The sequence below is a fragment of the Euprymna scolopes genome, chromosome 26 (assembly GCF_053919585.1).
Source record: "Euprymna scolopes isolate OS-2025 chromosome 26, ASM5391958v1, whole genome shotgun sequence".
NCBI classification, from domain to species: Eukaryota; Metazoa; Mollusca; class Cephalopoda; order Sepiida; family Sepiolidae; genus Euprymna; species Euprymna scolopes.
In genome coordinates, this window is record NC_136507.1 from 48,583,802 (window position 1) to 48,716,642 (window position 132,841).

General features: G+C 34.1%; 1 protein-coding gene across 4 annotated transcripts; it reads left to right on the forward strand.

The window, feature by feature from the left end:
- The first annotated feature begins 8,948 nt into the window (after positions 1–8,948).
- Positions 8,949–121,560, forward strand: LOC145248009 (dynein light chain Tctex-type protein 2B-like). Of its 4 annotated transcripts, XM_080109701.1 has the most exons (4): positions 8,974–9,533; positions 68,915–69,004; positions 102,575–103,392; positions 120,821–121,560. In XM_080109701.1, the coding sequence occupies exons 3-4, from the start codon at positions 103,351–103,353 to the stop codon at positions 121,388–121,390; spliced, it is 612 nt and encodes a 203-aa protein (XP_079965827.1). In that variant the 5' UTR covers positions 8,974–9,533; positions 68,915–69,004; positions 102,575–103,350; the 3' UTR covers positions 121,391–121,560. The 4 variants fall into 4 exon arrangements, with proteins under 4 accessions (XP_079965825.1, XP_079965827.1, XP_079965826.1 ...); XM_080109700.1 differs by lacking the exon at positions 68,915–69,004; XM_080109702.1 differs by lacking the exons at positions 8,974–9,533; positions 68,915–69,004 and adding an exon at positions 53,618–53,636.
- The last annotated feature ends 11,281 nt before the right edge of the window (positions 121,561–132,841 follow it).

A 132,841-nucleotide genomic window follows, 5' to 3' on the forward strand; every position in this document is an offset into this window, starting at 1 on the left:
AGCTATTAGAGTAGATGGCTTTCTTACAACTAGGGATCTCTACTGCATAGCGGTGGGATTTTGCTGCTTGTCGGGTTTGTCGGGGGTATTTTCATCGAGGAGGTACAAGAGCTTGTAGTTCATCAGAGCATCCACCATTAAAATACTTGTAAAACAAGCAGAGGGATGCAACATTTCGTCGATGGGACAGAGCTGAAGTTTAGATAACAGTTCAGGACATATCAGGTTAGTGACTCTCTTTAGAACACTATCCAGGAGCGAGAGACTAGTAGCACATGCACCAGTCGAAATGTGCAGCAGTACTCGATACATGGGCGAATGGTGGCTTTGTAGAGGTACAGGATACTTTCAGGCGTAAGTAACTATCAAGCACGGTAGAAAGAGCCCATTTTCTTTGCAGCAGCCCTGGCAATGATCTCAATGTATTTATTCCAACTCATCTTCCCTGTGAACGTTAAGCCAAGGAGTTTGAACGGAGTACTTTCAGGTAATGTATCTTTAGCCATAACTATTGGTGGTTGGGAAGGTTTCATGTAATTATTAAAGGAAACGAGCTTTGTCTTGGCAGCTTTGAATGTTACCATCCATTTCTGACCCCATTACACTACAAAGTGAAGGTCTTCCTCTAGGGTTTCCACCATTGCCTTAGATGTGTGCTCATTAGTTTTCCCCACATGCCTGCTATAGAGCGTGATGTCATGAGCGAATATACCCATGTCGGAAACAATTTTATCCGTTAAGGATCGATCCTGAGGTACACCTGCATTTATATTATATTGTTTGGACGTATGCCCATCGAGGACAACATGGATTCTTCTCTCATTTAAGAAGGATTTAATTATGTTAAGTATTCGTCCAGTAATACCATAGATTTTATTTTCATGAGAAGACCATCGTGTCATACCCTGTCAAAAGCCTTAGATATATATAGGGCTACTGCCCTCCCCTCCCCTGCCTTATTCAGTGCTTGGTATATACGTTCAGAGATTACAGTTAGAATATCTGCAGTAGAACAGGCTTGCCTAAATCCATATTGATGGTCAAACAGACGTTTAGCAGGTGTAAAGTAGTGGACTAGAGCTTGATTAATTAAAGACTCAAATATTTTGGCGAAAATCGGGAGGAGATTAATTGGGCAATAATTTAATGGGTCAGTTCGTTTGCCAGAGATTTTGTAAACTGGTACCACAGAAGCAATATTCCAGCTGTCAGGAAAGCAAGATTCAGTAAGACATATGTTAAAGAGTTTAGAGAGAACTGGAGCAACCTCAGCGGAGCATTTTTTTTAATAGCACAGCCGGCATGAGATCGAGTCCACATGCTTTTGAGGTGTCTAGGTTTTTTATGATATCATGTACTTGAGAAGGGGTGATTTTCAGATCATCTGGTGTGGTTTCTGTCCACAAAGGAAAATCGGAGGGGGGGAATGGTTTGCTGAGTCCAAGGTAGAGTTTGAGGGAAAATAATGGGCAAACATGTTAGCTTTCTAAGTTGCTGTACAAACAACCTCATGATTGTTGGATAGTGGGGGAATTATTGATTGTCTATTATTTACTATACTATTGTAGATTTTCCAGAAATCATGAGTTCCTAATATCTGCGCTTCAATGCATTTCCTGGTGGTTTCAGTATATTCACTCTTAACTGTCACTACTTCTTTCTTACAATTACTTCTAGCTTTTATATACTTTGTCTGTTTGTACAGGACTTATGCTGGATAAATCTACGGTATGCATGTTGCCTCTGATCAATGGCAGCTGCACAAGTAGAAGTAAACCATTGGGTAAGGTGGGGTTTGCTACAGAACTTCCGTGTAGGAACATATGCTTCAATTGCTGCTTTGAACCATTCAGTAGTCTCATTTGTGCACTATTCTGCAGGAAGAGAAAAGATATTTCCCCATGCGATTGCTAATGGCATCCCAGTCAGCCTTATTTTAGTATGTTGTCGTTTTGAGCAATGGCTCTTCAACTTGGAGTTGAGAATTTAGAGTGATTCTATCATTATCACAGCATGATCAGCATTCCTAAGTGGGTAATCAGCATTTGTTACACGATCCTCAGGATCTCTTGTCAGAAATAGATCCACAAGTGAGGCTTGCTGGTCCTGGCGATCTGGGAGACTAATCGGGAATGTTACTATCTGTGTCAAGTAATGGGATATAGCAAAATTATGGATGATGCTACTAGCTGTATCAGTGAAGTTAGAGAAGCCAAGCAAATTTCTAGTCACTAAATACATGTATTTTGCCGCTAGTGTCAAGGGAGAGTGCTACATCTATGCTGTAAGAGACATGATTGATTATAGTACAGTCCTGGCTGGATGGAGAGCAATAAAGAAAATACAGATAGAATGTTGTAAAGTTAGTTTAAAGCACATGAAGGCCTGATCACCTGATTCTAGTTTAGATTCCCTAGACATGGGGAGGGTGTTACAAATATAGACTCCAAGTCTGTTCCTGTTAAAGTCCTTATGACAAAGTGTAAGATAACCAGACATGTTAAAGGTTAAAGATGTTAGAGGATGGAGAAGTGCAAGTTAGTTTCACTTAGTGTTAAGATATCTGGGGAGTTTGCTAGGATAAATTATTCTACATCCTCTAAGTTAGTTCTAAGTCCTCGGATATGTGTAAATGCAAGCCTCAAGGGAGGAGGCGTGAGTGTGTGCCTGACTTGAAAATTTTTTTTGGATTGAGCTATCATTTCATTCTATTTAGTAGTTTCAGATCTAGATTGAGGTGCTAGGCAAAACGCATGTGCATAGGCACCATCATGCAACACGAGTAGACCATCAGCCGACTCCTCATCCACAAGAATGTGGTCTTGGGAATGCCCACCAGAGATGAGTGCAGGGTGCCTTTCCATGCGTGACATGGCACTACAAATATCCCGATATTACACAACTGATGATAGAACAGCCGCTCTAAGCGCTATCAAAGGGCTTCTATACTGTCAGTTGGAAACAGCAACCAGCAATTGTCAAACCAGTACTCTCAGACAGTCCAATCATGTTAGCATATATGGTAAATAAGCACCCCCAAGATGCCCAGTTATAGGAGAAGGGAATAAGGCAAATGTAGGGGACGGCATTCATTGTCCTAGTTAGGAAACAAGGCTAAGCACTGGGCGTCTCTAATGAGTCCTTGTGGCTGCACCTCTGCTCCTGGCTAATAGGCAAAGAAGGAATATGGAGTATAGATAGGCAGAGCCTATCTACTCCTTAAGCAGTTTAGGTTTGCAAACCGGTGATTTGATCAAGTCACCAGCTCTAGGGAGGTTGTCGTCCAGGAATGAGGAGGCCTCCCTCACCTGTTTGGTGCCAAGACGTATTAGGTCAGTGGCACAGGTTTACAAATCAGAGATTTCCTTATTCTAGATGGATGACCTAACCAGATCTACTGGTCCATCAGCACTGAGAGGGTTTTTCCTGCAACTGGTTGCACGGATAGTGAGGATTGATAGAGTTAGTATCAAAGAATTAGTATCTGCTTTGAAGTTATACTCCTCAGAATAGGATTAAGATTGGTTACGTTTTTAAAGGAGGTATGTATGAGAGTGGGGTGTAGATTAAAGGTGAATATCTACTAGGGTTAAGAAAAGATCAAATGTGGTTTGTGGATTAGTGACTAATTGGAAAATTATAGTATAAGGGTTAGGGTGCATTTCGAAATGTGCTTTATGTGTTAGTTTTCAAGTAAAGGTAATCACCAATACTTTATCCCATCTAATGAAAGAAATATATAGTTGCTAGTTAATACAGATCATTTATAATCTGGGCACAAACTGTGGCTATTAGTTATCTATTTTATAGATATTCTTTAGAGTATAAATATAGGTTAAGCTAATTCATCCCCTAGCAATAGAAATCTATAGATGTTTAGTATTTATCGATTTTGAAAAGGTCAGCCTACTAAAGTTTAGGACCGGAAGCTAAACCTTCCTCCCAAGGTACATGCAAAGTATGTGATTTTATATCAGCTTGGGGAGAAGAGCAATTGTTTTTTTTTGTCCAGTTGAAACAGGAGAGATGATATAACTTACAAGAATACAGCATTAATACACAATATAGATATACAGGAATTTGGGGAGGATTTAAGAGTATAAGGATTTTTAATGTTTATCATGTAAAACAGACAGGAAGGCATCTTGGAGGCAAAACATTATCCCTTTAAAGCAGACATTTAGAAATAACATTTGTGTCAGTTATTTAGCAACATACATCAGTATGGCCTTATATTTAAACATTGCACTTAGTCATAGAATGAGAAATTATGGTTTCCAAAAAGAGAGAAGCAGTATAAGTAAATAAGAGCAGGAAAACAGGTTTTGTGAATAAGCAATAACTTAATTGCTTCCTAAGCAGTGGTTTGCACAATTTAGCAGTTTTTGTATGGTTTTGCTTTTATTTTTGGAGATATCTCATATTTTGTACTGTAATGTAATGCTTCCACTTCATCAAGATATTTCGGTCTGTCAAATCACTGCAAATCCTGCCTAGACAACTGTTTTCGTTTTGGTTGTGATGTCACACAAGATCAATGAAACTTCTGTCTTTGAGTGGGATCACTCTAGATTGCATTGGATAACAATCGGATTGTAATCTGAAAGTTATCCAGTTCCTGAATCAAATGGAATTTGGCAATTGGATTAGTTCGGGATCAATCCAGAATTACAATCTTATCTCCCCCACTCCAAAAAATAACGGGCATAAATCAATAAGAAGCAACCTATGGAACTATAGCCCTTTATAGCTTCTTCCTTTTTTTCTTTACAAAGGAGACACCACTTATCAAGGCCCAAAGGTCACTCGAGGATAATGTTTAATGAGTGTACAGAAGTCAATGATACAAGATCCTAGTAATCGTTAGTAGTGGAAATTTGGTAAATTGGATTACTTAAGGGGGTGGCTCATCAAGAATTTGTTTATGTTGGACTTGAATATGATCAAATTGTAGTCAGCTGGAAAGCAGGGAAATGGAAGAGAGTTCCACAGGCATGCAGTTCTAAGAAAGCAGCTTTGTTCATGGAATCTATGTTTAGGACTAGGCACAGAAAAAGAGTGGGGGAAATTATTGATAGTGGTTTCAGCTAGACGAGTGTTTTTCATGAAAGTTTAGCAAGGGGGGACCATAGATTGGAGCTCAGACAGGCGCCTGCCATAAAAATAGTGATAGAGTAAAGACAGGCTTGTAATGTCTCTTCTGTGGGAAGAGGTTGCAAAGAGGAGAAAAGGGCACCCCCACCAGGTTACGAAGTCTATTTTGAACTTTGTCGAAGTATGATAAAAGCTTTCCGGCAGTTCCTGCCCAGATGTGACAACAGTATTCCATCTCTGGATGTACCTGACTCTTACTCAGGTAGAGAATTGCATCAGCAGTGAGATATCTACTAAAGCGCTAGAAGGATCCAACTATTTATCCAGCCCAGAAGCTTGTCAAAACATGGAGCCTACCCAAGACGACAGCCATTCATTTCAATTGATGCCAGATAGGAGATCAGATATCTCCAGAGAAGACCCTAATTTACCTCATATGTGCTTCTGGGTTGCACTTGCTTACACCATCGCATTTATATTTGCCCGCTATCGCCCCCACAACAGCGGAGTTACTATCTTTAAGAGTATGTCTGAGAAAATTGACCACATCCTGTCTGCTCATCATTCAGCTAACATCCATATTTGCAGTGACTTCAATGTTCATAATGTGGAATGGCTGACCCACTCGAATAAGACAGATGATGAGGGGAGGTTCTGTTATGATTTTGTCATTGCCTATGACCTCACTCAGATTGTTCACGAACCTATCCGTGTGCCCGATACTACCGGTCAGTATGCAAGCCTTCTAGACCATTTTCTCACAACTTCCCCTGAGCTATGTTCATGTTCAATTCTATCTCCTCTGGAGTCCTCCGACCACTCAGTTGTATTAGTTAAGATAAAAATGAAATGTAATAAGTCTTCAGACGTACCTCTCCACCGTACTGTATATCGATACTTTATGGCTGACTCGGATAGCTTCCATACATTTATATCTGATCTACCTCTGCATTCCATGTTTAAAAAGATGTGTCTTCTATAGTATTAGACCTGAGCGAATGGTTAATTGTAGGCATAGACCGATTCATACCATCCAAAAATTCCAACAAAAATCTAACAGCCAGCCATGGTTCTCCCCAGAATGTGCTGCTGCTATCGTGCACAGAAATCACTTTTTCCATAGCTACCAACATAATAGATGTATTGAAACTAAAGCTGCTTTCTGCCAGCAACCACTCTAAAAGAGTAATAAAAATGCAAGAGAGTTTAATCCAAAGTAGCTGAGCAGCGGCTTGGTCCCCACCAGTTTTGGCAAATAGCAAACGGGATTCTGAACAGAAGCATGCATTCTATCCTAACCATCATAAATGGACCTGAGGTCATCTCGTCAGCATCAGACAAGGCCAAAACATTTGCCAAGAATTTTGCCATTAATTCTACCCTATGCGACGAAGGCCATTAACTCCCCGTATTTCCTCCTATAACAGACAACATGCTATGCAACATACAAATATCGATGCGTGAGGTCGCCAAGCTAATCAAGAACCTTGATTCCAGTAAAGCAACTGGCCCTGACGGCATTCCAATTATAGTGTTGAAAAAGCTTCAACCAGAATTGCCTCCATACTTACAAAACTGTTTAAACATTGCCTTAAGGAGACGTGCTTCCCAACACCCTGAAAAACCTCATCAGTATTCCCTGTATTTAAGAATTCAGGTGATAAGTCATTTCCCTCTTAGTACAGACCAATAAGTCTCCTGTGTGTCATGAGTAAGCTGCTGGAATCCATATTAAATAGAGAAGTAGTCAACCACTTCAGCAAAAATAACCTTCTTAGTGACATGCAATATGGTTTCCGTTCTGCAGTTAACAGTTATATCTAATAGGATTAGTGAATCTCTCAACAAGGCTTCCTTTCTAGGGCAATTGCTTTTGATATATCAAAGGCCTTCGATAAGGTATGGCATAAAGGCTTACTTCACAAGTTTCCAGCTACGGTATAACTGGAAATGTTTTCTCAATTATCAAATCATTTCTATCTGATAGGCTCATGAGTAGTGGTTAATCGGCAGAAATCAGAGGCCCACAGTATTAATGCTGGAGTCCCTCAGGAGTCCATCCTGGGCCCAACTCTCTTCCTGATCTACATTAATGATCTCCCAAAACACACACTTAAATCATTCATTGACATCTATGCTGATGACACGACCATCTATAGCCATACACCAAAGGCTGTAAATGACAAAGTTCTCTCTGATTCTCTCTCCTCTGATCTTGAGCACGTGGTACAATAGGGCAAAGAGGTGACTGATTATTTTAATGCATCTAAAACCAAGCTTCTATCTTTACATCATCAACGCTCTGATCCCCATCTGGCATCAACTGAAATGAATAGCTCTCGTCTTGGGGAGTCTCTATGTTTTGATAAGCTTCTGGTTTTGACCTTTACTCCTGATCTGAAATGGAACATGTACATCAAGTCTGTTGCCAACGTTGCTGGAAAGATGGTGGGATCCTTCTACTACTCCAGAAGATATCTTACTGCTGATGCAATTATCTATCTATATAAAAGCCAAGTACGTCCTAGAATGGAGTACCACTGCCACATCTGGGCAGGAGCTGCTAAAAACAGCCTATCCTGCTTTGGCAGAGTACAAAATAGACTTCGTGGATTAATGGGGGATACCCTTTTCTCTTCCCTGCAACCTCTCTCCCACAGAAGAGACGTTATGAGCCTGTCTTTGTTTTATCGTTATTTGCATAGTAAGTGCCCGTCTGAGCTCCAATCTCTAGTCCCCCCTCGCCAATCTTTCACGATAAACACCCATCTAGCTGAAACCACTGTCAATAATTTTCCATACTCTTTTTCTGTGCCTAAATCAAAACGTAGATTCCATGAACAAAGCTTCTTTCTTAGAAGTGCATGCCTGTGGAACTTTCTTTCGTTTGCCTGTTTCCCACCTGACTACAACTTGGATGTCTTCAAATCCAACATAAACAAATTACTGATGAACCGCCCCCTTAAGTAAGACACCTTATCAAATCTCAAATACTAACGATTACTACGATATTATCCCATTGATTATTGTACATGCAATAACCCTTATCCCCGAGTAGCTTCCGGGCCTTGATATGCGATGACCACCATGTAAATAAAAAAAAAAGAAAACCAATTCGACTCCGCTCTTGAGGTTCACTTTCACAAATATCCGTGGGCTTAGAGGTAATATAGATGATGTAGACTCTTACCTTTTAGTAAACTCCCTGGATATCTTAGCATTAAGTGAAATAAACTTACACTCTTCAATCCCCTCCAACAACTTTAACATTACAGGATTCCTCCCTCTTTACCGTAAGGACTTGGATAGATGTATGCACGCACTTAGAGTCTATATTCGTAGCACCCTCCCTTAAACTATATATATAGTAATCCACATACAGTACTGTTTCGTTGTATCACACATACACACGCACGTAGATGCTCACACATGCACATAGATAGATAGATAGATAGAGAGATAGATACGAGTATTTGTTAGTTTTTCGCACAATATTTATTAGTATACGGAATTTACAATTAACCTTTTGCTTTCATAAGTACTATTTTCTAAAAAAAAAAAAAAAAAAAAAAGCTTTTATAATTTTTTATTAAAAAAATACATTTTTAATCAAGAATAATTTCATATCACTATGTTTTTTTATTACAATATTAACTATGATTATTTGAAAAATATGAATGGTCCATTTATATTTGAAACCAATATTTTTGGCACAATTTAGTCAAAATAATTGCAGATAATAAAGATGCTTTGGGACTTGTTTCTGCATTAAAAATATTATTCACACACACACACACGCACACGCACGCACACACACACACACACACACACACATATATATATATATATAAACGCATGAATGTTAAGAACCGCGAGAAGAAATCGGATGTGTATCTAAATCTTGCTAACATCGCCTGTATTCGCAGGTGCGCCGGGAAACGATTAGGTTAGTGGGTGACAAACGAATGCGAGAATGTCGCGAATCAGTTACGGCCAGCCAAGTCGTTCATAATGGGGACGATGGGGGAAGTCACAAAAAAAGTGGTGAAATATTATAAACAGTGGAGCCGCGAAGAGAGTTGCTTTCAGCCACTGGCGTTCAAATTTCGCAGTTTTTTGTTTTTTATTATTCCTGCGTCTGTGTTTTTACAAGGCAGACAGGCGGATAAACCTTGAGGGATAGACAGACGGATAGAAGCAGACAATTATTAGCACACAGAGACAGATATAGAAGAAGAAGAAGAAGAAAAAGAAGAAGAAGAAGAAGAAGAAGAAGAAGAAGAAGAAGAAGAAATCTCAACCTGAACAACAAGCCAATATTTTTTTAACAGTGAACCTGAACCTCCTTGTATAAAACGGATCAAGTTGTGACTGAAAAAAACTTCTCTGATATGCGATTTCAAAAAATATATATTCCCATCAACTACAGCTTTTATAAGGTTGGTAAAATGAAATTAGTTTCTCTTAAAAGACAATAGCAGGAAGAGCCGACGTTGTTCGGAATTGAATGAGAATCACTACTGCGTAAAAGTTCATCATGTTCTTGCACCATATTGCATTCTTTGTTTTAACTGGTTTATTTGTATCTCTCCTAAATATAGTTGGAAAATTATAAATGTTGAAAAACGCTAGGAATTAGTATCTTGAATATAGCGTTCAAATTTCGTTAAAATTGAATATACGCATTTGAAATTTTAAGGCGATCATTCCCTCATAGGTTCCTTAGCGTCGCGCTTAAAGATTAAGAACCGCTTCCATTGTCTTCCTCGGTAAATTTTACATAATAGCACTTTTAGATTTTATGTAGATTTCCTAGTCTTTCGTTCTATTAGGAATACCCAAACATCACGCCCACATACACACACGCACACACAAACACACTCACATACACACATGTACATGTACACATATAACACACTCATATACATACATAATCACAGCAATGTTGTTTAGGCAATAATTTCTCATTCAAAAAAGTTTGATGAAAAAATAAACTACTCTTCCTATTGATCGTTTTATCAAATTTATTTTTCAGATCTTTACATGTTTTAAAATGTGGTTTAGCGAGTAAAAACAACATTTATTTTATCCCGATATAAAAACCAAATAAGTAATTCAAATCAACTACAGCTGTCATACCTACTCTAGGTATTTATTTTCATTAGGCGAACATGTTGCACGCACGCACACACACAAACAACACACACACACACACACAAACAAGCAACACACACACACACAAACAACACACACACGCACACACAAACAACACACACACACAAACAAACAAACAAACAAACAACACACACACACAACACACATACCTGAGCGAGCACATCACACACACACACACACACACACACACACACACACACACACACACACACACATATATATATATATATATATATAGTCATCCACAGACAAACTGTTTCTCCGTATAACAGCTTTTCTAGGGATTAGACTAACACCCATCCCAACATCCCAAACGAGAGGCCGAATCTTTAATCATCTTGTTGGTAGCAGCAGCTCTCATCATTAAGCCATTGGATAGACGCTGGTTAATGATATATACAACGCTTCCATCTAAACTGTGATAACTATATATATATATATATATATATATATATATATATATATATATATATATATATATATATATATATATATATATATACTAAACTATATATATATATATATATATATATATATACTAAACTATATATATATATATACTAAACTATATATATATATACTAAACTATATATATATATATATATATACTAAACTATATATATATATATATATATATATATATATATGCTAAACTTTTAGTTCATTAAAAATGAGTAAAAGTTATAACCCGTTTAGAATGAGTACTATAAGTCACACTTCTAGAGTAAATGTGTTATTGTGGGGAATAATCCTTATCAAAATCTTACTGTGTATCGAAAGGATGCACATTGCACCTCATCATAATAAAAATTTCACACAGATCGACCCAGTAGTTTCCAAGAAAAAGTAGACCAGACACACATTCAGTATTACAAAGAATTTCTGCTACTAAATATATACGTTTCTTGCCTTTTTGAATTGTCTATTTTCAATTGAAATATTATTTTATAATTTGTTCAAATTGATATAATTTTAACAAATGTATAATAATTTATTGCGTTTTTCCTTCTGATAAAAGATCTCATTGCTTTGAAGAAAAAAATGGCGGACTTGTTGATTATTTGTTGTACTAAGTAAACTGAATCTTCCGCCTGACTTAAATCAATTTCATAATCCGATATGTTGTTCCTTTGTTTTGTGTAAAACTATAAACATCGGAAGAGTTTTATTTTTACAGTATTCTCAAAAATAGAGATTTTAAATTTCTTTCTTTTTATTCTGCGTAAAACCGATGAATTTTCAAAAAATTCACCAAAAAGCTAAAAACGAGAAAAATTGGAACCGCATGTTATTAGTGGATTGGCAACGCCATAAGAGAGACAACCGAAGCAAGCAGCAAAACTAGTTGCCTGCCAGAACACTATATATAAAAATGTACGCAAATTTTGCCCCATTTTATTGGTTTGAATATATGTTCTTTTTTACCAATTGTCATAGAATCTTCAAAAACCTGAAAATTTCCATGTAGTCCCATAGAACCAAAGATATGAGCATTTCAATATTCAATTTGGCTACAAGTATATATATATATATATATATATATATATATATATATAGAGAGAGAGAGAGAGAGAGAGAGAGAGAGAGAGAAAGAGAGAGAGAGAGAGAGGGGGGAGATACGAGCTTTTTTGACAATTTTATAATTTATCTCAGCGACTATTGATCAGAATTTAACAAATGAAGGCTCGTTGGAAAGTTAATGACCTGAATTGTGTAGGGGGTTATATGACACTTGCCCTTAACGTCGCACATTAAAGCGATTATTCATCATCCAGGGCCTATTTTTGGCACTTTTTTACAGCCATAACATGTTTCAATCATAGTCATTAATTCCTAGTTTTGCATATGAATTACAAAATATCTTATATTCCCCCAAAACCTCAGGCCTTGATGGAGGGGAGGCTAAAACTTGCTGCTATAGTTTCAAATGATCTGAAATAGCAGCAAGGGGAGACTTGATTCCAAATATTTCTCATGTTATATTTCCCCCCTTTTGTTTTCATACATAAAATAAATTTCAGAGTACAGGATTATTTGATAGTGGAGATCTTCATAATCGTACCCTATTTCCAAAGGAGTTCAAATATAACATATGAGAAATGTTTGGAATCAAGTCTTTCCTTGCTGTTATTTCAGATTATTTGAAACCATAGCAGCAAGTTTTAGTCTCCCTCCATCAAGGCTAGATGTTTGAGGGGAAATTTCTACATATTTTAATATAAACAATGAAAGCAACACGATATTTAATAATAAATAATTGATCAATTTTGTTAATTTTTATAGACTTAAAAAAAAAAACGTCTGAACTATGAATTGAATAAAATAATATACAAAAAACTTCTCATATTTTGCTAATCCCTAACGCGATCTTATATTTTTTTTTTGATGAAGTTAATTTAGATTTATAAAAGCGTAGTTTTAAAAAATTCAAATTTTATATTTCCTAGAATAAAAAGGAAATTAAAAATAATTTTGATATTACTTTTTTCGGGCTACAAATTATGATATTGGAAATTAATATTAAAGGAAATTCTGTCAGTTAAACGGGTTTGATATCAAACCGGAAGTTAATTGTTTTTGTTGCTGTATGCTAAATTTTTTTTTTTCTTTCTCTCTGGATATCATAGATTTATGTCGTTCTCATAATATTTCAATCCAAGCGTAAGACTTTTACTATTATATTTCACTTGAATAATGATTGAACAAAATCTTTAAAAATATATAATAGCCTGTAAGCTAGTGATTTTAGAATATACTGGAATGACGAAATAAAATATATTCAATTTTAGGTCACAATCGTCGCTGATGTATACGATTTTTCTCGATATTTTTAAAAAAGAAGTTGGAAAACATATTAAAATTATTTAAGTTTTACGAACAATTTGTTATTATTTATTATTTACATTTTAAAAATTTTGCCTGTGGAATTTCAAAAGAATTTCGAAATAATTTCTTTTTTTTAATGATTGAATTTTTAAGAGGCAGTGAAAGAAAACTGATTATGAATAAACAGACAATCTTTTTATTTTTTGTATTTTCAATCGATGCCGTTTTACGTCAATGGTAAGGTAAAATCTCTTTAGAAATCAAACGGGGATAATTTTTTCTATGGAAGACCAATTTGTTCATCTTCGCATCTCACTAATAAAAATCGTCGCGTAACCAATATTTCTGGTTTCTTCATTGTTAGAAAAAAAAACATAATTTCTAAACCAAGTAAATGAACCAATTATGTGTTTAGAGTTAATGAAATTTCTTTGTGCACGGCTAATTTTACAATCTGTGAATATTAAATAAAATAGTGATTTTTAGTTTATAATTCCATACAAAAATTTTGAATTGAAAACAAGTTTCCAAATAAGTAAATTTAATGATCTAGTTAAACTTTAAATAATGCTTAGCTTTAGGAATTAAAAAAAAATTTTCCTTGAATAAAGAGGAATTTAATAAAATAATTTAAATATTACTTTTTTTCGGACTACAAATTAGGATATTGTAAATTAATAAATTCTTGTCGACAAGAAAATTTTGTCATTTATTAATTTACCTTATTAATTTCCTCAAATCAAAAATATTTTTCTATAAACAAAAATAAAAATTTATTATTTTGTAATTTTATGATTAAAAATAGATACATTTATTTAAAAAAAATTGAATTTAGTTTATTTCATGTAAAACATTACTAAACGTATTACAATAATGTTTTTATTAATTTGTTAAGAAACGAGAAAATATTTTCAGTTAGTGTTTCAGATGTGACATTTTTTATATACAAAAATTAAATGTCTATTTCATCATATTTCAAACTTTTATTGTTATATTTCACTTGACTAATGGTTGAACCATAGAGACTGACAAAAGTCACCCTATATGTAAAACGATGTAACTTGATTATAAATTAATATTATCAATATAACTTTTGTACCATTTAAAAGAAGGACAAAATAAACTAGTAATAATTTAAAAAAATTTTTTTCATCGAACGAAAATAATGAAATTGCGAGACGAAAATCGTGTTTACATAATTGGCGCCTTAAAATAACATTCCCATGTAGTAGACATTCCGAACGTGAAAACATACCTGTGTTTAATAAATCTAGCAAAAATTAACTAATGGTTAGATTTTTGTGAAATTTTCGATACTTATCCATTTTAGAATGAAATTACAAATAAAATGCAGTTTCCGTAAAATATATGAAGGGAAATAGTTTTTTAGTGCGTGTTTCCCCCACCCCACATATTTATTTTTTCGAAATTCGAAGAAAATATATTTAAATCTATCGAAATTTCTATTTATTATGAAACATAAGAGTTTAATTAAGTAAAAAAATATTTACTTTTTTAAGTTTAAATTATATTGAACAAAAACTTACCTTGAAGCTGCAATCAAAAATTGATATAAATTTTAATATTATTATGTTTTTTAATAGCGTTTTTTTAATTAATATATACTATAATCAGTTGAATTGCCAGAAAAAATAACCTCTTAAAAATTAACTAATTTTTAAAAGATTAAAACGATTAAATTATTTCAAAATTTTCGCTACAACATAGATTTTTTAATTAATTGTGTAAATAATAATTTTTAAATATAAAGTTATAAAATTTACATGGCTCTTGCCAGCTATTTTATGGCCAGATTAAAACCTATTCAAAATTAATATTTCGTTAAAATCTAGTTTTTGTACATGGGCTGCGATATTCTTGTATGCCTTGTTTTATGAAATAAAATACAGAAGCTTGCACGGATCTAAATAAACTGGTTGAAAACATTCACTTCCACCGTTGCGTTCGCCGTTCCAAAACTTCACAGCTGAACTCGATTATTCTGTTAGTGTTTAGTAAAAAGTAACCAAATTATCTATTAAAAGTAAGTTGTTAAATTATTTTTATAATTTTTTTTTTTTCGTTTTACGTTTAATTTTAAAGTTTATTAAACTTTTTTTTTCAATTTTAGATACTTTAAAAACTCAACTTATTTCGTTAACTTTTGTTTTTAATTTTATTAGTAATGAAGTGGCCAGGTTCTTTATTGAAAAAAAAGCAAAAATGAATTCCTGTTTATTGTATTTAATAATGTAATTCATGTTTATTTGTATTTAATAATTTAATTGGGTTTGTTTTACTATACACATAGACACGAAAAAGTTGTCAAAAACAAAAAACAAAAACAAATATATAACAAATAAATGTTATCAAAAGTTACATTTCTACCTAACTGGATGGGAAATATCCAGCTTCCTAAAAAAGGAGCACTCTGGATCGGAAGAAAAAATTTAAATTGGCTCAGTCTAGAAGGATTTCTACTTTATTGATGCTGTACCTCTCATTATTTATTTAGGTTTTTAAAAAAGACAAAAACGGCTTTAAAATATCCGTGGAAGTAAAAAAATATGTGTGTTTACACAGATTCGAAAAAGTTGTCAAAAAAAACAAACAAATATATAAAAAATGTTATCAAACGCAAGATAAGTTACTTTTCAACCTAACTGGATACTTTTATAGTGTTTTTATTTAATGTAAAATGTTTAATCGGTTCGAAAAAAGAAAACCCCAGTAATTTTGAAGGTTGTCGGCGAACAAGAAAAGATGGCCTCGATGTCTTTGTTTAATTTCTTATTTTAAAGTGAATATCGAGTCTTTTTCCAACCGAATAAACATTTTACATTAAATAAAAACATTTTAAAAAACTTACCCAGTTTGGTAGAAAAATTACTTATCTTACCTTTGATAACATTTATTTGTTATATTTCGAATCAATGTGTATAATAAAACAAACCTTTAAATATATATATATATATATATATATATATATATATATATATATATATATATATATATATTTAAAGGGGTTATAACAGTAGTCTAAAGAGCAGAGTGTATTTTAATGAGATAGTAAAATTACTAATGTAATTAAAATAAAAGAAAAGAACACTGCTCGTTGTAATTCAGATATATAATAAGCTCGATAGGCAAATATCTTAGAGCTACTTTAATATTTAGTAATGTGATTGATAATTTAAAATTCAAATTAGAATTAAAAATTAAAAATCTGTTTCATAAGAAGGAACAACAACAAAGTCAATAATTTGTACGATCGTTTCGGAAACGATGTTTTTATTGTGATAGACATTAAGACATGGACAATAAATTTGACATATAGTTTTTAAAACAAAGTCTCCTCATCAGCAAAGTGTTGGGTGGGTTTTTTTATGTAAAAGACACCATAAATAAACCTAGCAATTTTTAAGTAAGGCAGATGTATCTGGAAAAAAATAATATAAAAAGGAAAATATTTACTTGATAAGAAAAGTAATATGGGTTGAGAATAAAAAATAGAATAAAATTATAAATCTGAATTTGGTTTAAATATAAGGTTATAATAATATGTTTTTAAATAAAAGTTATCAATTATATATATACATATATATATATATTTATTTATATGTATACACACACACACACTCATATATATATATATATATATATATATATATATATATATATATATATATATATATATATATATATATATATACCTTTTAATTGTTCGCCTTTTGAAAACCGTAATTATCGTCAAAGCATTCATTTGGATGTTGATTGTAGCTTATAAATGTACGAAATGTTGAATTTTCAAAAAGAACGCCAATGGAACATTTTTTAGCAGTTAGAATATGTTAGTAAACGCCTAATTTAAAATTAAGCAAATATTTATAAAATATATCTTATTTTTCTAATTAAATAATCAAAGGGAGATAATTATTATTTACTTTATTTAGATTATAAAATATTATATTTTGAACTTATTTAATTTAGTATTTTTAATACTTTATTTATTTATTTATTGAAATTAATAAATATAGTATAGGTTAAGCTTAAATATATATTTAAATAATTATACACTAATGGTAAATATATCAGATAAACTAATATTAATAATTATATTGATGATCAAAATTTTATTAATAAGGGTATCAAGTTAAACTTAAATTTCAAGATTGAATATTAATAAGTAACATTTTTAATGAATTATAGTGGTTTATATTTGTTTAATTTAAACCAACGTTTATGACTTCATGAGGAAATAAGCTTCTCTCTTGAATTTAGGAAGGTGGTTCTATTTTTTATATCGTCATATTTTAAAATCTTTAGGGTCTCCTGTGTACAAAGTGCACAGAATCTACCTCCTGGTGTATATGCTTTATATGATCCTATTATTTGCCATTTTAAATTGAAGGAAATATTCTTATCTTTGAGTCGCCAAATATGTTTGGATAGAGTGGTTTGGTTCAACAGGGAGTGGTTTTTAAAAGAATGCTTATGGGCTGAAATCCTATGCTTAATAAGTCCAGATGTGGAACCAAAGTAGATTGCGTCTTGTTTAATGTATTTTTTTTTTCAGATAGATTAGGGGTGGCATTGGTATGTGATGGGTTGGTCTGTATTTGATTGGTAGATTGGTTAAAGTTGGTGTAGTTATTTAATCGGGTGGTCGAGTTATGGTTGCTGTTAACCTCATTTAAATTTGGGGTTTGTGATACTGTGCAGCTATAAACTACATTTTTTCATATTGCATGAACCTTGTAGGGGCATCTATTTTTTCTTCTACAGTTACAGCCAGCTATATTTTCTGTATCTGTATTTTGTATATTATTAATTTTTTTATTGTTAGAACTATATATATATATATATATATATATATATATATATATATGGAGGCACTAAACTGGCAAAAGGGAAAATTATTCCCAAGTAGCATTTAGGGGGGGAATGCTCTTCCATATAAATAATTTAAATCTTTCCAAAGTATCGAAAACTTAAATAAACAAATAACAGGTGTAGTGAACTTAACAAAGTATTTTATTGTCGCTTTTGTTTTTCCGTAGATGTCAAAAAAGTTACGTAACATTTTATTTTTGTGTTATGTTTTCTAACCCCACTGGAAAAAAATCAGATTTTACTTAATTATTTCTAATGATAATGATGAATCTTTTTTTATATTTCGATAATTTAATCTTTAAGTAAATTATTTGAATGTAATATAAATTCCTATTAAATTAAGTTACAGTAGTAAATAATAGTTAAAAAAAATCGTTTGTCGTGGCTCGCATCAAGCCGTGGCTACCGAGAAAGAAGGCCGATGCATATGACAGCGTAACGTCACTTCCTAATTAAGTTGTAGGTATAGGCAGCTTCCGGTATTCAGCCACGTGGTCATGCTAACAGGCATAAAAAAAATATGGCTAGTAATATGTGTTACCGATTGTCCATGTATGTTCTAAAGAAAAGGAACAATTCTCCATTCGGAAAATAATTATTATAATTGCACATTTGGGATAATTTTAATCAAAATATCGTAAGTGAATTCGTGTTTGAACTTTTATTTTTATTGGAGAAAGTCGAATATTTCATTTTATTTATTTTTTTTACTGCAAAACAAACAATTTTTAGGTTTGTATTACTGTACACATAGATTCGAAAAAGTTGTTAAAAAAACAAATATATAACAAATAAATGTTATCAAAAGCAAGATAAGTTACTTTTCTACCAAACTTGATATATTTTTCGTGTTTTTATTCCATGTAACATGTTTATTCAGCTCGAAAAACATACATTGTTTACCGATGTATTTAAAATTCAAAATGGCGCCCGACTCTCTCTCTTTAACAGTAAGTTCGGGAAAAGGTGTTATAAATAATAAACTAGACAAAATACTATTAAAAAACCACCGAATATATGTCAACCTATGTCATGGTAATATATATTGAGCGAGTTTCTAACAGTATTTTGTCTAGTTTTATATTTATAGCACCTTTTCCCAAACTTACCGTATTGAAGAGAGAGTCAGACGCCATTTTGAATTTTCCAATATATTGGTAAACACTATGTTTTTCGAGCTGAATAAACATATTACATTAAATAAAAACACTGAAAACATATCCAGTTAGGTAGAAAAGTAACTTATCTTGCCTTTGATAACATTTATTTGTTATATATATTTTTTTGACAACTTTTTCGAATCTATGTGTACAGTAATACAAACCCCTATTTTTATATAATATTTTTCAGTCCGTTCTTTTAATAATAAATAAAACTTTTCACTGAGTATTTCTAAATATTTTAAAGTAAGCATTTTTCACGGCAGTGTTTTTTGGGGTTTTTTTTTACCTTTTTTTACGATATTTTAGCACAGGGCGTAATTCATTTCTTTGAAATATATTTAAAACTTAAATTTTTTGTTTTTTTATAACATTTTTACTGTAAATAATTTACATAACGAGTTTGTTTTACTATACACATAGATTCGAAAAAGTTGTCAAAAACAAATATATAACAAATAAATGTTATCAAAGGCAAGATAAGTTACAAACATGCCGACATTTTTCTTTTTAAAATATATTGATAAACATTGTATGATTTTCGAAGCGATTACACGTTTTAAAGTAAGTAAAACCACTAAAAACCTTCCCAGATAAGTAGAAGAGTAACTTATCTTGCCTTTGATAACACTTATTTGTGATATATTTGTTTTTGACAACTTTTTTTAATCTATGTGTACAGTAATACAAACCTAAAATTTAATTTAACTTGAAAATAATATTTAAAAAACACGTGCGTACACTGCACAAGCACCCTTATTATTATCACAATAATAATAATAGTAATAATAATTTTTAAAAAACTGATGTAGATGACATCGACTGGCGCCACACCACACCAACTAGTTGTGAAGGGTCAGGGAGGATGGAAAGACCGAGGTGAGAGAGTACTGACCAAATCTCCACTGGAAGTGTGCAGTTCAAATCTGGTACCTTGGGGAGGCATTTTGTCACACAAACCCCAGGAAACACCAATGGCCGATACCAACGAGAAATCAGTGACAACGGCTGTTGCGATAACATGCAATCATCTGCATAAGTGGTCAAAAGGTGGAGAACACTGGAAATCTGGGGAGACTTGTCACTTGGTCTCCAGGGAACACCACAGATTACTGCCAGTGAGCAATCACTGATGATGGCTTGTGAGACAACTAATACGCTACACATTTTGATGAAAACATGGGGAAAAAATGGACATAGAAGAACAGAAAACCAAAACTTTAAATATAATTTCTGTATTTAAAGTAATAGTTATTTAAATATTTCCACATATAATCTTGTGGAGAAAATCCAGCTTCCCAATAAGGGGCACTCTGGATAGGAACAAAAATAATCTCAGTCATGAAAGATTTCTCCTCCACCGCCGAAAACAGAAAAGGTAAAGTGTAGCATCAAAACAGATACTACACTGATCTTGTTCCGAAGGCCAAAAAATATTTGTTTAATGTTTCTTTAATTGTTTGTTCCCTAAATTCATAATTCAGTTTTATCAGTATTAAATTGTATATTGCTTTAAAATTACTTAATTTTACATAAATAATGTTTATATTTTATATTGAATAAAGTTCAGTTTAAGTAGTAATCGAACTGTGTTCCTTTTTCTTTTTAAAAATGTTTCATTGCTCGTTTTCAAATGGCCCTCATATAGTGCTGACAGTCTGACAAATCTTACCTACATTGCCTGCAGACATTTTTCAGTTAACAGGCCTTCTTCTTACTCTCGGTGGCCGTGATCAAGCACATCAATTGATGACGTCACCAGATCATGTGTACATTTTGGAAAAGTTCACATAAAAATGGTAGTCGCTATTGAACCAAAACTGTAACAAGGCATAATGTATATTTATACTAACTTTTTTCCCCTATATTTTTTATCTTTAATTTTACGAAAAATTTTCCGCCATTATGATTTTTTGTCATTTTGCGATGTTCAAATAAAATTTCGCCAGTTTTATGGAATGTAAAATAAATATCTATATGCGATTTTAACCATAATCCATATTTTTTAATATAGAGTAAAAATTACGATGAATTAATTCTATTTTACTAGTTTTTACTTGTATTTTTTGTTATGGGTGTCGAAAATTAATGTCATACCTAGTAATAAGCGATTTGTGTGTTACTCTAATTTACGTGATTAAAATAGAAATTAACAAATTGTGAAAGCAAACTTTGTGCTGTTGCAGCCAAAGACTTCATCGCGTGAACCATCGTCAGTTTGATTTTTAAAAAAGCTGGAAATAAACTAACATTAATGTACAATGCATATATATTTGCGCATACATAGAAGAGCAGTTGTCGACTTAACTTACCAAGTTGTAACTTTTTTTTACCCTTCAGCAACTATTTTGAACGACTAAAGACACATCAGAAATGGTCCACAAAACTGTAATCATTTTGCAGGTGGTTAACCGCGACGGGACAACAGAGCAGAGGATGAGTTGAGACAACAACAACTACGGAAAGCAGTAATTGCTGGGGATATAGTTACAAGACTCAGCATTCCTATCCCGTCGCGGTTAACCACCTGAAGAAGGCCAGAGGGTGAGTTGGCCAAATGTGGGGAAGCATCAACAACTATTAGGATGAGGATAACCGTCCGAAAAAAAAAATGAATGCACAAATTATGAAGCCTCATCTCAAAGGATTCTAAAAAATAATAATATAATAGACATATACGTTGCAGTTTGAAAAAAAAAGAGACAGACAGAGAGACATAGTGAGCTATATATATATATATATATATATATATATATATATATATATATATCATATATATATATATATTAAAATATTTGACTTTCTTAATATATATATATATATATATATATATATATATATATATATATATATATATATATATATATTAAGAAAGTCAAATGTTTTAATTTTAGTTGTACTTTAATGTGACAGGAAAATATCTCACCTAAATTCTACAAATCTTAAAAGTATAATGATGTACAAATATATGTTTTCCGAAAAAAAATTTTTTATTTATTAAAAAATTATATGATAGAAGTTATGACAAACTTAACTATATGCGTATTTTGTAACTATATACCTATTTTAATGTACTGTATTTTATTTTATTTTAATTTTATATATTAACATTTGATTCTGTATTCTATTTTTATAACCAAACATGTTTGAAGTGTCTATATTCGTATTTTTATCTACCGTTTTTATAATCAAACATAAAAGTATTAAAATGTATAAAATTACAAAATATTGTTTTCGAATATTGATGTGTAATTTTGTTCTATTGTTTGTAATATTTAACAGAGATTTTCTTTTTCTTTTTTTTTTTTTTTTGCCGAAAAAGATTTTTTTAATAAATATTTTTTAAATAGATGCACACACACACACACACACACACACACACACACACACACACATATATATATATACATATATATACACACATACACACACACACATATATATATATATATATATATATATATATATATATATATATATATATATATATATATATATATATATATATAATGGAACTAGAAACGAAAAACTCTGCTTACGAAATTTTCAGCTTACGAAACATGATGTGAAAATGTTTTTGTTCCCGCATACGAAAAGTTTTTCAGGATACGAAAGATACGAGTGACAGAAAGACTATTTTGCAGGGATTTTATTTACCGAAAATCTTTTTAAAATCGAGGTTTTATATGATTTTTTTAGTAATTTTCTGGGAATATTTGTGTTGATTTTTATCTGGAAAATATTTTTTCTCATTTTTGTCTACTTGCCCATCCCCATTAATTAAAATTATTTTAAACATCAAAAAATGAATATACGCAATACAATTTTTACCATATTTGAAGATTGGAACAAATTTGTTTTAATTTTATCATACCCCCTCTGAAATTTTTGTGAGAGTGGGGAAGTTTGTTATTATTTTTCTTAAAAATCGCAAATTAGCTATAAGAAAGTAAATAATTCATTTCAATTTGAATCTTTTTTCAACGTGTTTACTTGCACATAGATTTATTTAGATCGTGATTTTGCGAGTAAAGATTAAAATATTGATTAAAATAATGATTAAAAAATTATGCCATGTCATTCAGTTGGTTTTTATTAAATGGGATTTTATGCTTGATCTCAAAGAAAGGTAAAAAAAAAAATTTTTTTAATAAGTAAAGAGCGCGTGATTTGAACGATTTTTTGTTTTTTAAAAAAATTCCCATCATAGATCAGTTATTGTTTTGTTTATCCCCACTTAGTTTTCGTTTCAGCATTCGCTATTATTAATTTTCGTTGTGCTTGTTGTTGCTTTATTGAATCTGTACTCTAGTCATGGGTTCGAAGAATGATGATGATGTTCCAGGAAAGAAGATACTATGGAAACAAAGCTGGAGATAATTTTAAAAAAATATGAGGATGGCATGTGATAGAGCAATGGTAAAGAAGTATCATCCTAAAGCAGAAGGAAACCATCGAAGCAGCAACACCCTTTCTAAAAGCATGATTGTCTTTTCAAATAAGAGGAACCACATCCATGATGTGATGTAGTTCTCATCTGGCTAAGGAAAAAGAAATCGCCGGAGACACCATCATTTAGACGATAATCTATCAGAAAACCATCGCTATTTTCGGTGTACCGTGTGTACTCAGGCAAAGGAAGACATAGGCGAAGGGATATCGCAGGATTTGCAGCAAGATCCCTAAAAGTCAAAGCTTAACGGGGATGATTATAGAAATTCATTTGTTGGTGCGACATGGGGAGGCTGTCAGTTCGGACACAACAGCGTCTAAAACCTTCGTTAACAAATTCGATTACTTTGCAGGAAGATTACATTCCGCTGTAAGTTTTTAACTGAAATAAAACGTGTTTTTTTTTGTTTTTGTTTTTTAATTGCTTCATCGGACCTATATCACGGAAAAAGAAAAGAAGTTGCCTGGGCAGAAGCCTATGAAAAATAGAATTACTCTTGCTCTCGGTGGCGATGCCAGTGGGGATTGTAAGGTTAAGCCTCTACTGCAGTATCATTCAGAGAATCTTCGAACCTTCAAGTCCCACAAAGTGCTAAAGGAGAAGCTTCGAGTGACGTACAGAGCTAATACTAAAGCCTGAATAACTAGGCATTTTTTTTTGTCGAGTTATCCGATTATTAAAAACTACCTGAAAGAAAAATACCACCTTTTAAAATGATGTTTCACCTAACACTATCCTAACTTTTCAGCCCATGGACAAGCAAGTGATTTATACTTTCAAGATGTATACGAAACGTCTCTTTAAGCGATGTATTGAAATCGCTAACAGCACCAACCTCACCCTCCATGAATTTTGGAAGGACCATTTCGATATCGTGATATGCCTCAGGCTTATCGACGCGTGTCAAATTTCAAGGCGTACCTTGAAATCTTTGTGGAAAAAGCTGTGACCTGGTGCCATCTCCGCACGAGACTGAAGGATTTGAAGAGGGCGAACAGTTCGTTCTCTTGCACAGTTTAATGATATTTGTTCGAGTCATGTTAGAAACATTCTAAAAGTATGCAAAACAAGCTTCAGAATTTCTGTAAGCCAGGTTGAAGGTTAAAGTGATTCAAAAAAGCAGAAAAGGAAGAAGAAATCGATCATAATTAGAAACTGAAAAATAAAAATTGATTTTAAGTTTTACGTAAAGTTCGGACATTACCTCAATCACACACCACAGTTTGTATTTCATATATGAAGGGCTTGTCGGACAAACAACAAAGAATATGTAACCCATATTATATCAGGATAGTATTTAGAAGCGATTCAACTCTCCGGAAACAGCTTGTGCGAGTCAAAATATCGAAAAGCCCTAATATGTGGAGAGATTGAAAAATCGCGTATGGCTCACCATATATGGAAGGAAAAGGGAAGCCATTTACCATTATGAGATGAAGTAAAACAAACAAACAAAAAATGCTTGCTAATCCCAAATCAGTCAAATGTTGTTTCACTTTGGCTGTGGAAATCTCATCTTCGTTGATAAACACACCGTCAATGTACGTTGATGTTATTACCGGATATCGTTTTTCCTCGAAAGTGTAGTTTCAACAATAGCTCGCATGATGAAGAGTGCTACACTGAGCGCAAAACCCATGCGCGTTAGGCAGTATCCCTTTTCTTCGAAAATCACAGTCTGGTACGGCCATAAAGATTGATGCACACGCACTAGTAGATAGACCCTTCGAAGGGCAACTAACAACACAATGGAGTCTTTTCTCCTCTATTCTCTTAGCTTTCGTGCATAGACATCGGCATGTGCTGCGTAGACCTCGATGTGTTCATTTAGCTCACGAAAGTTCAACACTAGGCGCACATTGAACATTCTCTTGCAAAGAAGCCATTAATAGAATCAGACCTTTCGGAGGACCAAGCTCTATTCTAAAAATAGAAAAGTAGCCATCCATTGCTCAACCACGTCTCCAATTCATAACTGTGTTCATGTAGAATTCTGTTGGACATCAGGTACTCAGGTACCTTGTTGATGAGTCATTGAGTGACTGATTGCTTAACCACTTCTAAGACGCTGCCCAAGCCTTAGTCTGTTCATTGAACTCGGCACTAAAGTTTGGTTCCTCTACTCTGATTATAGCACAGGCATAAGGCTCCGTCATAGCAAAAGTAGCATCACCGAACGGCTTTATACGGATTCTCTCTCCCCAACATTCTGATTATGTCCATTCCGATATCACAAGCCCAACAGAGGTGTGCCCATGATTAGAACATCAACTTTCACGGAGCTTGTATCTTCCATTGCCAATATGGTAGTCCCGACACCCCTGCTACGGAGGACTTTATCATCGACTGTTAGGATTTCCGATGCTAACTCTAAGGGTCACACACTGATTTAGTCACAAAGGATCGAGAAATCCAGAATCCACCAGTGCTATGCACTTCTTTTTTTTTTTTTTACACAGTGATCACCACTTATCAAGGCCCGGAAGCCACTCAGGGATAAGGGTTATTGCAAGTAAATTACGTTAGTGTGGAGATTTGATCAAGTGTTTACTTAAGGGGGCGGTTTATTAGGAATTTGTTAACATTGGACTTGAAGACATCCAAGTTGTAGTCCGGTGGGAAGCAGGCAAACGGGACAGAGTTCCACAGGCGTGCAGTTAGAACTCTGTTCATGGAATCCGCGTTTTGATCTAGGCACAGATATAGAGTGGGGGAAATTTTTCACAGTGGATTCAGCTAGACGGGTGTTTTTCGTGAAAGATTGGCGAGGGGGGACCAGAGATTGGAGTTCAGACGAGCACCTGCCATGGAAATGACGATAAAACAAGGATAGGCTCGCAACGTCTCTTCTGTGGGAGAGAGGTTGCAGGGTAGAGAAAAGGGCATCCCCCACTAAGCCACGAAGTCTATTTTGTACTCTGTCAAGGCAGGATAGGCTGTTTTTAGCAGCTCCTGCCCAGATATGGCAACAGTATTCCATCCTTGGACGTACTTGGCTTTTATATAGATAGAGAATTGCATCAGTAGTGAGATATCTTCTGGAGCGGTAGAAGGATCCCACCATCTTTCCAGCGACCTTGGCAACAGACTTGATGTACGTGTTCCATTTCAGATCAGGAGTAAAGGTCAAACCCAGAAGCTTGTCAAAACACGGGGCCTCACCCAAACGAGAGCCATCCATCACAATTGATGCCAGATGGGGATCAGAGCGTTGATCATTAAAAACGCCTTCTATCATGGGGAGCGCTCCTTTTAATTTGAATGATGGGAGAGTAACACTGACGTCTCGACCCCACTTCTGTTTTTAGGATAGTCTCTTGTTAGGTGCCCTGTTTTGTTGCAAGAATAACAGCGCATGATCTCCCTCATTCTCTCTCTCTATGTCTCTCTCCCTCTCTCTCTCTCTCTCTCTCTCTCTCTCTCTCTCTCTCTCTCAGCTGTAGAAAACTAAAAACCACCTTGTGCTTCGAACTCGTCCTTTTCATAACAGTTACTGCCCTCCTACGCAAAGTAATGCACTCACATGTATAAGGTATCCTTGCCTAGGTGTGTGAGTGCAAGGTAGTCGTATATGTCTTGAGGTATGACGCAGAACTCCTTTCCCTTATCACACTCACACACCTAGGCAACGACACCTTATACACCCCAACTACTGACATTACATCCACACATATCGAAAACAACATCAATACTGCATGGGCGGACATATATAGAATTAGAAAACTCCCCAACAAATACAAACGGAACTTCACTACTAAAAATAGCAGACTCCCCACTTTTTACCACCTCATCAAAACACAAAAAATCAGCAACCACACAAATTAGACCAATAGTTTCAAGCATTGAAGGACCCTTATATAAGATCTCTTGGCTACTCTCTCAACTACTTAAACCCCTACTCTCTTCCTTCCCAGGACACGTCAGCAGTTTCGATGAAGTACTCCGCCATCTAAACACCCTCCAACCACAACTAAAATAAAGTAAATACGCCTTCAGCCTCAAAGTAGTTGCCCTCTACACCACAGTACCTACACACTCAGCAGTAGCTCTAATCACCGACCACATCTCCTCCTGCAACTTACACTGGTTCGGCCTCACTCCCTTAGACATCCATTAACTCTTACTTATAATAGTATACAACACATACTTCACCTACCAACGCCAAACATACAGACAAATTACAGGTCTGCCCATAGGTTCCAGTCTCTCAGGAATACTTGCCATCTTGTACATGGACAGACTAGAACGCCGAGCCCTCAGCACGTGCAACTCGGTCATATTTCTCTCGAGATATGTCGATGATGTCCTGATCCTCACATTATCACGTGCCGAGGCTGAGAACATCTACACCATATTCTCCGATAATGACCAACACATAGAATTCACCATCGAACACCCCAGCGATGACGGATCCCTATCACTCCTAGATTTCAACCTCAAAATATCGAATGAAGGGAACGTCACTAATAAATTCTACCGTAAAGCAACCAGCTGAAGTTTATTTGTACACTACAAGTCGCCCCTCCCTATTAGGGCCATTATTGGATATGCAAGGATGAGATCACCCGCATTCAAAACAAGTGCATCAAGCCAGAAGACAAAACAGAATGCACAAAACAGTTCCACCAGGTCCTAGAGACAAACGGATACCCCAGCACTGTCACTAAACACTTCTGGAACATGAGAAAACGTGTAAGAATCTTCCCCACCAGCACCTGCTTCCTTAAAATGCTCCATCTAAGCGACAAGATTATGACGGCTATCCGCAGGGCCATCAGAAGGGAGGGTCTCAACATGCAACCAGCCCACTCCGGACCATCCCTTAGACAGCAGCTTTCTAAACGCAACCACAACGAGAACCTACCACCATGCACACTGACAAATTGCCCCGTATACCCCGCAACCATCTACCACCGCACACACGTAGTCTACAAAATAGAATGCTCTGCCTGCAGAAAATTCTACGTGGGCAACACCACGAGACCCCGACACATAAGAAGCAAGGAACACCCACAAACACAAGCATCATTATTCCACAGACACCTCAACACCTGCAGAAACACTAATGTATCTATTAAAGTCGATATTTTTACCACAGAACGCAATATTGGGAATCTTCGCATAAAAGAATCATTACTAATATCCAAATTACGACCAGAACTCAACAACGACTGGAGCTCGGATCACCATTCATTACATTCTTTACACACGGCTCCCACCTAAGATTTACCATTACAACCTTAACCCATTAGAACAGTTACACCACTCCACACCACTCATAAACCAACACACAGTCAAGACGAGGCCTTACTACAATCCCCCCTCCCACATAAATTTATATAAAAAAGAAAAGAAATTTAATAAATACGTAAAAAAACAGCAATATATAAAAAAATATTTAAAAAATAGTTAACTGAAGTGTTATATAGGGGTTTCATTAGAGTGAGAGTCTTATTAAAAGAGAGTCTTAGAGAGAGTTTTATTAAGAGTTTGTTGTTGTGTCTTAGGGAGAGATGTTGTTGTAGAGAGAGGTTGTTTATTAAGAGGGATGTTGTTGTGAGAGATATTGTTGCGTTCCGTGTTCGTGTTATGAAGATTCATATATATTAAAAATGTTCATTACTTAGAAGTGTTGATATAAGATGTAGAGTTCACATTGTCGATATGTAATGTCGAGACGTGTATGTAATGCCATTTTAAACCACATGATATACAAGACATATGATAACAATTTTCACTTTACCTTTTGGTAGAATCACAACACAAAGACGACGTTTATAAAAACACATGATGGGTTTATTTCTTCTCACGACTGGCCGTGGTTTTCATCATCAAGAATTCAAAGCTTCACATTCTAAGTTTCAAAAGTGACCGTCTCGCTTCTAGACGTTCGAATCCCATGTCTGCAGACTATCGTCTGTCGTCCTCAGACTCTCTCTCTCTCTCCCCCAATTTCTCTCAAGTTTCTAACTATATCTAGAACTTCCCATTTTCCATGACGTCATACACATGTTAAAACATGTCTTCTTTCACGTGTTCTGGACATGCGTGTCCAAAACTTTTCTTTCGTTTACAAAAGGAATTTTAACCTATATTCCCAGTAACCTATATTTCCAATATGTTAAAAACACGTTTATTAAATTATCTTGTAGTTGCATTCTTTCAATTGAATTTTCATAACAAAATTGACAATGCACATTTTTTTTCTTGAAACTATTTTATCTCTAAGCTAAACAATGGTTTGTTTTACATTCCATTTTCTAATTCTCTATCGTAATCTATTTCTAAACCTAATTTACGAGGTTCGAATTTCGTCTATTCTATTTCATTTTCATTCTAACTAAATCTCTCTATTTTTATACTTACATGAAAAGGGGACAGCCCTTATCATGTAACAGAAGTAACATTAGCCAATTTATAAAGCTTTACCCACCTATTCTAACCCAAATAAAAACTAACAACAACACAAATAAATTAATAACAAATAATATTAGAGAATTAAATAAAAATAGTGTCCCATCCATAACAACTTATAGTTTTATTAAATAAATAAATTAACATTTCCCAAGGAATGTCAATCCTGTGCCCCCTTCCCTTCTGTCACCCTATTCCTGACAACCGCACCCCTAACCCACTCCATCCCGCACCACCTTCCTCTCTCACATACTCATTTTACTCTTCTCCTTCAAAAGCGAACCAGCACCATCCTGCTAGTGTCTTAAGTGACCTAGATACACCGTCATTCAACCCAATACATAACAGTAGAGGAAAAATAAATAAATAACAAAGACAACAAAATAGACAGAATATACAAAATTAAAATGCTTAAGCTAAAGCAACAAGTTATAAACTAAAAAAATAAATAAAATAAATAATATATATATATATACAATTAAAAACAAATTATAAAAAAAGGAACAAAAAAGAATGTTAATCACCTTGTAACTATCCCTTCCCTTATTTTTACATTCAATCCTCACATTACATGAAAGATGTTTCTGACAAAGAAGGAAGAATTGCTGTTTTCCAAGTTGGAATCCATCTATCTAACACTTACCTAAAACAGGCCATACATAAATCCCCTCCTCACATTTGCTCCGAAGCTTCACACACCGTTCAATTTCCGCTCCATTATCTAGCATGCTTTGAATTGATCTGTCACGTCTACCATTTGAAAAGGGAAATTTTTTCCGAAATTATTATGGATATTGTCGCAGACATAACAAGTAAGATATTTGTATTTAATACAACTGAATAATATATGTATATCTATATATATATATATATATATATATATATATATATATATATATATATATATATATATACATATAGGTATGTACTTATTGATTTGTAAATCGCCACTTGTTCTCGTCTTCTTTCACCAACACCGACTATGCTCCATTTCTCGCATTGTGATAGCCTTCTAAATCTCTACTACATACCTATCCCACACAATGCTTCAAGCAAACTACATATCAATTATATATATATATATATATATATATATATATATATATATATATATATATATATATAAAGAAGATAAAGAAATGATAAAGTTTTTTATGTCGGCTTTCAAGCGTAAAACATGTCTTTGCAAGGGTGAAAATAAAAAATATGGCACAATTTAAGCCATTGAATCACTAGTAGTGACAAGTTGTGTCAAATGGGTAAGCCGTGTTTACTTTTGTATATGGTATTTATACTTCGTCGGCCCGCTCCTGTTCCGACTTGTACTCTTACTGATTACGGTTATAAGTCGTGAATGAGTAGGTTTGTATTTTTGTGGGTGTGGATGTTCCACACATTCAAGATGAAAGAAAAAAAAACGGCAGTTTATTGCGGACAAATGAAAACACAAACACACACACAGCTGTGTAGACGAGACGGGCGGAGAACGTAGAGTAAACTGAGTACTGCTCATTGACTATACTATTATTAGAATTACATTGCATTTATTATTATTATTATTATTATTATTATTTTGTTATCTTTATCATCATCACGACTTTTCGACAGCCTTAATAAGCTATGATTCTATATCACTTAAAACTTTATAATCCTCATTTCTCTCAATTTTTTTAATACTGACATCGAATTCAACACTTTATAAAAAGATATATTTCGTTCTGTCTAGACAATTCAGGTCAGAGTAAGACGAGCTTTCACGGACTGATTTTTTTCTCCGTTTAGCCTGAACTTAATTACTTTAAAATTTAATTTGAAATCACTTTTTCTAATTAAGCCGATGATGAAGGTTCTCACACTGGTTTTCTCATTTTTTTGCTATTAGGTCTTATTTTGCTGGGGACAGACTTCTCTTTGGGCTACTGCACTGCCCGGAAAAAACTATTTTCATTATTTCAGCTGTTCTTGAAGACTTTCCAGTCGGGTTATATGCATCGTCACGCTGGACTTATTTTGGAATTCATTCTCTCTAAAGAACTATTTTGCATTTCGGATCAACTTGAGAGGATTTTCATGCAAGCTAAAATACTATACTTGGTTTGTTTTTATATATATTTTTTTACAAAGCCAATATTTTGTCACTTTTTTATTTGGTAATTTATAACTACAATAAATTGCGGTTTCACTTAATGCCTTAACTAGCAATTCTAGCATTGCTACAAATAATGTTTGCTGATTTATTTATGTCCTAGAATAGAATAATGACCGCAGAATAATGACTTTGTAAATTGTTTTTTGGAGTATTCAGTCGAACAATAAATTTGGATTGTAAAGTTCAACTCACAGTTTTAATTTTCTTTCTCTTATATATATATATATATATATATATATATATATATATATATATATATATATTAACGATTCAAAATCTTTTTCAACTCACGTTCCAAATAAAAAGCATACAAAATTTATATATATATATATATATGTGTGTGTGTGTGTGTGTGTGTGTGTGTGTGTGTGTGTGTGTGTGTGTGTGTCCAAAAATTATGAAAAGAAACAAAAATAAAATATAAAAATTGGGATAGAGTTGAGTCCAACTGCTTAATCCCTTAAAATGGGGATGTTAAATGTATTCATATATGTATGACAGATGTATTTCTTCGTATAAAGAGTAGTTATTTTTTAAATATTTTTAAGTGATATATTTGAATTTGTCTAAATTGTTACGTAACACTTGTAGCGCATAAAGAAATACATCATATTATGTTCTCATTTTATATTTGGTTGTCGAGATTTTGCGAAAATATTATATGCATACTCACCTTTGGAAACAGATAATCATGAAAGTTAATTAATTTAGCCAATTAATTTAGACTTTGATTTTATTTGTATACTAGCGGGGGTACCCGGCGTTGCCCGAGTGTTTGTTTCCGGGACGGGGGGGGGAGTTTTAAAAAATGTTATGGTAGGTAAGTAGGAAGGATCAAACCCGGAGTCATGAGTAAAAGTAGGAAAATAAAGTGTGAAAAAAAAAACATCTGCAACGTTAACAATTCGGCCACCAAGAAAAGTCCATTCCAGTTGTTTAGGAAAAAAAAAAAACGACTACGGTAGGTCGGCGCGAACGTGAAAATATAATGTGAATTGTCCAGCACGCTAACCACTACGCCACAGAGCACTGCAGCTTAGTTTAGTGATTTTAAATAACTTCACATGAAAGCACTACGAAGCCAAACCGGTGTTCTCTTCTCAACTGTTCCTTGTGAACGATCCCCAAACGGTGTTAAGTGGTGGCAGGGGGAGGAGGAATTTATTAGAGAGAAAATATTTTACCACTTCCATTGATCTTAACCGATTTTGGCCGTGACTTCTCAGCAGAAAAAGTATAGAAATCTAAGATTATCGAGGAATTTGAGAACTAATAAGCCTATAACACACCTCAGATATTGTTCTGCCGTTTGTGCATATTATATTTGCATGAAATATCTTGATTTTTAATCCTATTAGTGTCAAAATCAGATGCGAAAAAATGAGTTCATTTTATTTATATAGACTAGCGGGGGTACCCGGCGTTGCCCGAGTGTTTGTTTCCGGGACGGGGGGGAGTTTTAAAAAATGTTATGGTAGGTAAGTAGGAAGGATCAAACCCGGAGTCATGAGTAAAAGTAGGAAAATAAAGTGTGAAAAAAAAAACATCTGCAACGTTAACAATTCGGCCACCAAGAAAAGTCCATTCCAGTTGTTTAGGAAAAAAAAAACGACTACGGTAGGTCGGCGCGAACGTGAAAATATAATGTGAATTGTCCAGCACGCTAACCACTACGCCACAGAGCACTGCAGCTTAGTTTAGTGATTTTAAATAACTTCACATGAAAGCACTACGAAGCCAAACCGGTGTTCTCTTCTCAACTGTTCCTTGTGAACGATCCCCAAACGGTGTTAAGTGGTGGCAGGGGGAGGAGGAATTTATTAGAGAGAAAATATTTTACCACTTCCATTGATCTTAACCGATTTTGGCCGTGACTTCTCAGCAGAAAAAGTATAGAAATCTAAGATTATCGAGGAATTTGAGAACTAATAAGCCTATAACACACCTCAGATATTGTTCTGCCGTTTGTGCATATTATATTTGCATGAAATATCTTGATTTTTAATCCTATTAGTGTCAAAATCAGATGCGAAAAAATGAGTTCATTTTATTTATATAGATAGAAGATAGATAGAAGATAGAAAGAATAGATAGAAGAAGAAGATAGAAGAGAAGAGAAAAGAAGAGAAGAAGAGATGAACATTACCGGAATTTTAACACATTATAAAGTTTGGTTTAAAAATATATATTAATAAGGTACATACATATCTATGTCTATAAAAGTGAACGTGTCTGTCTGTGTGTTTTTGTGTCTGTCTTTGTGTCTGTGTACATTTCCCTACGCAATAACTCTGGCAGTTTTCAGTATACAGACTCGAAATTTGATATACAGGGTACTGAGATTTGGGAAAACCTTTGTAATCCGTTGTTGGCCAAAAATTTGGCTGTTAAGGCGTCAAAGTTCAACGATTTGACCTTTGAGAACTCTACCAAACTCCTCTGCCAATTTTGGGTATAAACAATTGAAATTTTAGATATAGGTTCTTTGGACATGGATCTAACTTAATAACTTGATTTTAGACCAAAACAATAAATGTTAAGGGGTCATAATAGGGGTCAAAGTTTTTTTTTTAACAATTGACCTACCAAATTACTCAGACAATTTCTGATCTAAACATTTGAAATTTTACATAAAGGGTATTCAGAGATAGGCCAAGCTTTTTAATTGGTTTGGGTCGAAAATTTTTAGTTACCAATATATAAATGTATGTATGTATGTTGCATGTCTGCCTTAAACTTTCGACATAGGCGACGGCTTTTTACAAGATCAGTATCGTTTTGAAGTCGACCTTTCAGACGACAAATATAAAAAAATTGGCTAATCTAATTAATATCTTCACCTTAAACTGGGCACTTTTCTACAGTGGGGGTCGCTTTTTCGTCGATATTTTTGAAAGTCATCCTCTCCTTTCTATTGTCTAGCCTTAATTAAAACCTACGTCACTTTCGGTTTGGTGGTGGTTGTAACAGCAAAGATGTCAGTTTTTTCCCCCGTTCTTTTCTTCCTTTGCGGTGCGGGTTCGTCCCTGCCTTCCTATCACCACTTTTTTTTTTGCTCAACATACACATCCAAACACCCGAGCCACACCGGGCTGAAATGCTAGTATATCTATATAAAAGTGAAAATGTTTTCTGTCTGTGTGTGTATCTGTATACATTTCCCTACAGAATAACTCTGTCAATTTTCAGTCTACAGACTCGAAATTTCATATACAGGATAGTGAGATTTGGGAAAATTTTTGTAATCAGTGTTCGGCGAGAAATTTGGTTGTTAAGGGGTCAAAGTTAAACTATTTGACCTTTGAGGACTCTACGAAACTTCTCCACCAATTTTGGGTATAAACACTTGAAATTTTAGATATAGGTTCGTTGAACATGGATCTAACTTAATAACTTGATTTAAGCTCAAAACAATAAAAATTAAGGTATCATGATATGGGTTAAAGTTAGAATGAATTTGACCTTTGCGGTCTCTACCAAATTACTCAGACAATTTCTGATCTAAACATTTGAAATTTTACATAAAGGGTATTCAGAGATAGGGCAAGCTTTTTCATCGGTTTGTGTTGAAAATTTGAGCTACAAATATACAAATTTATGTATGTACGTCTGCCTAAAACTTTCGACAGAGGCGACAGATTTTCACAAGATTAGTATCGTTTTGTAGCTCGACCCTTCAGACGACAAATACCAGAAAATTGGCTAAAACATTAATTTCTTCAACCTCAACTGGGCACTTTTCTACAGTGAGGAGTCGTTTTTTTCGCCGATATTTTCGAAAGTCATCCCCTGTTTTCGATTGTCTAGCCTTAATTTAAACCTACGTAACTTCCGGTTTGGCGGTAGTCGTAACAGCAAAGGCGTCACGTTTTTTTCACATTCTTTTCATCCTTCGCGGTACGGGTTCGAGCCTGTTTTCCTACTTCCACTTTTTTTTGTTGTTCAACACACACCTCCAAACACCCGGGCACCCATGCTAGTATATATATATATGTATATATATATATATATATATATATATATATATATATATATATAAATTTATGCGTAAATTTTCAGTATTTACTTCAATATTGCTCAATACACAAGAAGATCTAGAAAGTAAATTATGAAAATATATATGGCAATTAAGCTACACAGCGTTTATCCTCGTAAGAATTTGTCAGGCTTATGCTAAGAGTTGTGGTTATCGCGCATTTTTATATAAACACGTGGTATTAAATTTGCTAGTTAGCCAATCAGCTTCTTAGTAGTTACCACAACCAACCTAATCAGCCAATGGGTGGGCATTTACAGGAACGTAAGTTGACCTCAGAAAAAAAACTCTGTAGTTAATAATACATAATTACTTTTCAATTAATAATGACAATAGAAATAATTATGACAATCAATAAATAAAAATAAATAAAAATTAAAAAAATAAACATACATATTCATATACTAAATAATTTTATAAATAAAACCAAAATAATACCTGAAACCACAAAATAACGTATCTAACTACACCAAAGTTTAGAGTAGGTCAGATTTCTATACAAAAGGGATATAACTAGCCCTTTCCGATAAAACACACAAAGGGAAAGGGAAAACCTGAGGTCAACTGTACCTTTGTTTTATAATAGCCTGACCATTGGCTAATTAGGATGGATGCGGTTACAACTAAGAAGCTGAGTATATATTGGGTAACAAGCAAATTCAATGTCATGTGTGATAACCACAACTTTTCGCATAAGTTTGACGAATTCTCACGAGGATGAAACGTAGAATATTATGTGTAACTCAATTGCCATATATATTTTTATAACTTACTTGTTATTTTGTTAAAACTACAAATATAAGCTAAATTGAGTATAACCTATGCCTCATTTGATTTGCCTTTTATTCCTCTATAATTTTACTCGTTCATATTTGACATTTAATTGAAATATCCTAGTGTTCACATCAATTAAATGCCAAATAAATTGTAGGGGAATAAAAGGCGAATCAAGTGAGGTATAGGTTGTTTAAACAGTTATATTCAATTTAGCTTAAATTTGCGGTTTTTGAAGAAATGACCATTTCGGACTTTATTTTTGGCGGGACGGTATATATATATATATATATATATATATATATATATATATATATATATATATTTGATAGGGTTCAAAATAGACTTCGTGGCCTGGTGGGAGATGTCCTTTTCTCTTCGCTGCAATCTCTATCTCACAGAAGAGATGTTGCGAGTTTGTCTCTGCTTTATCGTTATTTTCATGGAAAGTGTTCAACTGAGCTTCAATCTATGGTCCCCCCTCGCCAAACTTTCACAAGAAACACTAGACTAGCTGAAAACATTATCAATAATTTTCCCCACTCTTTATCTGTACCTAAACCTAAACATAGATTCCATGATCAAAGCTTCTTTCTTAGAACTGCACGCCTGTGGAATTATCTTCCGTTTTCCTGCTTTCCAGCTGTCTATAATATGGTTGTCTTCAAGTCCAACGTGAACAAGTTTCTGATAAGCCGTTCAACTTAAGTTAACAAATTTACCGAACTTCCATTACTATCGATTACTATATTGTCCTTTTGACTACTCTACACTCTTTAACCCTTATCCTTGAGTAGCCTATCGGCCTTGATAAGTGGTGACGCAAATGTAAAAAAAAAATATATATATATATATAGTAAGTTATGAAAATATATATGGCAATTAAGCTACACAGAGTATTCCGCGTTTCATTCTCGTGACGAATTCTTTCTTTTATCATTGTTTTACGATTTGATCATACGTATGTATGAAATGTTTGAAAAATATTACGGATTATATCAATACTAGATAGATTGTTGAAATTTTGATTTGGAGGTAAAACTTTATCTACTAGATTTATTATTTAGAGTTAGTTACTTTGATTGTATCTATTATTAAGAATTATATTATTTGAAGAAATGTCGGATGAATTATTATTGGGTTTTAGAATGCGTTTATATTTTGGTAAGATACGATGATGAAGGAAATAATTTGAATGAACGACTTATTAATGTTTATAATGAGATGGGAGAATTCTTTAGCCGGTTCAGAGATTACACAATCATTCTGGAATGAACGTTTGTTTTGTCACTCATAAATATTGGTGGCGTTGAACGGATTCGAATTATCTGAGCAGTTTTGTATTTTCCTATTGTTAGAAGTAATTATTGTTATGCTAAAATAGTATTATCAGCGTTTAAGAAACTTTTTATTTAAAATAGTGATTTCTATCTGTTTGTTACTTGGATGATTTTTCTATAATTTTAAAGAATTCACTTAGAATATTAGTTGAGCCTGGTAGATTTCTTTCTCCTCATGTGTTGCTGTTTGTAATTCCTGGTTGGATCAGTTCGAAAGTATAGAATGACCCGAATTATAATTATTATTCTATTTCTTCATCTTTTGCTTTTGTTGTCATGTTATACCTGACAATACGCTTCGAGATGAGGGTGGACTATGAGTTTTATGTTCATATTTTTCCACGATAGATAGCGTTATTAAAAAGTGAAGAATTTTGGACGAAAATAATTTTATTAGGTGAAAGTGTTGAGATTAAAAAAACAAAAAACAAAACAAATGAATCTATAGATTTAATTATTGACTTAATATCGTTTGATTTTTACGAACATAAAATAGTGTTAAGCTTGATTTATAGAAGGCACTATAGGATCCAGTGTTCAAGTTGAGAACTATTAACTTAATTAAATATTTTCTTTTCATGGTCGATTGTGTTTGAAAAGCCAAATTTTAAAAATGTACATGGTTTTATTTGAAATCGTTGGTCTGTCTTTTGTGATCAATTCTTTATAATTCTCCTTGGATATTTTTTAATTTATATTATAGAGCATTTAATATAGGCCTACCAAATCAGTAACTTGAGCTATATAATGTCATAGTTATTGAGGGTGACGTAAAATAGAACTCCTAGCTAATAAGTTTAATTCATGCATATACACGTACGCACACACGCATGCACACACACACACACACACACACATATATGATGATTGCAACGTCTTGTCAGACGAGTGCCACTCCCTCAGACATTTAAAATCCATGAGCCCAAATAAAAAGATGATGTTACAGAGTCTTAGCTTTGTACGACAGCTAAGTCTCTCCTCGGTTCAAAATGTTGAGATCCAGCAACAAGCAAGAGCAAGATAGCCAGCAACAAATTAAACTGCAGACCAGCTTAATGCGGGTAATGGTCTTCCGCTTTATGGTTTTTTAAATCAGAGATTTGCTTCTCCTAGAAAGGTTGCCTTCACCACGGCTTACGGGAGCCCTCTCCACCCCAATACAAATATACACGGTGCTAGTTGGCCGTTGACCCAGAAAAAGAGTTTTATATATATATATATATATATATATATATATATATATATATATATATATATATATATATATATATATATATATATAATAATGCTATAAAATATATTTCAATTATTATACACTTAAGAATATGTTCCATCCGTTTTCGAGAATTGTCAGTGTGAAAGATAATTGTTCAGCCAGTAGCACGGTTCGAATCCAGACACGAGTTATCTTCTTTTTATTTTTTAGTCTATTTGTGTCTTTAAAAACGAACACATCTAGTAAGCAGCAATATTAGTAATGGACGAAACCTAGATTATTTACGATGCTATTTTTTTCTTGGCACTTGTGTGTTCATACTTAATACAATCAAATGAACAGTCAATTTGGCCAACTAGAAATAATAATTTGGTCGACGGGAAATAATAATTTGATCGACTAGAAATAATAATTTGGTCGACGGGCAATAACAAAAGGATGGAAACAATAAAAATTTAACCGGACTAGAAGTCGACATTGTGCTTCGAAAAAACGAGGTCAGAGAAAGCTGAATGTTGTACAAATAAACAGTCTCGCACGATTTTTTTTTCTTTACAAGAGAGTCACGACTTATCAAGGCCCAAAAGCCACTCGGGAATAAGGGTAAATGAATGTAATGTGGTAGTGTAGCAATCGTTAATGGTGTAGATTGAGTCGAATTTGATTATTGTTTACGTTTTTACTATGATTGCTGTTTCTCTGTTTTGAATGTTACTTTTTTACCGCCTTACTAACATTCAAAACAGAGAATCAGCAACTATGTCCCAGAGCCTAGCTGGAGTCCGAACACGGTACCCCCGTAATAATAATAAAGGGTTTGGTTCGAGACTCCTAACAAACGGTTCCCCAGTTCGATACAAAACACCTGATGAAGGCCGGAGGGCAAAACGGCCGAAACGTTGTGACGATAACAACCAAGATGAGGAAGTCAGTCCGACAATCTCAATCAAGGAAAACACCTCAAAAAAATACAAACAATACAATTACTATTACAACTTTTGTTTCAATAAAAATAGCAGCGAATGCCCGTGCGATCGCAAAAAGAAAAAAGAAAAAAAGATCCACCAAAAATTAATTTCAAAAGAATTAAATGAAATTTTTCGTCATTTTATATTTCTAATGTAATCCTTCCCCTCCCCCAAAAAATTGAATTTGTCATATTTTCTAGTTCGTTCTGTTTATAAAATTTTTAGGCGAAAGTACAGAATGGTATCATGAAAACTAATTAAATTTATCGTTATTTTATGTTTCAAATGTAATCCCCCCCTCATCACCACAAGAAAATTGTATTTGCCATGTTTTGCCCTCACCCCACCCCACCCTCGATTGCCAAACTTGAAAAAATGCTAGAGATGACGTCTGGTTGAACGCTTTGTGGCCAAAGAGTGGGGGCTCATTTTACGTTAAATTTTACAAAAGCGCTTAATACATGAGTAAAGTATTTATAGATAAAATTGTTAAAATATTAGGACGAACCTACTTAATTCGACCAACGTTTCGAAATTAACCCGTCGTGGGTTTTCAAAATGTATCTTTCAATCAGAAAATAAAATATAATTGTCCAAAAGATTGAACAAAAACGTTGGCAGCCGAAAAATGTTTAACCTAATTAAAAATAGCATTTAATTCTTGCCCTATTTGAGATCTAATCCTTTACTTTAACACATTTGTCGAGCGCACATATAACGAACTTGTGCGTAAAATTAAGATATTCTCAATCCTCTTTCCTCTCTCTCCTATAACCCGACGCATACTTAGTTCTACTGCAAACAAATCAGAGTAACATGATGTTTATGCACGTTCATCTTCCAGACACAAGTAAAGCTGCCACTTTCACACACTATTCAGCATTAAATATTCACATATGCACATGTAGCAGTAGTATACACATATTTATACATTTTTCTGCGTTCATAGTACTTGGTTATAAAACGAATTTATATAAAGTAAAATGAAACTAAAATACCATAATTTGAATCTAATTTACCAAAGTTTTATACCCAGGTTCTACAATTAGTTCTTTCTCGATTAAAAAAAAATGATAAAATCATAATTTTATCACATTATGACCATCTTGTGCCAATTAGTAACATTAGGATGGAAAGTAAAATATATATTCCAATTGAATTCTGAAGTTCAAATATTGTTTAATAGATAACTCAATATTAAACCTTGTTAATAAAGAGAAGTATTCTGTATATACTAACATATTACTGTAATGCTAAGAACAACAATGACTATTTTATATAATGATAATAAATCTTATGTCTAGAATCTTTATTCTAATTTTGATTAACATTCATTATGATTTGAATTATGAAAATGTCTAAAATTTAAGGCTTAAGGGATCTTTAAAAACGGATCTTCCATAATAGGTGTTCGATGATTATGGATTAAATTTAATGCAATCTGATATATTTGAATTTTCACATGAGATGTTGTGGCCATATTATGCTAAAACCATTTAAAATACTACGAAGAAATAGAAATTTAAGAAATATTTACATATTGTTAAGATTTCGCAAAATGAAATGCATCTTAATTTTTCGATTTTGGTTGAATAAAACTAAATTAAATGAAATTTAGTCCACATTTGAACGCCTTAGTATCTGTATTCTAAAATTCATAACGATTGGTTTATTAGTCGATGTGTGAATCGTGTACATTTAACTATTGAAGCCTATTAATATCCGTAACTTTATATAGATGAGCTTACAGAGAGGTAAGAAAAGTATGTGAAGAATGCGATTTTGGAGTTGATGAGACATACAAATCTTACCATCATCCTTTGTCTATTGTATTGGGAAATGGATTGGGTGAATGGTTTGAAATTTTAGCAGAAAAGACAAGTTTTCTTATAACGACATATATATATATATATATATATATATATATATATATATATATATATATATATATAGCTTTTATACGATCTCATGTTGAATATTGCACGCAAGTCTGATCTTGTGTGTCTCAACGTTAAATTTGAAAAGGTATAGATACATTGTTAAACATCTGATTCGTTGGTTTTGTGGTCGCCATCAATTCAAAGTTTAGGTTATCAATAGGCTATGACAACAGTATATTCTTTTCATTGTTTTGACCTTCGAGTATATATCCGAGACAGTTAGACGCAGTTAATCAACCGATAACAACATCACTCTATATAAAAGCATATAAGATATCAACGGATACACACACGAGTCAAAACAATAAAAAAAATATGCTGTTGTCCTAGCCATACTTATTACAGATTATTATCTATACTTTTACAGTATATTTCCAATAACTATAGGCTTATGAAGCTCTTTTGCTGCTTGCTGTGTTATTTCTGACCTTGTTGTTTTTTGTTTTTGTTTTTTGTTTTTTTTGTTTATTTTTTTCTAAACTATATCTTAGCGATAATTATCTTCTGTTCATAATACCCTCACATCAAATGGTTTCATGTTTATATGAAATGATTTCCATAAAAAGAAAATATAAAAATAGCATAAGTAAAAAAAAGAGTAAAAGTTTCAAAGAGAAGGGAAATTAGGATAACTACTTTACTAGGGAAAAGAATGGGTATGATTTAATTGAAGCTTTCAAAATAATAATATTTCTAACTAAATGTTAAATTTCCTATCGTTTTGGAAGACATTTTAAAAAACTGGATTTATTAACTAATTAATATTGTTTGATAGTTTTGCCAATAGTAGTATAATTTGAAATAAGTTATCAGATGAAAATGAAGAAAACCAATTTTAAAAAACTGGATTTATATGTTTAGATGGAAGTAAAGAAATTCATGAATCCGTGGTAAAAGGGAAATAGTGAAAGGTTTGTGGAGGAAACTATTAGATGCAATATTTAACGGAATTTGATATTGAACAATCAATAAATTTTATTGGCTAAATGATAACGAAATGCAGCAATCACTGTAAAAAGGGCAGGTAGAACATATTGCATCTATATTCCGCCTGGACATTTGTCCAAGGTGAGTTGAAAGCTGGTAACGACAACCTTCTCTAGCAGGCTGTTACACAACACGGACAAAGGCGCTGTCTTTTTTCTGTTGAGACTATGTTACATCTTCTGCGGGTGTCAGTGCAAGCAGCGACTGCTGAGCTGAGAAATTCCTCTAAAGACACATGCACATGTTTATTTGATATAATATAGTTCAAATGTAAGCAGTTTATTAATTAGTATATATAAAATTGATAGAAATTAGTATATACAAAATTGATAGAAATTAGTATATATAAAATTGATAGAAATTATATACGAAAAATTGATAGAAATTAGTATATATAAAATTGATAGAAATTAGTGTATACAAAATTGATAGAAATAAGTATATATAAAATTGATAGAAATTAGTATATATAAAATTGATAGAAATTAGTATATATAAAATTGATAGAAATTAGTATATAAAAATTGATAGAAATTAGTATATACAAAATTGGTAGAAGTTAGTATATATAAAATTGATAGAAATTAGCATATACAAAATTGATAGAAATTAGTATATATAAAATTGATAGAAATTAGTATATATAAAATTGATAGAGATTATATATATAAAATTGATAGAAATTAGTATATATAAAATTGATAGAAATTAGTATATATAAAATTAATAGAAATTAGTATATACAAAATTGATAGAAATTAGTATATATAAGATTGATAGAAATAAGTATATACAAAATTGATAGAAATTAGTATATAAAAAATTGATAGAAATTAGTATATATAAGATTGATAGGAATAAGTATATACAAAATTGATAGAAATTAGTATATACACAATTGATAGAAATTAGTATATATAAGATCAATAGGAATTATATATAAAATATTGATAGAAATTAGTATATAAAAACTTGATAGAAATTAGTGTATACAAAATTGATAGAAATTAGTATATATAAAATTGATAGAAATTAGTATATATTAAATTGATAGAAATTATATATAAAAAATTGATAGAAATTAGTATATAAAAAATTGATAGAAATTAGTATATACAAAATTGATAGAAATTAGTATATATAAAATTAATAGGAATTATACATAAAATATTGATAGAAATTAGTATATATAACATTAATAGAAATTAGTGTACACAAAATTGATAGAAATTAGTATATACAGAATTGATAGAAATTAGTATATACACAATTGATAGGAATTAGTATATACAAAATTGGTAGAAGTAAGTATATATAAAATTGATAGAAATTAGTATATGAAAAATTGATAGAAATTAGTATATATAAAACTAATAGAAATTATATATAAAATATTGATAGAAGTTAGTATATACAAAATTGATAGAAATTAATATACAAAATCGATAGAAATTAGTATATACAAAATTGATAGAAATTATATGTATAAAATTGATAGAAATTAGTATATACAAAATTGATAGAAATTAGTATATACAAAATTGATAGAAATTAGTATATATAAAATTGATAGAAGTTAGTATATATAAAATTGATAGAAATTAGTATATATAAAATTGATAGAAATAATTATATACAAAATTGATAGAAATTAGTATATACAAAATTGATAGAAATTAGTATATACAAAATTGATAGATATTAGTATATACAAAATTGATAGAAATTAGTATATAAAAAATTGATAGAAATTAGTATATACAAAATAGATAGAAATTAGTATATACAAAATTGATAGAAATTAGTATATACAAAACTGATAGAAATTAGTATGTACAAAATTGATATATATTAGTATATACAAAATTGATAGAAATTAGTATATACAAAATTGATAGAAATTAGTATATATAAGATTGATAGAAATTATATATATAAAATTGATAGAAATTAGTATATATAAAATTGAAAGAAATTAGTATATATAAAATTGATAGAAATTAGTATATACAAAATTGATAGAAATTAGTGTATATAAAATTGATAGAAATTAGTATATACAAAATTGATAGAAATTAGTATATACAAAATTGATAGAAATTAGTATATACAAAATTGATAGAAATTAGTATATATAAAATTGATAAAAATTAGTATATACAAAATTGATAGAAATTAGTATATACAAAATTGATAGAAATTAGTATATAAAAAATTGATAGAAATTAGTATATATAAAATTGATAGAAATTAGTATATACAAAATTGATAGAAATTAGTATATACAAAATTGATAGAAATTAGTATATATAAAATTGATAGTAATTAGTATATACAAAATTGATAGAAATTAGTATATACAAAATTGATAGAAATTAGTATATATAAAATTGATAGTAATTAGTATATACAGAATTGATAGAAATTAGTATATACGAAATTGAAAGAAATTAGTATATACAAAATTGATAGATATTAGTATATACAAAATTGATAGAAATTAGTATATACAAAATTGATAGAAATTAGTATATACAAAATAGATAGAAATTAGTATATACAAAATCGATAGAAATTAGTATATATAAAATTGATAGAAGTTCGTATATATAAAATTGAAAGAAATTAGTATATATAAAATTGATAGAAGTTAGTATATACAAAATTGATAGAAATTAGTATATATAAAATTGATAAAAATTAATATATACAAAATTGATAGAAATTAGTATATACAAAATTGATAGAAATTAGTATATAAAAAATTGATAGAAATTAGTATATATAAAATTGATAAAAATTAGTATATACAAAATTGATAGAAATTAGTATATACAAAATTGATAGAAATTAGTATATATAAAATTGATAGAAATTAGTATATATAAAATTGATAAAAATTAGTATATAAAAAATTGATAGAAATTAGTATATACAAAATTGATAGAAATTAGTATATACAAAATTGATAGAAATGAGTATATATAAAATTGAAAGAAATTAGTATATATAAAATTGATAGAAATTAGTATATACAAAATTGATAGAAATTAGTGTATATAAAATTGATAAAAATTAGTATATACAAAATTGATAGAAATTAGTATATACAAAATTGATAAAAATAAGTATATACAAAATTGATAGAAATTAGTATATATAAAATTGATAGAAATTAGTATATACAAAATTGATAGAAATTAGTATATACAAAATTGATAGAAATTAGTATATAAAAAATTGATAGAAATTAGTATATATAAAATTGATAGAAATTAGTATATACAAAATTGATAGAAATTAGTATATAAAAAATTGATAGAAATTAGTATATATAAAATTGATAGAAATTAGTATATACAAAATTGATAGAAATTAGTATATGCAAAATTGATAGAAATTAGTATATATAAAATTGATAGTAATTAGTATATACAAAATTGATAGAAATTAGTATATACAAAATTGAAAGAAATTAGTATATACAAAATAGATAGAAATTAGTATATACAAAATTGATAGAAATTAGTATATACAAAATTGAAAGAAATTAGTATATACAAAATTGGTAGAAGTTAGTATATATAAAATTGATAGAAATTAGTATATACAAAATTGATAGAAATTAGTATATATTAAATTGATAGAAATTAGTATATATAAAATTGATAGAAATTAGTATATATAAAATTAATAGAAATTAGTATATATAAAATTAATAGAAATTAGTATATATAAAATTGATAGAAATTAGTATATACAAAATTGATAGAAATTAGTATATATTAAATTGATAGAAATTAGTATATATAAAATTGATAGAAATTAGTATATATAAAATTGATAGGAATAAGTATATACAAAATTTATAGAAATTAGTATAAACAAAATTGATAGAAATTAGTATATATAAGATTGATAGAAATAAGTATATACAAAATTGATAGAAATTAGTATATACACAATTGATAGAAATTAGTATATATAAGATTGATAGAAATAAGTATATACAAAATTGATAGAAATTAGTATATACACAATTGATAGAAATTAGTATATATAAGATCAATAGGAATTATTTATAAAACATTGATAGAAATTAGTATATATAAAATTGATAGAAATTAGTGTATACAAAATTGATAGAAATTAGTATATATAAAATTGATAGAAATTAGTATATATTAAATTGATAGAAATTAGTATATATAAAATTGAAAGAAATTAGTATATAAAAAATTGATAGAAATTAGTATATACAAAACTGATAGAAATTAGTATATACAAAATTGATAGAAATTAGTATATACAAAATTGGTAGAAGTTAGTATATATAAAATTGATAGAAATTAGTATATACAAAATTGATAGAAATTAGTATATATGAAATTGATAGAAATTATATATATAAAATTGATAGAAATTAGTATATACAAAATTAATAGAAATTAGTATATACAAAATTGATAGAAATTAATATATATAAAATTAATAGGAATTATATATAAGATATTGATAGAAATTAGTATATATAAAATTGATAGAAATTAGTGTACACAAAATTGATAGAAATTAGTATATACAGAATTGATAGAAATTAGTATATACACAATTGATAGAAATTAGTATATACAAAATTGGTAGAAGTAAGTATATATAAAATTGATAGAAGTATATATAAAATTGGTAGAAGTAAGTATATGAAAAATTGATAGAAATTAGTATATATAAAACTAATAGAAATTATATATAAAATATTGATAGAAGTTAGTATATACAAAATTGATAGAAATTAATATACAAAATTGATAGAAATTAGTATATACAAAATTGATAGAAATTATATATATAAAATTGATAGAAATTAGTATATACAAAATTGATAGAAAGTAGTATATACAAAATTGATAGAAATTAGTATATATAAAATTGATAGAAGTTAGTATATATAAAATTGATAGAAATTAGTATATATAAAATTGATAGAAATAATTATATACAAGATTGATAGAAATTAGTATATACAAAATTGATAGAAATTAGTATATATAAAATTGATAAAAATTAGTATATACAAAATTGATAGAAATTAGTATATACAAAATTGATAGAAATTAGTATATATTAATTGATAGAAATTAGTATATACAAAATTGATAGAAATTAGTATATATAAAATTGATAGAAATTATATATAAAAAATTGTATAGAAATTAGTATATATAAAATTGATAGAAATTAGTATATATAAAATTGATAGAAATTAGTATATACAAAATTGATAGAAATTAGTATATATTAATTGATAGAAATTAGTATATACAAAATTGATAGAAATTAGTATATATAAAATTGATAGAAATTATATATAAAAAATTGTATAGAAATTAGTATATATAAAATTGAAAGAAATTAGTATATATAAAATTGATAGAAATTAGTATATACAAAATTGATAGAAATTAGTATATATAAAATTAATAGGAATTATATATAAAATATTGATAGAAATTAGTATATATAAAATTGATAGAAATTAGTATATATAAAATTGATAGTATCAGCAACAGTGGTTGCTAATAATAATATCGTGGGTATTTCCTAGAAACTGAAGCAATAAATCTATTCAGATTTCCAGTATTTGCCACCTCTTTCAGCAAACATTACAAATAACTTTGTGTTATCACAAAAGCCGCTTACCGTTGATTTTTCGCTGGCAATGACCATTGGTCTTCTCTGTCATTTGGGTGGCAATAAGCCTCCTTAAAGTTCCAATACTTTGCACACTCTTTCAGTGGAGATCTTGTCTCGGTCACCCATTTAGTACTGACCAGACACAACATCGCTTAACTTCGGTGATCTAACGGAAATCGGTGTGTCAATGTGATTATGATGTATAAATGTACATAATTTCAAAATAAGTAAAATGTAAAACGAATATGGACAATACCAATATCGACAAAAGAAAAAAAATATGGCTGCTCATTCGATGCTAATTTTAATTTAAGCAGCGCTGTGTGAAATGAAACTAATTTCCCGAAAGAGGATAATAGTATCTGTAAAATATCAGAAACTGAAAACAAGTTTGTTATAATCACAACGAGTCTCTTTTTATTAAAATTTGAACCGGCTCTGTCGAAAGACTTTTAGTAACCGCGGAAAAATAATCTTACATATATAGAAAGGGAGGTGAGTGAAGACAATTTTAGTTTTATAATTATATACTTTTTAATGCATATATAACGCGAGAGATGAGTTTTGCTTCATGCATGGAAATTCATTCAGAACCATTTGGAAGATTTAATAGCGATGAAGTGCAACGGATAGCTGTTTTTGTGTCTTAAAAATTCTTCGAAAATGGACTTAGACTCAATTCAGATGTATAAGTTGAATTACTGATCATTGTTGTCAAGCGCTAGATGGAGAAGGTGGCTGCATGAATGGCATATGTATGAAAGCAAGAGTAAGTTCTGTATTACACTTTCGTAAAGTTTCGCGACTTCACCAGCCAAAGCATTTGACCCCTCGACTCGTCTGGCTGCCTTATGGCTGAGTCGGATTGAAAAATGTCAAAGATACGGCCTGTACTCTCCAAGGAGACGCTGATTGCCAGGATGAAACAAGTATTTAAGTACCTCTCAAAAAATATGGTAAAACCACGCGCTCCACATTAAGATCCCACCTAGAGGCCAAAGTAAAGGTTTGGAACCGATTCTGCGGCTAAGATGAATTTTGCAAATATTGCTCTTAAAGATGTAATTTGAGAATTGAGAATACATGAAGTACTGGATATATCGAATTGATCTCGAACGCGTTGTATATTTTGTGTTTTATGTATATATGTGTTATGTATATATGTGTTATGTATATATGTGTTATGTATATATGTTTTATGTATATATGTGTTATGTATATATGTTTTATGTATATATGTTTTATGTATATATATTTTATGTATATATGTTTTATGTATATATGTTTTATGTATATATGTGTTATGCATATATATTTTATGTATATATGTTTTATGTATATATGTTTTATGTATATATGTTTTATGTATATATGTTTTATGTATATATATTTTATGTATATATGTTTTATGTATATATGTTTTATGCATATATGTTTTATGTATATATATTTTATGTATATATGTTTTATGTATATATGTTTTATGTATATATGTTTTATGTATATATGTTTTATGTATATATGTTTTATGCATATATATTTTATGTATATATATTTTATGTATATATGTTTTATGTATATATGTTTTATGCATATATGTTTTATGTATATATATTTTATGTATATATATTTTATGTATATATGTTTTATGCATATATGTTTTATGTATATATGTTTTATGCATATATATTTTATATATATATGTTTTATGCATATATGTTTTATGTATATATATTTTATGTATATATGTTTTATGTAGATATGTTTTATGTATATATATTTTATGTATATATGTTTTATGCATATATATTTTATGCATATATATGTTATGTATATATGTTTTATGCATATATGTTTTATGTATATATATTTTATGTATATATGTTTTATGCATATATATTTTATGTATATATGTTTTATGCATATATATTTTATGTATATATGTTTTATGTATATATGTTTTATGCATATATATTTTATGTATATATGTTTTATGCATATATATTTTATGTATATATATTTTATGTATATATGTTTTATGCATATATATTTTATGTATATATGTTTTATGCATATATATTTTATGTATATATGTTTTATGTATATATATTTTATGTATATATGTTTTATGCATATATATTTTATGTATATATGTTTTATGTATATATGTTTTATGCATATATATTTTATGTATATATGTTTTATGCATATATATTTTATGCATATATATTTTATGTATATATGTTTTATGTATATATGTTTTATGCATATATATTTTATGTATATATGTTTTATGTATATATGTTTTATGCATATATATTTTATGCATATATATGTTATGTATATATGTTTTATGTATATATGTTTTATGTATATATATTTTATGTATATATGCTTTATGCATATATATTTTATGCATATATATGTTATGTATATATGTTTTATGCATATATGTTTTATGTATATATGTTTTATGTATATATATCGACACTACCATCTATGGCAATACTTCAAATGCCAACAATGAGCAAGATTTCTCTGAGCTTCTCTTCTCCGAACTTGAGCATGTAATGGGGCAAAAGGTGGCTGGTTAATTTTAACGCATCCAAAACCAAGCTTCTATCTTTTCACCATAAACGCCCTAGTCCACAATTGACCCCAATTGAGATGAATGGCTCTCGTTTCAAGGAAGCACCCCGTTTCGACAAGCTTATAGGTCTGACTTTCATTACTGATCTTAAATGGACAGTTTACATCAAATCTCTTGCAAAAGTTGTTGGGAGAATGGTTTTATTATTCTATGGCTCAAAAAGGTATCTTATTCTCGACGAAATCCTCTACCTGTATAAGAGCCAAATTAGCCCTAAAATAGAGTATTGTTGCCACATTTAGGGCAGAGTTGCTTGGAGCAATTTATTCTGTCTCGACAGAAGTAGGTGAGGCCCTTTTCTCCTTTCTGCAACCTCTTTCTCACAGAAAAGGCGTTGCAAGGCTGTCTCTGCTTTATCATTTTTATGGTAAGTGCTTGTCTAGGTGTATCAGAATTTTTGTAGGAATTTTTGACAACCCTAATACGAAACTGCGAATAAAATATAAAAAACTCGTAATTTCTCTTTTAAAAATTGGTTGTTTATTTTCTTTATGGATTATACTTCCAAAATAAACTATTAAAGTTGTATAAAACGTAATAGAGATATTATTTTTTATTTTTTTTAAACAGTAATGAAATTAATCGAATTTTACGAGTTCAGTATTTTTCAATTTTTAAACTTTAAAAATCTATCAAAATTTTCTATTGATTCTATTTTTACGATATTTTCAGCGTCAATGTGAAATTTTATGCTCTTTCCAATAAACTGAATATAATATTTTAGACAAACGTTTTTTTTTTAATTCATGTCTATTAAAAAGTAAATAATTAATTTATGTGCCAAAGTTTTATATATCACAAATTGAAGATAAAAGATCAATAAATAATATATTCTAATTTAAAACAAAAAAAAAAAAGATCAGTTTTTTTGGAAATTTACCTGCAAAGTCCGAAGTTTAAAACTTTTTTTTAAACCACGTTTTTTTTTTTTTGTATTTTTTTTTTAATGAAACCTTGGTCCTTGCCCCTTTAATTGAAAAAAAAAATAGGGTTTGAATGACAGTTTTCGAATAGTTATAAGCTTGTAAAGACAGGGGGTCGAATTATTCAATATTTTTCACGAAGTTTCTGACACACCTAGTGCTTGTCTGAGTTTCAATCTATTGTCCCCTGTCAAACATTCACAAAAAGCACTCGTTTACCTACAACTACTATCAACAATGTCCCCCACTTTCTATCTGTGCCATGTCTAAATGAATCCGTGAATAAAGCTTCTCTCCTAACTGCCCGCTAGCCTGTTTTCCAGCTAACTACAATATGATAGTCTTCAAATCCAATGTAAACAAGTTTTTTGTTGGGTTGTTTCCTTTAAATAATAAAATTCTACCTATACTGTTGTCTCAGTGACTACCGTTCACTCATTAATCCTAATCCTCAAGTGGTGACTTCCTTGTAAAAAAATTATTGTTTTAGTGTGTATCTATCAACGTATATGTACAATGCACCAAATAAGTTTTGTTCGTTTTTCCTTTTATATATCTTTTCTTGTTCTGATATTAAGAAATCTAAAAGAAAACGCTAAAAAAACTAAAGAAAAATAAACTGACTCAATTTGTTTTGTTCAATGAAACATTCTCTATCTCTCTCCACACACACATACACACATACACTGGAGAGAGAGAGAGAGAGAGAGAGAGAGAGAGAGAGAGAGAGAGAGAGAGTGTGTGTGTGTGTGTGTGTGTGTGTGTGTGTGTGTGTGTGTGTGTGTGTGTGTGTGTGTGTGTGTGTGTGTGAGAGAGAGAGAGAGAGAGAGAGAAAGAGAGAGGGGAGAGAGGACGCAGGGACTGACGACATGGAGACTTAACAATTTGCATTTTCTAAATCCTGCAGGTGGGATCATGATTTGACACGATTCAACACGAACAAGGTAATATCACGACATTTTATTGTGGCCTTTGCCCCCACGAATTCTTATAGACACATGCAAACACACGCACATCTACGTACATGCAGAGAGAAACGCGCGTATGGAAATCTAATGTCGTTCAATATAAACAGTTTCAATGTGAAATAAAAAAAGAAAAAAGACAATAATAGTTTTATGACTTCAAATCAGTTCATGAGCGCCGCCAAAGCGATTCCTCCCCACCCCTCTCTCTCTCTCTCTCTCTCTCTCTCTCTCTCTCTCTCTCTCTCTCTCTTTCCCACCCACGGCGTTGTTTATAGCCCATTTACTAAATACTGGTGGCGCAGTGGCGCACAACGCCGTAATTGTCAGGCGGGCACCTGATTACTGGCCTACTCGTTACAACGATAGTAATACTAGTTGAATACTTGTATACGCAAAAATGGATGGTAATATTCAATGCTGTCAGGACTAAGTTTGTTTCCTTTAATAATTACAACCAAGCGTCTCAACCACCAATAGCTATGACTAAAGATACATTACCTGAAAGTACTTTATTCAAACTCATCGCTTTAATGTTCACAGGGAACATGAGTTGGAACAAAAGCTTCAAGGGTATTGTCGCAGCTGCCGCGACGAAAGTGGGCTCTCTGTATCATGCTAGAAAGTTACGGCTGAAATTATCCTGTACAAAGTTACCATTCGCCCATGTATGGAATGTTGTTGTCACATTTGGTGCATCTGCTACTAAACTCTCACTCCTGGACAGAGTTCAAAAGAAAGTCGCCAACCTAAGTTGTGTACTTGCAATAACCCTTATCCCTGAGTGGCTTCCGGGCCTTGATAAGTGGTGATTACTGTTTAAAAAGAAAAAAAATAATAGGTCCGAACTGTCAATTAGGCTCCAGCCTCTCTCCCATCAACAGAATGCTGCATCCCTCTGCCTGTTTTACAAGCATTTCAATGATAGTTGCTCTTTGTACCCCCTCGGCGTAAAACCCCCGAAAAACTCGACAAGCAGCAAAATCCCACCCCAACACAGAAAGTCTTCTACTCTAATAGTTTCTTCCCCAGAACTGCTAGACTTTGGACTTCTTTTCCTCGAGTGTACTGACATGCAGAAGTTCAAGTGTAATGTAAACAGAAATCTTGCTGCTCAATTCCTTACATAATATCCCTGCAATTATGCTCCAGATAGTAGCCCCCTATGTTAAAGTGACACTGTGCTTTGTTTAGGGTGAAAATGGAATTTAAAAAAAGAAAAGATTATGAAAGATTTGAATCATAACTCGTCATAACAGTCCTTATTTAGTTGCTTCTCCACGGGGACAGGGAGAGACACAAGGTCAATTTTTAATGAGGGAAAATTCAGATTACCCAAAAAGAGGGCACTCTGAAGTAAAATAAAAAATTTAATTACCTTAATGTAGAAAGATTTCTCTATTGACCCAAAACAGAAACATTAAAGTATTATATCACAACAAACACTACACTTGGTTCCTAGCTGAGGATTATATATAAGCTGTCCCGTTGAGTGTAAAACATAAGAATTATAAAATTGTTTTGTACTCGACACGCAACGGATAAAGGTGCTTATTGCAATCAGTTCTAAGTTAAAATTTCTATTTATTTTCCTCCATACAGGGGCAGAGTTAGACACTTGATCGGTTTATAATGTGGGGAAATTTCAATCCCAACAAAGGGAACACTGGATTAGGACAAACATAATATTGCCTCAGTCTAGAAGGTTTATAGATAGAAAACAGAAAAGATGAAGCGTAGCATTAGAATAGATACTACACTTTGATCCCAGCCAAGGAAAGGCTGTTATTTGTTGAGTTAATCTATTTCACGACGCTACCAACCCGTTGTTCTTTCATGTATTAACGAAGTATAACACCAATTCTGAACTATCGATTGGTTGATGTGTCGATTGTACAGTAAATCAACATTGCTTGGGTTATTTGATGTTAAAATATACTTATTGCAAGCGATTAATTGAACTGTTGGATTTGTCTGAATATGTAAACATTTGTGCAGATAATGTATGTGAGAAAATAGTGACATCCTCTTACAAAAATGTTTTAAAATACTGTTGTGGAGACGCCCACTAATTAGCATACGTGGGTGAACAAGGTATAGAAAAAGGTATCAAGTCAGCAAGACCGGAGAGCTGTGTTCGAACGCCGGATAGGCAAGAAGCATGTGCCGGTTGCTCCATGAAAGACTTTAACACGCCCTCTGCCGGACAATCTTCCAACTGCAGTACAACTGCACCTTTGTAAATATGTATTATATTTTCGTCTTAATATATTTGTTTTACCTTTACTTTCTGCGTTCGTGTTGTTATTGATACAGACACAACAAATACCGAGGTTGTTATCTCCTCTGACTAATATGCGGTTGGAAATCGTTTGTGAGTTTTATTCTTTTGAATAAACATCCTTCTTCAGATGAAACTTATTCAACCTGACCACAGTGAATGTTGCACCAAGTATCATCAGGTACCAAGATTGTCTAAATTACGCCGTCAACCTTTACTGAGTTATTTAATATCGAAAGATGATACCCATCGTAAAGAATTCGTGAAACGCGTTAATCTGTTACCCATAACTAAATAGAAATGTTGGGTCCATATCTTTTTTGACGGTAATGATGCGTGATTGAACTTAATCGATCCGAGAGAATTTGAGCTCGAAAATTCTATAGTCCATAACTTTGTCCATTAACCTAATCGAGCCCCGCTCGTTTGCAGTTAAAATGGTTTACATCACTCGGTTTCTCGTTAAATTACCTAAATAAAGTGACGTTGAGCCTAGTCAGTACCAGATGGGTGACCATTCTAGGAATATAAGGCGACCTTCAAAAGACTAAAAATCTAACGTTGTAAAAATCGTCCCTCTTGATCCAGATAATTATGGGGATCGCTTATGAATCTAATATCTCTGAAGGAAGCCGGTGAAACCCGTTCAAAGTGAATTCCATATCGAACAAGGTTTCTTAAAATAATAAAAACGAATATAGAATGAAATTATATTTAAGAGGGCATATTGAGTCTACCCACAAGTAAATTTATCGATTTATTTGACAATTTATTAAAGACAAAAATATATAGTTGGTAATGAATACGAATTCAGTGTCCATGGATGTTTCACATGTAGAAGGAATTGTTTAGTGTGTAAGGAGGTGAATAAGTATTTTGTTTTCACTGACAGTGTAAATTGGGTAGGAATTGTAGATGTGCATGGATATTAGCTTTCCTCTGTTTTGGCAGTAAAAGAGAGAGAGAGAGCGTGCGCGCGCGTGTGCATGTGTGTGTATGCATGTGTGTGTGTGTGTGTGTGTGTGTGTGTGTGTGTGTGTGTGTGTGATTGCCTTTTTGCTTACAGTAGCTCATAAATGTTTCTCGTCATGTGTATTTGCCCTCGATCGTCCGTCGACTCCGGATGAAAGGAGAGGTAAAAGAGAACCTAACAGGAGTAGAAGGTGGATCTTGCGTTCCCCTAACTCTTATTTTGTCCTTTAGTCCTCACATTCCATGGGCAATGTTTTGACAAAGAAAGAACAATTGTTTATCTAACATTTATTTTTGGCTAGATTTTAATATTTAACTAGTATTTTTAGATCCTTACATCAACTTGCTTCATGCATTCTCTGGAGCGATTTCCATAAAAAATACCAGCAAAGGAAAAGAAAGCTGTGTTATCGGCTTTTATACAGGGTGCCCCCTCCAAAAAAAAAAAGGGCTACAACTCTAATTAGGCCCCGTTTCTTAGTGTTTTGTCCGCATGAAATGAAACTTTGGTCATAACTAGTTTATTATATTCAAAACATCACATCAAAACACTAGGGTCTTTGGCCTTTTTTTCTCCGTTCTACAGCATATGTTCTAGATGGTCTCCATTTAGCTTTTGTTTTTGTTTTTTGGTCACCCTGTATTACGCGCGAAATTAGAATATGATTATTCGTGCGTATTTGATAACAAAACTATTGATTGAAGATTTTTCCAGTCAATAGTCAAACAATATTCTCTGCTGCTGTTGTTTTTCTGAGTAAAGTTTACTCCATTGAATACTTACTTATTTTATTTATTATTTTTTTCTAAACTTTTACCTATATAATTTGGTGGCTTAAGTAGATATTCGTAGTGGCAGACCGTTTTAGTATAAATTCTTAGCATGTTTAGAATTTCTAATGTTGGAAACGCCGGGTGAGCCTCGAAGGGGTTAAAAACTATAAAATATAAAAAGTATTTCAATTAATGTCACTTTATTTGTACGAATCTCTGAAGTGGCAAAAGAACTTGTCTTGAAACTCTGAACTCGAAATCTTCGATTTTCATATATCGTTATTACCCGTTAACTAAGATCTGTTTCTTTGCTTGAAAATGTCTGCACCGTATGACACGCTGGTAGGTTTGTACGTTTTTTTTTTTGTTGTTGTTTTTTGTTTGTTTGTTTTTCGGAAGTAGCAGTAAATGTCTGCCTCTCAAGAGAACCGAGATATAATTCATTCTAAAAAAAAAAGTATGTATGACACGTGAAGCCTGGTGGGCTCTTTAACGCTCTAACCACTTTCGGGTGGAACCAAGAATGAACAACCCAGCGGTGCCTAGTACCAATTTACCTCAAATATGGTTTCCATACAAACTAATCTTGAGTGTATTATGAGGTACCTGAATTTTCTACCTTTGACAAATGTTTTATGTCGATCTACTCGTTATCTTAATAGACATTATTACTTCTGTTGGGAGAGAGAACTGCCGACGGATCCGATCACATAAAATGATTTACCAATCTAAAGTGCCCGTATTTGGAGAAGTTTTTCAAAATAACTAAAACGTCTCATGTCAATCTAAGCGCTTTAGGTCACCTTGCTATGCATTTGTTGTGGTGATACACATGCATAAGATATGTAATTTTCCAAACTATATAACTATATAAATAGACAGAGAAGTACCCACTCTCGGTGGTGGTTGCATGTGTACTTCACAGTGCACTTCACAGTGCACTTCACAGTGCACTTCACAGTGCAAGTTAGTCTAGGTTCCGACCTTGACAATCAGTCTGACAGAAACTGTGCCATTTCGGTGGCGTTTTTGCCGTCGGACTAATGCAAATGTTCTGATTAGTTCTAAAAGTTCTACCATCCCAAGCCTTGCCTCCGTCTTTCGAGTGGAGCACGTTTATTGTTTGTTGTTTGAGGCGCTCTCACCGGGGAATTCCGGCGGGGTTACTCAGACTTATTTTTGCGCCCCTTTTCTTGCGGTGCTAGCTTATTTTCCTACTTTCCGACTTTGTGTTATATCCCCTTCTGGTAAGGAAATGGTAAATGCTGGCTGTGATTGTACTTCATAGTACGCCATATTAGCGTTAAGTACTACGACTGTTTTTCTTTGTATGTTTTGTTCTTAATACAAATTACCCGGTGCTCGGCAAAAATATCGTCGGTAAAAATAGCAACGTAAAAATGGCACCGGTAAAGTGGCAGAATTGAATAAATAGGTAAAAATGTCACTTTGACAACGGAAAATTAGAAGCGTTCGAGAAGTGCGGGCTAAAATCTCATTGCACTTGCTTCAAATAGTGCTAAGCCCTTTGGCTTTAGTTTGGAAAAAGTCAGTTTGATTCAAATTTTGTAAATGCGCCGAAAAGAATAATTATAACATTTTACTTAATAATTATTTTATAAGAATATTTATGTATAATAATCGGAGAAAGATTAAATACAGTTTTACCATGCCCTATTTACCTAAATTCAATTTTTTTTTTTTAAATCTTAAAAATGAAAACTTAATTCAATTATTTAATTGCTGGCGAACGCTGCTTTTAATTTTATTGCGCCAAAAAGATTTTTACTTAAAAAAAGTTTTATTATGCAGAAATTCGGCAAAAATAATTTACAAATAATTTACAAATTTACAAATAATTTACAAATTTACAAATAATCGAATAAAACTTTTTTATAACAAACGTTGTGTTTGTTTTACAATGGATTTTAAAACGTTTATTTGGTTCGGAAAATAAGTAGTGCATCAGTGTCATTTTTGTCTTTGTAATACATTTTAAGTTAATGAATTGTTTGAAGTGACAGTTGCTTCTCAGTTAGTGACCACACAAAACCTACCGAACAAAACCTTACCAAAATGATTCAAACATGAACAAATCAAAAACTAAATAACTTTTAAAAGTAAAAAAAAAATGTTGTACATCGATCTTTTTAAAATAACTACCAATAATGATATTTTTTCTTGACAAAAATGTTTTTAATTTTTAAACATTTTGCGGTACTTCATAAATAGTGAATAGTGAATATTTAGCCACATTAGAAGAGTACCCGAAAATAAAGCTAACAGCGAACGGCGTTTAGTCAGATTCAATTCCTGGTTTTGATAACTTCCTGTTTAAATTGTTGGATACAGAATAGTTTACAAAACTCCCGTTTATGTTGAGGATAGCTTTCTAAATAATCTACAACTTACTGAACGTGCTAAAATAATAACAATTAAATAATAAAAAAATAATAAATAAATAAAAATAATAATAAATTTAGAAACCCATCCTTAGTACCACGAGAGAGATTCTTTGTTAACTATGTACTTTCACCTAACGATTTAATAAACAAATAAACTTGAAAACATGAATCTCTCGCCGGAAGTTATATTACTGATGTTTAATATCTGGAACACAATCTGACCAAAGATCATCTGCTGCTTTGAATTGGGTGCTCTTCTGGTTTGCAAATAATTATGAAATTAACGGTGCTTTTGTTTTTGTTTGCTTATGTTTTCCTTAATTCGCAATTACAACGTTTTTTGTTGTGAAAGAAAATTATTAAAGCTCTGAATAGTACGTAACTTGCTGAAATAATGACGTTTGAAAACCATTCTTTATTGAGAAAAATCTCACCAGAATTAAACTACATAGTTTTTGGTTTAATATTGGTGTCGTGGTGGCACACATTAATTTGCATTTGTGGATAGTAATTACACATAAATAGGAAGACTCAGTTAGTCTGAGTGTGTGTTCACCAGAAGCCACCGAAGGCTGACGAGAGCAGATATGTTTCTCCAGCAAAGACTCTCTTATTTGACACCATTATGTTAATATCCTGTAAATATACCTTTTCCTAATACACTTCTTATTTGATCTACCTTTGTTTGTTGAGTCGTCATTTGTATTGCTTTCTACGTTACTTGTTTCAACCTGCAAACTTAACAGTGACGACGAGGATGAGCGTCAAATATAACAGTTTGACGAAGAAATGGAAAGAACTCACTAAAAAAAAAAAGTACAACGCAACGGTTGACCTTTCTAAGGAATACAAGTTTTGACGAACGAAATAGTCGTAAAAACGGATTTTACCCTAAAGAGGAGTTCGACTCAAGCGGAAAAAAATGAATAATTCAGCGAACATTGGAAAACTGTAAAATATTTTCCTCGCAAAGTACAACACTAAAAGAAAGAAACGGTTGTTTCCCAAAGTCCAAGAACAAAAACTACATTCAGGTTAAAAAAAGTAACCTCGATTAATAATATTTTATTTACTAAAATACTAGTCGGAAAAAAGAGACAAACCAAAACCTTTAATTTGCAGTCTCAAAGAAAAAAAAACTCGAACGTAGCAAAAAAAAAAAAGCGACGATTTACGCCGTTTCCCGTGGAATACATCTTTAAAAAAAATAATAACAAACTGTAAAAGTGAATTTTTGTAAAACGACAAACAGATTCGTATTACTAAATTACGAAGAACATATTCGTATTACTAAATTACAAGGAAGTAACATACGAAGAAAAAAAAATTCACCAGTGGATGTCCTAAATTGCTGTAAATACCAACTAAAGACTTTTTGGTAAACCAAATTTTTCTCTTCGGTATTTTAAAAATAAATACCACAGTTAAACTAAAATCAAGGAAAGATTTTTTTTTAAACTAAAGTTGTCACTGGATAACGAATATAAGACAGTAAAACGTCACGCAAAAAAAAAAATTTAAATGTAGTCCATACATTTTATTTTTTTCAATTGTGACTCGAGTTGAAAAACTTTTTTTTTCTATGGAAAGAGTTGTACTTAAGTTCGGCTGTTATTTATTAGGAAATGCCTAAAACGGAAAAGTAAATCGTATTTTGTGGTTTCAGCAAAAGCCTCAGTTCTTATGTTGTGGTTGGATGAGCTTGACTCGCTAGCGAAGTGAGAAAATATTATTCGAGCAGCGATATTACTATTGAAAACAGGAACTATGAACAATTTGTTTTTGTAACACAAGCCATTTTATATGGTACGGATATTGTGTTGCATGTGAAATTGTACAATTTTTCTTCGTAACTGCATTACTGATACAAAAAAATGGAATATTTATCTAGAATTTTAATGCAATTTTTGCAGACGCAACAAAAAGTGAAATCCGAGCTAGATGCACGTAGACAGGAGAAATTATTGAAATGGCAAATGGAACAAGAAGAAAGGCAGAAGAAATTACAATTTGAACAAGAAGAAAGGCAGAAGAAATTACAATTTGAATATGAAGAAAGGCAAAATGAACGTTTTGCTAAAACACTAGAACTAGTCTTTAAAGACTAATCGAGAAAATGTCGACAGTACTAATTTCTCGCATACAACTATATTTAATAGCATTGACACATTTAATTATGTGCCGGAGGAAGAAAAGACTTTTGAAGCATACTATACAAGATACGAGGATGTCTTTCAACTGAACTGCAAAAGTTGGCCAAATAGCCAGAAAGTGAGCCTTTTACTCAGGAAGTTGGGTGTAAGAGAACACAGCAAGTTCGTAGATTATATACTACCTAAAAAACACTATGGAATTAGATTTCATGGAAGCTGTAAAATTACTAAAAGAATTATTTAATCCGAATATATCTCTTTTTCATAAGAGATGGTTGTGTATGAATCTAAGGAAGATGGACAACCAAGATTATTTGACATACGCATCAGTTGTCAATAAAAACTGTGATAATTTTAAGCTAGTGGAACTAACAGTAGAAGATTTCAAATGCCTAATCTTCGCACAAGGGGTAGTCTCCACGAAAAATGCAGAAATACGCAGACGAGTGTTGTCTAAGCTGGAATCTGAGCAAGATTTAACACTTCAGAAATTAGCAGAGGATTGTGAAAGGGCCATTACACTAAAAATGAATTCAAAAAAGATAGAAGAATCCGGAGTGGCATATGTAATAAAGGTTAGAAAACCATACACACCAACCAAGAACTATACAAATAAAAGCAGTCAAAACGGAGCGAGATATTCCAAATATAATAATTATAATTATAGTAAAGAAAATAACAAGTCTCTTCCTAGATATAACTGTAAGAGATGCGCAGAAAGACACTGGGAATCGGATTGCCCTTATAAGAAGAAAAATGCTACATTTGCAAGAAAGTCGGACACAAAAGCGATTGTTGCAGATATAAAGATTTCACCAGAAAGAGAGTACAGCAAACAAAATCAAATGAAAAATTAGACAAAAATCGGCGAAAATACATAAAAGTGGAAATATTTAAAACACCAATAAAATTACAACTGGATCCAGGATCCGATATTTCTATAATAAATTTGAATACATGGGAAAAGTTGGGTAAACCAACCATGATGAAAACAAGTAAATCAGCTGGGACGGTAACTGGTGGTGAGATAAAATTTGAAGGAGAAGTTATCCTTCCGATAAAATTGAAAGGGATTACGAAGAAATTAAAAATGTTCGTATTGAAAAATAGCGAAAACCTGTTTGGAATAGATTTAATTGAGAAATTTGGACTCTGGGATAAGCCAATTAATACATTCTGTAAAAAAATAGAATGTACTACTCCAACAACAGAAAATATAAAAGAGGACTTAAAAAAATTATTCCCTGATGTATTTATGACTAAATTAGGTCGTTGCAATAAATTTAAGGCCTCGTTTGGCCTTAAAGAAAACACCAGCCCAATTTTTAGAAAAAAGCGAAACGTTCCGTTCGCTGGGTTGGAAAAGATTAATAAAGAATTAGACAGATTGGAACAGACAGGAATACTATCAAAAATAGAACATAGCGACTGGGTAGCCCCCACCGTATATATAAAGAAAAAGAATGATGAAATCAGAGTGTGCGCAGACTTTTCGACACGTCTAAACTCCATATTACAAGATTACTATTACCCTCTACCAAGCCCAGAGGAAATATTCACAAAGTTGAATTGTGGTAATATCTTCTCCCAGATAAACTTGAGCGACGCGTATTTACAAATACCGGTCGAGGAGAATTGCTCAAAAATACTATGCATCAACACGCATAAGGGACTGTACAAATACAAACGGTTGCCCTTTGGCATAAAAGTAGCGCCTGCCATTTTTCCACAAGCGATGGACACTATGCTAAGTGGTATTGAGTGCGCATGTGCATACCTGGACGACATTGTTATCAGGAGCAAATCCCTAGAAGAACATGATGGAGCATTTAAAACAAGTATTCACTCGATTACAAGAATTTGGGTTTAAAGTAAAAGAAAATAAATGCGACTTTTGTATGAGCGAAATTAAGTATCTTGGACATATAATAAATAAACATGGGTGACGTCCAGACCCAGAAAGATCTGCGGCAATAAAAAACATGCCAGCACCTAATAGCGTAAAAACCTTGCAGAGTTTCTTAGGACTCGCAAATTATTACCAATCTTTTATTGAAGGGATGCATAATTTGCGAGCTCCCTTAAATGAGCTGCTAAAAAAGGACACACCTTGGAACTGGACGCAAGAATGTCAAACAGCTTTTGACAAAATAAAGAGCGCACTAACATCTGAATTATTTCTAACTCACTATGACACAAAATTAAATATAGTCGTCGCTAGTGACGCTAGTTCCTACGGCATAGGAGCATGCATTCAACATATCATGCCTAATGGATCTAGAAAGCCGACAGCTTACGCTTCAAGAACGCTGCTTCCAGCAGAGAAGGCGTATTCACAGATTGAAAAAGAAGCGTTGAGTATAATCTTTGCAGTGACTAAATTCCACCGATATTTATATGGTAGACAATTCATACTTGAAACCGACCATAAACCATTAGTCACAATCTACGGATAAAAAAAGGATTGCCTATATACACCGCAAATAGATTGCTGTGCTGGGGTACGATCCTACTGAATTACGATTTCCAGCTACAACATCTAGCATCGAAAAAGATTTGCCATGCGGATGGACTTTCAAGACTGATACCACAGAAACATAATTTGGAAGAATCAGTGATTGCAGCAATTCGAACAAACGTCAAAGTGAAAAATATGGTAGCAAACATCATTAAAGAACTACCGGTAACATTGTCGGACATTAAAAGAGAAGCCGATAAAGATGAATATATAAATGATATAAAAGAAAAAATTATGAATGACAAAAAGGTTCAGGAAATTTTTTCCATATGTAACGATGTGTTATTATATAGCGAGAGAGTAGTAATACCTAAAACGTTGCAGAAGAGGATTTTGAGAGACTTCCACACAGGACATCCGGGGATAAATCGGATGAAGTCTCTAATGAGAAGCTACGTATACTGGCGTAACATGGACGTCGAATAGCTACAACAATAAATAGATGTGAAGGATGCCATTTAGCGGCAAAATCCCCACCTATAGTACACAAACCTTAGCCGAAAACCGACCACCCATGGTCGAGAATCCACATGGACTTCGCTGGTCCAGTAGGAGAAAATTACTACTTAATTGTAGTAGATAGTTATACAAAATGCCCTGAGGTAATGCTTGCAGGAATCCAACAACGAACAACTCAATAGGATTCCTACACGAGTTATTTGCACGATTTGGTGTGCCAGACACACTGGTCACTGACAATGGAACTCAATTCACATCCACAGACTTTAAGGAATTTTGTGACACGTTCCAAGTAAAGCATACCACTACTCCGTCGTATCATCCAAGATCGAACGGCCTCGCGGAGAGGTTCGTTGACACGTTAAAACGAGCGTTGACAAAATCCATTGGGATACCAACGGAAAAAGCTTTGCAACAATTTTTGCAAATATATAGGATAACACCGCACCCTAATACCCCGTCAAACATATCACCAGCTTGTTTAATGTTTGCCAGAAAGGTGAAATCAGCGTTTGATAAACTATTGTCCGAAACACTACACACATGATAAGAAAGAAATATAACTCGGGAGATCGAGTATATTTCAAGTGCTACAGGAATAACACTTCTTACTGGGAATGTGGAGTAGTGGATAAACGCATTGGTGATTGTACATACATGATTAAAGGTCCACAAAATATACATAAAAGGCACCTGAACCAAATAAAAAAACGCCACATTCAAGATGGTGATTATACAACAGCAGTCGAAGAGAAGGAAACCATGGACATCATATACGAATTCTTTAATTTGGAACCGCCTCAATATACACCTGAACCCCGAAGATCAGGTAGAAAAAGAAAGTTTAATGAACCATTAATGTTAAATCCCAAGAGAAAAAGATATTGAAATCTGTGCGACTTCAAATCTTGGGAGGAGGGTGCTTTGGTGGCACACATTAATTTGCATTTGTGGATAGTAATTACACATAAATAGGAAGACTCAGTTAGTCTGAGTGTGTGTTCACCAGAAGCCACCGAAGGCCGCCGAGAGCAGATATGGTTCTCCAGCAAAGACTCTCTTATTTGACACCATTATGTAAATATCCTGTAAATATGCCTTTTCCTAATATACTTTTTATTTGATCTACCTTTGTTTGTTGAGTCGTCATTTGTATTGCTTTCTACGTTACTTGTTTCAACCTGAAAACTTAACAATTGGTGAGGGACCTTTGAGCAGATTGTAAAAATTACAAGTTTCTGGGCAGAAACCAAGAACATAAAAAAGAACAAGTATAATAAATATCAGTTCGGCGTAGTGGTGAATTAGTTCACTTTTCATGAGTTTTGTTTTCAGTTGTTCTGTAGTGTGGCTTCTGGCTTGGCTGTTAGGGTTATAAATTATGACGAATAGGAAAACAAATAGAGAAAAAAAAAGAGAGTGAATATACATGCAATTAAGTTTTATATTCCTTATCTCTACCACCCTAAAGATTTTTCACACTGACGCACGAAAAGAATTGTAACGAACTATCTAGCAGAAATCATGTTTATGTTTGTTGAACATGATTAGTCCTCATTTTTAAAAAAAGACTACCTCTATCTCGTCCAGTGTAAGTTTTGTTTTTTAGAGGAGGGGGCTTAGGCCTATTTTAAACTAAAGGAATGGGAGCTTAACCTGAACTTCTGAAACGGTCCTAATTTTCCGTTGTCAAAGTGCCATTTTTATCTATTCGCTTTTGCTATTTTTACGGGTGCCATTTCTACGGATGCCATTTTAACATAAATTCAAATTACCCATCCCCGTGTCCGCGTCTTATTTAGTGTCCCTTCCGGGTCATAACAGTAATGTGCCTTCTCTTGGGAGGAGAGATTTGTTTATTGCCGTTTATAGAAAACTAGACGGATAAGATTTTGGTATTTTTTTTCGACTTGCCCCATCGTAGTATAGTAAAGATACCAAAATCTTATCCGTTTAGTTTGTTTACAAGGGCTGCTATTGAGGAATTTACTAATTAAGAGTGCTTCCTATGTTGGGAAACTGCCTTAAACTAACTTCATCTTGCTAAAAATGGAAAGCAGATCAACAACCTTATGTAACAGGAATCACAGTAGTTTTGCAGACCGACTCGCGTCAAAACTGCAATAATTCCGCCAAGTAAACGAGTCGAGTGTCACATTTACTGAGCTACCGAGAACCGTCTTCTGAATGTTATAACAGTTCTGCCCCACCTCACATACAATGAGCTACTGTAAACAGAGCAGAGTCGGGGTAAAGTGCACTCCCACCTATCCCTCCTTAGGGTCAAGAAAATATTCTATAATGTGTGGCCTTTTATAGTAGTTAATAATGCAGCCGAGTTGAGTGGACTCCTTCTCCTCCTTCTCCTACTTCTCCTCATATCAATTGCCCGTTTCCACCCTAATCCTTTTTCGCATTCATCAAATTTAAACACACACACCGAGCGCCGCCGGCCGATGTTTTATACTGCATACGCTGGGGTTTCTACTTCGACTTCATGAATATTAAATTAGAATTTATCAGCTGAGAAGCCAGTGAAAACAACGTGGCCTTTTCCCACGTGCCACCGTTTCCAGCATTAAACAATGACGTAATCGTATGAAGTTTGCTTTTCATTTCTCTTTTTTTTTTTTACTTTATTTTTTGTTTCACTTTCTTTATTAATTTTAATGTTCATGTTTAATTGGTGTTGTTAGTTTGATCATCATAATTTAGCGGATTCATGTAAAAATCTTTTGTTAAATTTTTACGACGTGCCTCAGCGTGTTATAAACACTATAACCTCCCCATTTTAAGACAGGCTTTCGGAATAAACACCTCCCCAACATCGAAAGCCGTTCTTAATATAGGGAGGTTGGGGTGTGCTTATACTACGATGGGGCAAGTCATAAAAAAAATACCAAAATCTTATCCGCCTAGTTTGCTTACAAGCATAGTCTTTTTGGAGGGGGCGTCGAGGACATAATTATTTCTTTATCTTCAACTTCATTGTTGCGTACAAATATTTGTTTTAAAATTATATATATATGATGGGACGATTCTAGAATTTTTCCCGATTCAGATACCGACTCTGTTCTAAATTCCCGATTCCGATGTGAGTACCGATTCCGATTCCGATTCTTTAAAATTTTCTCAATATTCAATTAGAGATTTATTGCTTGAAGAAAAATTGTGTTTAATTACTGTAAAACCTTGTGTAATGTCTGTATTTATTTTTGCAAAATTTAAAATGAACACTAGTGCAGATGGTGAGGAGCATTGCCTAAGTGTCAGAAACTTCGTGAAAAATATTGAATAATTCGACCCCATATCTTTCCAAGCTTATAACTACTCGAAAAATGTAATTCAAACCCTATTTTTTTTTCAGTTAAAGGAGCAAGGACCAAGGTTTCATTCAAAAAAAAAAAAATAATACGAACAACGTGTTTTTTTTGGGGGGGGGTTAAACGGTTTTAAACTTCAGTCTTTACAGGTAAATTTTTAAAAAAACTGTTTTTTGTTTAAAATTAGAATATATTATTTATTGATCTTTTATCTTCAATTTGTGATATATAAAACTTTGCCACATAAATTAATTATTTACTTTTTAATAGACATTTCAAAATGGGTGGCGTGAATTAATTCCACCCTGTCTTTCCAAGCTTATAAATACTCGAAAAATGTAATTCAAACCCTAATTTTTTTTTCAATTAAAGGTGCAAGGACCAAGGTTTCATTTAAAAAAAAAAGAATACAAACAACGGGGTTTAAAAAAAGAAAAAGGTTCTAAATTTCGGACTTTACAGGTAAATTTCCAAAAAACTGTTCTTTTTTGTTTGTTTTAAATTAGAATATATTATTTACTGATCTTTTATCTTCAATTTTTGATATATAAAACTTTGGCATATAAATTAATTATTTACTTTTTAATAAAAATTTCAAAATAGGGAGGCGTGAATTAAAAAAAAAAACGTTTGTCTAAAATATTATAATCAGTTTATTGGAAAGAGCATAAAATTTCACATTGACCCTGAAAATATCATAAAAATAGAATCAATAGAAAAATTTTCATAGATTTTTAAAGTTTAAAAATTGAACAATACTGAACTCGTAAAATTTTATTAATTTCAGTACTGTTTTTTTAAAAAATTAAAAATAATATTTCTATTACTTTTTGTACAACTTTTAATAGTTTATTTTGGAAGTATAATCCATAAAGAAAATAAACAACCCACTTTTAAAAGAGAAATTACGAATTTTTTTTATATTTTATTCGCAGTTTCGTGTTAGGGATGTCAAAGATTCCTACAAAAATTCTGATACACCTATTACATGAGTAAATCTAAATATTTTTTCAAATGTTTGTAATTGATCGAAAGTTACGAGACACAAAGATTTATATTTCTTTTAAAACAAATCTGGTTACAAGGTTCGTTCTTAATATTATTTGAATTTTTTCATAATTGAAAATAGTTGACGATTTTTATGCACAATCAGAGGACGGTGTAAAAAGAAAAAAATTACAAAATCCTTCTTCCCCTATTAAAATGATTTTCTAAAAAAACATTCTTAATATTTGAATTTCGGGGGAAGGGTGAACTGAACTATTCTGTGACTTCTTTCTGTCAAAAAATGTTCATATTTCTTATCCTAATTATTAAATTGGATCAGTTATAAGATTCATTTGTTTTACTATAAAAGAAAAATATAATGCAGAAATACTACTACTACTACTACTACTAATAATAATAATAATAATAGCAAATGTGTAGATTAATTTTGTTTTACATAGGCATCATCACTTATCAAGGCCCAAAGGCCACTCGAGGATAAGGGTTAAAGAGTGTACAGTAGTCAATTGGACAATATAGTAATCGTTAGTAATGGAAATTCGGTAAATTTGTTAACAATTGAACGGCTCATCAAGAACTTGTGTACGTTGGACTTGAAGAAAATTTTGATTCCAACATTATTTTTACACACCCATCTCTATGTATAGCAACATCAAAGCATATACAGAAGTCATTGAACTCTGACAATGTTATGAATAGAAAACCAGAAATATGTATAGCTCTTAAGTGGTTAACAACACAGACTGAAAACCTGGGTGTGTCAAATTCAAATCCAGATCGTTCCACAGAAACACTTTCATCAAGATCCACACCTAACCTTTTGTCTAATCTGCTGAAAAGAAGGTAGATAAAATTACTTTACAAATAATAAAATCATATTGCTAATACCCGACATTAAATTGATATCTACAAAAATAAAATGTACTTTTTAAGTATTTGTGTATGTCTATGTTGGATTGCCACAGAAGAAATTCACAAATTGAACACTAATAGAATAATGATTAACTAGCAGCATCTTTTAGCTAAGGTCACAGTGTAGCATCTGTTCTGACCTCTATCAGTGGAGGAGAAATCTTTCTAGACTGAGGCAATTTTTGTTTTTGTTCCTATCCAGAGTACCCCTTTTTGGAGAGCTGGATTTCCCCCACATTAAAAATCGACCTTGTCTAACTCTACCCTCGTAGGGAGGCAATTGAATAGGAACTAGCAGTACCTGTGTCCCAATGTTGCCCAAGAAAATTAAAGAGACCAAAAATTACAACACTCAAAAGTAAATTGAGTTGAAAGTTGAAAGATTTTTTCCCCAAAACGTCAAGCTTACGGTATTTATTTACTTCCCCACTAAAGCAAATTAGGCACAAGGCCGTTTTTAATGTGGGGGAAACCAGCTCCCTTAAAATAGGGCAAAAAGAGGGCATTCTGGTTGTGACCAAAAATAATATTTGCCCCAGTATAGAGGGTTTCCCCTCCATTGACTGGTACAAATTATCTTAAGTGCAGCATCTGCAGAACAGACACTACACTTTGATCCCGGCCCGAAGGCCAAGAACAATCCACAATATAAAAAAAACAGAATTATGCGCCACAGCAAAATGAAAACGAACATCGAACTAGAAAAAAATATGGACAACAGTGAATTACGAGGGGCGTGCAATAAGTAATGCCCCTGGCCCACTTCTAGATGTCTGATCCAGCTGAAATTTTGCATGTGCAATGATTTATATCCCTACGGGTTATGTGGCAAATTACAGCTCTGAACTAATTGTGGTTTCTGTTTTACAGGTGTTTGAACTGAGTCAGGTGTTAAATGGAGTCTGTTGAATGTCGAGCAGTGATCCGGTTTTTGTATTTGAAAGGACGCACACCACAGGTGACTTTCGATGAAATGAAAGAAAATTATGGTGATAATGCCCCATCATATGGCCTTGTAAAATGCTGACATCGTGAATTCAAACATGACCGGAAGTCTGTGGAAACAGCTCCCAGACCTGGTGGCCTCCCTTCTGCCATTGATGAGGCATCTGTCCGTCAAGTTGAGACTACCATTTTGGAAGATCGGCGCATTACTATTCGCCAAATAGCCCAAGATGTCAAGATTAGTACAGGGTCTGTGGAAACTATCATTCATGACCATTTGCATATGAATACGGTGTCTGCCAGATTGATTCCCAGGTTGCTCACACCATTCCAGAAGCAAGAACGCGTCGAGTGCTCGAGGATGAATTTGAAGATGTGCCAAGAAGATGAGTCAAAGTTTTCAAAAGACTGATTACACAGGATGAAACCTGGGTCCATCACTATGATCCAGAGACCAAAGCCCAGTCAATGCAGTGGAAGCACTTGGACTCACCACCTCCAAAGAAGGCAAGGGTGCAGCTCTCCGCTGGCAAAGTCATGCTCACAGTCTTCTGGGACCAGAATGGAGTAGTGATGACAGATTTCCTAGCAAAGGGTACCACAATTACAGGAGCTTCACTTTTGAGGAAATTAAGGGAAGCTATCAAAATCAAGAGGCAAGGCAAGATCAGCAAAGGTACCCTTCTCCTGCAGGACAACGCTCCGGTCCACAACTCGCATGTCGCCAGATCAGAAGCACGGGCGTGTGGTTATGAAATCATTCCCCATCCTCCCTACTCTCCTAACCTTGCACCTTCTGACTTTCACCTCTTCCCAGCCATGAAGTTGTTTTTGAAAGGAAAGCGTTTCCCAGATGATGCAGCCTTGATTTCTGAAGTCACGTAGTGATTGGAGGACCAACCTGGGGGTGTTCTACAAAAACCGTCTCCAGAACTGCATGAAACGATGGGAGAAATGCATAACTCTGGGTGGTTTCTATGTAGAGAAAGACTAATAACTGTGCGAAGTTTCGTTGCTCTACTGCTATGGGAAGTGGGTCAGGGGCATTACTTATTGCACGCCCGTCATACTAAGATGTCACTTTTACAAAGAAATATACAAATTAGCCAACCCCAGAGTATCGATAAAAAAATTATTTTTCAATGTTATTGAAAACTATACTTCCGTGATTTAAGGATCTTTTTAATTTCAGTTTTTTTGTGTGTATTGTTGTTTATGGTTTTGTTTTTAAGGGAGGTATAGTTTTAAAAAAACTTTTCACCTCCCTAAATTATATTTAAAAGATATTAAAATTTATTTTCTTTTGGAGATGGGGAGGAGGGCTTTTTTTAAAACTATAGTTACTTCAGTATTTTCTTTAATTTTCTATTTTTGGGCGATTACCGACACTTCCGAGATGTGATCCTCTCATATCGGACATTTTTTGTTTTGATACTACTTGTATTTTTTTGTTTTGATACTGCTTGTATTTTTAGTTAAATAAATAAATAAACGCTTTAAAATAAGTTAAAACACTAAAAATTTACGGAAAGATACGGAAAATGAAACCATATATTTATAAAAAAAATTACTTCAGTTTAAACATTTCTTGTGCTATTCTGAAACAACAAAAGAAAGTACTTCTTGTATTATCAAATAATAAAACAAAAAGAAACTATTCAACTGGTGTATTTCTTTAAATAGTTTTTTAATAATATACCAAATATTTTTACACTTATTGTGTTATCACTTAAACTTATTTAGTTTTAACACTTCTTATGTTAATACGAAACAAAAAAAAACACTTCATGTATTGTCAAATGTTAAATTATTATATAAAATAATTTATTATATTATTATGTTAGTGTTAAAACTAAATTAATTATTTTGAATAAAATATTTGTTTTATTATTTGATAATACAAGTAGTGTTTTCTTTTTTGTTTCGTAATAACACAAGAATATTAAAACTAAAATATTTTCTTAATAAATATACGGTTTCGTTTTTCGTGTCTTTACTCCGTGACTCTGTTCCGTTCGGTTGCGTTACATAATCAACCGTATCCACTCTGGTAGCTTGATTTTTTCCGAGCACTGATCTTGGATATTATCGAAAACGAACAATTAGAAAAGTCAATTTTATCATTTTCAAGTAAAAATGGCCGACGTTGGCGAGATTGCCCCCGTCTAAATTCCACAATGTTAACCTGTTTATAAAACTTTTTTTCCTGCTGATGTCATCGATTACAGATTTAAGTCTCAGATTATAAAAAAAAAAAATTGAAAAAAATTTTTTATAACTTTTCACGTGGGGGGTCAGTTTTCAATTATAACGTTGTACTAAATTGAACACGAAATTTATGGCCACGATGAAAAAATGGAAACTCTCTTATGTGACCGGAAGTTAGGGATTAGAACGGAAGGGTTAAAAAGGAAGATTTCTTTACCTCCTCTTCCCTCCTCCCTTTCTCATCTATGCACATACCTCCTCACTGTCTCACCCTTTACCTCTGCCTCTATCTGCCTCTATCTGCCTCTCCCTCTTTCTCTCTCTCTCTCTCATCTATGTATCCTTTTTTTAATATAATCACAAAAAATGGCGATTATTCAATTCAAATAAAACATTGACTACAAAGGGAAGAGGGGAGAGGAGGTAAAGAAATCTTCCTTTTATATCCCCTTCGTTCTAATCCCTAGTTTGCGGTCACATGAAAGAGCTGCTATTTTTTCATCGTGTCCATAAATTTCGTGTTCAATTTAGTATAATGTTATAATTGAAAAATGACCCTCCCCACGTGAAAATTTATAAAAAATATTGTTTTTTAAATCTTTTTTCATAATCTGAAACTTAAGTCTGTAATAGGAAAAAACTTTTGAAAATTATGGAATTTAGAGAGGGACTATCTCGCCAACGTCCGCCGTAAAAATATTTTTTTTTAAAATATTATGGGGTGTGTATTTTATTTTAAAAACAATATCTCCTTCAATAACGGTCATAAGATATGTTTTCAATCGATATTTATTCAATAATGGACCAGTTTTCCTACCTAGCAACAATAGACGAGTTTTCCATGGACGAGTTTTCCATGGACGAGTTTTCCATGGACGAGTTTTCCATGGACGAGTTTTCCGGTACTTAATATTTAGTAGAGTATGCCAACTCAATAAGGGTCAGCTATTGGACACGTTTACCGTTTTAAAACCTTTAAAACACATATAACTTTCAGATTGCAGAATAATTATTTTAAAAAACTGTTGCTTTCCCTACCATTTAATTTTTTTACCGTTCATTTGTTTGTAAATTATGAAAGCGCTTTAAAGGCTTATATTTGGAAACATAACGTTTTACTAAAGTGAACACCCACTTTTGGCCATTCTCGTTATTAATGCTGCCACTAGTATTTACATTATTTCTTTCTAATTTTTCGCACATTTCTACGGTACTTATCATAGATTACAGGCTTAGCTTTCACATTACTAAATAGCTTGGAAGAAATGTATACACCCTACCACCAGAAAGGAAGACCATTTAACTACTAGGGGCAGCAAAAAACATCTGGCGTGACAAAATAAGTGTGTGTTCCATTTGTTAGAACAAATTGCTCACCGACTATTACAATCTTTAAAAATACTACCTTAAATTTGTTTTTTAATTTGCAAATTAAGCATGTACTTGATGATAGGAAAACTTTAAAGGGGAATCAGTGGTCAGGTCCGCAACAGTGTTTCATTTTTTGTGTTGTTTCAATGTTGACATGTTAGGTGAAAGCACAGAATAATCACAGCACATAATCAAATCCCAATGTTAAGAATGAGTTTATAGACACTACCGTTGTTACTTCAGCACAGTACATTCATTTTGTTCCCTCCAGGGCGCCAGTGCCTGCTATTTTACTGGGCCGGCAGTGGCTTGCAATAACAACCGTAGTTTAATTGTTTTTTTATGAGTGTGGTGGTGGTGGGGGGCATACTTCTAGCGGGAAACGGTGGTACTCGGATCCTTCTAGTGTATAATACAGGGTGTCACCAAAAAAACAAACAAAAGCTAAATCGAGGCCATTTAGAACATATGCTGTACTACACTTTGATCCTGCCCCGAAGGTCAAGAACAACAGGAAAAAGACAAGCCTCTTTTCTATTTATTTAAAACTAGCGGGGGTACCCGGCGTTGCCCGAGTGTTTGTTTCCGGGACGGGGGGGGGGAGTTTTAAAAAATGTTATGGTAGGTAAGTAAGAAGGATCAAACCCGGAGTCATGAGTAAAAGTAGGAAAATAAAGTGTGAAAAAAAAAAAAAAAAAAAAAACATCTGCAACGTTAACAGTTCGGCCACCAAGAAAAGTCCATTCCAGTTGTTTAGGAAAAAAAAAAAACGACTACGGTAGGTCGGCGCGAACGTGAAAATATAATGTGAATTGTCCAGCACGCTAACCACTACGCCACAGAGCACTGCAGCTTAGTTTAGTGATTTTAAATAACTTCACATGAAAGAACTACGAAGCCAAACCGGTGTTCTCTTCTCAACTGTTTCTTGTGAACGATCCCCAAACGGTGAAGTGGTGGCAGGGGGAGGAGGAATTTATTAGAGAGAAAATATTTTACCACTTCCATTGATCTTAACCGATTTTGGCCGTGACTTCTCAGCAGAAAAAAGTATAGAAATCTAAGATTATCGAGGAATTTGAGAAATAATAAGCCTATAACACACCTCAGATATTGTTCTGCCGTTTGTGCATATTATATTTGCATGAAATATCTTGATTTTTAATCCTATTAAGGTCAAAATCCGACGGGAAAAAATGAGTTCATTTTATTTATATATATATATATATATATATATATATATATATATATAATAGAATAGAATAGAAGAAGAAGAATAGAATAGATAGATAGAAGAGAGAGATAGAGAAGAGATAGAGATAGAGAAGAGATAGAGAAGAGAAGAGAAGAAAATACAATTTTCTTATATATAGGTTGTGGAATTGCATTCACTAGCAAAAGATCTAGCTAATTTGCATATTCTTTGAAACATTCATTTTAATTAATTCCCTATTAGTTTTTTCGGTTTTCTTATGGGATGATCATCTTTAGTAAACTACTAACATTTCAGCCCGGCGTTGCCCGGATGTTTGGATGTGTCTGTAGAGCAAAAAAAAAAAAGATGCAAAAGAAAAAATAAATAAGTGGTAGTAGGAAGGAAGGCTCAAACCCGTACCGTGAAGGAGGAAAAGAACGGGGAAAAAACCTGATGTCTATGCTGTTACGACCACCGGCAGTGACATTTTTTAAAATTAAGTCTAGACAATCTAAAGGAGACGATGACTTTAAAAAATATCGGTAAAAAAGCGCCCCCCCCCCCCCTGTAGAAAGGTTCCCAGTTAAAGGTGAAGATATTAATGTTTTTAGGCAATGTTTCAATATTTGTAGTTTGAAAGGTCGGACTTTAAAACGATACTGATCTTGGCAAAATCCGTCGCCTCTGTCAAAGGTTTTAGGCAGATATGCAAACATACATACATACATACATACATATATTTATATATTGGTAACTAAAAATTTTCGACCCAAACCAATTAAAAATCTTGCCCTATCTCTGAATACCGTTTATGTAAAATTTGAAATGTTTAGATCAGAAATTGTCTGAGTAATTTGGTAGAGACCGCAGAGGTCATTCTTTTTTAACTTTGACCCCTATTATGACTCCTTAACCTTTATTGTTTTGGGGTCAAATCAAGTTATTAAGTTAGATCCATGTCTAAGGAAACTATACCTAACATTTCAAGTGTTTAGACCACAAATTGTCGGAGGAGTGTAGTAGAGTTCTCAAAGGTCAAATCATTGAACTTTGACCCTTTAACAGCCAAATTTCTGGCCGAAAATCGATCACATAGATTTCCCCAAATCTCAGTACCCTGTATATCAAATTTCGAGTCTGAAGACTAAAATTTGACAGAGTTATTGCGTAGGGAAATGTACTCAGACAGACACACAGACAGACACACAGACACGTTCACTTTTATAAATATACTAGCATGGGTGCCCGGCGTTGCCCGGGTGTTTGGAGGTGCATGCTGAGCAAAAAAAAAACAAAAAAAAAAAACGGTAATTTTTTTTTTAATTTGACCCCTATTATGACTCCTTAACATATATTGTTTTGGGCTCGAATCAAGTTATTAAATTAGATCAATGTCCAAGGAGCCTATATCTAAAATTTACAGTATTTAGATCCAAATTGTCGGAGGAGTTTGGTAGAGTTCTCAAAAGGTCAAATCGTTGAACTTTGACTCCTTAACAGCCAAATTTCTGGCCGAAACCCGATGACATATATTTTCCCAAATCTCAGTACCCTGTATATCAAACTTCGAGTCTGTAGACTAAAAATTGACAGAGTTATTGCGTAGGGAAATGTACACAGAGAGACACACAGACTGACACACAGATACGTTCACTTTTATAGATATAATAGATAGATTACGTGTAATTATATGGGATGATCATCTTTAGTTAACTATTACATGTAATTATATTCATGCAGATATTCTACATGATTTATACTTGCATAATTTTTGCACAAAAAGTTTACAGTAAACACAAAATTGTTTTCATATATATTTATATATACGTATATATTTTTGTTTAACAAATTTTGCCTACCAAACTCCTCCTAGAGTTTTTGGTCTACAGACATGAAACTTCGTATATAAGGCATTTGAATCCATGCAAAAATTTATATTTGGGTTTTAGCCCGGAAAAATCGATGCAAAAGTGTGAAAAAATTTTTAATTAAATTTGTCAGGTCGAACACTGGTAATACGAATGCATAACGTAGTAGCTATTGGTTCATGTTTTAATTTTTAGCCTTGCAGTAAACATATTTTCATAACCCAGTTATTGACGGCAGAGGCAAAATAAATCGTGAGCTGAACGTTTTGGTTTCGATTCTCGGTGGTGGCGCATGAGTCTTTTTTTTATACTTTTAAATCATTACTATATCCAATCTATCTATCTATCTATGTATCTATCTATCTATAAAAGTGAACGTGTCTGTGTGTCAGTATGTGTGTCTGTCTGTGTGTCTGTGTACATTTCCCTACGCAATAATTCTGTCAATTTTTAGTCTACAGACTCGAAATTTGATATACAGGGTACTGAGATTTGGAAAAATCTATGTGATCGGGTTTCTGCCAGAAATTTGGCTCTTAAAGAGTCAAAGTTAAACGATTTTACCTTTGAGAACTCTATCACACTTCTCCTACAATTTGGGGTCTAAATACTTGAAATGTTAGATATAGGTTCCTTGGACATGGATATAACTTAATAGTTTAATTTGAGCTCCAAGCAATAAAGGTTAAGGGGGCGTAATAGGGGTCAAAGTTAAGGAATTGACCTTTTTTTTTTCTCAACACACACCTCCAAACACCCGGGCAACGCCGGGCACCCATGCAAGTATATCTATAAAAGTGAAAATGTCTGTCTGTGTGTCTATCTGTGTACATTTACTTACGCAATAACTCTGTCAATTTTAAATCTACAGATTCGAAATTAATATACAGGGTACTGAAATTTGGGAAAATCTCTGTTATCGGTTTTCGGCTAGAAATTTGGCTGTTAAGGGGTCAAAGTTTTTGATATAGATTCCTTGGACATGGATCTAACTTATTAACTTGATTTGACCCCAAAACAGTAAAGGTTAGAGGGTCCTAATAGGGGTCAAAGTTAAAAAAGAATGACCTCTGCGGTCTCTACCAAATTACTCAGACAATTTCTGGTCTAAACATTTCAAATTTTACATAAACGGTATTCAGAGATAGGGCGAGATTTTTAATCGGTTTGGGTCGAAAATTATTAGTTACCAATATATAAATGTGTGTATGCTTGCATGTCTGCCTAAAACTTTTGACAGAGGCGACAGATTTTAATTTTTTTATTTTATGTAGTTCCACCTTTCAGACGACAAATATTGAAAAATTGGGTAAAAACATTAATATCTTCAACTTCAACTGAGCACTTATCTACAGGGGAATGCTTTTTTCACTGATATTTTTTAAAGTCATTTTCTCCCTTCGATTGTCTAGCCCTAATTTAAACATAAGTCACTTCCGGTTTGGCGGTGGTCGTAACAGCATAGACGTTGTGGTTTTTGTCCCGTTCTTTTCCTCCTTTGCGGTACAGGTTCGAGCCTGTCTTCCTGCTACCACTTTTTTTGTTTTTTTTGCTCAACATACACATCCAAACACCCGGGCAACGCCGGGCTGAAATGCTAGTATATATAAAAGTGAAAGTGTATGTGTGTGTGTGTGTGTGTGTGTGTGTGTGTGTGTGTGTCTGTCTGTGTGTGTCTGTCTGTATGTGTACATTTCCCTACGCAATAACTCTGTCAATTTTCAGTCTACAGCCTCGAGATTTGATATACGGGGTGCTGAGATTTGGGAAAATCTTTGCAATCCTTTTTCGGTCAGACATTTGGCTGTTAAGGGGTCAAAGTTCAACGATTTCATCTTTGAGAACTCTACCAAACTCCTCCGACAATTTGGAATCTAACACTTGAAATTTTAGATATAGTTTCATTGGACATGGATCTAACTTGATTTGAGGCCAAAACAATAAAGGTTAAGAGGTCATAATAGAGGTCAAAGTTAAAAAAAAATTGACCCCTGCGGTCTCTACCAAATTACTCAGATACTTTCTTACTAAGTAAACTGCAACCTTTGAAAAATTTGCGGTTTATTTAATAAAGATTATATATATTAAATTTTTGTTGAAGCAACATCGCCTGGTCTCTCATTATATAACTAGTTGACTAGAACATGCTCATGAATGTGTAGCGATACCTTAATGTTTATGTAGAAATAATTAAAAAGTATATATATATATATATATATATATAAAAGGAACTTTGTCTCTATGTGTGTCTATGTGTGAGTTCTTTCGTCTGCCTATTTTTATGAAATTTCACACGAAGGTATGATAATCGATAATCGCGATGATCCATTGAAAGAAAGGAACATGCAATTTTGACCAAAGTTAACACCTTACACAGTCTAACACTATAAGTGCATTTGAGAAAGTTCTTTTTACCACACAAGCCGAAAGGACCGACAGATAAAATCAGCAGTAGGTTCTTTGATATGACAGAAGCGCGTTCGAAATGAATGTTTCTATTTAGAGCACAGTTTTTTTTTGTTTTTTTGTTTTTATTACATTTACACCCCAAACAAGGCACATTGCCACTTTGGTGTAGGGGGCTACTATCAGGGTCAGCAACTACTGGGGCACTATGTAGGGATTTGGGCAGCAAGATGTCGGTTCACGTTGCACTTGAACTTCTGCATGTCAGTACAGTTAGGGAAGCAGGATCCTGGAATGGAATTCCAGAGTCTAGCTGTTCTGGGGAAGAAACTCCTGGAGTAGAAAGATCTTTCACATCTAGGGATCTCTACTGTGTGAGGGTGGGATTTAGCTGCCTGTCGGGTTTGTCGAGGGTGTCTGCGTCGTGAGGGCACAAGTGTCTGCAGTTCGTCAGAGCATTCACCATTAAAATACTTGTAGAACAAGCAGAGGGACGCAACGTTTCGTCGATGGGACAGAGGCTGAAGCTTAGATGCCAGTTCAGGGCCTATCAGATTGGCGACTCTTTTTTTAACCTTTTCTAGGAGCGAGAGACTAGTAGTAGACGCACCAGCCCAGATGTGACAACAATACTCCATACGTGGGCGAATGGTGGCCTTAAAGAGATACAGGATACTTTCAGGTGTCAGTAGCTTTCTAGCACGGTAGAGAGAGCCTACCTTTTTTGCAGCGGCCCTGGCAATGTTTTCAATATAATTGTTCCAACTCATGTTTCCTGTGAACGTTAGGCCAAGCAGTTTGAAAGATGTACTCTCAGACAGGGAGTCACTGGTCATTGCTATTGGTGGCAGAGAACGTTTCTTGTAGTTATTGAAGGAAACCAGTTTAGTCTTGGCAGCATTGAATGTGACCATCCATTTATGTCTCCATTCCACTACAGATTGGAGGTCATCCTCTAGTGTTTTTGCCATTTTTTTTTTTTTTTTTTTTTTTTAAATTCAATTTTCACCCCAAACAAGGCACAGTGCCACTTTGAAGCAGGGGGCTACTATTAGGGACTTAATTAGCGGGGTCATTATGAAGGGAGATGAGTAGAAAGATGTTTGTTAACATTACACTTGAACTTCTGCATATCATTGCAGTTGGGAAAGCAGAATCCCGGAAGGGAGTTCCAAAGACCCGCAGTTCTGGGGAAGAAACTATTGGAGTAAAAGGCTTTCTTGCACCTAGGGATCTCTACTGTAAAGGGATGAGACTTAGTAGCTTGTCGGGTTTGTCGGGGGTAGTTACGTTGGGGAGGTACAAGTGTTTGCAGTTCGTCAGAGCATTCACCATTAAAGTATTTGTAGAACAGGCAGAGGGATGCAACATCTCGTCGATGGGACAGAGGCTGAAGCCTAGATGACAGTTCAGGACCTATCAGGTTGGCGACTCTCTTTTGAACCCTGTCCAGGAGCGAGAGACAAGCAGCAGATGCACCAGCCCAGATGTGACAACAATACTCCATACATGGGCGAATGGTTGCCTTATAGAGGTATAGGATACTGTCAGGCGTAAGTAGTTTTCTAGCACGGTAGAGGGAGCCAACATTCCTTGCAGCAGCCTTGGCAATGCTCTCAATGTATCTATTCCAGTTCATATTCCCTGTAAACGTTAGGCTGAGGAATTTAAAAGAAGTACTTTCAGGCAATGTGTTCTTGGCCATTGCTATTGGTGGTAGAGAAGGTTTCTTGTAGTTATTGAAGGAAACAAGCTTAGTCTTAGCAGCATTGAATGTAACGAACCATTTTTGTCCCCATTCCACTACGGATTGGAGGTCATCCTCTAGAGTTTCTGCCATTTCCTTGGATATGTGTTCATTTGTTTTCCCCTCATATCTGTTATAGAGAGTGGTGTCATCGGCAAATATACTCATCTCTGAAACAATTTTATCAGGGAGGTCATTTATGAATATCAGGAATAATAGAGGTCCAAGGATAGACCCCTGAGGTACTCCCGCATTTATGTCATATTGTTTGGATGTACGACCGTCGAGGACAACTATGATTTTTCTATTAAGAAGGATTTAATTACATTATGAATTCTTCCAGTGATTCCATATGATCTAATTTTCCTTAGAAGACCATCGTGCCATACCCTGTCAAAAGCCTTAGATATATCAAGGGCCACCGCTCTACCCTCCCCTGTTTTATCCAATGAACGGTATATACGTTCAGAAACTACAGTTAAGATATCTGCTGTTGAACGGGCTTGCCTGAATCCATATTGTTCGTCAGTCAGGAGTTTAGCAGCTGTTAGGTGCTGGACTAGGGCTTGATTAACTAAGGACTCAAATATTTTGGCGAAAAGCGGGAGGAGGTTAATGGGGTGATAATTTAGTGGGTCAGTTCTTTCACCAGAATTCTTGAAGACTGGTACCACAGAGGCGGTTTTCCAGCAGTCGGGAAAATAAGATTCGTTGAGGCATTTATTGTAAAGTTTGGACAGAACTGGAGCAACCTCGGCAGAGCATTTTTTTAATAGCACAGCCGGGATGAGATCTGGTCCACATGTTTTTGAGGTGTCTAGGTTTTTTATAATAGCATATACCTGAGAAGGGGTGATTTTCAAATCGTCTAGTGTGGCGTCTGTTCGCAGAGGAAAATCAGGGAGTGAGTGGTGTATCGAGTTCAGTGTAGAGTTTGAGGCAAACCGACTGGCAAGCAGATTAGCCTTGTCAGTTGCCGTGCAAGCAACCTCATGATTGTTTGATAGTGGGGGAATAGTTGACTGTCCATTATTTACTACGCTGTTTTAGATTTTCCAAAAATCCTGGGTTCCTAATTTCTGTGCTTCGATGCGTTTTCTGGTGGTTTTAGAGTAATCAGTCTTAGCTGTCTCTATCACTCTCTTACAATTATTTCTAGCTTCTATAAACTTCTGTTTATTTGAGCTGGACTTATTTTGGTTGAATCTGCGGAACGCATGCTGCCTTTGACCCCAACTGCACAAGCAGAAGTAAACCATTGGGGAGAGTGGGGCTTGCTATAGAATTTCCATGCGGGAACATGTGCTTCAATAGCAGTTTTGAAACATTCAGTGGTCTCATTTGCACACTGTTCCGCTGGAAGAGTAAAGATATTTTGCCATGGGGCATCTCTGATGAGCTCCCTGATGGCTTCCCAATCAGCCTTTTTGTAATACCTCGTTGTTTTGAGTAGTGGGTCTTCAGTTTTAGGGCAAGAATTTAGGCTGATTTCTACCATTATCACAGCGTGATCAGCATTCCCGAGTGGGCTGTGGGTATTTGTTGTACAGTCACTGGGAACCATTGTCAGAAAGAGATCTAGAAGTGAGGCATGTTGATCTTGCTGGTCTGGGAAACGTGTCGGAAATGTAACCAACTGAGATAGGGAATGGGATATAGAGAAGCTATGTGTTGCGCTACCAGCTACGTCTGTGTGATTAGAGAATCCTAGCCAGTTACTGTGGTGGATATTGAAGTCACCAAATACATGTATTTGTGCGCTAGTATCGAGGGAGAGTGCTATATCTATGCTGCCTGAGACTTTGTTTGTTAGGGTACAGTCTTGGTTTGAGGGAGAGCGGTAGAGACAATACAAGTAGCTAATATTGTGTTGCATATTTAGTCTGAAGCACATAAAGGCCTGGTCCTCTGATTCTAGTTTTATTTCTCTAGTCAGGGGGAGGGTGTTACGAATATAGACTCCAAGCCCATGCATATGTCTGTCTGAGTCCTTACGGTAGAGTGAGAGATAACCAGGCATGTTAAAGTGATTAGAAGGAATGGAGGAGTGAAGGTTAGTTTCACTTAATGCTAAGATATCCGGGGTGTTTACAAGGAGAAATGACTCAACATCATCTAAGTTAGTTCTAAGCCCGCGGATATTAGTAAATGCAAGCCTCAAGGGAGGAGGCAGGTTGGTTTTCTTTGAGTTTGGTCCTGGTTTAAACGTAACTTTTGCTTGAGCTGTGATTTCATTTTATTTTATTTAAAAGTTTCAGTTAGGGTGAGTGAGTGAGGGGTGCTGGACAAGTAGTTGTGCAGAATACCAGACATGCAATACAAGTAGACCATCAGCTGTCCTCACCCACAGGATTGTGGCCTCAGGAAAGCCCACCGGGGATGAGTGCAGGGTCCCTTTCCATGCGCGACATGGCACTACAAACATCTCGATATTTTACAACTGTTGATGGAGCAGCCGCTCTAAGCGCTACCAATATTCGAATTTTGCATTTTAAACTTTAATTGAAGCTTTTATATAAAAAATAATTTTATATAAAAAATAATTTTATATAAAAAATGATTTCATATAAAAAATAATTTTATATAAAAAATAATTTTATATAAAAAATAATTTTATAAAAAAATAATTTTATATAAAAAATAATTTTATATAAAAAATGATTTTATATAAAAAATGATTTTATATAAAAAATGATTTTATATAAAAAATAATTTTATATAAAAAATAATTTTATATAAAAAATAATTTATATAAAAAATGATTTTATATAAAAAATAATTTTATATAAAAAATAATTTTATATAAAAAATAATTTTATATAAAAAATAATTTTATATAAAAAATAATTTTATAAAATCAACAGTAGGTTCTCTGTAGTACAATGTAGACTACCGTGTATTATGTACTAAGTCACTGCGGGGAGGCAGGTGACGCTTCCTCCTGTTGCACCGCGATGGGTCTCCAACTAGAGCAGGCAATCACTCGATTTGACTAATAAATAGGCGATTTCATTGATTTCAATGAAATAAAAAAGGGATTGTAAAAAATTCGTTGATCATAACTCAATCTTAAACTACATCGTATCTCCCTGCTAGTATATATATAATAAAGCATGTGTTTTCTCGTTAAGATTTGTGAGACGGGATAGAAATACATATATTTAATACTATATAGGCGAAAAATACTCGTCCCAGAACAGTTTTATACCATTTTTATGCCCCCTTACACAAACTAAACTCAAGATATAATTCCACTAAACCTTATGTTTAGAATCCTTGTTACAATTTTGATCAAAATCCATTACATGAGTTTTATTTTAGAAAGTGTCTAAAATTTAAAGCTTAAGCTTGATGGGGTCTAAAACAGAAGTTGAAATCCAAGGAAACTTCCTTCATTAGTGTCTGAATACTATGGATCAAATCTAATGCAAATATGAAAAGGAGGGGGGCCTATTAACATACCTTTGAAATGCAAGTAAGAAACTGAAATTTGAAGAAATGTTTATAAATTGATGACGAATGAGAACTATTCAAATTTCACAAAATTCGAAAGTTATCTGAATGTTTACTAAAAGCTTCCAATCCTTCTTTTTATAAAGAGAAATTTAACTAAATTCATAATGACCGGTTAATTAGTTTATATCTATACATAAATGCATGAATAGACATTGTTTTTTTATAACAGAGTAGAGGGTTGTCATTACAAGACGGTAGTTGGTGAATTAGTGAGTCAGATTGATTATGATTATTAATTATTTTTGTCAAGGAAGGCAGAAGCCGAAAATGAAATGGTCTTTGCTGCATCAACGGTGGTGATTTCAAGGGTGAAGGCTCGTTATTTGCGCTTTTTAGAAACCGAATAAATTATTAAACGGGTCATTTAGCGAGACATTTCTTGTCCAGACACGTTGTGCAAATTAGTTCAAAAAAGAAATTTCCGGACATTAGATTTTATAGGACATTTTATAGGACATTTTATAGGACAACATAAATATCGGCTGCCTTTCCTTTCCTTTTTTTAATGTCTTCTCTTCATCTGAATATGATAAATGTTAATGGGTCTCAATTTTCAGGATAAGTTGGAATCCTTAGGTTTGACTACTTTACTAAAGAGGTGGCCTAATTGATATTGTCAAAATAATTGATGGCATTTCTTAATATGGAACACAATTGTTTACTAGCTTTCTTTGCTCGAAAAAAGATAGACGGACAGACAAATCTTTATATATATATAATGTCGAGATCCTGGCTTTCCTGGGCCAAATATTGACGGAGGAATCTGTGTAGAGCACTGTGGCGATTAGTGCCTTTTTGTATCTCATCCTCAATGATTTGGGATGGGTCGTCATAAGCCGAGAGACGATACACATTTCTTAAGAGAGTGCCGAACCGCGTTCAAAAAGCTTCCAACAACCTTTTTCTGACTTCTAGGAAGGCACTCCATAGGGGATTAGTTAGAGGGTCTGTTAAGGAGCTGCTTGTTGAGCTGTTGGAATTTACAAAAAATGACACCTGCTCCGAGTGGAATTGGGCGTCAGGTTCGAGTTATTTCAACAACTTTTCTTTGGCCTGGTGATTGGCTTGCAACATGTTACTCCTCAATGCCATACAGACAGTTCCGGATTAATGAATTCATCCAGGTTTCCCCGTTGCGACTTCATCAGAATAAACGCTGGAACTTGCGTTCTTTGAATGCTGTGAATTGGGGCCATGTCGACAAGGTGACGGCTCGTATCGACCTGAACATACCCAACATCAGCCACAACATCAGGCCGTCGTGGAATCAGAGGAATAACTGCAAAAGTACAACGTCGTGGAACAGGGAGAGACGGATAGCGTTTCTTGTGATCCTCGCCATAGCATGAATGGTGGTGTTCTATCATTTAGAAAGCGCAGGGAGAGTCTTACTAACATCTGTTTTATATTTTTGTTTTTCTCCACCCCACACCAATGAAATTATTGTAAATAAATGACTTTTTATTTATGTTTATATTTATGTAAAAATATCGATTTGGGAATTTTAAGCAGGACTACCCTTGGAGTGAATGTGGTATTATGGTGATTGAGGGTTCTAGCTAGGAATAACTTAGGTATAGTGACAGAGATGTGTATAGTCCTTCCCCCTCCAGACATTTTTGAATGACCTTATGTCTAATTTATTTATAATTAATTTATAATGATTGTAAAATTTTCTAAAATGAATAAATTTTTCAAAGTGTGGGATCTGTTCTCGGATCTCAGTGATATCAGGCGTTTTACTATCAACAAAACTTGAGAAAATATAACAATGCAAAATTACAAGTGTATATGACAGAATATTTATTTCTTAGGTGACTGTAAAATAATTATGCAAATTAAGAATAACTAAATATGCTTGTAGGTGTTTGTAATGAACTATATATAAGATATTGAAAAATCGCATGGTACATTAGGTCTTGTCTCAGACAAATGTTCGGTCGATTTTCACTTTCCCCACCTTTTTTTCTATTTTTGAGTTCTACAGTTACAATCTTTCTCTTTATTATTAACTTTATTATTTCTATTAAAGTCATTTTTATTATTGTTTTTGTTATCACTGCTTATTGCAGTCGTTATATATTGTTCCTCTTAGTATTATTTTTTTTTGTTGCTATATTGACCACTTTTTACGCATTTTCTTATTATCCCCCCCCCCACATTCAACTCAGTATTTTGTTGTTATGTGCTTTTATTTTGTTTTCTTCCATTTTTTAACCTTATTCCTGTCCTGCTGCTTATATTTAATTTCGATATGATGGTACCTATTATATTTTATAGCTGTGTTGTAAATGTTGTTTGACTTCTTATGTGCAGTTAGAATGTTCACTAAGCCTACGTTTGATTAAATTAGAAATCTGGTTATGATTGGACCTTAGGTTTACGTATATTGTACTTAACATGTAAGCCATTGCGTCTATCCTTATGCCTATTTTGTTTTCATTATCATGTGCATAATTTTCTTAAAGTTTTCACCTTAATCTTGTTAGAATCTCTTATTATAGCTAATCCATCAGCCTTATATAGGCTGACATCTATATTACCAAATATATGCATGATTGCATATAAAATAAATATAAAATCACAAAATCTAATACCTTTGTAGAGTTCAAGGTACACATGGTCATATGAAAGGAGTTTGTCATTTTTTTGGTTTTTTTAGCGTTTTTATCCATTGATCGTTATTATTGCGTTTTTATCCATTGATCGTTATTATTGATTAAAACTGATCTTCTGCATATGGATGCATATGGATCCTTGTATGAATTTCGATGTGTAAGAGTTTTTCGATTATGGATAATAGAAATCCACGATGTCAAATTGTAGCAGGTATATTTATTTTTTTATTTTCGATGTTACAACAAAGGAATAATACTGACTCACTGGTTTAATTCGAGGCTACTTTTTGCGTGTTAATTTTATAAAGTACTTTTCCTAATCTTTCAAGCTTGATCGATTTAATTAAACGAATTCTAGAGTTATTGTTCACATTTATTTTGTGGCTATTATATAAGATATAGGTCTCCGTAGGCTTTAATTTACGAACGTTATCGGAAATTTTTACGACGATTTGTATGCTTTCATCATTTCTTATATCTATGTAGTTGCATTCGTTTGTAATGTTTTCTGTTATACTTTTGCGTACATATTTTATAAAAACTTCTAGTTTATCCGCTTTAACGAAGATTTTGTTAGAGTAGTTTATGTTTATAACGATGTTATGCTATAATTATTGGAAATAAATGTAAGCTGTAAATAGAATAAATACAGTGATTTTGTGCGTAAAAATAAATATCATTATTGGCTCACATGAAGCTTTCACACAAGTTAACAAACGTTAGTCGTTGTACTTTTGCAGTTATTCCTCTGATTCCAATTTATGACATTCTTTTTTCAAAGTTTTTCGGAATGGTTCCTAGTTCTCATACTATTATCGGTACTATTTTGATTTTCTTCATCATCCAAATCCCTTTTAACTCTCTGGCTAGCTCTGTGTATTTGCTTCGTTTCTCCTTTCTTTCATACTCACCCTGTGGTCAGCTGGAGCAGCAAAAAAAAAAAAAATAATAATAATAATAATAATAATAATACAACAACAACAACAACTATTATTATTATTATTATTATTATTATTATTATTAATAATAATAATAATAATAATAATAATAATAATAATAATAATAATAATAATATAACATATGTATGTATATATATAGTTAGGTAGAAAACGGACACTTAGAAAATCGATTTTATTTAAAAAAAACAAAAAAAAAACATTAAACAAGTAAAAATATTTTTTTTTTTAAATATTATGGGGGTTATAGTCTATTTTAAAAAAACAATATCTCCTTCAAGAACGATAATAAAATGTGTTTTCAATCGACATTTATTCAATAAGGGACCAGTTTTCCTACCTAGCGAAAGGGGGCCAGTTTTCCGAAGACGAGTTTTCCGGAGACGAGTTGTCCGGAGACGAGTTTTCCCGAGACGAGTTTTCCCGGGACGAGTTTTCCTAAATTCGTTTATTTTAACTACTCATAAATATGTTAACTATAAACTATAAAAAAAAATAATTAATTATTTGATAAGTTAATATAAAAAAGGGAAAGGGGGGATAGAGAGGAGGAAAAAATCATTCCCAGTTATTTATTATTAGTAACATTTCAGCCTGGCGTTGCACGGGTGTTTGGAGGTGTATGTTGAGCAAAAAACAACAAAAAAAAAAACAGTAATTTTTTAAAAAACTTTGACCCCTATTGCGACCCCTTAACATTTATTGTTTTGGACTCAAATCAAGTTATTAAGTTAGATCCATGTCCAAAGAACCTATATCGAAAAATTTCAATTGTTTATACCAAAATTGTCGGAGGAATTTGGTAGAGTTCTCAAAGGTCAAATCGTAGAATTTTTACCCCTTCACAGCCAAATTTCTGGCCGAAAACGGATTACAAAGATTTTTCCAAATCTCAGTACCCTGTATATCAAATTTCGAGTCTGTAAACTGAAAATTGACAAAGTTATTGCGTAGGGAAATGTACACACACAGACAGATAGACACATAGACACACAGGCACACACACAGAGACGTTCACTTTTATATATATACTAGCATGGGCGCCCGGCGTTGCCCGGCGTTGCCCGGGTGTTTGGATGTGTATGTTGAGCAAAAAAAAAAAGTAGTAGTAGGAAGCCAGGCTCGAACCCGTACCGCAAAGGAGAAAAAGAACGGGGTAAAACCTAACGTTTATGCTATTACGACCACCGCTAAACCGGAAGCGACATTTTTTTAAATTAAGGCTAGACAATCTAAAGGAAAGGATTACTTTAAAAAATATCGGCGCAAAAAAGTGCCCCCCCTGTAGAAAAGTGCCTAGTTGAAAGGGAAGATATTAATGTTTTCAGCCAATTTTTCGATATTTGTCGTATGAAAGGTCGAACTTTAAAACGATACTGTTCTTGGTAAAATCCGTCGTCTCTAGTGAAAGATTAAGGCAGACATGCAAACAGACATACATACATACATTTATATAAGAGGTGGGTGTAGTTTGCTTGAAGCATTGTATAGTATGTAGTTAAATGGAATTGTAGAAGGCGGTACAATATAGCTACTGCTTACAACAACACGTTTGTCAAAGTCAAGTAAATATCTGACGAAGAGATCTTTCTCGAAATATTATATTACACGGACATACCACCAGACCGACTTTCCCAGGTAACCACTGTGCAAATATGAATATACTGCGTATATGAAATACGAATATGTACACATGTATTTATAAGTTGTATTAATAAATTTCTCACCTGCTTCAGCCTGTGTCTTTCCGTTACTTCTGCATTGTACCGCTTTCTACAATTCCATTTAACTACATACATTTATATATTGCTAACTAAAAATTTTCGACCCAAATTGATGAAAAAGCTTGCCCTATCTCTGAATACCCTTTATGTAAAATTTCAAATATTTAGACCAGAAATTGTCTGAGTAATTTGGTAGAGACCGCAGAGGTCAACTTTTTGTTTAATTTTACCCCTATTATGACCCCTTAAAATTTATTATTTTGGGTTCAAATCAAATTATTAAGTTAGATCCATGTCCAAGAAACCTATATCTAAAATTTCAAGTGCGTAGACTCAAAATTTTCGGAGGAGTTTGGTAGAGTTCTCAAAGATGAAATCGTTGAACTTTGACTCCTTAATCGCCAAATTGCTGGCCAAAAACCGATCACATCGATTTCCCCAAATCTCAGTACCCTGTATACCAAATTTCTTGTCTGTAGACTAAAAATTGACAGAGTTATTGCGTAGGGGAAATGTACACAGACACACAGATACACAGACACGTTCACTTATATATATATATATATATATATATATATATATATATATATATATATATATATATATATATATATATATATATATATATTTATATATATATATAGATAGATAGACCGATTAAACAAAAATATATACGTATACATAAATATATATGGAAACAATTTTGCATTTACTGTAAACTTTTATGAAAATATTATGCAAGTATAAATCATGTAGAATTTCTGCATGAATATAATTACACGTAATAGTTAACTAAAGATGATCATCCCATAAGAAAACCGAAAACTTTAATAGGGAATTAATTACAATGAATGTTTAAAAGAATATGCAAATTAGCTAGATCTTTTGCTAGTGAATGCAATTCCACAACCCATATATAAGAAAATGGTATCTTCTTTTTAAATAAATAGAAAAGAGGGTTTTTAATATGAATATTAATACACACAAAAGAAAAACGAATTTATAGGAGTATAGATAGATAGATTGGTTAATACTATTATTATTATTATGAGTAGTAGTAGTAGTATGTTTTTATTATTATTGTAGCTGTTATTGTTATTGGTGTTCTTTTTGCTGTCATTGCTATTGTTGTTGTTACTGTTATTATTATTACTACCGATATTAGTGTTAATATTATCATTGTAAATGTTATTTCTGTTGTTGGTGGTGGTAGTGGTAATAGTGGTGGTGATGGTGGTGGAGGAGGAGAAAGATCGGGAGGGGATCTTTAACCTTAGTGGGGAACCCTTGTAGAGATGATGTCTCAATAAAACTATCGGTGGTGATGTAACCTAAAATTCACCAACCCATTTATGGGAGAATGCCAAATCAAAATATTGAAAATAACGATGTAAATGAGACTGGACATCTTGCAATGGTCTCACGTCCGGCAGGAGTCCCACTGGTCAACAAGGTAGGTCCTGTCGTCATCATACAACTTTTTAAAATACTGAGGATGTGGGTGGATGTAGGGGCAGTGAGAATTGGCAGAGAGGGTCCCAAGACACGAAGGGAGTTGGAACAGGAAATGTCAAAAAACCATGGACGGATGGGGAAAGAAGAGTACTAAGTGATGGAAGAGTGGGAATCGGGAGGAGGGGGAGCTAGGAGTGTTGCGAGTTTGGTATCTCAGTTAAAATAGATTAAAAATAATAACCAACTTTCTGTGATTGTAAGGGAAGAGATTGAACAGGTGGTTAGGAAGGAAATGAATAGCGAAAGTAAAATTGATGAAACTAGCACTGATGAAAGCACCGAGAGAGTGGAAGTGCAGAAGGGAAATGTAAGCGATGATGGGAGGCGGGCAACTGAGGAGGAATGGAATCCTATGGTTAGGGGAAATGATGAGAAGCAGTTTGAAGGATCTAAGGCAGATGAGATCAATGACTCTGAGACAGTGGAGCCAGTGGAAGGAGCAGATGTATGAAGAAGTGGTGATGAAGTTCGAGTTTTGACTTCTATTGAAAAATAAGTACTTCAGAAGTTAAGAGAGGTTCTTCTTGGAGATGAGACCATAGATATTCCAAACATGAAGAGTAGTGATAGGCTGAAGGTGAAAAGCGAGGTAAAAATAGTTCAAGGAGTAATTCGCAACATCATAAGAAAGAACATATCGATTACGGAACTTAACAATCTTCTGTATACATTGTTGCGAATCTTCTTGGCTTAATACAGAAGAAAGAGAGAGAAATGAAGGATAGAAGATCATACTGGCAGAGGCGGCTTGAAGAAAGTATTAAACAGTGGCAGAAAGACATTGGTAGAATCGAAGAAATAAGAAAAGGAGTTAAACAAGGACAGAAAGCCAAGGACGAGCTTGAAAGGAGGTATAGATTGCTGAAAAAGGGAACGATGACCGTTCTAACTATGTTGAAAGAGAAGGTCCACGCTGGTGGCATGAAAATTAAGAACTTTGTTGGAAAAAGTGTTGCGTTTCCGGAACAATCAGACTCAGCTGTATAAAGAATTAAATAGTAAACAGGCGGGAAATAACAACACTCCAAATGCAGATGATACCAGAAAGTTCTGGTGTGGGATTTGGTCTGTCAAAGGGCGATATAATAAGAAGGCTAGCTGGTTGGGAGAGGCCAGAGAAAGGCTATCAGGAATGCAGCAGATGAAGAACGTTGAGATAACCATTGATGACATGAAGTCTGGCATACGAAGGATGACAAACTGGAAGGCACCTGGTCCAGATGGAGTGATGGGCTTCTGGTTTAAACAGTTCCAATGCCTTTATTGCCCTATAACTGCTGCAAAGAGTCGTAGAGTCGGGAGATGTCCCTGATTGATTTGTTAAGGGAAGGACGACACTAATTTGGAAAGAGCCTGCAAAGGGAACAGATGCCACAAATTACAGACCAATTACATGTCTACCACTAATGCGGAAACTGTTAACTGAAATATTTGCGGAAAAACTTTATGGACATCTTGTGAGTAATGGTGTTTTCCCTGATGAAAAGAAAGGGTGTCGGAAAGGCTTGAGGGTTACTAAGGAGCAACTGATGATTGATAAGGCAGGATGCAAAGAGGAAGAAGTTTCCATGCCTTTATCCACCTATAGCTGCTGCTCTGCAAACGGTTGTAGAGTCGGGAGATGTCCCTGATTGGCTTGTGAAGGGAAGAACAACATTGATTAGGAAAGATCCTGCAAAAGGAACAGATGCCAATAATTATAGACCAATTACATGTCTGCCATTGATGTGGAAACTGTTGACTGGAATATTTGCGGAGAAAATTTATGAACATCTAGAGAGTAATGGTGTTTTTCCTGACGAACAAAAGGGGTGCCGGAAAGGCTCGAGAGGTACTAAAGAGCAACTACTAATTGATAAAGCAATAATGCAGGATGTGAAAAAGAAGAGGAATCTGAGCGTAGCATGGATCGATTACAGAAAGGCTTATGACATGGTTCCTCATTCATGGATACGTGAAATACTATTGATGATGAAGGTTGCTGAGAATGTGGTACGGTTTTTGGAGACAAGTATGGCTCAATGGAAAACAGTGCTGATAGCAAACAGAGAGGTGCTGGGACAGGTTGGCATTAAACGTGGAATATTTCAAAGAGATTTGTTATCTCCACTTCTTTTTGTAATGATAATGATGCCAATGAGCATCCTCTTGAAGAGAGACAATCTGGAGTATAACCTTGGATCTGGTGACAGACGCCTCAACCATCTACTGTTTATGGATGATTTGAAAATATTCGGTAGAAATGAAAAGGAAATAGAGAGACTGGTAGAACTTGTGCTGGTGATGAAAAAGGGAGTAAATGTTCATTCGAATGGAATAGTGCTGCCAAATGCAGAAATTATGAAAGAAATAGAAGATAGAGAGTATAAGTATTTGGGAGTGTTGGCGGTGTAGGTGTCATGAACAGAGAAATGAAGGAGAAAGTCAGGAAGGAGTATCTTAGAAGAGAGAAACTAATTGCGAAGTCAAAATTGTAACTTAATAAAAGCGGTTAATGCATGGGCAGTCAGTGTTTTGAGATACAGTGCGGGAATTTTAGAATGGTCTGACAAGGCGTTGCATGCTATGGATATCAAAACAAGAAAAGTGTTAGCAATGTTTGGTATATTCCACATTCGAAGTAGCGTAGTGAGGCTGTATCAAAAGATGAAAGACGGTGAGAGAGGATTGAAAAGTGTAAAAGAGTGTGTTAGAACTGAAGAGATATCATTGAAGGAGAATGTGGTTAGAAGTGAGGAGTGGATGCTTAAGGTTGTGGCTAATGAAGTGAAAGTATGTGAGACCAAGGCAGATTATGTGAAACGTATGGATAGAGAAAGGGTAGAGGAACTGGCTAGGAAGAAAATGCACAGAAGGTCTTCCAGGATATAGCAGAAGTGGCTGATGAAAGATCATGGCAATGGCTTAGAGCTGGGTATCTGGCTAAGAGTACTGAAGCTTTTGTTTGTGCAGCACAAGAGCAGGCATTAGAAACATGATTGTTCAAAAATTGGTTCTAGGAGAGGAAATTCTGCAGAATGCCGGATTTGTGGTAAGACCTCAGAGTCAATTGCGCACCTTGCAGCAGCATGTAGTGGATTAGCCCAGAGAGAGTACCGCAAAAGACATGATCGCATGGAACTCCGGATATATTGGGAGGTCTATAAGAAGATTAAGATGAAGTATGCTGAAAATGGTTTGAGGAGGTGCATAATGAAGTGAGAACAAGTGAGATGGCAACGTAGAGGTATGGTGGGACAAAAGTGTTATAATGACCAAGCAATTGGAACATAATCGTCCGGATTTGGTCGTCATTGATAAGGTTTAAAAAAACTGGCAGATTGTAGACTTCTCAGTACCCTGGGACAGTAATGTGAGAGAGAAGAAGAATGAGAAGTGGAGCAATTATGCTCCATTGGCATTGGAGATAAGGCGTGTACACGGGGTTAAAACACAAATAATCCCGGTCGTTGTTGGTATGCTAAGAGTCTGGAGTAGTCTGGAAGGACAATTGAAAAAACTATGAATCCCCGATGTTTTAGGCGGTCTTCAGACTTCTGCTATTGTAGGTACCACCAACATCCTTAGGAAAACCCTTGATCTTTGAAGCTCCTGGTTTGGAGCCGGGATTCAGGAAAATCCTCTGGAAATGAATCTCATCCCTTTCCAGGGAGACGTTGATGAACGAAATCAGAATTATTATTATATGTATATTGTTTTCTTTACAAGCAAATTAATTTAATAATCGACCAAATCTTTATAATCAGGATAAAAGTACGAACATTCTTTGATAGAGGAAAGATACAGAATAGTCAACCAAGTCACTTTTCTATGTTAAGAATGGTTTTCTAGATATCAATATTATATTTAAAAAAATCATTTTTAACAGAGAAAGGGACTGGGTTAATCATTCTATTTCTACACTGTCATATTTTACATACAAATCGTCGACTATTTAAATTATTTAATAAGCAATTTCAATAGCATTCTGTACACTAATAATACATTTAGGCCTTGTTTTAAAATCAGCAAAAGTCTTTAATTCTCTCATAATTTTTAATCAATTACAAAATTTGAAAAATATATTTAGGAAGGTTTACTCGTGTTATATTCTCCTGCCCTACTAAGTGTTATTTTATATTTGCAAAATTACATGTTGCCATTACGCAGAGTTTTACAGTAATTTGAAAATGTAAAATAAGCAACAAATCTCTAATTAAATATTTACACAGTTAAAAAATTGGAATCGGGAATTTAGAAAAGCACCAATAATTGTATTGAGTCGGAAAAAAAACTTTTAGAGTTGTCCCATCATTAATATATATAATAATCTCAATTTTACAGTTTCAAGCTCACCACTTACAACACTTCCTAAAATGTGTTTCTGAATACTATGTGTGCATTCACCCCGTTTAAAAATTATTACATTTATTCCGAACAAACTGCGTCTCATAGTTGTAGAAGAAGGTAGCAAATAGTTTAACTCTATATCCATTTCGATGATTTAAATTAAATCATTTAATAGCAATTGCATGTTAGATTTTTTAGCAATAGTGTTCTAAGATAATCAAATGATTTACTAGGGACAAATACTTTAATCTCTTTATTTCTAATGTTCTATGTTGGATCGTAACATGTTTTTCTTCTCAGTTTGTAAATATTAATAAACCGAGCAGTTATCGATAGCTTTCTGTTTTAGTTAAAAGAAAAATGAAAAAAAGCATTATGACCCTAAGGAAAGGGTGATAAAGAAAGGCGCGAAAAATAACTTTAGGTACAAAGAATATATTGTACAGGAAAGTCAATACAAAAAAAAGTTGGTATTTCCGATAAGTTAGACATATATTATGGGTGAAACACTTAGACCATATACATATGCGCATATATATATATATATATATATATATATATATATATATATATATATATATATATATATAAAGAGGTTTGTGTTTATTATAACCTTCTCACGCAAATATTACCCAGTATCAATCATGTAAGATAACTGCATGAATATAATTACACGTAATAATTAACTAAAGGTGATCATCCAATGAGAAAACCGAAAGGAAATTAATTAAAATAAATGTTTAAAAGAATATGCAAATTAGCTAGTTTTTTTTTTTTTTTTTTGCCGATGAATGCAATTCCATGACCCATATATAACATATAAGTTGTATTTTCTTTTTAAATAATTAGAAAAGGGGGTTTTAATATGAATAAAAACAATGTAGGTGTATAGATTACATTGGATTTAATATATAGAAATGATTTTAAAAGTTTTTTTTTTTAAATACTCGTGCGCTATCACCTAGAATCGAAACCAAAACGTTTAGCTTACGATTTAATTTTTCCTTTGACGTTAATGCCTGAGCTATGAAGACATGTTTGCCGCAATGCTAAAAATTAAAACATGAACCAATAGCTATTATGTTAGGCATGACTTCGACCTTCAACTAGCAAATTCTATTTTTTTAATTTCCACACTTTTGCACCGATTTTCCTCGGCTAAAACACAAATATAAAGTTCCGTATGAGTTCGATTCCTCTGTATATGAAGTTTCATCTCTGTAAACCAAAAACTGACAGAGGAGTTTGGTAGCAATTTTTTTAAACAAATATATATACGCATACATAAATATAGAAAAAGGGTTGTGTTTATTATAACTTTTTTACGCAAATATTACGCAAGTATAAATCATGTAGAATATCTGCACGAATATAATTACACGTAAGAGTTAACTAAAGATGATCAGCCAATAAGAAAGCCGAAAAAACTAATAGGGAATTTATTAAAATGAATGTTTAAAAAAATATGCAAATTAGCTAGATCTTTTGCAGATGAATGCAATACCACAACCCATATATAACAAAGTTGTATTTTTTTTTTAAATAAATAGAAAAAAAGGGTTTTTTAATATGAATATAAATATTTTTTTCTATTGTTCTTGGCCTTCGGGCCGGGACCAAAGTGCAGTATCTGTTCTGCAGATGCTGCACTTAAGATAATTTGTACCAGTCAATGGAGGGGAAACCCTCTATACTGGAAGAATTATTATTTTTGGTAACCAGTATGCTCCCTTTTTACCTACTTTTAGGGGAACTGGTTTTTACCCCACATTAAAAACGGCCTTGTGCCTAATTTGCTTTGGTGGGGAAGCAAATAAATACATTAAATACACAAAAATTTAAAAAATATAGGAGTATAGATATATATATTTATACGAGGTGTTTTCAATAAGTTTCCAGACTTTTTCGTATGAACAATTTTTTTTATAGTACATGCATGAAACTCTAGTCCCTTCGAAGTAATCTCCTCCGACTGCAATGCATTTGTTGTACCGTTCAACAACTTCTGGAATGCCTCATGGAAATCCTCTTGTGAGAGGGTGTCAATGACCTTCATCACAATCTCTTTCATCTCCCCAATTGTCTCATAACGACAGCCTCTAAGGTTTTCTTTGAGCTTAAGGAATAACCAAAAGTCACATGTAGCAAGGTCTTGACTGCATGGGGGGGGTGAGGAATTGTCCGTCTTGGTCAAATAGTCTTTTACAATGATGTGGATAGATGTATTCACGCAAATCTTTCGCATCTTCAGTTCATCACGATCGCGGATAATTGTCTGTACAGTTCCCACACTAACATAAAACTGTGCACTCATTGTCTCCTTGGACACACAACGGTCTATGAAATTCTTTATTTGGCCAATCAACATCTCTCATCAGCCCTTACAGACTCCGTGCTTTCCTTGAATCTCTTATGCTACGCAAAAAATGATGCACGACATATATATATATATATATATATATATATATATATATATATATATATATATATATATATATATGTCGTGCATCATTTTTTCCGGTTCTTTAACTGTCATGGCTCTTGTGGGCTGCGACGTTGTTTGGCTGTGGAATTTATTATATATATATATATATATATATATATATATATATATATATATATATATATATATATATATATCGCCATTGACTCCGGTTCTGGACTATTTTGAGCAACTTAGCAATGCTAATGCCTAAAATTTTCTTTTACGTTGTTTGATATTCTGGTGTTTAGTATTCCACGTCCCCTTTTGCCAGGGGTTGTACCAAAGAGCAGATCTTTTGTGAGGCCGTCTGTTCTGGCTATATGTCCCCAAAATCGCAATTTCCTGTCATTGATGTTGTCCAGCAATCTTTGGCATAGTCTAATCTTCTCCAGAACCCATTCGTGTGTACGTTTGTCCACCCAGCTTACACGAAGAATTCTACGGTAACACCAAAATTCAAACGCAACAATTTTCCTCTTGTCGACTTTTTTCAGGAACCAACATTCTGCTCCGTATGTCGCTATTGAGATACCAAAGCTTTCAGAAGTCGTTTCTCTGTGCATTGTGAAATGAATCTGCCTTTCAAGACATTGGTTAGCGCAATAATTGCTATATTTGCAATAAGTCGTCTCACTTCTTTGGTTTCATCTACTTTGTTTTTGAAAACTGCACTCAGATAGTTGAAATTTTCTACATTTTCAACATTTTGATTGTCCGCAATTAGTTTTCCATCATTTGATGCCTGTGTTACTTTTCATTACCTTTGTTTTGCTCGCATTGCGGAAGAGTCTTACTGTTTCACTAGCAATCTTTTAGTTTGTTGCTTAAGTCTTGTATTTCCTGCATGTTGTAATCAGAACTACGTCGTCATCTTAGGTTGTTGATTGTTCTTTCATAAATTTTAATTCCTGCTGAGTGATGTTCGAGTGCTTCTCGCATTACTTGTTCGGTATATATATATTTAAAAGGTGGGGCGACAATATACATACTTGCCTAACACGCTGGTCAATTTCAAAAAGTCTGTCATCCCGTGAGTTGTTCTTATTGTTGCTTTCTGAGAGATATATCAGATTCTGATGAGATCAATTATGGGGAATCCCATATCTGCGATCACATTCCAGAGAATTCTTATACCACTGTGTCGAAGGCTTTTCTATAATCGACGAAACAGATAAAAACATATTTTCGTAACTCATATATATATATATATATATATATATATATATATATATATATATATATATATATATATATATACATATACTAGCAAATGTACCCGTCGTTGACTGGGTTCAAAAACAGCCTACAGAAAATGGACTCTGATTTATGAAAGTATGATAGGTTATGAAAAGGAAGAGTTGTAAATTTGGATTGAATTTGGGGATTTCAGAACCAAAGCAAAATATGATGAAAGTAAAAATAAAATAGATAAACCCCATAATTTATTATACCATACCTGTTCACACTGAAACACTTATCACAATATTCTGTGGATCTATATTAAAAAACCTTGTTAAACTTTGTGACATATTTTCATTCTATGAAGGTCAGGCGCAAACGAACACCCCATAATTTTATTATACCATATTTCTTCAAACTGAAACATAATTATCAAAGTATACTTACACAGATAGATATAAAAAGTCTTTATTAAAGGTTGTGCCTATTTCCATTCTATGGAGGCCAGGCGCGAACGCAGACCCCACAATTTTATTATACCATCCCTATTTAAGTTAAAACATAGTTATTAAAGTATTCTTATGTACATCTATATCAAAAACACTTATAAACGTTTATTTTTAATTTTTTAATTTTTTATTTCCATTCTTTGTGAACCAGGCGCGAACGCAGACCCCACTATTTTAATGAACCACCGTTCTGCCAGATCAAACATATTCATTCCTGTGTCTCGATACATCTTCTATCATTATATGCAATCCGTTTTTTTAAAATAGTCAACCATATAGGAGCCTATTCGTGACCACACACACACACACACACACACACACACACACACACACACACACACACACACACACACATACACATTCAGCTTTATATATACATATATTTACTCTTCTTTTATTTAATTGTAAATTGAACTGATTAAAAAGAAAAAAAAAAGAAAATGGTGAGATACGCCTGGGCTTGAACAGGGGGGGGGGGCATTCGATCTGTAGGTTTATACTCTACCACTGAGCTATATCTCCAGATTACAACGGTTCTGTTTTTTTTAAGAAATGATTTGCTGATAGTTGAATCTCCCTTGATTTTCTGAGGATTATCCCTCTTGGCCGGTGTAAGCTAGGATTTGATTTGTTCGATATTTTATACTTATCGAATGAATTTCTGTAAAAGAAATAAAACTCATTACACGGCCAGGCATTACCTTTGTATGAAATTTGCAAAAAATAGGCTCAGCAGTTTCGGAACCTATGAGCGCTGTTGAAGTATATATATATATATATATATATATATATATATATATATATATATATATATATATATATATATATATATATATATATAAAGCGAATGTGCTGAAGATTTTGTATATATCACAATACTACCTTTTACCGGTGTGAGAACTAAAATAACACTAATAACTAACATTGTTTATTCAATGTTGCCTGACGTTCTTTTTACTTGCCGTTTTGATTTTATATATTTTACCAAATCATAATCATTAAGATTTTTAAGTTAAATTAAATCATTTATTGAACCAAATGGTTAAAAATCCATAACCAATTATACTTTTAATTGATTTTCTTAAGAATTTTTAAGCCAATTTAAATTACTTTCCATTCGACAGTTTAAATATTCCCAAATTTCATTCAAATTTTAAACGGTTAATTACTAAGTAATTTATTTTCACAAACCATTGACTAACAATTAAAATGGATGATTTATTTACGAAAAATCGAAATGCATTATGTTGGATTTAATTTCGTAATTGTTGTTTAAAAGGATAAAAAAATTGTTTTATTTCACGCTTTTGTATATTTTATTTCATTAAATTCTCAATTAATATAGTGATAAAAAATATAAAATGGATAAGTCCCGTAGAAACGCACAAACATAAACACACGAAAAGGGGATACACACTTTTATTAATATAAATATCGTTTGAACTGGAATATAGATTTTACCTTGTATTTTTTTTAAAATCTAATTTCATTAATTTATTAATGATATATGTATTAATAAAATTTTATTGTCTTTTTTGCAGGCATTGCGTACATCTTCGAGTGCTTATGAAATCCAGCCCGTCTCGTATTTTGAGAATCGGTCCATTAAATATCATGTGACGTCATTGGATGCGAGTCGATGATGTTTTCAGTAACTTTCAATGACCAAAAGGAAAGAACAAACAAAAAACAGTGGCAACAAATGTGCTAGAATATTGTTAGAACAGAGAGAAAGAAGACATACAAGTATTAGGAACTATCATTCGAAATCAAGAGAATTCTCAATTTCTCAAAAGTGATAGTGATACCATTCTTCATTGGCGTACCTGGAACGATTTTAAATAATTACACAATCATTTTAAATGAAAAGTCATTGATCATTCTTGGATCCGTTCATATACCACGTAAAAACTCTTTGGTTCTAAGTTGTATGAAGTCACAGAGACCTGATTAAGAAGACCTAGTAGCACATCAAAGAATCGGCAATAACGGTTGTACCGATTGTGATCAGAATACTAAAAATAATCCCGAAGAATTTGAGAAGAAAAAAAAACGGGAAGAACTCAAAATCCATGGAAAGATTGGGCCCAACCTAATAAACATATTTTTTTAATTCACTCAAAAAGGGAAACATTAGAAAAAATAAAGGATATTAAACATTAAAAAAGTGAAAAAAAAACAAACATCCTAAGCAATAAAAGATCTTACACTTATATTTAATAAGCGAATTAAAAAGAATCAAAAATATATTTATATGTTTATATATGTGTGTGTGTGAGTGCTGTTATAAAACTATAAACGATAATTTATGAATTAAATGGCGTCTTTGGAAGCAGGTAACACTGGAGGTGCCAAACAGGTGAGTGAATTTCCTCGGGAAAGTGCCATACTGTTCGTTTTATAGTGACATGAGACGCCGTCAGGGCCACCGGTCGCAGTAGACGCACGAGACCCTCATTATGTAAATGAGTTGGGGTGGGTGCATAGAAAAGAGGCGAACTAGTGTCGGATCAGGCACGGGACAAATTTCACCGAGCGGAACTGGGGTACATAAACTGAAAGGATATGTGGCGGGGTGGAGGTTGAATAGGATTGACACAAAGGGGGGGGGAAGATTGATAAAGAAAAACAGTTGAATTAATAGACTGAAATAAAAGGTGGTTCAAAGAGTCGCAAGTCGTTCAGGAGAGTGCTACAAGCCCCATTATAAAGTAAAGGGAAAGGTCGAATCCTTCTTATTTCTTCTTCTTTCTCCTTTTCTTCTCTCTCTCTACTACTACTACTACTACTACTACTACTAACATGAACAACAACAACAATAATAATAATAATAATAATAATAATAATAATTAAACTTTCATTGGGTTTAAAAAGTAAAAATGTAATTCATTTACTATAGCTATACTTTTTAGTCGCGTGCAAGCGACTCTATAAATCACTGCGTCGGTCCGTCGGTCGGTCCGTAACACTTTTGTGCTTGGCCTTTTTGGTAAAGATCAAAGGTCTGTTGTTAATAGATGCTGATCTTGGCTTTTTAAGCTTTTCTTGGCCTTTTGTCTAAGATCAGAATGTAGTATCTGCCGATGATGTCACGGTCTTCGTGTCGAGGTTCAGAGACATCGAGATCATGTCGGAGGCGCTTGCACAGTATGAAAGAAGCACGGGGGCCAAGATAAACCGCAGTAAGTCTGTCAGACTGCGGTTGGGCGCGTGGAGTGGTAACGCAAACCTCCCGGTGCCCTTCAGCTGGACAGATGGCCCGGTTCGTATCCTTGGCGTGTGGTTCGGACCAGGTCTCCAGCTTGATAAGAATTGGTTGGAGGTAAGGTCAAAGGTGGAGGCTGCAGTCAACGCGTGGCTTCCTAGGAAACTTTCCTTAAAGGGTAGAGCTGAGGCGTGTGCTACTTACGTCTTCCCTCTCATCCTTTACCGACTGGCCGTACTTCCCCTGCCTGCACAACACCTAAAAGCTCTTGTCAAACTCTTATCCTCCCTCCTTTGGGACAGAGGAAGACACTGGGTGAGCAGACAGGTCTGCATCCAACGTCCGTGTGAGGGAGGTTTGGGAATGCCAGACTTGAAGTGTCATCGAGACGCCGAGAGGCTGGCCTTCCTGAGCCACTACCTTCAAGATCAACCATGACACCCTGCGATTAGTGCCACCTTCCACGATAATCGACTCCGCTATCGAGAGTCGTCGCAGACCGCGGGGAGACTCAGCCTTCCTGAAAGAGTGCCGAGCCGCGCTAAAACGACTACCAAGATCCAGCGACCTTGTGACTGCTACCCATAGGAAACTCTACAGGGATCTAGTAGGGAGGGCGCCGACGACCCGCTATGCGTGCATTTGGGTTGGCAGCAGAGTGAGATCCGCTCCGCGTGGAGTTGGGCGCCAGGTTTGAGTCATCTGAACAATTCGGAGTTCTCTCTAACCTGGCGATTGGCCCGAAATGCACTTCCACCGAGAGGGGAACAAACATTCTATGCCGAATGCCGGTCCGCACTTAGAGTGTTGCCGGGCACTAGTGTCCTCGAACAGTCTAGGAACAGGCTTTATCGGGAGCTAGTGGAGCATAGCACAAAGGAACCGCTAGTGAAATGGACGGGGATTTCGTTAGAGGAGGTTGGGTACCGGGTCAGGACTTTCTTATAAACTCGGAATTTTCCTTTACCTGGCGACTTGTCTGGAACGTACTACCCCTCCTTGAAGAACTCAACCTGTACAATGAAGAAACCCGCTCCGACGAAGACATGAGGGAAACAGCCGGTCATGCTTTTTTCTGCTGCAGCAGGCTCAAGACCCTCCTAGAGTACGTCAACGAGGAAATGGCTCACATCGATGCCAAGCGCTGGCTTGAAGTCGATGAGTCTTATTTTGTGGAGAACATTGATCCACCGCTGCCTAGGGAGAAAAGAATGGTTTTTCTAGTGATACTAGCAGTAGCGAGGATGGTCATATGGATCACACGCCTCAAGCGAGTCTGCGAAGGGATATCTGTTCTGGATCGGGGTCTGATAGTCTACTTTAAACATTTGCTTAAAGTAAAGATCAGATGCAATTGGAAGAGGTTGCCCCAAGTGGCCTTTGACAAGAGGTGGGTGCATGATGCTAGCTTGTGCATCCGACGAGGTGCCAAGTTTGAATTTGTGTTACCACCATAAGCATGGCATATGCGGTACTGGGTCCTATGGAGCCCATCCCGCTAGGTTAGACAAATAAAAAGTAAAGAGACTCTTGTCTAGTGGTACAAATGAGATCCTGTCCCCCGATTGTTTGTTTTTTGGCACTAGAGAACCTTACGAGGCTACCCTACCATCCCCCCTATCTTTTTGTTTTTTCACCCCCTGGTCAACCCCTACTCGAAGGTCGCCGCCTACCCCTCCCCCCATCTTCCCCCTTTTTGTTTTTGACAATTATTTATTTTTCCTCCCTACACCCAATAAGAATTCTTTCCCAATCCTCACTAGGGATCTTCCCGTTTGTTTGCGGTGCCCTGGAAAACATTAGGTGATCTAACTTTCTAGATTAGCTCAGGGAGGGACCTTACTAACAATGCACTAGGCAATTTTATTTTTTGTATATTTTTCTAGATTCCCCACTCCCCAACACGAACTGTTTCTCTTCCAAATTCAAGAACTTTTTATTTTCCAATGAATTGAACTTTTTTCACACGCACACACACACACTTTAATAAAACATTTATTTTTTTTAAATTTACACACACACACTCAGAAATTGTAAATATATTCTTTTTTGCAAAAACAGTGGTGTTTTCATTAGTTAGTTTAGAGTCCACAGAATGAATGAGGTATTGTGGTAAATGTTGCCAGTCAAGAGTGAAGTCGCCAAAGACTCCATTTTCACTTTAGTAACAAAGACCCTGCAACACTCTCCACCCCATTTCTTGTATGGCCTTGTGCCTAAGTTTGTTTACAAATGTTAATTTTTTGCTTTTATTTTTTGAATTTCTCATTATTTAATTGTAAAATTTTTTCATTACAGAAATAAACTATATAAACAAGATCAAAGTGTAGTATCTGTTCCGGCAGATACTGCAAGCAAAGACCATATGTGGGGGCAACCCAACATATAAGACCTTGGTCAATGTAGGGGCAACCTTTCATACCAATTGTCACTATCCAGCTCCCCTACTCCCCGGGAATTGGTCCCCATTTCCCCTTCACTCCTCACATTAAAAATCGGCCTTGTGCCTAATTTTCTCGGTGTGGGAACAAATAAATACCCTTTTCTTGGCCTTTTGGCCAAGATCAAAGTGTAGTATCTGTCTTACTACATCCTGTACTTATGTTTGTAACTGTTCCTTGGCGACATAGCTAAGATCAAAGTGTAGTATCTGTTCCGGCAGATGCTGCAAGCTATGACTAGCTATGACTAGCAAAGACCAGATGTGGGGGCAACCCCACATGCCTGACCTTTAACCAGCTCCCATTTCCCACCTCTCGGGAGTTGGTCCCCTTTTTCCCTTCCCCCTCCCTTAACTCCTCACATTAAAAATCGGCCTTGTGCCTAATTTGCTCGGTGGGGGAGCAAATAAATACCATCTGTTCCGGCAGATACTGCAGGCTATGACTAGCTATGACTAGCAAAGACCGGATGTGGGGGCAACCCCATATGCCTGACCATTAACCAGCTCCCATTTCCCACCTCTCGGGAGCTGGTCCCCTTTTTCCCTTCCCCCTCCCTTCACTCCTCACATTAAAAATCGGCCTTGTGCCTAATTTGCTCGGTGGGGGAGCAAATAAATACCATCTGTTCCGGCAGATGCTGCACTTAAGATAATTTGTACCAGTCAATGGAGGGGAAACCCTCTATACTGGGACAATTATTATTTTTGGTAACCAGAGTGACCCCTTTTAGGGGAGCTGGTTTTTACCTCACATTAAAAACGGCCTTGTGCCTAATTTGCTCAGTGGGGGAGCAAATAAACACCATCTGTTCCGGCAGATGCTGCACTTAAGATAATTTGTACCAGTCAATGGAGGGAAAGCCCTCTATACTGGGACAATTATTATTTTTGGTAACCAGAGTGCCCCCTTTTTTGCCTACTTTTAGGGGAGCTGGTTTTTGCCTCACATTAAAAACGGCCTTGTGCCTAATTTGCTCAGTGGGGGAGCAAATAAATACCATCTGTTCCGGCAGATACTGCACTTAAGATAATTTGTACCAGTCAATGGAGGGGAAACCCTCTATACTGGGACAATTATTATTTTGGTAACCAGAGTGCCCCCCTTTTTGCCTACTTTTAGGGGAGCTGGTTTTTACCTCACATTAAAAACGGCCTTGTGCCTAATTTGCTCAGTGGGGGAGCAAATAAATACCATCTGTTCCGGCAGATGCTACACTTAAGATGGTTTGTACCAGTCAATGGAGGGGAAACCCTCTATACTGGGACAATTATTATTTTTGGTAACCAGAGTGACCCCTTTTAGGGGAGCTGGTTTTTACCTCACATTAAAAACGGCCTTGTGCCTAATTTGCTCAGTGGGGGAGCAAATAAATACCATCTGTTCCGGCAGATACTGCACTTAAGATAATTTGTACCAGTCAATGGAGGGGAAACCCTCTATACTGGGACAATTATTATTTTTGGTAACCAGAGTGACCCCTTTTAGGGGAGCTGGTTTTTACCTCACATTAAAAACGGCCTTGTGCCTAATTTGCTCAGTGGGGGAGCAAATAAATACCATCTGTTCCGGCAGATACTGCACTTAAGATAATTTGTACCAGTCAATGGAGGGGAAACCCTCTATACTGGGACAATTATTATTTTTGGTAACCAGAGTGACCCCTTTTAGGGGAGCTGGTTTTTACCTCACATTAAAAACGGCCTTGTGCCTAATTTGCTCAGTGGGGGAGCAAATAAACACCATCTGTTCCGGCAGATGCTGCACTTAAGATAATTTGTACCAGTCAATGGAGGGGAAACCCTCTATACTGGGACAATTATTATTTTTGATAACCAGAGTGCCCCCTTTTTGCCTACTTTTAGGGGAGCTGGTTTTTACCTCACATTAAAAACGGCCTTGTGCCTAATTTGCTCAGTGGGGGAGCAAATAAATACCATCTGTTCCGGCAGATACTGCAAGCTATGACTAGCTATGACTAGCAAGGACCAGATGTGGGGGCAACCCCACATGCCTGACCTTTAACCAGCTCCCATTTCCCACCTCTCGGGAGCTGGTCCCCTTTTTCCCTTCCCCCTCCCTTCACTCCTCACATTAAAAATCGGCCTTGTGCCTAATTTGCTCGGTGGGGGAGCAAATAAATACCATCTGTTCCGGCAGATGCTGCACTTAAGATAATTTGTACCAGTCAATGGAGGGGAAACCCTCTATACTGGGACAATTATTATTTTTGGTAACCAGAGTGCCCCCTTTTTGGGGAGCTGGTTTTTACCTCACATTAAAAACGGCCTTGTGCCTAATTTGCTCAGTGGGGGAGCAAATAAATACCATCTGTTCCGGCAGATACTGCGCTTAAGATGATTTGTACCAGTCAATGGAGGGGAAACCCTCTATACTGGGACAATTATTATTTTTGGTAACCAGAGTGCCCCCTTTTTGCCTACTTTTAGGGGAGCTGGTTTTTACCTCACATTAAAAACGGCCTTGTGCCTAATTTGCTCTGTGGGGGAGCAAATAAATACCATCTGTTCCGGCAGATACTGCAAGCTATGACTAGCAAAGACCAGCTATGACTAGCAAAGACCAGATGTGGGGGCAACCCCACATGTCTGACCTTTAACCAGCTCCCATTTCCCACCTCTCGGGAGCTGGTCCCCTTTTCCCCTTCCCCCTCCCTTCACTCCTCACATTAAAAATCGGCCTTGTGCCTAATTTTCTCGGTGGGGGAGCAAATAAATACCATCTGTTCCGGCAGATACTGCAAGCAAAGACCATATGTGGGGGCAACCCCACATATAAGACCTTGGTCAATGTAGGGGCAACCCTTCATACCAATTGTAACTATCCAGCTCCTCTACTCCCCGGGGAGTTGGTCCCCATTTCCCCTTCACTCCTCACATTAAAAATCGGCCTTGTGCCTAATTTGCTCGGTGGGGGAGCAAATAAATACCATCTGTTCCGGCAGATACTGCAAGCAAAGACCCTATGTGGGGGCAACCCCACATATAAGACCTTGGTCAATGTAGGGGCAACCCTTCATACCAATTGTCACTATCCAGCTCCCCTACTCCCCGGGGAGTTGGTCCCCATTTCCCTTTTACTCCTCACATTAAAAATCGGCCTTGTGCCTAATTTGCTCGGTGGGGGAGCAAATAAATACCATCTGTTCCGGCAGATACTGCAAGCAAAGACCATATGTGGGGGCGACCCCACATATAAGACCTTGGTCAATGAAGGGCAACCCTTCATACCAATTGTCACTATCCGGCTCCCCTACTCCCCGGGGAGTTGGTCCCCATTTCCCCTTCACTCCTCACTTTAAAAATCGGCCTTGTGCCTAATTTGCTCGGTGGGGGAGCAAATAAATACCATCTGTTCCGGCAGATACTGCAAGCAAAGACCAGATGTGGGGGAAACCCCACATAACTGACCTTTAACCAGCTCCCATTTTCCACCTCTCGGGAGCTGGTCCCCTTTTTCCCTTCTCCTTCCCTTCACTCCTCACATTAAAAATTGGCCTTGTGCCTAATTTGCTCGGTGGGGGAGCAAATAAATACCATCTGTTCCGGCAGATACTGCAAGCAAAGACCCTATGTGGGGGCAACCCCACATATAAGACCTTGGTCAATGTAGGGGCAACCCTTCATACCAATTGTCACTATCCAGCTCCCCTACTCCCCGGGGAGTTGGTCCCCATTTCCCTTTTACTCCTCACATTAAAAATCGGCCTTGTGCCTAATTTGCTCGGTGGGGGAGCAAATAAATACCATCTGTTCCGGCAGATACTGCAAGCAAAGACCATATGTGGGGGCGACCCCACATATAAGACCTTGGTCAATGAAGGGCAACCCTTCATACCAATTGTCACTATCCGGCTCCCCTACTCCCCGGGGAGTTGGTCCCCATTTCCCCTTCACTCCTCACTTTAAAAATCGGCCTTGTGCCTAATTTGCTCGGTGGGGGAGCAAATAAATACCATCTGTTCCGGCAGATACTGCAAGCAAAGACCAGATGTGGGGGAAACCCCACATAACTGACCTTTAACCAGCTCCCATTTTCCACCTCTCGGGAGCTGGTCCCCTTTTTCCCTTCTCCTTCCCTTCACTCCTCACATTAAAAATTGGCCTTGTGCCTAATTTGCTCGGTGGGGGAGCAAATAAATACCATCTGTTCCGGCAGATACTGCAAGCTATAACTAGCAAAGACCAGATGTGGGGGCAACCCCACATGCCTGACCTTTAACCAGCTCCCATTTCCCACCTCTCGGGAGCTGGTCCCCTTTTTCCCTTCCCCCTCCCTTCACTCCTCACATTAAAAATTGGCCTTGTGCCTAATTTTCTCGGTGGGGGAGCAAATAAATACCATCTGTTCCGGCAGATACTGCAAGCAAAGACCATATGTGTGGGCAACCTCACATATAAGACCTTGATCAATGTAGGGGCAACCCTTCATACCAATTGTCACTATCCAGCTCCCCTACTCCCCGGGAAGCTGGTCCCCATTTCCCCTTCACTCCTCACATTAAAAATCGGCCTTGTGCCTAATTTGCTCAGTGGGGGAGCAAATAAATACCATCTGTTCTCTCAGCTACAAAACTTTCGCTCTTAGAAGCGATCCACCACCAGGCTCTCGGGCTAGGTTAAGGTGTTTTGTTAGCAAGGACCGACCCCCTCCTCTGGAGAGTCAGGACCTAAAGGACCGACTCCACATTTGTGGGAGCTTGGACCCGAAAACCGATCCCCTTTTTTGGGAGACTGGAATCTCGGGACCAACACCACTAGCTGGTAGTTGAGACCTTCCTTTTGGTTTTGTCCGTTTTGCATGTTTTTTTCTTCGTTCCGGTCTCTTCCCTCTAGAGATAGGCGATGGTCTACTCTCTCCACACTTAATTGCCTGAGCAGCACTCTGACCTGCCAGGCCAAAATTTTGTCTATTTTCGTTGCTCTCCCGTTGGATCGAGCAGACAGGGTTCTCTCTCTTGCTTAAGTTGGGTAGTTAGTGGATAGGGTTACGTGGAGTAGGGTGGGTGCTTCTTTCTGCTCCCCTCTGTGGACAGAGATGTCTATCTCCTCTCTCTCTTAATTGTGACGCAGCACTCTGACCCGCTAGCACCCACTGCGTCTTTCTTCTCTGCTCTCCCCCCTAGCGGGGAGATTTGAGCTGCTAACCCGACACCCCCGTGAGGAGAGGTCAAAAACACTAATCTCTTCTGAGCCCGCTCCTCCCTCTCCACCCCCTCCACTCCCCTGGGTTTTCTTTTCTCCCCACTACACTTTGGTCTACGTCAGCGGCCAGTAGTACCACCATGATGCCAGGCAGGCGGACCATACCGGTCCAAATGCGGAACATCGCACCCCTCGAGGACTCCCCAACGAAGGGAGCTAGGCTTTCTTCCCAGAAGATGAAGGTGAAAGGCAAGGAAGGAAGCCCACGGCGACCTTGTACAAGAGCGACGGGGTAGGGCCGCAGCCCGCGTCGACCCCAAGATACACTACAGAAGCAACAGCTCCCCATGAGGACGACATCTCTGGAAAAGGCGCAGCCAGGACACCAGAGGGAGGAAAGTCAATGGATTCTGGGCCAGTGACACCCAAAGGCTCGGAATCCATCAAAGGAATGCCGGGGCAAGTCTCTCCCGCTCCCCTAAAGGGCGACTCCCCATCAGTGGAAAAGGAAGATGAGAGCGGCAAATCCGAGGAGCTGTTCTTCGACACAATCACCTCCATTCAGTCACTCTTCAAGAATGGAGTGAAAGATCTGGCCTCCAACACTCTTGGGGAGTGTTGGAGGCCAAGAGTGTTGGAGGCAAGATCGCTTGCAGGTCGTCATCACTGACTTGATCGAACCGGACCAGAGCTATGCTGTGAAGTGGAGATCGATTCAGGACAATCTTCATTTGATTCGCTCGATCATAGAGGGAATAGAAGACGACACCAAAGCCGTGCTGATCAGTTTGGATCAGTCCAAGGCGTTCGATAGGGTCGACCATCGGTTCCTGGGATCTGTGCTAGAGGCCGCCGGATTTAATCCAGACTTCCGCAAGTGGATCTTTGTCCTGTATGATAGACCGACGGTAGCGGTGCAGACCAATGGTAAGCTGTCGGAGTCATTTGCTGTCTCCCGGTCGGTGCGTCAGGGTTGTCCGCTGTTGCCTCTTTTGTATGTCCTGGCGTTGGAACCCCTCCTTCGCAAGTTAAAGGATGAGGCGGCTACACCAGTTCTGCGCAGAATCGCTTTACCTTGAGGCTCACGAGCCAGGGTTTCCGCATTCGCCGATGATGTTACTGTGTTCGTGTCTTGCCCCATGGACGTCCAAGCGGTGGTTGAGGCGCTCGCTTGACACGAAGAAGTCACAGGGGCCGTCTTCAATAGCAGCAAGTCTGTCGGCCTGCGGTTGGGGGCCTGGACCAGGGTAAACTCGCTTCCAGGAATCTTCAGCTGGACCGATGGGCCAGTCCGTATTCTCGGTGTCTGGTTTGGAACAGGACTTCAGCTGGAGAAAAATTGGTCGGAAGTGCAGATTAAGGTCAAATCGTCGGTTAAGATTTGGATTAGAAGGAAATTGTCCTTTGAAGGGTTGAGCGGAGGCGTGTGCCACATATGTCTTTCCACTCATCCTTTACTGATTGTCTGTACTTCCTCTCCCTGCAGAATGCCTAACCCATTTACAAAAGCGCCTCGACTCACTTCTGTGGGACGAGAGTTAGCACTATGTCTGCAGAGAGGTCTATGTCCAGAGTCTGAGCAAGGGAGACCTGGGTCAGCCCAGTCTCCTGTGTCACAGAAACGCAGAGAGATTGGCCTTCCTGGATCGTTCGCTAGAGGAGGATGCTCCTTGGGTCCCTGCGGTTGAGAACTCGTTTCCCAATCTCAAACCCGACCCCTCGGTAGAAGGTCGTCGTAGACCGAGGGAGAAGTCCAAGTTCTTTGCCAAATGCCGGACCGCTCTTAGAGCTTTGCCAGGGACTAGTGTCCTTGATCAGCCTAGGAAGAAGCTTTATCGGGAACTAGTGCTGGGTACCGCAAAGGATCCTCTTTGTAGGTGATTAGGTTGGTCGGTGGAGGTTATTCATTCTCAGTGGAGTTGGGCGCCGGGAAAGGATTTTCTGACTAACTCGGAATTTTCACTGACCTGGTGACTGGTCCGAAAGGCACTGCCCCTCTCTGACGAATTCTGCCTGTACAAAGAACAAACAAGGGCCTGGTCCCTGCGCTGTGGCGAACACAGGCTCGAAACAGTCGAGCATGCATTTTTCCACTGCAGCCGGATCCAGGTCCTATTGGAGTACGTCGGGGGGGGGGGGGTAAAGGCTCGCATTGATGGCGAGTAGCCACTCGATCTCGACGAAGATTATTTTGTGTACAACATGGAGCCACCGTTCCCCAGTGAGAAAAGAATGGTTTTCCTGGCGATCCTAGCAATAGCGTGCATGGTGATTTGGATCATGTGCCTCAAGTTGGTCTATGAAGGGACATTTTTTCCAGATCGGAATCTGATCGTTTACTTTAAACATTTTCTTAAAGTAAAGATCAGATGCTATTGGAGGAGGTTGCCTCGAGTGGAGTTTAATAAGAGGTGGATGCACAACACTAGTTTGTGCATCCGTCGAGGAGCCAAGTTTTAATACGTGTTCCCTCCGTGAGCATGGCACGGGTGGTCCTTCGGAACCCATCCCGTTTAAGTCTTAGCATAGTCAAATTAAGAAGACTCTTGGCTGGTGGTACAAATGAGATTCTGTCCCTGATTGTTTATTTTTTGGTACTAGAGAACCTCTGAGTCTGCCCACCTCCTGTACGCCACACTTTTTGTTTTTTGAACATCCCCGGTCACTCCCCTACTCAGAGGTCACCTTCCAACCCCTCCACCCATTGCTGTATTTTCGCCCACTTGCATTAAGGCTTCTCCCCAACCCCCAACAGGGATCTCCCTGCTTGTTTTCGATTCCCCGGAAAACAGTGGAGGGGTCTAGTCACTTAGAGTAGTACAGGGGGGGGGGTCTTATTAACAACCCAGTAGGTCTTATATTTTATTTTTGAAATTAACTTTTTGACTAGTTTTCCCCACTCCACGAGCTTTTTTACCCGAAATTCAAAAACTTTTTTCCAATGAAATTGAACTTTATCTTCTTACACATGCACATACAAAAAAAAAAATGCATGCACAACATACAGACACGTTTATTCTTTTTTCTTTTATAATTGTAAATATGTTAATTTTATTCTAAACGCTGGGGTTTTATTAGATTAGGATCCACAGAGTGAATGAGGTATTTTGGTAAATGTTGCCAGTCAAGAGTAAGACTCCAAAGTCTCCATTTCTCACGTTACTTACTCTAGTCACAAAGACCCTGTACCCTTCCCCTCCCCAATTTCTTATAGGGCCTTGTGCCTAATTTTGTTGTTTGTAATTTTTGTTTTTTCAATTGTTATGATTGTGATTTCATTTTTTGCCAACAATAAAATATATAAATAAGATCAAAGTGTAGTATCTGTTCTTAATAGATGCTGCACTTACATTTGTAATTTTTCCTTGGCAATCGAAGGGGAAACCCTTCCATGCTAAGACATTTTTAGTCGCATGCAAGTCATTCCATCAGTCGGTCTGTAACACATTTACATTTTATTTTTTTTTTAAGCAAGGGGTATGGAGTAACATTTTTGCCCCCTGATTAATCAGAGAGGGACCTATGTTTTCAATGGGTTCGTCTGTCCGTTAGTCCGGATGATTGATGGATAACCGTCCATTAGTTTTTCCTGAAATTTTGTCACAAATTATATTTTAATATATAAATGTGCATAGTAAAAAAAATTTTTTTTTTTTTTTTTCTTTTTTTGCGAAAAATCCTGTTTTGCTTGCAGAGGCTCAAAAGAGGTAAAAAAATGACCAAAAATGACACTTTTTGTCCCATAACATTTGATCCATCCATTAGATTTTTTTGAACCCTGCCAAAAAAGTGGAGGGCATTGTTCTTAATATAAATTCAGTATGGGTGACCCTGGCAAAAGTCTGGTTTGCATCCCCCGGGGACTTTTAATGCTGAAAACGTCCTTTCTTCTGGCACGTTTTTCATATTTCTCAACAAAAACTTGGTATATAAGTCTATATAGTGGTTTCCCATGTTGCTGAATGTAAATATACATGTGTTAAGGTGTAAAACTGCACTGATATTCGGCATTCAAAGTGGCTCAAAAAAGGTAAAAAATGTACCAAAATTGAAAAAAATAACACTTTTTGACCCATAAATTTTTACCTATCCATTAGATTTTTCTGAAACTTGTCCAAAATGCGCAGGGCATTGTTCTTAATATAAATTCAGTATGGGTGACCTTAGCAAAATTCTGCTTTACGTCCCCCAGGGACTTTTAGTGCTAAAAATGCCTTTTTTTCATATTTCTCAATAAAACACTTGATATGTATATCTATATAGTGCTCTCCCATGGTGCTGAATTCAAATATACATGTGTTACGGTGTAAAACTGCATAGTTTGTCCATTGTCACTGGTATTCAGTATTCCAAGGGGCTCATAAGGGGTCAAAAATGTACCAAAATTGCAAATAATGACACTTTTTGCCCCATAAATTTTTACCTATCCATTAGACTTTTCTGAAACTTGTCCAAAATGTAACTTTTCCTTGGCCACATGACTAAGAACAAAGTGTAGTATCTGTTCTTAACCAATGCTGCACTTGTTTGTAACTAATAAGTAAATGTGTTACGGATGGACGGACCGACCGACGGAGAATAGTTTTTTTTTTAAATGCATACCACAGAATAGTTTTTTTAGTCGTGTGCAAGCAACTCTATAAGTCACTCGGTCGGTCCGTAACAGATGTACTTTTTATTTCTTTTTATGTTTATTATACCATTATTTAATAATATTTTTTGTGATATAAAGTGGGGGATCACTTTTCTGTATTAATTTAATGTAAAATGATCACCCACTTTACAACCAGTCAGTCTCAAAGCCATTCAAGTCAAGTCAAGTTGTTTTGAAGGATTCCAGTTATTTTTTAAGCATTCAAGTCATTCTTAAGGTCATTCAATTTATCCTTAAGTTCATTAAAGTCATTCTAAGTCATTTCAGCCCATTTTTCGTTCATTTTAGTTTATCTTTAAGAATTTCATGTCAATCCTACATTCACGCATTCATTCATTACACTGGAGCACGCGACTAATGGCCATCGGCCTTGTTTGAATGTAATACCGTGATCTTATATTTATTGCTTCTGGTGAACTTCAAGAACATAACATAAACGTGAACATAAAATATATGTTACCCTCAACCCATTAAATATAATACAGTAATGTTAATAAAAATTTTATTGATCCCGGAAAACGCCGAGTAGAATAAAAGTTTCCGTTAATCAACTCCACCTCACTTATCAAATAGATGTGTTAATAAGAATTCACAGCATCCCAAAACGTGTCTGCTATTTCCCACCACATAATGAATATAATAATGTAATGTAAGGTAGGAAGTCTTCACATTAATACCAAAATTACGGTTAAAATCGAAATATTCAGAAAAAGTAATATTATTATTAATCTCGGACACTGTCGATTAGAACAATGTAATCCCGGTAAATCCATATTTCATTTCTCATGCAACCCAGTAAGACGATACGTAATGTTGATAAAGGCCGATGTTAGTTAATATATTCGTTATCAAAAATACTGTAATCATACACTTTTTTTATCCCAAACAACGCCGAGTAGAACAAGTTAAATAGTCCGTATAACATCTTTATGCTAAAACTTCTCCCCTCCTCCTCTCTCTACAGCTTTCTTTTTATCGTTTTCTCTTTCCCCTCTTCCCCATTTTCCGTCCTTCTCTTGAATCCACTCTTTATACTCCACTAACCCATTTATATGTCTTTTTATAATGTATTGAAAAACATATACATAATGTCATTCATTATTGGTTCAGTTCCTTTTAAGTGCATAAAAACGTACATTTATTGCTTCTGAAAATTCTCCCATATTTACAAAGATGAAATTTATACAATTAAAAAATAAACAATTTATTAATTTCGTTTTATATATACTGTTGAACCTCAAAAAACAAAAAACAAACGACACACACATACATACATACATACATACATACATACATACACACACACACATATATATATATATATATATATATATATATATATATATATATATATTAGGTTTATGTGAGTAAATGAAGTAGTTATATATATATATATATGTATGTGTGTGTCGTTTTTTATATATATATATATGTATATATATGTATATATATATATATATATATATATATATATATATATATATATATATATATATATAATTTAAAGGAGATTAGAATAATAGACTAAAGAGCTAAGTGTATTTTAATGTAATAGTGAAATTACTAGTTTAATTAAAATACAGGAAATGCTCGTTGTAATTTAGATATATAATAAGCTCGATAGTTAAATGTCCTAGAGCTAATTCAATATTAAATAATGTAATTTATAATTTAAAAATTTAAAAAAAATTTTTAAATTTAAAAATCAAAATTTAATTAAATTAAAAATCAGTTTCATAAGAAGGAACAACAACAAAGTCAATTATCTGTACGATCGTTTCGGAAATCCGTGCTTTTTATTTGTGGTATACATGAAGTCACGTAGAACAATTATACATAGCTTTTTTGGTAAGCACGGTCTCCTCATCAGCAAATTTATGAGGATTTCTATTGAATTGAAAAGACACCAAAAATAAACCTAGCATTAAAAGTAAGGCAGATGAATCTGAAAAATTGAAGTAAAAGGTTTGGATTTAAAATTTATAAGAAAATTAATAAGAAAATTGGTATAGGTTAGAGATAGAAATGAGTAGAAAAAATATATATTTTTTTGAATTTACATAATAAATTTGATTTAAAAATATATAGATATATAATTACCTTTTGGTTTTTCTTTTTTTGAAATCAGGAACTGTATTTAAAGAAGTCATTTAGATGTTTGCTATAGCTTTTTATTTTATTGAATGATGAATTTTAAAAGGGCGACGCTCGTGCAGTAAATTGTTTCCGTTAGCGTATTTTAATTTAAAGACGCTACAGTTAATATCTATAGAGAGAGAGAGTATTCATTTTGCAAGTTATTAAGGGGAGATAATTGTCATGGCTTTATTTATTATTTGATTTACGAGTCTAAGGGCGGTAATTGGTTTAACTTAATTTATTTTAAAAAAAAATAAAATAAAAAGTAATCTATATTTACTAATGAGTAATTTTTAATGATTTAAGGTGGTTTATATTTATTAAATTTAAACCAACGTTTATGATTACATGATAGAAGCTCATGTCTTGAATTTACTAGTTTGGTTGTGCTTTTTATATCTTCATATTTTAAAATTTTTAGGGTTTCTTTTGTACATAATGTACAAAATTTATCTCCTGGTTTATATGATTTGCAAGTCTCAATTATTTGCCATTTTAAGTTGAAAGAAATATTGCTATTTTTTTAGTTGCCAAATATAGTTGGATAGAGTAGTTTGGTTTGATAGAGAGTTATTTTTAAAAGAATGTTTGTGCGTTGAAATTCTATGTTTTATTGGGCCAGATGTGGAACCAATATATATTACCTCTTGATTATTATGATTATTTTCCGTTAGGTCTATTGTTGGATTATAATGTGGTGGGTTGGTTAATAATTGATCGGTAGATTGATTTAAGTTGGTGTTATTATTTAATCTGGTAGTTGAGTTACGGCTGTTGATAGGTTCTTGTATATTATGAAACTGATTTTTAATTTAATTAAATTTTGATTTTTAAATTTTAAAAAATTATTATATATATATATATATATATATATATATATATATATATATATATATATATATACAGTAAAAATTTAATTGATTTAAGTTGTTTCTACTTTTTATTACACAAGACATTCGTGTTCATTATTTCCATGAAAAGCAAGAAAGAAATTTTAGGTATGCATGGCCAATAAAAATGAAATAATTGCAAGCGTTCTACTAAAATTTTGAGAATGATATTAATAAACTAAGCATATATTAATTAATGAATGAATGTTCATATAAAGCATATAGGTCACATTTTATCTATCTATATATCTATAAAAATGAGAATGTGTGCGAGGACACTTCTCAACCTATATACTCAATGAATTTTTTTATCTACAGACATGAAATATTGTATATAGGGTAATCAGACATTTGGAAAACTTTGTAATCGGTTTTCATTCGAAAAAAAGGGGTTGCTAAAGGGTCAAAATTGAAAAATTGGTATGTGAGGTTCATCGTATTTTTATGTGTTTCTCAACTGTTTTGCCAATGCGTATGCATGAATCGTTCACATAACAGATTACTTCTGCTAAGAATAAGTATGCTTGAAAACACTTTTGAAAGATAGTGTGAAGCTGGCCCAAAGGTTATCGTACTTGACGCACTGTCTTTGGACTTTGGTTTCGATTTCAGTTCGAGTATTTATTTATTTATTTTTTTACGTACAAGAAGTGAACTGTTTAGAAAAAACATAATACTCGCTTTTTCTTTCCGTTTAAAAAAAATACTTAATGTTTTAAAAAGAATTTAACGTTACGTTTAATACCTACAGTATTTCTGTTTATAGTAAATAAGAATTCTGCATTAATTATAGTTTTTATACGTATTTTACGACCGGGAACTGCTAGTACTCTATAAAAGCCACTCGCGAATAAAAGTTAATGAGAAAAATAGATGGCAGTGAATAAATCCTCTGAAAATATCAAAATTAAAAGGTCAGTTTTTCTTGGATTTACATATCAAATTGCCTCTATAGCAAATAATTGATTTATTAAAGATAAATGTTATAATTTGAAATTATAGGGTTACGACCGATTAAACCAGCTCGCTAAAAATGGCAGTGGATATTAAAAAATAAGGTTTTATATATGAAATTAAAATATAATCATCTTTACTTCGTATTATTCTCGATTGTTTTGTGGCATTATTTTCTATCTCAAGTTGAATTATTTTATTGATCAATCAGAACGAAGGATTTGTTCCGCCCTCGTGGTATAACGTCATATCCGTCTATTTATTTAAGCTTCTTAATATATAAACGAAATTTTTGTTAATAACTGTTTCTTTATTCTTTATTATATTTTAATTTTTTAGGTCCGAATTTGTCCCAGTGTAAAATCAGAGAGCACCGATGCCAACACCGATGGCACGAGCAGCTCCATTGTGGCTAAGAGGCGGCCGTCGGTCTATCCAAATGCTAACCGGCGGCGTTCTTCATTCCAGTTCAAGCCGTTGGCTGTTTCGTCGATGCGACGTCAAAGCATGGCCACCAACAGCGACCTCGATTGCATCCAGAAGCTGCGCTACCAAAACACGTACCGTGTTGATCCGAACCCCGACACAAAATTCGTTGAGTCAATGGTAAAGAACGCTGTTTACGAGTATCTGGCCGAGGAGCTGGCAAACGTCAAATACGAAGAGAAAGATTGGCGGCTTAAAACAAGGGACCTCGGAGATCAGATCCGGAATCAAGTGAAGTCGTTGGGCTTTGAAAGATATAAAATTATTGTCGAGGTTCTTATCAACCCTCGGTGCAAAACTAATGATTTGATATTTGGTAGTCGACTGCTTAGTGATCCTGAACGAGATCGAACTGTAACTATCTTGTTCTCGAATGATTCCCTTTCGGCTGTCGTCTGCATCTATGCGATTTACTACGACTGAGCATGCGCGCAATGACATATAAGCTAATGTGCATGCGTAGCAAAATGGATTTTTCTTTTATTCCTATTTTCATTTTTATATATTTTCTTTTCAAATAAACGAATACACACAGCAATAGATTCGCTTTGTGAGACGGAGAGACAGCGTCTCTGTGTATGTGTACAACATTATATATTTTCTTTTTACTATTAGGTCAGTATTTATCAAGTGCAAGAATCACTCGAAGAAGTTAATGGGACGAAATCATAGTCGAAAATACTATGGGAGTATTTTCAATGTCATAAATTGCATTTGATTGCTTATGGGAAGTTAAAGACAACAATATTACATTGGATTTGAAGACAATCAAGTTTTAATCAGCAGGAAAGCAGACCCGCAGTAAAATATTCCATAGAAAAGATGGATTTGTAAAGTATATATAATGTTGGGGATTTACATAATTTCGCCGAACAATAAATGAAAAAGAAATACACTACTAAAAAAATGTAAAATAAACTTTTGTTTATTTACGTTAAAAGGAAAGAAATTACTTTTTTGTGCGCAAATGTGGCAATCTGTACAAAAAAAGAGGAAGAATGTAAGGAATTGTGAGTGTAAGAGGAAAAGAAACAGATGACGTGTGTTGCAGGCGAGGTGAGGAAAGAGAGAGTCAAGCAATGTTCGTTGGTGCGCGATACAGCCTCTTGCTACTGTATTCGCTCTACGTGCGTGCTATCCGCGTCCTCTCTCTGTCTGTTGAAAGAATTTTGGGGGCCTTTTTATATGTTTTAAGAGGCTCCAGAAACTGGCAGAAATAAGCTTTTTATTATCGAGCCCTGATTGGTCAAAAATTCATATTTTGGCGAAGAGAGTGTTTTCTACTACGTCGACCCTTTTTCAAGGGTCCTGCTTTTTTACCTCAACGGGTGTGATGTGGTTGAATGCGGTATTTCCCGAGCAAATGAATGAAGCAAAACCCATGCGTGAATAAATTTTAATGTGTGTGTGTGTGTGTGTGTGTGTGTGTGTGTGTGTGTGTGTGTGTGTGTGTGTGTGTGTGTGCGTGTGTGTGTGTGTGTGTGTGTGTGTGTGTGTGTGTGTGTGTGTGTGTGTGTGTGTGTGTGTGTGTGGCTTGGAAATATAAAATAAAAAACAACACAAAAACATCTGAATTTATTTGTGTGTGAGAAAGAAAGTATCTCTGTGTATGTGTACAATATTAGACATTTTTTTACTACTTTTAAAATTTTTACTGTATTTTAAATATAGTAACACTGGTTAAATTATTACTTTCGAGGTTAGGAATAAACGAAAAACTACAAAATGAAAAATGATAATTCGAATGAAGAATTCGAACGAGCCTCCGAAAAAAAGACCACCTAATGCGGTCGTCACCTTCGTCTGGTTCGTTGACCAAGCAGTTTAAGGCGTTGCGTTAAATGGTTCCTCTTTCTATCACCCTATTCTTTCAATCGCGTTATCAGTAGACCTTCTATCGTCGAAGCAAAATATCTACAAAGGAAATAATTATATCTGTACAAATGTATAACTTTATTTTATAAGCTTAATTAAACCATATCTAATCTATAGTTATCTTGTCGAATTTTAAAGTTAGATCCAAGCAACATTTCTAGCCTCCAGACGAAACTATGTTAAGTCGTAGGGGGGGGGGTCGAGAGAGAAAAGATAACATCTACTATCTGAAAGCAATTAGAGAAAATATCCTCCCTTAAGTCAATGTAAGATTTATTTTAGATCATTAAAAATAATAATTTATATGTGAAAAAATAAATTATTGACTAATTCTATAATTTATTATCTGAATGGAGCTTAATTTTTTTCGTCATTTTTGCAGAATTTGTACATTAATTTTAATATAATATTTAATATGTATAAATTCCATTTACACTTTTCATGTATACATTTCATATTTTCTATTGTGCTAAATAATAATGAATTTTCAAGCTTACTTTCCTGGATATACATGGGAACATATATTGTTGTTTTTAAATTTGTATGGTATGAGATCTTTGTAACACATAAATACAATAACTAAAATTGCTGATAACATTTATACATGTATGAATAATTATGTAACCACTTCGCGTGTCTCTAGCGCATCCACATTATTTACTTATTATTATGTCATTATTTCCTATTAATCAATTATTTATTAGAATGTTATGGCATCGAATGAAATGAAATTAAAAACTATTTTAAAAGATAAATTTAATCAATCGGCAATTTTAATATTGTTGTTAATAGTTTTAAAAAATGAATAAATTACTTACTGACCTAAAGAATTTTGAAGCATTCAAACTGTCGAATAGAAGTAATTTAAACTGGCGTTAAAATTTTTGAGAAATCCTTATGTATTAAAACAAATTTTGAGAAGCTTTTTGCATCAAAATTAGTTTCGTACATTTGGTTCAATTAATATTTTCAATACCAAATAATGGCGTTATCATTAAATGAAAACTTCAAAATCCTATTTGAAAAATAAAAATGTAATTTAGTAAAAATTATAAATGGCATACTGATCAAATTGATGTGTTGTCCTACATATGATATGTTGTCCTGATGTGTTACATTCTGGGGATATAAATGCTAGAAAACAATAATAGCATATTACTTTGTGTAAAATACATTTAGAATGAATTTTAAATCAGATTATGTGTAATTACATGTTTCGGTTTAACCATGGCAAAAAAAGATATTGATTAGTCGGTTTAAATCGTGTGATATAGATGAGCTGGAAGTAAGAGTTTTAATCTCTGTGACATGTAATACACACACCCACACATATATATATATATATATATATATATATATATATATATATATATATATATATATATATATATATATATATATATATATATATATAGCTGTTAAATGGGCTGGTAAACAGCAAAACAAAATTAAAAAAATACAATAAGCAAAAGTTCAGCTAGAATTCGTCACTGTCAACATTCAGTCTCAACTTCCAGCACGTGTTCTCTCAACAACCTCTACCAACAGGAATTATATTAACAAACTCACCCCATTCCATTTGCATAGTGTGCAGTGGAAGATGAGATCTCGTGAGATTTTACGAGACTACACCTTATAAATCCATGGCTGCCATCTTTAATTTCTCTCTCTCTCTCTCTCTCTCTCTCTCTCTCTCTCTCTCTCTCTCTCTCTCTCTCTCTCAGATCCCATCCGAAGGTGAGTTGTATAACCGCACAATACACACACACGCGGGCGCTTTCTTCTTTGATTATTACAGTAAACTCTACAATATATATATATATATATATATATATATATATATATATATATATATATATATATATATAAAGTGCCAAACTTTGTTGAAATTCAAAGACTTACTTTTTCTTTTTCATAACTTTTGTTTATTTTCTCCTGGATTTTTTTCATTACAACTGTTTCGTTAGTGGGAAGGCAATTTTACGACTTATGTGTCGATAAAATATCCTGTCGCCATCTATTCTTCACATGATTTTTCCATTGGATGTTAACAACAAAAAGTTGATTTTTTTACGTGATAAATATGGTATTTGGGGAAAAGAAATTCCAACGCAACGCTGTCACATGTGAGCCATGTTGGGTGTTATGCTAAGATAATTTTCTGTTTTAAACCATAATTTCGTATTTTTTATTTTTATTTTTGTTTTAATTTCCCGTTTTTTTTTTCGTTATCTTTTCCTATTTCTTATAATTTTATTTCTACATTTATGCGTGTTTATTCTAATATTCCTGTTTGTTTGGTTTTCGAACTCTTATTTATTATTTAATTTCTTTGTTTCATGGGGAGGTTACTCTCATGGTATATATTTTTATTTCTAGGTTTACTTCCCTTGCACCTTTTTCTTTCCTTATATTATACGTTTAGTTTTTCATTATTTTATTTAAGTGCTTCTTTATTTTCCTTTTATTCATTTTTAGTTATGTTCATTCAATTTATTATGTTAACATTTTTTGTTATTCTGGTATAATACGTGAAATTAAGTATCAATTTCTATGCAGACATCCATGGATTACGTTTTGTCGTCTGTTTAACAACTTTTCTTTTGATATTAGTATATGGTATGCTTCTAGTATACATAGGTTGCATCTTTTTGATTTGCTTGGTTTATATTTTTCGGCTTTATCACTTATTGACCATCTTAATTTATATTCAATGTTTTTTAATTCCTTAATCCATACTGCTAAAGTGGTTGAGTTTTTCATAGTTTTTTCTTGTTATTTTCGTTATTACTATTGGTTCTGTTTCTATTTTCGTTATAGTAATTGTAATTGTCACTATCGTTATGATCCTCTCTACAGTTGTTTTCATTTTTATCTACATTGTTGTTGTTTTCGTTATTTGTGGTGTTATTTTCTTTCTCGGTTTCATTTTTAAATGATGCTAGGTGATTACGATATCTGTCCTTAAAGCAAGTTCCGGTGCTCCCAATATATACTTTAGTTTCATTATTTGTTATAACTTCACATTTGTATACTACGTTTGAAGTTAAACAGTCCCCCCCATTGGACATTCAGTAGGATTCCGGCAATTACATTCTTTTACCTTGTTAGATTCATTTTCTGTCCTATCCCTATTTTTCAAAAATTTGTGGTGCCGACGGGATATTTTTATGGACACATGAATCGTAAAATTGCCTTCCCACTAACGAAACAGTTGTAATGAAAAAAATCCAGGAGAAAATAAACAAAAGTTATGAAAAAGAAAAAGTAAGTCTTTGAATGTCAACAAAGTGTTGTACTATATATGCTCTGCATCTATTAAATAGATACATTGAGCTTAATTCGAAATTAACGGTGATTAGGGTTTAACATAACAATCTAGACTCGTTAAACAAAAACGGTATATATTGAAATGAACGATATTTAAAAAATAAACATTTAAAAAATTATATATATATATATATATATATATATATATAGCAAACCTGATAATTAGTAAAAGCCTGAAGAGCAAATATGTGTTTTATTTTTTATTACTGTTTTATCTGTTTGGCTACATATGTTTCAGATGTTGGACCATGTTTACGGTCCAACAGCCTCGTCAGGCTGTTAGACCGTAAACATAGTTATAATTAGATTCAATCTGTACTGAGATATTGTGATATGTATTCGAATGTGATTTTTTAGTATTATTGAGAAAATAAGGCGGATTCTTCTTCTTATTATTATTATTATTATTATTATTATTATTATTATTATTATTATTGCTATCATTACTATATTCATCAATATTGATATCATTATTATTTGTGTTGTTGGTTGTGACGCTGTTGTTTGCAGGTGAAACGATTGGTGGAACGGTCGATACACTAATATGAGTTATATTTTGATTAGTAGACAGACGGGGATTTTCGGTTAGGTATTGTATAGTAGAAAATTTTAATAGAAATTTTTTAAATGTGGTTATATTTATTTTTATTTGAAAGAATTTTCTACGATCTTAAAAAAAATTCTTTAAGTATATTTGTTTTAAATTTGAGCTGAAGGGGGGGATTAAACCAAATATTTTTCCTTTTCCCGAGACGGTTCCGTTGAAGGTTGGATTGTTACGATTATCGCATTGGGAGGAGCTATGTTGGTAAAGCAGTGGGTTATTAAAGTTATTATTCAACGGAGTAGATTGTTTTTTGGAATATTATTTTTTTCTAGTCTGGTTATGGATAATTACGGGTGTTAGACGGATGGCAAAAGAATTATTAAGATTACATTGTTTGTTTTTTTCATTATACCCTGAATTTATAAGGCGTTATTGAAGCAGTTGCTTTTTATTTGAAAGTTTTTTGTTTGCCGAAAGTGAAGAACTTCTTCTAGAGACAGAAGGTACTATGGATTTTATAATACAATTAGTGTGATTATAAAATGTGTGAATGTAAAAAAGATTTAAATTGAGCTTATGGTGGGGACTTTATGATTTTGTATTGAGGTTTGGCGTGGTATCAAGAAAATTAGAAGATTTTTTGTCTAGTTCAATTTTTTCAGATACCCCAAAATTGTCGAATAAATTGGGTGATTTTCTAATTGTTTTATTATATTCTGTTGGTCTATTTCTAGTGGCGAACAAGGCATCATCTCTATAAAGAACTCCTTAGATGCGTTTAAAATGATGTTTAATTTTTTTTTAGAATGTAAGAGCCAACCAAGTCCTCAGCAGAATCTGAAGGACCCTATTAGGATCTCACAGTTATTGTCTTTTCTAGTCAAAAATTTATTGTTGAAATGTATAAGAGACTTTCTCGGGAATTAATTTAATTTCTAAATTTCTTAAATCAGAGTTTTTCTTGGCGAAAATAAAAAGGATAGGAGAAATGGACTGGTAATAATGGTTGATGTCAAAGGTTATAAAATTGAGAATATGTTTATGTTTTAGGGTAAGAAACCAGTTAATCACGGAGTCTGAGTTTTGCTATTCTTTAATAGAAGAGAATAATCCTATCTAAGATTAATTCAAACCAGATTTAAAAGCTACACAAATCTAAAAAGAAGATAGAGCTTAAATATAATAAATGAAAAAAGTTTTGATTGAAAATTAAACCAAATTTTCAAAGAAACTTTAAGGAACGTATACAAAAGTTTAATTATCTGACAAGAAGTACAAATAAACAATAAACAAAAATAATAAACAAACAAAAATATTATTTCACGGAGTTTCAAAAACTGCAATTCTTCTCATCAGAGGGAAGAAGTTTGCAAAATATACAATAACTTTTGCAGGTTAATGCATTAAAAGAAACAAACAATATTCAATTAATCATACTAGCATAAAAAAAGTCATTTAACAGTGACAGTTTATTCAATAAGATTTTAAAAAAGCCAAATTCAATAAGATAAAAAAGCAAGAAACGGGAAAAAAGATAAAAAGGATATGGCAAAAATCCAATGAGAAAAACGGTAAAATCAAGAACTGGAAGAATACGAACTGAGTCCGTGGAAAATCCATTGGTAATCCATAAGAAAACAGAATTACAAATGTTAAGGGTAAAATACAGCTTCCATAAAAACACATCAGAACATGGAGAAGTGAAGTTTCATTTGTTTATATAAAACGTTTTTAAGGCACAGGGAAGTGTTAATATGAAGATTTCAAATGAAATAAAAAAAATGGGGTGGTAAAAGAAAGAAAGGAAAAACAAAACAGAGATAAAAACAGAGGAGAGGAAGAAAGAATATTAAGAAATCGAAAAGAGAGGTAAGAAAGAGAAATAGACAGTTTAGGGAAGAGGCGAGTAAGAAAGGGGGCATAAGGCAGTAGAGGGTCATCTTTCTAAATATATTTTAAACAGATAAATATAAGTCAGTTTAGATCACTTTTAACCAGAGAGAAATAAAATTCAGATTTATTTATTTTAAATTTGGAAAGAAATTAAAGTGAATGAGGGGTTTACTGATTTATTAAATTAATGTTTGGTTATAATTATAATTGTACGCATACACATATTTACATATATGAATGTATAAATGCATATATACGTTTATAAAATAATAGAATAAAATAATGTGATATATTTTGTGTATTTACATCAAATGTTATTATCTATTTTCAGTAGTTATTTTGATAGTTCTTGATCCGTAAGTAGAGCTAAGTAGTAAGATTTTCCCTAAGGAATTCACTTTAAACCCAACTCCACCAAAAACAAAAACAAAGAAAAGGGCTAAATAGAGGTCAAGTGAACTGTTGTCTGATAAATGTGTGAACGAAAAAAAGGTGTGTGAATAAAAAGTATCTGATTGGCTGACTAGCAAACTCAGTACCACGGGACTATATATAAACACGAAGCAACGTTGCCTGAAGAATCCTCACAAGCATGAAACTCGGAAAATTCTGTGTACCATTAGTGCTATATATATATATATATATATATATATATCAATAAATTGGTATTCCTGTCTGTTTTTCTGTTTATTCACAATGACGTCATAGCATTAATGTTATGCATGATATAATAGCAGATGACGTCATGTATGATGTCACATATGACGACATGCATGGTGGCAAAAATAAAAGTTGATTCCCTGGGCAACGCCGAGAATTCTGCTAATATATATATATATATATATATATATATATATATATATATATATATATATATACTAGCTGTACCCTGCCGCGCGTTGCTGTGGCTCAAATTGGCGCAATGGAAAAAGTTCCAAAATGAGAAAAAGTATTTTTCTGAGAGGTTTAAATTTCCATTTTGCATGGGTACACAGTTTTTGTTGTTCCATTTTTTTTAGCTGATATAGAGATTTTCCGGTTTGGTGACTCTTGAATACATAACATAAATTGTCCATGTGAAAAAACAGTCTGTGTAACTGTAAGGCCCACAATTGTAAAGATCGTTCCCTGTGCTTTGTTGATGGTTATTGCAATTTCCTAAAGTGTAATGATGTATCCGGTGGAATCATAGGAATGCATGGAATGAAGATATATTCATCTGTGAAAGGTCCTGTTAAGATTGTTGTTTCTATGATATTGTTTGTTAATTTTTTTACTGCAAGCTATGTGCCATTGCAAAGCTTGGATTGGTTTATATTTTACAACATGATAATTAGTACACCAAATTTCGGTTGCAATACATGCGGTGGCATCCCTGGCAAATATAGCTGTTGGATAATTAACCACTTTATCTGCTTTCACAACAGTGTCGATGGATTTGTATTTGACTACCTCACTTGGAATTTTACATTGAATAATAGCGTTAAGTTCATGGGCATCTTTGTATTGACCTGCAAGAATAGCTCATTCACTCAGTCAAATGGAATTCTTATAATTTGAATATGCAAAAACCTTTTAAACTAACTATTCTTTTGATGAAATAAAATTACAGAAATTACAGAAGTTAAAAGTCAAAGAATTTTGCCCTTAACTCTGATCAGCTGGCACTTTTTCGTACCCAATTTCCCACAAGTGATGCAAAAGTTTTTGTGCGGATCGAACAGTCTGCAACTGTACATGAATATTTTGAGTTAAGTTTAATATCTTCACATGGAACAAAAAAGTAGAGTATTTGAGGCAAGCATTTATTTCATCTGGTGGTGTTGATTGAAGAATAACAGGTAACATTTGTCTGAAATCTCCTGCAAGCAATATTACTGCATTCCCAAATGGTCTGACATTGCCACGCAAATCTTGCAAGGATCGACCAAGAGCCTCAAGTGATTTTTTGCGTACCATTGTGCATTCATCCTAAACAATAAGTTTGCATTTTTGCAATATTTTTCCCCATATGTTTTGGAGATGTCGAACATGAGATTTTTTTTTCCCCATATGTTTTGGAGATGTCAAACATGAGATTTTTGAAAAATTGAATGTTTTAAAGTAGAATAAATAATTCTTCTACTTGGCAGCAAGGTCGCAGGTATTCCTCATGCAGCAAGGGCTAAGGCTATGTAATTTTGTTACCAAATGGCTGCCAAAATCAATTTAATTAGAAAGGTTTTACCAGTTACTTCTGGTGCTGTTCAAGGTAGCAGTAATTTCCAAATAACTTCTATTCTCACAGTCAGTAAATTAGGTGACTAAAATAGGATTTATCCATGTTTTGACAATGCCTTATTCACTGTGATTAATTTAGGAGACTAAAATAGGATGAGGGATTAGAGATGGACAGATAGAGAGGAAGGTATATAGATAGAAAAGAGAAAGTGAGAGGAAAATAGAGAAAGAGAAGGAGATAGAGAGATAAAGGGATTGATAGATAAACAGAGAGAAGGGGAGAGTTAGAAACAGAGAGGGATGAGACAGAGGAAAGGAGAGAGATATAGAGAGAGAAAGGGGCTCAAAGAGAGATGGAGAGGGTGATATAGAGAGAAAGATAGATTGAGAGAGGGAAAGGGAGAGATGGATAGAGAGAGATATTAAGAGAGGAAGAGAGAGGGGGAGAGAAACAGAAGGTGAACTACACTTCATCGTTTTTTTCCTCGTTCAGTAGAGAAGAAATCTTTCGAGACTGAGGCAATTTTAATGTTTATTGTTATCCAGAGTACCCCTTTTGGGGGGGGGGCTAGATTTCCTCACATTAGAAACCGACCGGGTTATCTGTACTTTCACTTAACAAATTAATAAAAGAAAAACATATTGTAAAATTTGAATTTAACATGAAAATACTATTTTAAAAAATAGCACGATAACATAATTGCATAAGTGCCACTTTAGGTACTCCTTGGGCGTTGAGTTCCATGGCGACCAGCATAATTATTTAATGGTCGCTCCCTTAGCCCCCCCCCCAGTCAAGGCTAATGCATGCGCACGTAACATTTTTTTTATTTACTGACGTTGGCTGAGTAACTAAACGATTTATTGATAATTTCGTAATGCCGGAAGATTTAAATTGGTTCATTATTGTTGTAATGAAAAAAAAAAGTTTCATTCAACACAAAACCAAAAACACATATTAATGATAAATGATTTATTATTCTATTCATTGAAATTTACTAATTTTTAAATAAAAAAGTTTTTAAAAAAAGTTATTAAAAAAAAGTAGTTGCTTATGTGCGCATAAAAACTTGTCTTTTTTTGTTTTGTTTTTCTTTTAAGATTAAGTCCACCTTATAATCACCCCCCCCCCAACATCCTCATCTTAAGAACAGCTTCCGGAATAAACACCACTTTTGGAGGGGGGGGGGCTATTTGCAAAATTTAACTGATATTTGTTGTCAGCATACCCACCCGAATATACCATTAAAAAAAAAGGAGGGGTTCAGTGCCCGTGGCAGAGAAGTAGATTTATTTATCAATAAAAGTTGCGGAGAAGTAAATTTATTTATCAATAAAAGTCGTCATTTTAAAAAGAAAATTGTGGAGGTGGACCTAAATGTAAATATTTACCCAAAAAATTATCCCGAAGTTTATTACAAAAACGTTTTGTTTTCGCACTATTCAACAATTTCTTCATCCGCGCATGTAAATTAAAAAATATTTGTAAAAGTGAGAATTTATCAGTAAATGATTTAGTTTTTTTTTTAATTTATTTATTTATTTTTTTACATTAGGTCCACCTTCACAAATATTAAGAACGGCTTTCAGAATAAATACCCTCAACCTCTCCATGTTAACAACGGATTTCGGCATAAACACCATTTGGGGGGGGGGATATTTAAAAAAAAAAAGTCGATAAAAGTCGTCATTTAAAAAGAAATTTAGAATCAAATGTTTGTAAAAGTGAGAAATTATTAATAAATGTTTAGTAACATTTTTCGGTGCTAATGCAGAGAGTGATCCGCGCTATTTTTTAAATCGTGTTTTTTTTATTCAATTGCAAGGTTAAAGTATAGATTAGGTACAAAACACCCTCCCCTCCCCATGTTAAGAATGGCTTTTTAAATAATAACGTTATTATTTCAGCATGGATCACTCTCTGCATGAGTACCCATTTTTCTTTTAATATTCATAAAAAGTAAAACTTTTTTCAAAATAAATAAATAAATAAATGTTTGTAAATGTGA

What these genes read in the sequence shown, in the direction of transcription:
- LOC145248009 (XM_080109699.1), top strand. Translation starts at nt 9,486, where the DNA reads ATGCGATTTCAAAAAATATATATTCCCATCAACTACAGCTTTTATAAG. An exon ending in TCAACTACAGCTTTTATAAG is followed by an intron (nt 9,534 to 120,820) that starts GTTGGTAAAATG and finishes TTAATTTTTTAG; the next exon opens with GTCCGAATTTGTCCCAGTGT.